The sequence below is a fragment of the Mobula birostris genome, chromosome X (assembly GCF_030028105.1).
Source record: "Mobula birostris isolate sMobBir1 chromosome X, sMobBir1.hap1, whole genome shotgun sequence".
Taxonomy (NCBI): domain Eukaryota; kingdom Metazoa; phylum Chordata; class Chondrichthyes; order Myliobatiformes; family Myliobatidae; genus Mobula; species Mobula birostris.
Genome location: NC_092402.1, coordinates 12,598,591 through 12,742,769, shown reverse-complemented (window position 1 = coordinate 12,742,769; position 144,179 = coordinate 12,598,591). Strand labels below are relative to the sequence as shown.

The following is a 144,179-nucleotide window of genomic DNA, read 5'->3' as shown; positions in this document are numbered from 1 at the left end:
TGAGACAGGGCAGGTGACAGAGGTTTGTGTTGGGGAGCACTTTGGGTCCAGGGATCACAATACAATTAGTTTCAGTGTAATTATGGAGAAGGATAGGACTGGTCCTAGGATTGAGATTTTTGATTGGAGAAAGGCTAACTTTGAGGAGATGTGAAAGGATTTAGAAGGAGTGGATTGGGACAATTTGTTTATGGGAAGGATGTAACAGAGAAATGGAGGTCAGTTAAAGGTGAAATTTTGAGGGTTCAGAATCTTTATGTTCCTGTTGGGTTGAAAGGAAAGGTTAAAAGTTTGAGAGAGCCATGGTTTTCAAGAGATATTAGAAACTTGGTTCAGAAAAAGAGAGAGATCTTCAATAAATATAGGCAGCTTGGAATTAATGAGGTGCTCGAGGAATATAAAGAATGTAAAAAGAATCTTAAGAAAGAAATTAGAAAAGCTAAAAGAAGATATGAGGCTGCTTTGGCAAGTAAGGTGAAAATAAATCCAAAGGGTTTCTACAGTTATATTAATAGCAAAAGGATAGTGAGGGATAAAATTGGTCCCTTGGAGAATCAGAGTGGACGGCTATGTGCAGAGCCAAAAGAGATGGGGGAGATTTTGAACAATTTCTTTTCTTCGGTATTCACTAAGGAGAAGGATATTGAATTGTGTAAGGTAAAGGAAACAAGAAGGGTAGTTATAGAAAGTATGACGATTAAAGAAGAGAAGTACTGACACTTTTAAGGAATATAAAAATGGATAAGTCTCCGGGTCCGGACAAGATATTCCCTAGGACCTTGAGGGAAGTTAGTGTAGAAATAACAGGGGCTCTGACAGAAATATTTCAAATGTCATTAGAAACGGGGATGGTGCCGGAGAATTGGCGTATTGCTCATGTTGTTCCATTGTTTAAAAAGGGTTCTAAGAGTAAACCTGGCAATTATTGGCCTGTGAGTTTGACGTCAGTGGTGGGCAAAGTGATGGAAAGCATTCTTAGAGATGGTATATATAATTATCTGGATAGACAGGGTCTGATTAGGAACAGTCAACGTGGATTTGTGCGTGGAAGGTCATATTTGACAAATCTTATTGAATTTTTTGATGAGGTTACTAAGAAAGTTGACGAGGGTAAAGCGGTGGATGTTGTCTATATGGACTTCAGTAAGGCCTTTGACAAGGTTCAACATGGAAGGTTAGTTAGGAAGGTTCAATTGTTAGGTATTAGTATGGAAGTAGTAAAATGGATTCAGCAGTGGCTAGATGGAAGATGCCAGAGAGTAGTGGTGGATAACTGTGTGTCAGATTGGAGGACGGTGTGTAGCGGTGTGCCTCAGGGATCTGTACTGGGTCCAATGTTGTTTGTCATATATATTAATGATCTGGATGATGGGGTGGTAAATTGGATTAGTAAGTTTTCTGATGACTCTGCCATAGTTGGATGCATCAGCAAGGGAGACGAGGCTGAGTACAGGGCTACGGTAGGAAACTTTGTCACATGGTATGAGCAGAATTACCTGCAGCTTAATGTGAAAAAGACTAAGGAGCTGGTGGTAGACCTGTGGACAGCTAAGGTACCGGTGACCCCTGTTTCCATCCAGGGGGTCAGTGTGGACATGGTGGAGGATTACAAATACCTGGGGATACGAATTGACAATAAACTGGACTGGTCAAAGAACACTGAGGCTGTCTACAAGAAGGGTCAGAGCCGTCTCTGTTTCCTGAGGTGACTGAGGTCCTTTAACAACTGCCAGACGATGCTGAGGATGTTCTACGAGTCTGTGGTGGCCAGTGCTATCATGTTTGCTGTTGTGTGCTGGGGCAGCAGGCTGAGGGTGGCAGACACCAACAGAATCAACAAACTCATTCTTAAGGCCAGTGATGTTGTGGGGATGGAACTGGACTGTCTGACGGTGGTGTCTGAAAAGAGGATGCTGTCCAAGTTGCATGCCATCTTGGACAATGTCTCCCATCCACTACATAATGTACTGGGTGGGCACAGGAGTACATTCAGCCAGAGACTCATTCCACCGAGATGCAGCACAGAGCGTCATAGGAAGTCATTCCTGCCTGTGGCCATCAAACTTTACAACTCCTCCCTTGGAGGGTCAGACACCCTGAGCCAATAGGCTGGTCCTGGACTTATTTCATAATCTACTGGCATAATTTACATATTACTATTTAACAATTTATGGTTCTATTATTATTTATTATTTATGGTGCAACTGTAACGAAAACCAATTTCCCCCGGGATCAATAAAGTATGACTATGACTAAGTATGCAGATGATACTAAGATAGGTGGTGTTGTGGATAATGAAGTAGGTTTTGAAAACTTGCAGAGAGATTTAGGCCAGTTAGAAGAGCGGGCTGAAAGATGGCAGATGGAGTTTAATGCTGAAAAATGTGAGGTGCTACATTTTGGTAGAACTAGTCAAAATAGGACATACATGGTAAATGATAGGACATTGAAGAATGCAGTAGAACAGAGGGATCTAGGAATAATGGTGCATAGTTCCCTGAAGGTGGAATCTCATGTGGATGGGGTGGTGAAGAAAGCTTTTGGTTTGCTGGCCTTTATTAATCAGAGCATTGAGTATAGGAGTTGGGATGTAATGTTGAATTTGTATAAGGCATTGGTAAGGCCAAATCTGGAGTATTGTGTACAGTTCTGGTTGCTGAATTATAGGAAGGATGTCAATAAAATTGAGAGAGTACAGAGGAGGTTTACTAAAATGTTGCCTGGGTTTCATCTCCTAAGTTACAGAGAAAGGTTGAACAAGTTAGGTCTTTATTCTTTGGAGCGTAGAAGGTTGAGGGGGACTTGATAGAGGTGTTTAAAATTATGAGGGGGATTGATAGAGTTGACGTGGTTAGACTTTTTCCATTGAGAGTGGGGAAGATTCAAACAAGAGGGCATGGGTTGAGAATTAGAGGACAAAAGTTTAGGGGTAACATGAGGGGGATCTTCTTTACTCAGAGAGTGGTAGCTGTGTGGAATGAGCTTCCAGCAGAAGTGGTTGAGACAGGTTCGATGTTGTCATTTAAAGTTAAATTGGATAGATATATGGACAGGAAAGGAATGGAGGGTTATGGGCTGAGTGCAGGTCGGTGGGACTAGGTGAGAGTAAGCGTTCGGCATGGACTAGAAGGGCTGAGATGGCCTGTTTCCGTGCTGTAATTGTTATATGGTTATATGGTTATAGATGAATTGCCAACCATGGGTAACGAGCCCCATCTGCCTGAAGCGATTGGTTTTAAGACCTGCCTTTGTCCCTTCTCCTGTCAGTAGAAATGGTTCCACTGGGCTTAGTAACTCAGCCACACATGAAGGCCAGGAGCTGGACTTGGTTGTCAGTGGCTATTTGAGATGAACGCTATTGGGAGCATTTAATAGGTAGTGGGAGATCGTCCCCATTACCACCCCCGGCTATGACAAGATTAATGAACGTAATACAGAATTGGACATGAATGATATAATATCTGCTTAGCAACTGTCTTCTGTATATGATACAAATGGATAAAGATAGACATTAATTCCATAGCATCTCCCACAAGGCCACCTCTTGGGAAGATGGCCGTGCACTTGGACACATCGGCTTCTCCGGGTCCAACTAAAGGTGCAATTGTTCATCCTTTACGTCTTTTTTCACAATTGCAAGACATATCGGGTACTACAGGTTTACCCTATCAATGAGTTGCTCGATGTGTTTTGTGCCTTGGCCTTGGAGGAATACTGTTTCATTTAGTTATACAGTATTTATGTATGGTTGAATGGTAATTCAACTTCAACATATAAGACATAGGAACAGAATTAGGCCATTCAGCCATTGTGTCTGCTCCACCAGTCCATTATCGCTGACTTATCATCCTTCCCAATCCCCTTTCTCCAAAAGGCCATAAGACATCAGAGCAGGATTAGCCATTCAGCCCATCGAGTCTGCCCTGGTATTCCATTATGGCTGATTTATTATCCTTCTCAACCCCATTCAACTCCATTCTGAGTGAATTATTTTAAGTTAAGGCAATATGATCTTTAAACAGGTATTGTTTTTTATTATACGACCACTAGAACACTAGAAACTAACTCATAAAACCTTGTTATACGTCATACTTTGATTCAGTAGTTGCGCTTTATAACGGATAATATAGAAGGAACAACTGTTTTAAGGGGGTATTCTTTTACAAATTGTTTTTATATTTTTATTAAAATATATATTGTTGCTCCAGATTCACCATCAGCAGTCTCTTGTGTCTGCAATACAACCTTGCTACTACAATTCCTAAAGGGTTAAAATAAACTTTGTTCTTCCCTTACTGCCCTTTGTTGATTCCAGATCAGAATCAGGTTTATTGCCACTGACATATGTGGTGAAATTTTAAATACAAGAGACTTTGCAGATGCTGAAAATCCAAGAATATCCAGAAAATTTATCAACAGTACAGTGCAACACATTAAAATTACTATAAACTACAATAATACATTAAAAATAAAATAAATATAACAAATTTTAATAGAAAATAAATAATTCTATAATAAATAGATAAACAAATAAACAGGCAATAATAGATAGAGAGAGGTTCCTTAAGGTTTTTATAGCTGGGGGTGGTAAAGGGGACAAGCTCCCACTACCAATTAAATGCTCCCAATACCAATTAAATGCTCCCAATGGTGTGCACCTCAAATAGCCTCTGACAACCAAGTCCAGCTCCTGGCCTTCATGTGTGGCTTAACTACGAAGCCTGGCAAAACTGTTTCTACTGACAGGAGAAGGGGAAAAGGTGAGTTATTGGTGCCTTAAAACCAGTCGCTTTGGCCGATGGGGCTCATCAGCTGTGGTTGGCAGCTCATCTAGGCGAAGGAAAACTCTGACCTCAAACCCCCACTGCCTTGTACTCATGGGGAAGACTTCGGGAGTAAACACAGAGGGGAAAAATCTGGAACTGGAGTCCCTAAGGCTGTCCTATGTTGAGTTCAAGGCTGCTAGTGCCAAACTGTATCGATCTCTGCCATTCCTTTGGATTCATCAGATGCTCGGAGATGGGGAGGCATGGGTAACAGCTTTGCTCTCCATATCATACTGCCCTGGCCTGTGTATCATGTAGACAGCTGCGATGCAGTATTCATGGTCAACCCTGAACAACCGAGGCCCTCAGTGAGATAGAGAAATAGATAAACTTAATTTTTAACTTCAAGAGAGCAAAAGGTTTCTGTGTGACTCAGCTAAATCGTTCCACAATGATGCTCACAGGCCCAGTCTCATCATCGAGCTTTACTGTGCTAGTTCAAACCCAGTTTCCATCTTGAAAGGTAAAAAGTAACTGATCAATTGCAAAAGTCCCCCTGAAGTGTCCATTGCTTTTCATTGTATTTCTGTGGAAACATTCATTCCACTAAGTTCCAATACAATACCTCACCCCACTTCCAATTTAGCAGATTAATGTCTTAACTCTTCCACCTCTGATAATCAGGTCTCTGGATTCACCTTGCATTTCCATGGCTGAAGCGTTGAACATTTTTCCCTTTTCACCTGTCTTATTCTGAACTGAGATAGTCTTCCAGAGTAACACACACACACAAAATTCTGGAGGAACTCAGCAGGTCAGGCAGCGTCTATGGAAAGGAATAAACAGTCGACATTTTGGACTGAGACACTTCATCAGGATTAGAAAGGAAAGGGGAAGGAGGAAGTCTTCAAAAACTTCCTTTTTTTCCTGGTTAACTATGAGATCAAGATTATGACATGAAGGCCTTGCACAACCTTTAATGGCCGGGTACAAATCCAGTTGGAAACATAGACAGCAATTACATTACTTTTCATTCCTTGCTTGCTTAGAAACAATGTTTTTGCTGTCTAAAAGCTCCCCCTTCTGATGTGTGAGGCATGTTTGGAAGAATTTCTGGGACATTGCACCACCAGATCATCCCAGATGCCACCATCTTGCTTATCCAAAATTATTTAAAATTAATAAGGAATGTGTTCTCTTTTATACTTGCATCCAAGACCAGACCTTATTAAAAACATCTCCAAAAACCTGGTGAGTTCCTCCAGCATTTTGCGTGTTACTCCAAAAACCTTCTATCCATTAACAATTCTCTCCTGCCCAACTTATCTCAAGTTCAGATTCATTTGATTTCTCTACTGAAGTGCGCCGTTTCTGTTAACAACCAACACCAACAAGGGTGTGCTGGGGGCAGCCCACAAGTGTTGCCACGCATTCCAGCGCCAACATAGCATGTCTACAATGGTCAGCAGAACGGCACAGAAAACAACAAGCAACAAAATGTCAAAACAAGCCCCTGTTCCTCTTTCCCACCCTCCCTCCGACCCACCCATGCACACACAGACTGTCCTTCAACTCGAGGACATGGCTCCAGTCTCTGGCCTCCGGCCTCCAATCTGCAGTCTGCAGTCTGCAGTCTCCAATTCTCGGCCTCCAGCCTCCAGGCTTTGGACATCAAGTTTTGACTTCCACACTTCCAATCAATCTTTGGGCTTCGATCTTTGGTATCAGTCCCCACCCATCTCACCCTGGACTAGCTGATGACATCTTTCCAACTAGCAAGAATTAACCCTCCCACACAAAGATGAATTGCTGTTTATGACTGACTTCATTCACCTTCACCCACTCACTCACTCACCCCACCCCACTTACAATGAAATCTGCCCAATTCCTGTCTCCTGACACTCTTGTTCTGTTCCCCTTCACACACAAACTCCTTGTTTCTCAAAGCGAGGAGTGACTGCTCTGTCCAGGACCTTGCAAACAGGACGGGTCCAGGTTCCTGTGGGCCACCTGCCAATGTAAGTAAGTAGAGAAAGAATCAAAGGGGAGTTGAGAACAAGTTGCTGGGATAGAGAGGCCTGAGGGAGCAAGAAACTGCAGAGAGTTGTGAACACAGCTCAGCTCATCTCAGAAACCAGCCTCCCCTCCAAGGACTCGGTTGACACTTTTCACTCCCTCAGTAAAGCAGCCAGTGTAATCAAGGACCCAACAGACCCTGCAGATTCTCTCTTCTCCCCTTTCCCATTGAGCAGAAATTTTTTAAGGCATTTTATTTTTACAGAAGTCAGAAAGTAGTACACTGTTTTTAGTTTATGTAAGGAGAAAGCTTTGCAAATTTCCCATTTTGTAAGGAATTTTTCTGTCAAAATCAGAAAGTACGTATCATGGTACCATAGAGACCACTTGGAATGCCAGAGTTCAGAGTTCAATTCTGGCGTCCTCTGTAAGCGAGTTTGTATGTTTCTTCCCGTCAACATGTGGGTTTCCCCCGGGTGCTCCAGTTTCCACCCACAGTTCAAAGGCGTATCGGTTGGTAGCTTAATTGGTCATTGTAAATTGTCCCGTAATCAGGCTGGGGTTAAATCGGTGGGTTGCTGGGCAACGTGTCTCGGTGGGCTGGAAGGGCCCATTCCACACTGTATCCCAAAATAAATAAATACATCGTGGTCAGTGTTTGCAGTGGCTTGGACTCATCAGGCTTGGGCGAGGTAAAGTGACTGGTAAGTTTCTCTTTTTCTTCTTTATTCTTCATTCCTGGTCTGTTGGGGCCTGGTAGTGCAGTGAGGATGGCTCCAGGGGCAGTGTTTTGTTCTGTGTGTGAGATGCGGGAATTCTAGGAGACCTCCAGCCTACCAGATAACCACATCTGCACCAGGGGCACTGAGCTGCAGCTCCTGAGAGGATGTATTAAGGAACTGGAGCTGCAGCTCGATGACCTTCAACTCAAACGGGAGAATGAGGAGATGATAGACAGGAACTACAGGGAGGTAGTCACCCCTAGGTTGCAGGAGACAGGTAACTGGGTGACGGTCAGGAGAAGAAAGGGAAATGGACACAGCCAGTGCAGAGTACACCTGTGGCCATTCCCCTCAAAAATAAGTATAGCACTTTAGATACTGTTGAGGGGGACGACATATCCATATTGGAGGGGGAGCCGCAGTGACTGGGTCTCTTGCACCGAGACTGGTGCTGTGGCTCAGAAGAGAGGTGAAGAGGACTGCAGTGGTGGTAGGAGATTCCAGTCAGAGGAACAGAGATGAGGTTCTGTGGGTATGATAGAGACACCCGGATGGTATGTTGCCTCCTAGTTGCCAGGGTCAGGGACGTCTCAGGTCCAGTCCACGGCTTTCTAAAGGGGGAGGGTGAGCATCCAGAAGTCTTGGTACATATAGGCACCAATGACATAGGTAGGAAAGGTGAAGAGGTCCTGAAAAGAGATTTTAGGGAAGTAGAAAGCTGAAAAATAGGACCTCCAGGGTAGTAATCTGTGAATTGCTGTCCGTGCCATGTGCTAGTGAGGGTAAGAATAGGATGAACTGGCAGATGAATGTGTGGCTGAGGGACTGGTGCAGGGGCTGGGTTTCAGATTTATGAATCATTGGGACCTCTTCTGGGGAGGGTATGGCATGTACAAAAGGGACAGGTTACACCTAAACCCAAGGGGGACCAATATCCTTGTGGGCAGGTTTGCTGGAGCTGTTCAGGAGAGTTTAAACTAATTTGGCAGGGGGATGGGAACCGGAGAGGTAGTGCTGAGGATGAGATAGTGTGTAGTGAGACTGCTAGCAAAGAGTGGCTGTTGATGGGGCAAAACTACAGTCAACAGGATGAGTTGCAATATAAAAGGCAGACAAAATTGAAAAAGGTGAAATCAAGAGTGAAGGTGTTATATTTGAACGTGCGTGTAGGGTAATGTAATTGGTGGAAACGTGCATAATTCATAGCCACCAATATTGAGTTGGGGTTCACTTTAAGAGGTTGGTCTGACATGATGACATAATTATATAAAGTGTCTTTTTCATGCTTTGTGTTCAGGTTTTGGAGTACAATAAATGAGTTGTTACGATTTTTCTTAAGCATAAAATTCCTCTGCAGTTTCATTTGGTAAAACCTACATTGGTGACCCCGATGCTCTAGGAAGATTCCAGAGTTATTAAACATGTTGGCCAACACAGTTGCTTTGAAACTGCCGCAGTTTTGGGAACAAAATGTCATTGCTTGGTTTGTACAAGCCGAGGCCCAATTCGTGCAGCGGGAAATCTCCGCCGACAACACCAAGTTCTACTATGCGGTAGTGAAGCTGAGCAACTCCACGGCTGTGAGAGTGTGAGTCTACTAGAACACCCGTCTGAACACGATAAATACTGATCGCTGAAACTCACTTCTTACAGAATTTTGGACAACTGGAGACTGAGCATGCCAAACTGTTGCCCAGCCTCAGCGATGCTAAGCCATCGGAGCTAATGGCCCACATGCTACCTCTCCTAGGAAATCACCATCCTTGTTTTATTTTTAAAGAACTCTTCCTGCAGCAAATGCCTGATCAAGTTCACACAGCCCTCGCTAATGTACCGGTGAAGAACTATAGAAAGCTTGCTGAAATGGCTGATAGTCTGCATGCAGCCAGGCAGTGATGCATCGTTCCTCCTCTTTCTCTGCCTCAGTAAGCCTAGTCAGCAAGGCCCCAACATAAGGACGCCCGCAGCTGCAAATCAGATGACAGTGGATCTGTGTTTTTACCACGCTTGCCTTGGGATGAACGTTAGGAAGTGACGACCGCCTTGCAGCTTCAAAAGTACCGGCACATTGGGACACCAGAGGTCTGTGAACACCGTGGGTTCCAGATTCTGGGGTCATCTACTGTTCATTATGGACACCCCTTCAGAGCGACTCTTCCCGTGTGACGCGCGTGCTCAGGTAAGGGTGCGGCCAGCATCGCTGATTGCTGAGACGGCAAAGAGTGAGGAAACCTCACTGGAGGCCAACAGTGGCAGCTGGACCAAGAGTTATGGGACACAATGGGTGATGCTCTGCTTCAGTGAGCAACATTACACGTGGGACTTCGTCCTGGCTAAAGTGGCTAGACCTCTGCTCGGAGAAGATTTCCTGTGTGCCCAAGGACTATTAGTTGATCTTAAGAACTGCCAGCTTGTGGCTGTCAAGGACTTTGAGTTGTTGCCCTGCTCCCCCAGTAAGTTCCCCACAATGACTCTGTCAACTGTATACACCACTGCGTGTGAGTTTACTCAATTGCTGGGTGAATCCCCAGACATCACCAAGCCCATGTTCTCCATGACTGTCCCACAACATGGGGCTGAGCACTACATTCCCACAACTGGCCCACCAGTCCATTCCCGCGCGTGGAGACTGGACCCAGAAAAGCTGGCAACCATGAAGGCTGGGTTTGCCAACATGGAAAACTTGGCATTGTACGCCAGTTGAATGGCCCCTGGACTTCGTCCCTCCACATGGTCCCCAAGTGCAATGGTGGTTGCTGCCCATGTGGTAATTACCAACGCCTTAACGAGACCACCAACTCCAATTGTTACCCGGTCCTACACAGCCAAGACTTCTTGGCACTGGAAAGTAAAATTTTCCAAAATCAATCTAGTTAGGGGTTCTGTGCTTGGACAACATTCCCAAAGCAGCTGTGATAACCCTGTATGGTCTCTTTGAGTTTCTGCACATGCCATTTGGGCAAAAAAATGCAGCACAGACTTACCCACAGCTGATGGACCCTGTATTAAAATACTTTGATTTTCTTTTTGTTACCTGGATGATATACTTGTCACCAATGCATCCAAATCTAAACACATATCTCATCTCTGCACACTTTTCAAGTGATTAAGTGGTCGTGAGTTGATTATTAACCCTACTAAATGCCAGTTCGCGTTGTCAACCATTGACTTTCTCAACCATAGCATCTCCACAGAAGGTGCGAAACCCCTCCCATCAAAGGTAGCCGCTATTATGGATTTCCCACCGCCTCAAAAAACTATGGGAGAATTTAGATATGGCGAATTTATATCACTGCTTCATTCCACGAGCTGCTGTACTTGTGCTTCCCCTGTATAGTGCGCTTAAAGACAACGCTGCAAAACGTGTTTGACTGGTTGGTGGACGTGACCAGGACATTTGATGATAGCAAAAAGCTCTTTCCAACGCAACCCTACTAGTGCACCTGCTCCCAACACACCCATAGCCATTACTACCGACGCTTCAAACTATGCTGTGGGTGATCTGCACAAATAGTTATTTGGAGGCATGTGGCAGCCACCTGCCTTCTTCAGCCAGCAGCTCCATCCCCCGAAAGGAAGAACAGCACGTTTGACCATGAGCTTCTTGGTCTCTATCTGGCTGACCGCCATTTTCATTTTCTTCTAGAGGGTCACCATTTCACAGCATTCGTTGGCCACAAACCCCTTGTGCAGGCAATAGCCTGCATGGCACAACACCAACTGGCCTACATATCAGAGTTCACAACTGATGTAAAACATATCAAGGGGAAAACTAATGCTGTAGCTGATTGTCTCTCACAGTCAGCCATTGAGGCCACACACATAGGGTCTGACTGTGCAGGCATGACAGCTGACCAAGCTACTGACCCAGAGGCCCAGGCTTACTGATCAGCAGTCACAAGCCTGCATTAAATTCAGGGAAGCTAGAGTTTCTCTCCTGTCCGATGTCTCAACCAGTCACCCTCCCGCATCGTGCCCGCAAACTGGAGGAGGACTGTTTTTGTCTCCGTACATTGCCTCTTGCATCCAGGCCAGAAGGCTTCACAGAAACTGGCTGCCCTGAAGTTTGTGTGGCACGGCCTTGGAAAGGACAAGCGTGATTGGAGTGTAACCCGTGTGGAGCACCAGCGGGCAAAATTTACCGTCATGTTCAGGTGCCATTAGCACATTTTGATGTCCGTGAGCGATGGTTTGACCATGTCAATGTGACCTTGTTGGTCCCCTTTTCCCCCTCCCAGTTTCATGCACCTCTTTACCATGGTGGACTGTACCACCAGGTGGCCAGAGGTCATCCCTCTAGCATCGACAGCCATAGATGTGGCTTGGGCATTCATTAGCACCTGAGTTTATCAGTTTCGCATCCCATCTGATATCTCCTCTGACCACAGTCCTCAATTCCCTTCAGACCTCTGGGCTGTGATAGCCCAGAACCTCACCATTAGGCTACATCACATCACCCACAGTCTAATGGCACATGTGAGAGGTTTCAATGCTCCTTAAAGGCTGCTCTGAGGGTTTCCCTGATGGATGAGTGTTGGCATGATCATCTCCTGTGATTCCTGCTGGGGGCCAGAACAGCTCCAGAAGAGGACCTGCAGTTGTCCGCGGCTGAGTTGTTATATAGGCAGCCATTACGAGTGCCAGGTGATTTTAATTCCTGATGCCATGACCACTTGCTCAGCCTCTCAACAACATTCCTCCCTCCTCAGTAAATTCAATTCCTTTGCACTTGTTCCTACCTCCCATCATGGCGAACAGCTCTCTTGGGCTCCTGTTGACCTATGTTCCACCTCATTTGTTTTTGTCCACCATGATGCACACCAACATTCCCTTAGGCCCCCTTACGATGGCCCGTTCCACACGGAGAGAAAAGACTTTTATAAGAGGGGTAAACCTGAACACATTTCAGTAGATTGCCTTAAACCAACCCACCGAGATTTAGAGAATTCCGCTACCATGCCCCTGGCATCACGACATGACCATGAGAGTGTCATCATACCTCTGGACGAGCTAGAGGCACCTGCTGTTCCTCCACCCATGGAACATCGGACCCAAACCAGACCTCCGAGCTCCGGACAGGCTCACAATGCTGGTTTTAGTGAATTCTGGGGCAGGAAGCCTGTGGAAGGTAAAGGAATTGGTGGAAATGCTTTGTACATAATTCACAACCACCGACATTGAGGCTGGTCTGACGTGATGATGTAATTACATACTGTTACCATGCTTTGTGTTCAGTGCTTGAGGACAATAAGTAAGTTGTTATGGTTTTTCTTAAACAGAAAATTCTTCTGCCGTTTTTATTTGCGAAAACTTACATGCGCAGTGTATGGAATAAGGCAGATGAGCTTGTAGCACAGTTAGAGATTGGCAGGTATGATGTTGTGGTCATCACTGAGACATGGCTGAAAGAAGATCATAGTTGGGAGCTTAACGTCCAAGGATACACATTGTATCGAAAGGACAGGCAGGGAGGCAGAGGGGGTGGGGTGGCTCTATTGGTAAAAAAATGAAACAAATCATCAGAAAGAGATGGCATAGGGTCAGAAGGTATTGAGTCATTGCAAGGGTAAAAAGACCCTGATGGGAGTTGTATAGAGACCCCCAAACAGTAGTAAGGATGTGGTCTACAAATTGCAATGCATGCCAAAAGGGCAATGTAACAATAGTCATGGTGGATTTCAATATGCAGGTAGATTGGAAAAATCAGGTTGGTACTGGATTCCAAAAGGTGGAGTTTCTAGAATGCCTATGAGATGGCTTTTCCGAGCAGCTCATGGTTGAGCCCACTAGGGGATCAGCTATTCTGGGTTAGGTGTTGAGAAATGAAACGTAGTTGATTGGAGAGCTTAAGGTAATGGAACCCTTTGGGGACTGATTATAATATGATAGAATTCATCCTGCAATTTAAGAAGGAGGAAGTCAGATGTATCAGTATTACTGTGGAATAAAGGGAATTACAGAGGCATGAGAGAGGAGCTGGCCAAAATTGATTGGAAAAGAATCAGTTCAGATGGGTCGATGGCAGAACAGCAGTGGCTGGAATTTCTGGAAGCAGTTCGCAAGGCATAGGATATAGACATCCCAAAGAGAAAGAAGTATCCTGAAGGAAAGATGACACAACTGTGGCTAATACGAGAAGGCAACGCCAACATAAAAGCCAAAGAGAGGGCATATGATAGAGCAAAAAATAGTGGAAAGTTAGAGGATTGGGAAGCTTTTAAAAACCAACAGGAGGCAACTAAAAAAGTCATTAAGAAGTATAAGATGGAAAACAAAGGTAAGCTAGCCAATAACATTAAAGAGGATACCAAAGTTTTCTTCAGATACATGAGGTGTAAAAAAAAGAAGCGAGAGTGTATATTAGACCACTGGAAAATGATACTGGAGAATTAGTAATTGGGGACAAGGAAATAGCAGACAAATTGAATAAGTATTTAGCATCAGTCTTCAATGTGGAAGACACTAGCAGAACGCTAGAAGTTCAAGAGTGTCAGGGGGCAGGAGTGAGTTAACTTGCCTTTGCTCGGGAGAAGGATCTTGGGAAACTGAAAGGTCTGAAGGTAAATAAGTCACCTGGACCAGATGGTGCACACCCCAGGGTTCTGAAAGAGGTGGCTGACGAGATTGTGGAGGCATTGGTAATGATCTTTCAAGAATCACTAGATTCTGGCATGGTTCCAGAAGATTGGAAAATTGCAAATGGCACTCCACTCTTCAGGAAGGGAGAGAGGCAGAAGAAAGGAAATGATAAACCAGTTAGTCTGACCTCAGTGGTTGGGAAGATGTTGGAGTTGATTATTAAAAATGTGGTTTCAGGGTACTTGGAGACACATGATAAAATAGGCCGTAGTCAGCATGGTTCCTCAAGGGGAAATCTTTCCTGACAAACCTGTGGAATTCTTTGAAGAAATAGCAAACAACATAGACAAAGGAGAATTGATTGAAGTTTTGGACTTGGATTTTCAGAAGGCTTTTGATAAGGTGCCACACATGAGCCTGCTTAACAAGTTAAGAGCCCATGGTATTGCGTGAAAAGTAGCACGAATAGAGCATTAGCAAGAGGCAAAGAGTGGGAATAAAGGGAGCCTTTTCTGTTTGGCTGCCGGTGAGTAGTGGTGTTCCACAGGGGCCACTTCTTTTTATGTTATATGTCAATGATGGAATTGATGGCTTCCAAGTTTGCAGATGATATGAAGATAGGTGGAGGGGTAGGTAGTTTTGAAGAAATAGAGAGGCTACAGGAGGACTCAGACAGTTTAAGAGAATGGGCAAGGAAGTGGCAGATGGAATATAGTGTTGGGAAGTATATGGTCATGCACTTTTGTAGAAGAAATAAAAGGGTAGACTATTTTCTAAATGGAGAGTAAATTGAAAAATCTGAGATGCAAAAGGACTTGAGAGCCCTTGTGTGGGATTCCCTAAAGGTTAATTTGCAGGTTGAGTCTGTGGTGAGGAAGGCAAATGCAATGTTAGCATTCATTTCAAGAGGATTGGAATATAAAAGCAAGGATGTAATGTTGAGACTTTATAAGGCACTGGTGAGGCCTCACTTGGAGTATTGTGAGCAGGTTTGGGCCCCTTATCTAAGAGAGGAAGTGCTGACGTTGGAGAGGGTTCAAAGGAGGTTCACGAAAATGATTGCGGGATTGAAAGGTTTGCCATATGAAGAACATTTGATGGCTGTGGGCCTGACCTCACTGAAACCTATCGAATGTTGAAAGGCCTTGATAGAGTGGATGTGGGGAGGATGTTCCCTAGGGTGGGGCAGTCTAAGACCAGAGGGCACAGTCTCAGAATAGAAGGGCATCCTTTTAGAATGGAGATGTGGAGGAATTTCTGTAGCAAAGAGTGAATCCGTGGACTTCATTGCCACAGGTGGCGTGGAGGCCAAGTTATTGGGTATATTTAAGGCAGAGGTTGATAGATTCTTGATTAGCCAGGGCGTGAAGGGATACAGGGAGAAGGCAGGAGATTGGAGCTGAGAGGGAAATGGATTATCCATGATAAAATGGCAGAGCAGACTCCATGGGCCAAATGGCCAAATTCTGCTCCTGCATCTTATAGTCTTATAAATAATAGATTGTTAACAGGATAGATAATTAGATAGATAGAAGCTCAAACTTCAAGAACAGCTTCTATCCTGCTGTAATACGACTATTGAACCTAGTACGATAAGATGAACTCTTGATCTCACAATTTGCCTCATTATGATCTTGCGTCTCATTGTCTACCTGCACTGCAATTTCTCTGTAGCTGTTACACTTCATTCTGCACTTTTGTTATTGTTTTCCCTTGCTCTACCTCGACACGCTGTTGCAATGAAATTATCTGAATGGATGGCATGCAAAACAAAGTTTTCCATTGAAAGTCTGACAATAATAAACCAAGTTATAATCACATTCAATCTTTTTGTTTACTCCTGTGAAGCTGAGTTAGTAAATGCTAAGCTACCACTGATGGAGTTCATCCTTCCCAAAAAACACAGTATTGTTTTCATTAACCACCAAAGATTTTAAGATCAAGTACTTCTCTTCCTTTAGGTTCACCATGGCGACCACTCTTCACCCGGACTGGATGCTAGTACTCTTCTTCGTTCACATTCACCTCACCGTCACGCTGACTCTAATTCTGCTCCTCGTCCCCAAGGTACCAACGCTTTCTTAGGGATTTTCTCTTTGAAAACATTTTGTAATTGATGAAGCACTTTAGCATGTCTTATGAAGATAGGTTGAGCGAGCTAGGGCTTTTCTCTTTGCAGCGAAGGAGGATCAGAGGTGACTTGATCATACATTCGTTATGTGCCGTGTCATATTAACATGGGCGATCATGGTCTTTACATGACCAGGATTGTCCTTGGCAAATTTTTCTACAGAAATGCTTTGCCATTGCCTTCTTCTGGGCAGTGTCTTTACAAGACGGGTGACCCCAGCCATTATCAGTACTCTTCAGAGATTGTCTGCCTGGTATCGGTGGTCACATCACCAGGACTTGTGATCTGCACCGGCTGCTCATACAACCGTCCACCACCTGCTCCCACGGCTTCACGTGACCCTGATCGGGGGCGCTAAGCAGGTGCTACACCTTGCGCAAGGGTGACCTGCAGGCTAGCGGAGGGAAGGAGCGCCTTACTCCTCCTTTGGTAGAGACGTATCTGCCTGGCATCAGTGATCGCATAACCAGGACTTGTGACATGCATGAGCTGCTCATACGACCCAGGTGACTTGATAGAGGTGTAAAATATGATAAAAGGCGTAGATTGAGTGGATAGCCAGAGACTTTTTTCCCAGTGGGGAACTGGTACTCAAGTGGGAGTCTTTGGGTGGTAATATTTACTGATTTTACCTGAAGGTTTTTGGTCGGACAGATCACACAGGACTAGTAAATATGAAAGCAATTGCAAGGAATCTTCTTCACGTAGTCACTTTGAATCGTTCCTCTACAAATCTAAGCTGCATCAAAGCTACTGGCACCAGCTAGCAAAACTTCTTTGCACCCATGGTCAGATCGCATACGCAGCCAGAAACTTTTTCCAGGGCAGAAATGGCTAATATAAGGGGACATAATTAAGGTGATTGGAGGGAAGTATTGGGGGAATGTCAGAGGTCAGTTTTTTATAGAAAGCACAGAGGGTGAGTGGAACATGGTAGAGGCAGGTACATTGGAGACAATTAAAAGACCCTTAGATAAGCACATGGATGAAAGGGAAAAGAAGGACTATGTGAGAGACAGATACATTAGATTGATCTTACAGTAGTTTAAGAGGTTGGCATAACATTGTACTATGCTGTAATGTTCTATGTTCTAAAGCATTTACAACAATTCTGGAACGGTTCCAGAGGATAAAATGTCAGCAAAACATCATGGGCTGAAGGGTGTGCATTGTGCTCTACTGTACGTTAATAGATTCAGGGCTGAGCGAGTGGTGACACTTGCACATACGGCAGAAGAGGCCACATTTCTTCAGAAGGTGTTGGACAGATTTCGAGACACAGAAGGTGTCAGGGAGGGTCTGGGAATACTGTGAAATGCTTTGGAGTATTGTGCGCAATTCTCGTCACCGCATGCCGGTAAGGATGTGGAGGCTTTGCAGATAGTGCAGAGGGGGGTTACCACTATGAGGTTTGCCTGGATTACAGAGTATTAACTATAAGAGGAGGTTGGAGGATGAGAGGTAACCTGATAGGGGTGTACAAGATAAGAGGCATAGATTGAGTGGGCAGTGAGAGACTCTTTACTGGGCAATAATAGCTTAATACAAGGGTGATTGGAGGAAAGTATGTGGGGGGGGGGATGTCAGAAGTTCGTTTTTTTACACAGAGTGCTGGCTGCGTGGAATATGCTGTCAGGGGAGGTGGTGGAGGCAGATATATTAGGGACATTTCAGTTCAAAGTAAATTTTCTTATCAAAGTACATGTATGTCACCATATACAACCATGAGATTCATTTTCTTACAGGCATACTCAATAAATCCATAATAGAATAATAACCATAATAGGACCATAAAAGAGACTCTTAGATAGACACATGGATGATAGAGAAATGGATTGGATTGATCATAGAGCAGGTTAAAAGGTCAGCACCACAACATGGGCTGAAGGGCCTGTACTGTGCTGTACTTTCTATGTTCTATGTTGAGTGAGCTAGGGCTTTTCTCCTTGGAGCAAAGGAGGATGAGAGGTGACTTGAGGGAGGTGTACAAGATGATAAGAGGCATAGGTTGCGTGGACAATAAGAGATTTTTTTCACAAGGTGGAAATGAGGCATAATTTGAATTCCTGTTTGCATAATTTGAAAGTGTTTGGAGGCAAGTATAGGGGGAATGTTAAAGGTGTTTTTACAGAGTAGTGGGTACGTGGTACACGCTACCAGGGGCAGAGGTACAGGCATATTCATTAGGGGCATTTAAGAGACTCTAAGATAGGCACATCCTTCTTCTTCTTAAGCCCATCACCCCTACTGGGTCAAAGGCCAGCGACAACAGCTCTGTCCTGGGCCGACAGAAGGTTGATCAGCCCTGTGGCTTGCACCTTCACCACACGACCTCATACGTCCTCTGGATGGAGGTGCTTCCTCTCCCAGGGACAAGATCTTTGGAGCTTCTGTTAGTGTTTCTGTAGCTCTGTTTTTTTTTTATGAGATGGGGTTGCTGGCCCCATGTCCAACACTCCCCCTTTTGCATCCGGGCTTGGGACCGTACTTGGCAGAGTTAGGCACATGAATGATAGAAAAATGGAGGGCCATGTGGGAGGGAAGGGTTAGATTGATCTTGGAGTAGGTTAGAAGGACAGCATTTAGAAGATTGAGGTGGGGTTCTTATCGAAACATATAAAATTCTAAAGGGATTGGACAGGCTAGATGCAGGAAGATTGTTCCCGATGTTGGGGAAGTCCAGAACGAGGGGTCACAGTTTGAGGATAAAGGGGAAGCCTTTTAGGACTGAGATGAGGAAAAACTTCTTCACACAGAGAGTGGTGAATCTGTGGAATTCTCTGCCACAGGAAACAGTTGAGGCCAGTTCATTGGCTATATTTAAGAGGGAGTTAGATATGGCCCTTGTGGCTAAAGGGATCAGGGGGTATGAAGAGAAGACTGGTACAGGGTTCTGAGTTGGATGATCAGCCATGATCATACTGAAGAGCGGTGCAGGCTCGAGGGGCCGAATGGCCTACTCCTGCACCTATTTTCTATGTTTCTATATTTCTATAACATTGTAGGCTGAAGGGCCTGTAGAGTGCTGTAATGTTCTATGTTCTATGCTCTTTCTGAGAACAAAGATATGAGGATAAGCATTCAGTTCTTCCTTGCTGGGTGGTGATGTGATAGAGTGGAACATATTGCTGACCTGCTTGTTAAACTAACAGTGAAAACTGAGATGGCCTCCAGAGCTGGAAGCTTATTTCCCAGGCCCTGACAGTGAAAATTAACCTCTCTTTCATACCTTGGTCTGTGAATTCCAGTAAAGAATTTAAAGATCTGTTTAAAGATTAGCATTATCTGTCACTTGTACAAGTAAAGGGGGTTCAATTCACCAACACTCCCTGTTCCCACGTACCTTATCTGAAGGCTCGGTCTGCAGACGTAAAATAAATTTCAAGCTATAACATCAGAGAGAGCTAATCATATTCAGAAAGATTAGCTTCATTTGTCACATGTACATTGAAACATAGCGTGAAATGCACCAACGACCAACACGGTCCGAGGATGCGCTGGGGGCAGCCCGCAAGTGACACCACGCTTCCGGCGCCAACACAGCTTACTAACCCGAACATGCACGTCTTTGGAATGTGGGAGGACACCAGAGCACCCGGAGGAAACCCACATGGTCACAGGGAGAACGTACAAACCCCTCACAGACAGCATTGGGAATCAGGTCCCAACTGCCTGCACTGTAAGGCGTTGCATTGCCACTACGCTAGCAGACTGCAGTGGGATAAGTTGTACCTAAAAGCAAGACTGACTGTCTGAATTAATGGTTGGAACTATAACCACACTCCACACTCGACCCTCCCCAGTCTTTCCAAGCCTTTAGGAACCGCTCTTACTTCATGGAATGTGGGTTCAGCATTTATTCCAGGAGCTTCAGCACTAAACCCTCTGCTGACTGAGTGATGGAGAGAGACTGAACAGTTGGGATTTTGCTTCATTGGCGCGTAGGAGAATGAGGGGTGACCTTACAGAGGTGTATAAAGTCATGAAGGGCAGAGATAAAGTGCCATGGTTAGCACAACGCTATTCCAACACCAGCTGTAAGAATCAGGATTCAACTCCCACTGCTGATGTAAGAAGCTTGTACTTTCTTTCCCGTGACCACATGGGTTTCCTCCAGATACTCCAGTTTCCTCTCACAGTCCAAAGATGTACGGGTTAGGGTTAGTGATTTGTGGGCATGCTGTATTGGGGCCAGAAGTGTGGCTGCCCCCAGAACATCTTCAGACTCTGTTGGTCATTTATGCAAACGATGCTATTCATTGTTTCAATGTATGTTTGTTTGTTATGCACCGTGTCGAATGACGTGGGCGATCGTGGTCTTTCCATGACCACGATTGTTCTTGACAAATTTTTCTACGGAAGTGCTTTGCCATTTCCTTCTGGGCAGTGTCTTTACAAGACGGGTGACCCCAGCCATCATCAATACTCTTCAGAGATTGTCTGCCTGGTGTCAGTGGTCACATAACCATGTCTTGTGATCTGCACCGGCTGCTCATACAACCATCCACCACCTGCTCCCACGGCTTCATGTGACCCTGATCGGGGGGCTAAGCAGGTGCTACGCCTTGCCCAAGGGTGACCTGCAGGCTAGCGGAGGGAAGGAGTGCTTTACATCTCCTTTGGTAGAGACATATCTCCATCCTGCCACCCAGGTGACTCAATTGAGTGGATAGCCAGAGCCTTTTTCCCAAGGTGGAACTGATACTCAAGTGGGAGGCTTAGGGTGGTAATATTTGCTGATTTTACCTGAAGGATTTTGGTCAGACGGATCACACAGGACTAGTGAATATGAAAGCAATTGCAAGGAATCTTCTTCACGTAGTCACTTTGAATCATTCCTCTACAAATCAACGTTGTATCAAAGATATTGGCACCAGCTTCTTTGCACCCATGGTCAGATCTCTAAAGCGTAGTGATAATGGCTGGGGTCACCCATCTTGTAAAGGCATTGCCCCAGAAGGCAATGGAAAACCACTTCTTGGCACAAATTTGCCAAAAACAATCATGGTCATGGAAAGACCAAGATCGCCCATGTCATACAACATGGCATATAATGATGATGATGGCTTCAGTATGTCTTATAAAGGTAGGTTGAGTTGGCTTTTCTCTTTGGGGGAAAGAACGACAAGATGACTTGATAGAAGTGTATAAGAGGCATAAGTTGAGTGGGTAGCCAGAGACTTTTTTCCCAGGGTGGAAATGGCTTATACAAGGGGGCATAATTTTAAGGTGATTAGAGAAAAGTATAGGGGGGGATGTCAGCGGTAAGTTTTTTTTACACAGAGAGAAGTGAGTATGTGGAACGCCCTGTCAGGGTCAGTGGTGGAAGCAGATACACTAGGGACACTTAGGAGGCTCCTGGACGATTGAAAAATGGAGGGCTATGTAAGAGGGAAGGGTTAGATTGATAATCATAGAGTCATAGGAAACTGCAGCACAGGAACAGACCCTTTGGTCCATCTAGTCTGTGCCAAACCATTTAAGCTGCCTAATGCCATCAGTCTGCACCTGGACCATAGCCCACCATACCCATCTCATCCATGTACCTATCCAAACTTCTCTTAAATGTCAAAATTGAAATTGTATCCACCACTTCTGCTGGCAACTCATTCTACATTCTCACCACCCTCTGAGTGAAGAAGCTCCCCCTCATGTTCCCCTTAAACTTTTCACCTTTCACCCTTAACCCATGACCTCTAGTTGTAGTCTCACCCAACCTCAGTGGAAAAAGCCTGCTTGCCTATCTATACCATTCATAATTTTATATAGCTCTGTTAGATTTCCCATCAATCTTCTAAATTCTAGGGAACAAAGTTCAATCTTTCCTTATAACTCAGTTCCCCCAACCCCGGCAGCATCCTTGTAAATTTTCTCTGTACTCTTTCAAACTTTGCTGCAGGTAGCTGACCAAAACTGCACACTGCTCCAAATCAGGCCTCACCAATGCCTTATACAGTTTCAACATAACATCCCATCTCTTGTAGTCAGTACTTTGATTTATGAAGGCCAATGTGTCAAAAGCTTTTTTTTACCTATAACACCACTTTCAATGAAATATGACCGTGTACTCGCAAATCCCTTTGTTCTACCACACTCTTCAGTGCCCTACCGCTCACTGTAGGTTAAAAGGCCAGCACAACATTTGTGGGCCAAAGAGCCTGTACTGTGCTGTAATGTTCTGTGTTTCATGGTGTTCCACTCACCAAGTTCCTCCAGCAGACTGCTGTTCCACATTCCAGCATCTGCAATCTCGTGTGTCCCAACTGATCTGGATTTCTGCTTGCAGTTTCTCCACTTGGGAATGCCTCTGAGGGAGGACGTTGTGGCCGAGGTGTACGAGGATGAACTTGACATGCGATGCTCTGGTTCCTATCTCAACAGCAGCATCACGTCTGCCTGGAGTGAGCACAGCCTGGACCCAGAGGACATCAGGGTGAGTAGATGGAAACCCTTAAACTAGATGCTCAACTAGGGTGAACATATGAGGAGCGTTTGAAGGTTCTGGGCCTGTATTTGGAGTTTCGAAGATTGAGGGGGGATCTCATTGAAACCTACCGAATATTGAAAGGCCTAGATAGAGAAGATGTGGAGAAGATGTTTTCTGGAGTGGGGAAAGTTTAGGACCAAGTTCAAGTTCAAAATAAATTTATTATCAAAGTGTGTATATATATTTCTTTAGCCAGAGGGTGGTGAATCTCTGAAATCCATTCCCACTGATCGCTGTGGAAGCTAAGTCATTTGAAGCAGAGGTTGATAGGTTCTTGACTAGTCAGGGTGTCAAAGGTTACAGGAAGCTAAGGCAGAAGGATGGGGGTGGGAGCAGACCCAATGAGGCAAATGGCCTAATTCTGCTCCTATGTCTTAATCTTCAACTGTACAAAGTACACAGGTTAGCTAGGCTGGCAGTGGGGAACTAATGGAAAATATCTACTTGTCAGCCAGCCTTGGAAGTCTGCAGTTCCAAATGAGACCTTGTCAATAACGTTGCTTAGCTTGTGCAAGGATTTAACTGTTGGAACCATAGATTGGATGCTCCTCTACCTCTGCAACCAAGGGATGTCCCTTTAGAACAGAGATGAGGAGAAATTTCTTTAGCCAAGGGGTGGTGAATCTGTGGAATTAATTGCCACAGGTGGCTGTGGAGGCCAAGTCATTGAGTATACAGTATTTAAAGCAGAGATTGATAGTTTCTTGATTAGTAAGAGTATCAAAGGTTACAGGGAGAAGGCAGGAGAATAGGGTGGGTTGGGATAATAAATTAGCCGTGCTGGAATGGCAGAGCAGACTCGATGGGCCGAATGGCCTAATCCTGCTCCTATGTCTTTGTGTTTATGTCATATCCCATTAAGCAATATTAAAGAAATAGAGAGAGAGAGAGGCATTTGACCTTGGAACATTTCATATGTGTTAACAAGGTTATCTCCTCATTCCAGAAGCCATTTAATTAATTGTCAGTTATTAAGTAAGGACATTAACTGGAAGGTGGTAAATTGGTGATTGTGAAGATAATTTGGGATCTGTCTCCAAAATGTACTGCAGCAGATTGTCAAAACACCTCTTAACCCAGTCTCTGTTGAAAGACAAAGGGGAAAATTATCAGTACCAATTCTAGACTTCCCTACAAGTCAGAATGAGAATCAGCTTTATTATCACTGACATATGTTGTGAAATTTGTTATTTTGTGGCAACATTACAGAGCAAAACATAAAATATACTATAAATTAGACTAAAATATATATTTTAAAAATTAAGTAAGTAATGCAAAATGGGAGCAAAGATAGTGAATTAATGTACATGGGTTCATGGACCATTCAGTAATCTGATGGCAGAGGGGAAGAAACTGATCCCAAAGTGCCGAGTGTGTGTCTTCAGGCTCCTGTACGTTTCCAACATTGTCTACGTTTCCTTGATAAACAAAAATCTTCTCAGATACACCTCAGTTCCAACACCAGCTTTAAGAACATTGGACGTGGAAGCTGACTGGCCTGTGGCAGTGCTGTGTACATCTATGAATGTAAGAACTCTAATGTAGCAAGCATTGCATCAGTGCAGCAGTGAAAATTAGATCTGATAGTTAAAAAAACTTATCTACATAACTAGTTCACTTCTCCAAGCATCGTCACCTTGTCACGGCGGAGATGATTGTCAGTTCCTGAGATCCCCAAGAGAGATGGACCGATGCCATCTGGAGCTTAGCTCCCGGCAGGGTCACCCAAGGTGTAAGGTCAAGAGGGAGGTTCCAGATGAAGAGCAGTCCAATCAAGACTGCCGGAGGATGATGACACCTCACAATGGCAGTGAAGGTGGAGGAAGCTGCAGCAGTGAAGGGTCCCCAGTCACCTTGCACTCCATGTCACTGGACCCTGACCCCGATCTGTCAAGGACCGTGTAGTGGCTACCTGTGCAACACCCTCCACAGTTAGGCAAAGTCACACTCAGGCTTTCTCCATTAAGGGAATAACCTCAAGAGGACATCATACTCAACTCGAGTGATCACACTACTACATAACTAATTCAATATCAGAATCAGGTTTATTATCACTGACATAGATCATAAAATTTATTGTTTACCAACATAAACTCACACCATTATAGACCTTCTTTTGTTTATATACAGTAGTTCCAAACCCTGTGCACAAAGTGAGGTCAACCGGAAAGGTTTCGCTCCATTCCTGCCCCCTATGACCCTTTGTCTCTAAATCTTCTTGTACATTTTCACCTTGCTCAGGAAAATCTCTCACATTCCCTTAAGTGAAGGTTCTTAAGAGGGTGATTCACTTATTCAGTTGCTGGTGATTGTCGTACTGGGCACCTATTCTTCACGCTCCCATCCAAATGTGGAAACTACAGCAGTGTTCCCGTCCAGCCACGTTGATGTCATGGTGAAGAAAGCTCACCAACACTTCTACTTCCCCAGGATGCTAAAGAAATTTGGCTTGTCTCTGTTGACCTTCAGCAATTTTTATCTCAGCGCCACAGAACGCCTATCTGGATGCATCACACCTTGGTTTGGAAACTGCTCTGCACGTGACCACAAGGAACTGCAGAAGGTTGTAGTCACAGCTCAGTACATCACAGGAACCAGCCTCCCCTCGGTGGAGCCGGTCCCACAATCTACCTCGTTATGATCTTCAACTTTATCATTTACCCGCATTGCACCCTTTTGGTAGTTTTTACACTTTATTCTGCATTGTTATTGTTTTACCTTATTCTAGCTCAATGCTCTGTGTAATGATTGATCTGTATGAACAGTACGCAAGACAAGCTTTTCTATGTAGGTTGGTATACGTGACAATAATAAACTAATCATCATCATCATTATGCGCCGTGTCGTATGACATGAGCGATCACGGTCTTTCCACGACCATGACTGTTCTTGGCAAATTTTCCTACAGAAGTGGTTTGCCATTGCCACCTTCTGGGCAGTGTCTTTACAAGATGGGTGACCCCGGCCATTATCAATACTCTTCAGAGATTGTCCGCCTGGCGTCAGAGGTCGCATAACCAGGACTTGTGATCTGCACCGGCTGCTCGTACGACCGTCCACTACCTGCTCCCTGATTGGGGGGGTGGGCTAAGCCGGTGCTACACTTTGCCCATGGGTGACCTGCAGGCTAGCAGACAGAAGGGGTTCCTTACACGTCTTTTGGTAGAGACATACTGTATTTCCACCCCACATCCAGTGCAAATACCAATACCAATCAGGCTAATGGCTCCAGGGCACGGGTTTGTTCTGCTCTTGGGCCTCTTCCCTAATTTTATCAAACACCATCATCCTATCCTCCATTACTTGGGCATAGGTTTAGAGTGAGAGAGAAGAGTAAGGGGCAAGTATTTTTCACAGAGGAGTATATGGAACGAGCTACCACAGGAAGTGGTAGAGCCAGGTACAATTACAACAATCAAGACATTTGGAAAGGTAAAGCTGATCTTTAATCTTTAGGGGCAACTCTTCATGCAGAGGTAGCTTGGTTTATGGAATGAATCGCCAGAGGCAAGAATAATATCAACATTTAGAGGACACTTGAACAGGTAAATGAATAGGAAAGATTAGAAGGGATATGGGCCAGAGGCAGGCAGATAGGACTAACTTAGATAAGGAGTTTGAGGAGATTTGGTATGTCACCAAAGACACTCGCAAATTTCTACAGATCTACCATGGAGAGCATTCTAACTGGCTGCATCACCGTCTGGTATGGGGGCCGGGGGAGGTGGGGAGCTACTGCACAGGATCAAAATAAGCTGCAAAGAACTCTAAACTTAATCAGCTCCATCCTGGGCACCAGCCTCCTTGGTATCCAGGATATCTTCAAGGAGCGATGCGTCAGACAGGCAGCATCCATCATTAAGAGCCCCCATCACACAGGACATGGCCTCTTCTCACTGCTACCATCAGGGAGGAGGTACAGGAGCCTGAAGGCACACACTCAGAGATTCAGGAACAGCTCCTTCCCCTCTGCCATCAGGGAGGAGGTACAGGAGTCTGAAGACACACACTCAACGATTCAGGAACAGCTTCTTCCCCTCTGCCATCAGGGAGGAGGTACAGGAGCCTGAAGACACACACTCAACGATTCAGGAACAGCTCCTTCCCCTCTGCCATCAGGGAGGAGATACAGGAGCCTGAAGACACACACTCAACGATTCAGGAACAGCTTCTTCCTCTCTGCCATCAGGGAGGAGGTACAGGAGCCTGAAGACACACACTCAGCGATTCAGGAACAGCTTCTTTCCCTCTGCCATCCGATTTCTGAATGGACATTGAACCCACGAACACTACCTCACGACATTTTTATTTTTATTTTTGCATTATTTATTTAGTTTAACTCTTTAATATTTATATGCTTATTATAATTCATGTTTTTTTTCTATCATCATGTATTGCATTGTACTGCTGCCACAAAGCTAACAAATTTCACAACACATGCCGGTGATAACAAACCTGATTCTGATTCTGAAACGTGTGTCGTTTGCCTCAAATCAAACCGGCAAGGATTTGGGGGCAGCCCGCAAGCGTCTCCACGCTTCCAGCACAAACATAGCGTGTCCACAACTCACTAACCCTAACCTGTACATCTCTGGACTGTGAGAGGAAACTTGTGCACCTGGAGGAAGGCCGAGATGGAGTGGATGTGAAGAGGATATTTCCTGCAGTGGGTGAGTCTAGCATCAGATTAGAGGGACGTCCATTTAGAGCAGAGATGAAGAGGAATTCTTTAGCCAGAAGGTGATAAATTTGTGGAATTCATTGCCACAGGTGGCTGTGGAGGCCAGGCCACTAGGTGCATTTAAGGCAGAGGTTGATAGGTTCTTGATTAGTCAAGGTGTCAAAGGATACAAAGAGAAGGGAGGAGAATGGGGTTGAGAGGGAAATGGATCAGCCATGATGAAATGGTGGAGCAGACTTGATGGGCTGAATGGCCTAATTCTGCTCCTATGTCTTATGGTCTAATAGTAACCGTGTTATGCTAACCACTATAATAACCACACCAATCCTGCTCAGTAACTCTACCGGAAACTTCTGGGAATCACTAATGTTTCCTTATTTTTCTTCCAGGATGAGTTTAAGAAGCTTTATGCTCAACTGGAAATCCACAAAACCAAGAAGATGACTGCCAACAACCCACACCTTCAGAAGAAGAGGAGCTCGAGGAGGGGGCTAGGTCGCTCCATCATCAAACGCATCACGGAGATTCCCGACTCAATGAGCCGGCAGTGCAGTAGGATTGAGAGGGGTGGATCCATCGGAACTGGAAGTCACTCGGGTTCCTACAAGAAGAAGTTTAATGAACCCTCCAGCTCCAGCATGAAGGTTAGGGAAGACTCCATCAAACGAGTCTTTTCAATAAGGAAGTCCCACAGTACGTATGACCACATGAGGGGCCACCGGGATGGTCACTCTGGCAGGTCAGATTCCTCTACAAGGGACCCTTCCCTGCTGGATTCCCTGATGAGGAAGAAACTGGCAAAAAAAGCTTCGGAGAGGTCGGACACGGAGTCACTGGATGCAGCGCCGCTGGTGTGCAAGTCGGCCAGTGCGCAAAACCTAACAGTGGACAAGCCCTCGTTGCCCTCCAAACCGGGCACCCTGCAGAAGTCTCTCAGTGTGGTCACCTGCGCGAAGGAAAAGGCCGTAATGTTCACCAGGAGGAGTGAGGAGAACCCAAAACAGGTCGGCGAGAGAGCTCCGAAGAAGTTGTCAACCAAGCAAGCACCAACCAGCCTCCAGCTCCCCACCGTCGGGGCGCAGCCGGACGAAGCAGTTAAGACGACCAGAGGGGACAGGCAACAGGTACACACGGAAAGCACAGCAAGACTACACTTACAAGATGGCCGCAATAAGTGTCTGGCTCACCCCGCAGACTCCCAGAACCTACAGCCCCCGTCTGCTGAGACAAAGTATCACAAACACGTCGGCTATGTCACAATCAAGAGCGGCGGCGTGGACAGATCGCACTCCTCGGGGAAGCTGGACTGCAGAAAGAAACCCGTGGACATGGAGAGGAAACATCACAGCTTTCGGCACGCTGGCACGGGCGGCTCTCTGGGTGGGGACGTGAAAGAGGCAGCTGCAAGTCGAAATGAACCCCGGGGGCCAGCAGATAAGCGTTCAGGGACCAACTCGTCCCCAACCAGACTTGGTAAATCGGCTGAATCTTCAAAGACAGAAAACGAAGAGGTGCCTTCCAATACCAATAAGGCAGAATCTGAGCAGGCAGGTCATGCCAAAACAGGGGAGAATAAGCGAGAAAAATACATGTCACTGATAAAACAAGCATCAACAAATAGTGCAATTATTTGTCCATGGGATACAGCAGGAAGGGGAAACTCGATGGCGGACATAAGTGTGGACCAGAGGAAGGGGCGGTCTTTGTCCATTTGCACTTTGGCTCCTGAATCACTTATGCATAGCTCCTTCAAAGCAAAGCCCATAAACCTCTCCTTAAAGCAGCCCAAGGGATTTGGGCTGTCCCTGAAACATCTCGTGACCCAGGGAAAGACGAGAGGCAGCAAAAGAGAAAAATCCACCAAAGTGAGTGAGGCAGGGAAGGGCAGTCCTGACCAGGAGTGGGTTAATGGGGCGGAGGTGATGGGTTCAATGGGTAAAGCTGCATCTATGGAGTTCAGTCCACGGAAAAAGGAGAGCAAGGGCAAAGAAGACAAAACACAGCCAACCGATATACCCAAAGATGCGTCTTCAGAATCTACTCAGCGGTACAGCGGAAGCAAGCGGGACAAATATATGACCCTCTTAAAACGGGCATCTACAAGCTCTGCCGTTATTTGTCCATGGGACGTCGTTTTGAAAGGGGCGTCACCCACGACTATGACTGAGGACCAGAAGAAGGGACGGTCTTTATCTGTTAGCGCTGGTGTGTCAGGATCGCTTCTCCAAGGCGCCTTGAATGCAAAGGACACTAATGGTTCGATGCAACAGGGTAAGCGATTGGCGTTGTCACTGAGACAGCTCATGTTATCAAGTAAGGCACGAAACAAAGATGTCAACCAACAGACCACCGATAAATCTAGAATTGCCGAGATCTGTCCCTGGGATGCAGGGGAAGCTCAGAGCAAGGAAACATCTTCACAACTTCACGGAGCTAATGGCATGCCGAGCTGTTCCTGGGACACAGGTTATATGGAGAAACAACAGGAAAAGAGATTGTCTGTTGAAAAGAGCAAAATCTCAGGTGCTGGTCCATCAACAAACCCTGCCATCATTTGTCCGTGGGACTTACTTCTGAAGGAGGCATCAGCCGGGAGCATGACTGGTGCACAGAAGAAGGGACGGTCTTTATCTGTTTGTGCCGCAGTCCCAGGATCATTTCTACAGAGTGCAAAAGCTGCCGATAGCTCATTGCAACAGAACAAGAGATTAACATTGTCACTGAAACAGCTCGTTTCGCCAGGCAAGAAGAACAGAGACAACAAAGGTGGCCAGTCGCAGTCCAGTGATAAATCTAAAGTTGAAGAGATTTGTCCCTGGGAAGTAGAAGATACCAAGAACAAGGATTCATCACTGCCTGTTGATAAATCCAAAGCCACAGAGATCTGTCCCTGGGACTCAGGAGATGCTCAGAACAAGGATGCCCCACAACCCATTGATAAATCCAGCCTTGCAGATATCTGTCCTTGGGACTCAGAAGATACTAAGAACAAGAAAGCTGCAGAGCCCATTGATAAATCCAAAATTGCAGAGATCTGTCCCTGGGATACTAGAGATACCAACAACAAGGAAGCTTCATTACCCACTGATAAAACTAAGGCTTCAGATATCTGTCCCTGGGACTCTGGAGATACTAAGAATAAGGATATATCACTGCCCATTGATAAACTCAAAGCCACAGAGATCTTTCCCTGGGACTCAGGAGATACCAAGAATAAGGAAACTTCATTACTCACTGATAAAACTAAAGCTTCAGATATCTGTCCCTGGGACTCTGGAGATACTAAGAACAAGGATACATCACTGCCCACTGATAAACCCAAAATTGTAGATATCTGTCCCTGGGACACAGGAGATACTATTACAAACAAGGAAACTTCATTACCCACTGATAGATCTAACCTTGCAAACATCTGTCCCTGGGATGCAGGTGATACCGAGAGGAAAGAGGAAAAAGCATTGCCCACTGATGAATCTAAACTTGCAGATATCTGTCCATGGGACACGGTTTCACAAGAGACAAGAATCAATCAAAATCAGAAGAAGGGACGGTCTCAGTCGGTATTTGCAGCTATCCCAGGATCACTCATACAAGGCACCTTGAAGTCAAAAGGTACAAATGATTCGTCGTCACAATCCAAATGGTTAGCACTGTCACTGAAACTGAGAACAACATCTGGAAATGCAAAAGACAGAGAGAACAGTAATACATCTAAAGTTGGGGTCATCTGTCCTTGGGAAATAGGAGATGCTCAGAATGACAAGGAAAAACCGCAGCCTGTGGAGAGATCTAACCTTGCCGAGGTCTGTCCTTGGGAGACAGACGCAACGGCAACTGGGAGAAGTCAAACAGTTACAAAGGCTAAAGGTGATCTAACCTCCTCTACCTCCCCTTGTGATGTGGAGCCAGTGACGGCAACTCAAGCTGCAAACAGAGAAGATGGGAACTCAACAGATAAGAAGGAGAATGTTGGTGGTTCAGCTGACAGCTGTCCTTGAAATTTGATAGATTATTGAGATGCCAAAGTGAATGCTCTGATTTAATGGAAAACTAAATGATTCATTACAAGATTTCCAGTGTAAATATATAGTGTGCAACACAATAAATTGCTTCTTCCCAGAATTTAGTTATTAATTTAATTTAGTTACTGATAATATTCTTGTCAGTAACAACATATTCTGCTTAGCCTACTTGTAACCTTAATAGAAGCAAGTGGAAATTCCACACTCCTGAATGTAATGATACAGATTTGACTGATACAGCACATCACCATGGAGACCATGGACCCTTTGGCCCATGGTCTCCATGGTGATGTAATTATTTCATCACCAGGGACAGGAAGTACAGTATGTTGATAAGCAACCCTAAATGAAATTAGATTTCACTGACATAACTTCATAAAAACATCACTTCTACTTTCTGGGATTGAAAGGCTTATCATTTGAGGAGCATTTTATGGCTCTGGGCATGTACTCACTGGAATTCAGAATAATGAGGGGTTATCTCATTGAAACCTATCGAATGCTGAAAGGCCTTGATAGAGTGGATGTGGAGAGAATGTTTCCTGTGGTGGGAGAGTCTAAGACTAGAGGACACTGTCTCAGAATAGAGGTGCATCCTTCTAGAATGGAGAGGAGAAGGAATTTCTTGAGCCAGAGGGTGGTGAATCTATGGAATTCATTGCCACAGGGCAATGGGTATATTAAAAGAAGAGGTTGATAGATTCTTGATTAGTCAGGGCATGAAGGGTACGGGGGGAGGGTAGGGGGAGGCAGGAGATTGGGGCTGAAGGGAAGTGGATCAGCCATGATGAAATGACTGAGCAGACTCGATGGGCCAAATGGCCTAATTTTGCTCCTATTGCTTACGGGCTTATGATCTTTAGATAGATGGCATATTTTGTTAAAGTCAAAGTAAAATCTATTATTGCAGTTCATATATGCTACCTTGAGATTCATTTTCTTGCAGGCAGTTACAGTAAAATAAAGAAATTCAGCAGGATTTACAAAAACAGAACTATACATAAAACTATACATCAGTCTTTACGTTCTCCAACTATTACCTCCTGCTTTTCTCTTGACCCCCACCCCTCCTCCGTCCACATACCTTCACCCTCACCTGGACTCACCTGTCACCTACCAGCTTGTACACCTTCATTTTCCGGCTTCTTCCCTCTTCCTTTCCAGTCCCGTCGAAGAGTCTCAGCACGAAACGCCAACTTTTCATTCCTCTCCATAGATGCTGCCAGACCTGCTGAATTCCTCCAGCATTTTGTGTGTGTGTGTGTGTGTGTGTGTGTGTGTGTTGCTCTCGATCTTGCGTTATACATAAACAAAGACTGATAAGCAAGCAATGTGCAAAAGAAGACAAATTCTGCAAATAAAGGAAATGATATTAAGAAATGAGTTGTAAAGAGTCTTTGAAAGTGAGTCTGTTGGCTGTGAAATCAGTTCAGAGTTGAGGTGAGTGCAGTTATCCACGCTGGTGTAGGGTAACGTAATGGGACAGATGACACATATTGCTCATAATAGAAAGTATTCTACATAATTCACGAACACCATTTTTGAGTTGTTGTGTTCACTTTAAGAGACAACATCTGATGTAATGACGGCAGTGTAAGGTGACTGCTTTTCGTTTCTTAGTAATAGAGGTAAAGGGCTGCAGCTTTTGTTAAGCAAAAAAAAAACCGATTTGCGCATGTTTTATTCACAAAATCCTACATTGGTGACCCTAATGCTCTCAGACGGGTCAACCACTGCAATCGCTTTGAAGCTGTCGGAGTTTTGCGAGCAGCACACTACCACATAGTTTGCACAGGCGGTAGCCCAGTTCGTGCTGCAAGAAATCACTGCAGGAAATACCAAATTTTACCACGTCATAGCATCACTAAGTACACAGAACACATACAGGCCCTTCGGCCCACAAAGCTGTGCCGAATGTTCCACTGCAGCCAGAGTGGTGAGTCTACTAGACGATCCGCCTGCTTGTGGTAAATATGTCAATCTGAAAACTCACCTATTACAGACTGTACGAATCTGAGCACGCCAAACAGTTGCTCTTCTCGCCCGGCCTGGGTGACATTAGGCCTTCAGTACTAATGGAGCACATGCAATTTTTCTGGGCAATCACTGTCCTTGTTCCATTTTTAAATCATTCTTTATGCAACAAATACCCGATCAAGTTTGCACAGCCCTCACTAATACATCCGTAAAGGGCTATAGGAAGCTTGCTAAAATGGCTGACAGTCTACACTCAGCCAGGCAGACGTGCCTCGTTCCTCGTCCTGTCCCTGTCTCAATAGGCCCTGTCAGCAGAGTCTGCAGGAGACTCCTGCCCGTGGCTCTGAACCAGACAACGCTGAGTCTGTGTTTCTACTACGCACACTTTAGCACGAACACCAAGAAGTGCCAACCACCACGTAACTTTGGCAGTACCAGCTCAAAAGGACATCGGAGGTTGGTGAATACTGTGGGTTCCAGCTGCCAAGGTCATCTATTGTTCATTACAGACACCCTTTCAGAGTGACGCTTCCTGTGTGACACGAGCACTCAAACGAGTATCGCCCACTGACTATAAGGCAGAGGGTGATGGACCCTCACTGGAGGCCGCCAATGGCAGCAGGATCTAGACTTATGGGACACGATGCATGACGCTCTGCTTCAGTGGAAAACACGACGCACCGGACTTTGGCTTGGCTAAATTTGCTTGAGCGCTGCTTGGCGCAGATCTCCTGTGCGCCAAAGCACTGTTAATAGATACAGAGTATGGCCCAGGAGCAGGCCATTCAGCCCACAATGTTGTGCCGAAGCAGCTAAACAGCACATCAAAAACTCTCAAACACTAATCCCTCCTACCTACACCATGTCCATATCCTTCCATCTCCTTACATCCTTGTGCCTATCCAAATGTCTCTTCAAAACCTCGAATGTCTTTGCCTCTACCACCATACCAGGCAGCACATTCCCGGCATCCACAACTCTCTGAGTAAAAAACATAGCCCTCATATCCCCCTTAAACCTACCCCCTCTCACCTTCAATGGTATGAGACATTTCAACCCTGGGAAACAGATACTCACTGTCTACTCTATCAATGCCTCTCATCATCTTGTAAACCTCCTTCAGGTCTCCCCTCAGCCTCTGATGCCCCAGAGAAAACAACCCAAGTTTATCAGCCTCTCATGATAGCACATGCCTTCTAAACCAGGCAGCATCCTGGTAAACCTCTTCTGCACCTTCTTCAAAGCCTCAACATCCTTCCTACAGTGGGGCAACCAGAAATGTATGCAATTTTCCAGATGTGGCCTAACCAGAGTTTTATAAAGTTGCAACATAACCTCCTGACTTTTGAACTCAATGCCTCAACTAATTAAAGCGAACGTTCCATCAGCCTTCTTAACCCCTCTATCGACCTGTGTAGCCACTTTCAAAGAGCTATGAACTTGGATCCCAAGATCTCTCTGCTCAGCAACACTGTTAAGGACCTTTCCCTGAACAGTGTACTGTCTCCTTGCATTTGCCCAACTGAGGTGCAACACCTCACATTTATCTGGGTTAAATTCCATCTGCCATTTCTCAGCCCATATCTGCAACTGATCGATATTGTGCTGTGTTCTTTGCCAGTCTTCTACACCATCCACAACTGCACCAATCTTGGTATCATCCACAAATTTACTAACCCACCCACCGACATTTTCATCCAGGTCATTTATATACATCACAAACAGTAGAGGTCCCAACACAAATCTCTGCGGAACACCACTAATTACGGACCTCCACCTCGAATAAGTCCCTTCAATCACTACCCTCTGCCTCCTACGCACAAGCCAGTTCCGAATCCAACCAGTCAATTCGCCGCAGACCCCATGCACATTAATCTTCTGGATTAGCCTCCCATGAGGGACTTTGTCACACACCTTCCTAAAATCCATGTAGACAACATCCACTGCCCTACCCTCTTCAATCTTTCTCGTCACCTTGTCAAAAAACTCAATCAAGTTGGTAAGACATGACCTACCTTGCACAAAGCCACGCTGTCTCTCCCTAATTAGGCCATGGGTTCCCAAATGCTCATATATCCTGCTCCTAAGAATTTTCTCCAGTAATTTCCCTACAACTGACGTGAGACTCACTCATCTTTAGTTCCCAGGATAGTCCCTTGTTCCCTTCTTAAACAGTGGTACAATATTATCCACCGGACAGTCCTCCGGGACCTCACCTGTGGCTGGAGAGGACACAGAGATTCTGATCAAGGGCCCAGCAATCTCATATCTTGCCTCCTTCACTAAACTGGGATAAATCCCAACAGGCCCTGGGGACTGATCCACCGTAATACTCATTAGGAGGCCCAACACTTCCTCCACCTTGACGTTTAAATATCCTAATATATTTACACACTCAGCTCTGACCTCCTGATCCTCCACATCCTTTTTCTTGGTAAATACTGAAGCAAAGTAATCATTAAGTACCTCACTCTCATTCTCTGCATCCAAGTGAATCCTTGAGTGGTGCCACCCTCTCCCTGGTTATCCCCTTGCTCTTGATGTATGTATAGACTGCCTTGGGGTTCACCTCAATTCTACTTGCCAAGGACTTCTCATGGCCCCTCTTGGCTTTCCTCATTCCCTTCTTCAGTTCTTTTCTGGCTTCTTTACACTCCTCATGTGCTTCATTTGATCCTAACTTCTGAAGGTTTACACACTTTTCCTTTTTCTTCTTGACTAAATTCATTACCTCTCTGGACACCCAAGGTTTCCTAATCTTTCCATCCCCACCCTTCCTTCTAACAGGAACATACCTTTCCTATACTCTGTGCAATTGATCTTTAAACACCCTCCACACATCTAATGTAGACTTGCCTGACAAAAAAGTGTTCCCAATGAACTCTTAGTTCCTGCCTAATGCCCTCATAATTTCCCCTAGTCCGATTTAAGACTCTCCTGCAAGGACCATGCCTACCCTTATTTATAGCTACCCTGAAAGTTAAGGGGTTGTGGTCGCTGTTCTCTAACTGCTCACCTGGTGAACTGGCCAGGCTCATTACCCAACACCAGGTCCAGTACAGCCCCGCCTCTCGATGGACAATCCAAATATTGACTTAAGAAACCCTCCTGGATACACTTAACAATTCCTGCCCCATCTCAACCCCTTGCACTAAGAAGGTCCCAGTTTATATCAGGGAAGCTAAAATCCCCCATGACAATAACACTATTATTTTCACACATTTCATTAATCTTATCACATTTCTGTTTCTCAATGTCCTGGTGGCTATTAGAGGGTCTGTAATACAATCCCACCAGTGTGATTGTACCCTTCTTAATCCCGAGTTCCACCCAAACGGACTCAGTGTCTGAACTCTCCATTATGCCTGCCCTGAATGCAGCCGTGATATTGTCCCTGATTAGTAGTGTAAACCCCCACCTTCCTCTTTTACCTCCTCCTCTATCTTTTCTAAAACTCTGAAAATCTAGTACATTAATCACCCATTCCTGCCCCTCTCTCAAGCAAATGTCATAGTAGTTCCGTGTCCTGATTCATGGTCTAGGTTCATCATCTTTACCCATAATACTCCGAACATTAAAATATACACACATCAAACTGTCCGTCCCGTCATACCCATTATATCGATTTTGCCTCTGAATACCTTCCCTGACATCTGTCTTCCAGTTCCATTCTTCCCTTTTTGACCTGGAGCTCCAGCTCCCAGCTCCCCTGCAAAACTATTTTAAACCCTCCCGAGTAGCTGTAGCAAACCTCCCGGCCAGGATGTTGGTTCCCCTCCAGTTCAGGTGCAACCCGTCCCTCTTATACAGGTCACCCCTTCCCCAGAAAGGATTTCAATGATCCGAGAACTTAAAACCCTGCCCCTTGCACCATCTCCTCAGCCACTCATTCATCTGCGCTATCACCCCATTCCTACCTGCACCAGCCTGAGTAACAGGGAGTAATCTGGAGATCACTACCTTGGTGATCCTTCCCTTCAGCCTCTTTCCTAACTCTATGTACTCACTCAGTAGGACCTCGTCTCCTTCTCTGCTTATGTCATTGATCTTAAGAACTGCCAGCTTGTGGACGCAAAGGACTTCGGGCCATTACCATGTACCCCAGTAAGTTCCCCACGACAACTTTCTGTCGCGCATGTGCCACCACATGTGAATTCACTCGCCTGCTGGGCGAATTCCCAAACCTCAGCAAGCCCACACTTTCCACTGGAGTCACAAAGCACGGGGACTGAGCACCATATTCCCACAACAGGCTCACCAGCCCATGCCCGTGCATATGCACTGGACCCAAAAAAGCTAGCCATCGTGAGGGCTGAGCTTATTGATTACCCGACTGGCAGACCACAGTACGTGTGCTTGCAACACTGTGTGTCCGACAGAGTGATCAGCAGCACTGGGGCCCCACAGTGGACTGTCTTGTCTCCCTTTCTCTTCACCATTTACACCTCGGACTTCAATTGCTGCACAGAGTCTTCTCATCTTCAGAAGTTTTCGGATGACTCTGCCATAGTTGGATGCATCAGCAAGGGAGATGAGGCTGAGTACAGGGCTACGGTAGGAAACTTTGTCACATGATGTGAGCAGAATTATCTGCAGCTTAATGTGAAAAAGACTAAGGAGCTGGCGGTAGACTTGAGGAGAGCTAAGGTACCGCTGACCCCTGTTTCCATCCAAGGGGTCAGTGTGGACATGGTGGAGGATTACAGATACCTGGGGATACAAATTGACAATAAACTGGACTGGTCAAAGAAGACTGAGGCTGTCTACAAGAAGGGTCAGAACCGTCTCTATTTCCTGAGGAGACTGAGGTCCTTTAACATCTGTCGGACGATGCTGAGGATGTTCTGCAAGTCTGTGGTGGCCAGTGCTATCATGTTTGCTGTTGTGTGCTGGGGCAGCAGGCTGAGCGTGGCAGACACCAACAGAATCAACAAACTCATTTGTAAGGCCAGTGATGTTGTGGGGATGGAACTGGACTCTCTGACAGTGGTGTCTGAAAAGAGGGTGCTGTCCAAGTTGCATGCCATCTTGGTCAATGTCTCCCATCCACTACATAATGTACTGGTTGGGCACAGGAGTACATTCAGCCAGAGACTCATTCCACCGAGATGCAACACAGAGCGTCATAGGAAGTCATTCCTGCCTGTGGCCATCAAACTTTACAACTCCTCCCTTGGAGGGTCAGACACCCTGAGCCAATAGGCTGGTCCTGGACTTATTTCCATCTGGCATGATTTACATATTATTATTTAATTATTTATGGTTTTATATTGCTATATTTATACTCTATTCTTGGTTGGTGCAACTGTAACGAAACCTAATTTCCCTCGGCATCAATAAAGTATGTCTATCTATCTATCTATCTAACATGGAAATGCTTGGCATTGTACACTGGTCGAGTGGCCCTTGGGCTCTACCATATGGTCCCTGAGCCCAATGGTGGTCGCCGTCCTTGCGGCAGTTACTACCACCTCAACGGAGACACAACCCCTGATCGTTACCCGGTCCCACATATTCAAGACTTTTCAGCACATTTAACCAGAACGATTATTTTTTTTCTAAAGTGAGGGGGCTACCATCTGTGTGCTCTGAGGATGTTCCGAAAACTGCTGTTACAGCTCTGTTTGGCCTACTTGAATTCCTGCGCATGCCATTAGGGCTGAAAAATGCAGCACGGACTTTCCAGTGACTAAAAGTCTTAGATTTTCTTTTTGTTTACCTGGCCGACATACTTGTCCCCAGCGCATCCAAAACCGAACACTTATCACATCTCCGCACACTTTTCAAGCACTTAAGCCAATATGGGATGATTATTAACCCTGCTAGATACCAGTTCGAGTTGTCTACTATTGACTTTCTCAGCCACCGCATCGCCGCAGAAGGTGGCACTGTTATAGATTTTCCACTGCCCTGCGCTACCAAAGCACTGCAAGAATTGTTAAATATGGTGAATTTCTATCACTGCTTTATTCCGCGAGCTGCTGAACTTCTGCTCCCCGCTGTACAGGGCCCTTAAAGGTAATGTCCCTAACTGTGTGCTTGGGTGGTCAGCAGACATGACCAGAGCATTTGACGACACCAAATGATCCCTTTCGAACCTGGTCCTAACAGCGCACCCTGGTCCACACACACCCGTAGCCATTAGTACTGATGCCTCAGACTGTGCTGTGGGTGCTGTGCATGATCAGTTGGTCAGAGGTGTGTGGCAGCCACTCGCCTTCTTCATCCGGCAGCCCCTGAAAGCATGTTTGCCCACCGTCGATGCCATACACTGACTGTGCCAGCATGGCAGCTGACCAAGCTACCGACCCGGAGGTCCAGGCTTACGGGATAGCAGTCACGGGCCTGCGGTTGGCTGACATCAGGCTCGGGGATGCAGGAGTCTCTCTCCAGTGCGATCAGTCTCAGCCAGTCGCCCTCACCCCATAGTGCCTGTAAACTGGAGGCATCCTGTTTATGACCCCATTCACGGCCTCTTGCATCCGGGCAGGAAAGCTTCACAAAAGCTGGTTGCTCTAAAGTTTGTGTGGCACAGGACGTGGAGACTGGCGTGCAGCATGTATTGTGTGTCAGTGGGCAAAAATTAACCGTCATGTTTGGGCACCATTGCCGATAGTGTGACCACGTCAATGTGGACCTGGTTGGTCTTCTTCCTCCCTCCCGTGGTTCCACGTATCTCTTTACCACGGTGGACCACACCACCAGGTGGCCAGAGGTTGTCCTTCTAGCATCGACGATGACTATAGACGTGGCTAGGACGTTCATCTATGCCTGGGTTACTCGGTTCTGCATGCCATCTGATATTTCTTCTGACTGCAGTCCCCAACTCATGTCAGACCTCTGGGCCACAATGGCCCAGAACTTCGGCATTAAATTGCATCACACCACGGTGTATCACCTGCACCCCAATGGTCTGTGTGAACGGTTTCACTGTTCCTTAAAGCCTGTCCCGAGGGCCTTCCTGTCAGATGAGTGTTGGCACAATCGTCTCCCGTAGGTCCTGCTGGGGCTCGGAACCACCCCTAAAGAGGACCTGCAATCATCCGCAGCTGAACTGGTATACAAGCTATAGGTGTTGGGTGATTTTATTCCTGACACCACAACCGTCTGGTCGGTGTCTCAGCGGCATTCTACCCTCCTCAGTAAACTCACCTATTCCTACCTCCCATCATGTTGTACAGCACTCTTGGTTTACAGTTGACCTACATTCAACCTCGTTCATTTTTGCACATCAATCAATACCCCTTTAGGTGCCCGCTCTGCATTCTGGAACGGAGTGAAAAGACTTTCATTGCAGATAGGAAGGGTAAACCTGAATGTATTTCTGTAGATCGCCTTAAACTGGCTCACCAGGACCTGATGGTTCCACTACCATGCCCCGTACATCAGGACGTGCCCGTGTGCATGTCAGCACACCTGTGGGTGAGCCAGAGACACCTGCTGTTACTCCAGTCAAAGCACACAGGACCTTAGCCAGGCTGCTCCTGTGAGCTCCAGGTGGAGTCTCAGTGCTGGTTTTGGTGAATTCTGGGGGCAGTTGCTGTGTAGGGGTAATGTAATGGGTGACACCTGACACAGGTTGGTCATAATAGAAACTGTTCTTCATAATTCATAAACACTATCTTTCAGTTGTTGTGTTCACTTTAAGAGACGGTGTCTGACGTAATGACGTCAGTATCAGGTGACTGCTTTTGGTTTGTAATGGAAGTAAAGGGGTGCGGCTTTTATTAAGCACAAAAAAAGATTCTCGCATGTTTTATTCACAAAATCCTACATTGGTTCAGGAGCCTGGTGGCTGTAGGGTGATAACTGGCGGTGCAGGACCTAAGGCTCCTGTAATAGCAGCAGTGAGAAGAGAGCATGGCCTGGATGGTGGGGGCCCTTGATGATGGGTGCTGCTTTCCTGTGGCATGTAGATGTGCTCAGTGCTTGGTAGGGCTTTGCCTGTGATGGACTGGGCCATATCCACACCTTTATGTAGCTTTCCCTCTGGGTGACCATTCAGAAATTCTTTTATCAGCTACAAGTATTTTGAGGCATCCTGAAATTGTGAAAGTTCTACCTAGTTATGAATGTTGGACCTAAATCTCTGTGCCTCTACCTGATCATTTCAGTTCTGTCCAGTGCTACGTGTATACAGTTATGTGTATACCTGTAAGTGCTTCAGATCAAAGTTCAAAGTAAGTTGATTATCAGTATATGTCACCAACTCTGAGATTCGTTTTCTTTTGGGCATTTCACAGTAAGTACAAGAAACACAAAAGAATCAATGAAAGGATGGACAGACACCAGTTGTAAAAGACAACAAACTGCACAAATACAAAAACAAAAAAAAGAAATAAGTAAACAATAAATATCGAGAACATGCGATGAAAGTGAGTTCCTAGGTTGTGGGACCAGTTCAGTGTTGTCGTGATGGAAGTTTTCCCCTCTGGTTCAAGAGGCAGATGGTTGAGGGGTAATAACTGTTCTGGAACTTGGAACAGGGGAGGGACAATGTGGCCAAATCTGCTCTCAAAGTGCACCGAGGATATTAAGGGTGACACATTTAGACGAAACACACAATGTGGCCCTCCAACAATGGTCAGATTTAAAGTCCTGCCCCTGTGGACACACAAATTTAATCAGTGTTACTGGAAAAAGTGGGGATCCCCATCCAATTAGACTAGCAGAGAGAGTTTATCACTGATACCCTGGGGTCACATTCGTTGTCGCCTGACTCCCTGAATGCGCAACGCACTCACCACTCTGCAGAGACGCTGCAACGAGGTCTGACAGCCCATGCTCGGCTCCATTACGAGCACCGATTCAAGAGATTAAAATTGCCAGGCTAAGAGAGGAAAACGAACAGGTGTTTAGCACCATCTGCCTGTGCTTGACCGGTCTCCCTCTCTTCTCGGTACTACTACCGGGCAGGAAGGTCTTGCGTCCCACACCACCAGACTAGGAGTAGTTGTTACCCACAACCATCTGGCTTCTGGACCGGCTCCACTTGCCTCAGCGCTGGACTGCCGACTCACTCTCAGGGACCCTGCGGTTCGCGTTCCACGTGATGTTTTCTTTTTTTCACTATTTGCGTGATTTGTCCTCTTTTGAACATTGGATGTGTGGCTGTCTTTGTTGTCTGTGTTTGTCCAGGGTTCTGTAGCGTTTTCATGTTTCACAAATGGCTGCAAAAAAATGGATCTCAAGGTTGTATATGATGTGATAGCACTTCGAGGAGATTACTCGCAGGCTGGCAGAGCTAGTGTAAAAGGAGAGTTTTGCGGGTGTTCGTACATTCCAGATGTCCGATCAGTGTCGGGAGCTGAGCACTGCCAATTAAATAAAGTACAGAAGGGGCCATCGTCCGGAGTGGGCCGGCGGTGAGAGTGAGAGTATCAGGCTTTGGCTCAAGAGGTTTCGACGGGAAGAGTCTGAGGCCAAAGACACAGGTTAGAAGATTTGGTCCTGGCGGCCCATTGTACCGTGCAGGCAGATTGGCAGATATGGCAGTGGAGTTCTCCTCCTGTAGGATGTGGGAATTCATGAAACCTGATAGTCTTCCCGATGACTACACCTGCGGGAAGTTCAGCCAACTCCAGCTCTTGAAAGGCCACATTAAGGAGCTGGAGCTGGAGTTGGATGAACTTTGGATCATCCGGGAGGCAGAGCAATTGGTAGATACATCTTTTGAGCGGGTGGTTACACCCAGAGTGCAGAATTCGGGGAGTAGATGGGTGAACACCGAGAGAGGTAAAGGGAAAAAGAAGTCAGTGTAGGTTCCCCTGTGGCCATTGCCCTCAGCAACAGGTTTACCCCTTTGGATACTGCTGAGGGGGGTGACCTATCTGGGCAAGGCAACAGCAGCCAGACCAATAGCATTGTGGTTGGTTCTGAACCTCAGAAGGGTTGAGTGAAGTCAGGTGGAGCAATAGTCATAGGGCACTCGAGAGTTAGAGGGACAGATAGGAGATTCTGTGGCAGCAGAAGAGACTCCAGGATAGTGTGTTGCCTCCCAGGTGCAAGGGTCCAGGATGTCTCTAAGCGGTTGCAGAATATTCTTGAAGGGGAGGGTGAGCAGCCAGAGGTCGTGGTACATGTTGGTACCAATGACATAGGCAGGAGAGGGGTAGAGGTCCTGCACAGTAAGTTCAGGGAGTCAGGGAGGAGGCTGAAGAGCAGGACCTCCACGGTAGTAATCTCCGGATTACTCCCACTGCCACGAGCTGGGGAAGGTCAGAACGGGAAGATAGCACAGATGAATGAATGGCTGAGGAGATGGTGCAGGGGGCAGGGTTCAAGTTCTTGGATCATTGGACTCTTTTCTGGGAAGGAGTGACCTGTACAAGTGGGACACATTGCACTTGAACTGGAGGGGAACCAATATCCTGTGAGAGAGGTTTGCTAATGCTATTGGGGAGGGTTTAAACTAGATTTTCGGTGGGGGGGAGGGTGGGAACCGAAGTGAAGAGGCAGAGGATGGGGCAGTTGGTGTACAAGTAGTGACAGCTTGTAGGGAATTTGTGAGGAAGGATAAGCAGATGATAGAGCAAAGAGGCATTCATCCAGATGGTTTGAGATGTATCTATTTTAATGCAAGGAGTATCATAAACAAGGCGGATGAGCTTAGAGTGTGGATCAATACACGGTACTATGATGTTGTGGCCGTTACAGAGACTTGAATGACTCAGTGGTAGGAATGGTTGCTGAGTGTGCTGGGCTTTAGATGTTTCAGAAAGGACAGGGAGGGAGGCAAAAGAGGTGGGGGTGTGGCACTGCTGATCAGAGATAGTGTCACGGCTGCAGGAAAGGAGGAAGTCATGGAGGGATTATCTACTGAGTCATTGTGGGTGGAAGTCAGAAACAAGAAGGGGACAATAACTCGACTGGGTGTTTTTTATAGACCACCTAATAGTAACAGAGACATCGAGGAGCAGATAGGGAGGCAGATTCTGGAACGGTGCAATAATAACAGGGTTGTTGTGATGGGTGATTTTAACTTTCCTAATATTGATTGGCATCTCCTTAGAGTAAAGGGCTTAGATGGGGTGGAGTTTGTTAGGTGTGTTCAGGAAGGTTTCCTGATGCAATATGTAGATAAGCCAACTAAAGGAGAGGCTGTACTTGATCTGGTATTGGGAAATGAACCCAGTCAGGTGTCAGATCTCTTGGTGGGAGAGCATTCTGGAGGTAGAGATCACAACTCTATCTCCCTTACCATAGTGCTGGACAGGGATAGGAGCAGACAATTTGGAAAACATTTAATTGGGGTAAGGAGAAATATGATGCTATTAAGCAGGAGCTTGGGAACATAAACTGGGAGATGTCCTCAGGGAAATTCATGGCAGAAGTGTGGCAGACGTTCAGGGAACACTTGCATGGCATTCTGCATGGGTATGTTCCATTGAGGCAGGGAAAGGATGACAGGGTAAAAGAACCATGGTGTACAAAGGATGTAGAAAATCTAGTTAAGAAGAAAAGAAAAGCTCATGAAAGTTCAAGGAACTAGGTACTGTTAGAGATCTAGAAAATTACAAGGGTGCCAGGAGGGAGCTCAAGAATGAAATTAGGAGTGCTAGAAGGGGCCACAAGGAGGCCTTGGCAAGCAGGTGAAGGAAAAATCCAAGGCATTCTACAAGTTTGTGAAGAGGAAGAGGATGAGCTGTGTGAGAATAAGACCAATCAGAAGTGCGAGTGGAAACGTGCATGGAGTCAGAGGAGGTAGTGGAGGTACTTAATGAATACTTTGCTTCAGTATTCACCAAAAGGATTTCAGCAATTGTGGGGAAGAGTTACAGTGGACTGAAGCACAAGTGTATAGACATTAAGAAAGAGGATGTGCTGGAGTTTTTGAAAGGCATTGTTAGATAAGTCGCCGGGACTGGATGAGATATACCCCAGGCTAATGTGGGAAGTGAGGGAGGAGATTGCTGAGCCTCTGGTGGTGACCTTTGCATCATCAATAGGGACAGAAGAACCAGAGGATTGGAAGGTTGCAAACGTTGTTCCTTTGATCAAGAAAGGGAGTAGAGATAACCCAGGAAATTATAGGCCAATGAGTCTTACTTCAGTGGTGGGCAAGTTTTTGGAAAAGATCCTGAGAGGCAGGATTTATGAGCATTTGCAGAGATATAATCTGATTAGGAATAGTCAGCACAGCTTTGTCAAGGGCAGGTTGTGTCTTACGAGCCTGATTGAATTCTTTGAGGATGTAGCAAAACACATTGAGCAGTGAATGTAGTGTATATGGATTTCAGTCAGGCATTTGAGAAGGTTCCCCATGCGAGGCTCATTCAGAAAATAAGGAGGCATGGGATCCAAGGAGACCTTGCTTTGTGGATCCAGAACTGGCTTGCCCACAGAAGGCAAAGAGTGATTGTAGATGGTTCATATTCTGCATGGAGGTCGGTGACCAGTGGTGTTTCGCAGGTATCTGTTCTGGGACCCCTCCACTTTGTGATTTTTTTAATATAAATGACCTGGATGAGGAAGTAGAAGGGTGGGTTAGTATGTTTTCTGATAACACAAAGGCTGGGGGTGTTGTGGATAGTCTGGAGGGCTGTCAGAGGTTACAGCAGGACATCAATAGGATGCAGAACTGGGCTGAGAAGTGCTGCATAGAGTTCAACACAGATAAATGTGAAGTTGTTCATTTTGGTAGGTCCAATTTGAAGACAGAATATAATATTAATGGTAAGACCCTTGGCAGTGAGGAGGATCAGAGAGATCTTGGGGTCTATGCCAAAGGACACTCAAAGCTGCTGCGCAGGTTGCCATTGTTGTTAAGAAGGCGTGTGGTGTGTTGGCCTTAAACATGGGACTGAGTTCAAAAGCCATGATGTAATGGTACAGCTATACAAGACCTTGGTTAGACCCCATTTGGAGTACTGTGCTCAGTTCTGGTCGCCTCACTACAGGAAGGATGTGGATACTATAGAAAGGGTGCAGAGGAGATTTACAAGGATGTTGCCTGGATTGGAGAGCATGCCTTATAAGAATAGGTTGAGTGAACTTGGCCTTTTCTCTTTGGAGTGACGGAGGATGAGAGGTGACCTGATAGAGGTGTATAAGATGATGAGAGGCATTGATCCTGTGGACAGCCAGAGGCTTTTTTCCAGGGCTGAAATGGCTAACATGAGGGGGCATAGTTTTAAGGTGCTTGGAAGTAGGTACAGGGGAGATGTCAGAGATAAGTTTTTCACACAGAGAGTGGTAGGTGCATGGAATGCACTGCCAGCGACAGTGGTGGAGGTGGATGCAACAGGGTCTTTGAAGAGACTCTTAGACAAGGTATATGGAGCTTAGAAAAATAGAGGGCTATGCACTAGGGACATTCTAGGCAGCTTCTAGAGTAGATTACATGGTCGGCCAAAGGGTCTGTAATGTGCTGTAGATTTCTATGTTTCTACATACATACTTTGATAATAAATTTGAACTTTGAACATGTCAAAACTCTGCAGAAAGGGGGGTCATCTAACATAAATGTATATGATCTTTACATTGTGAAATATTATGGATATAAGACCATGCTCCAGTAAAGCGCTATACTACCTTGCCACCCCTGAGTAATTTTATATAGGTCAGCGCAACATTGTGGGCTGAAGGGCCTTTAATGTGCTATCATGTTCTATGATAAAAATTACTACACCAATACACTGGCAATAGGTAATTGTTTTATATGGACTCCAATCAATTCCCCAATTTATATAAAATACTTCATTCAACAAAGTGATCTGGGAATACAGATTCACAATTCCTTGAAAGTGGTATCATGGGTAGATAAGGTTGTAAAGAGAGCTTTTGGCACACATCATCATCATTATGTGCCAGGTCATGTGACAAGGGCGATCATGGTCTTGACCATTCTGGGCAAATTTTTCCACAGAAGTGGTTTGCCATTGCCTTCTTCTGGAAAGTGTCTTTAAAAGACAGGTGACCCCAGCCTCTTCAGAGATTGTCTGCCTGGTGTCAGTGGTCGCATAACCAGGACTTGTGATCTGCACCGGCTGCTCGTACGACCGTCCACCACCTGCTCCCACAGCTTCACATGACCCTGATCGGGGGGAGGGGGTGTGGTGCTAAGCAGATGCTACACCATGCCCAAGGGTGACCTGCAGGCTAGCGGAGGGAAGGAGCGCCTCACACCTCCTTTGGCAGAGACATATCTCCACCTATTGGCACATTGGCTTTCATAAATCAAAGCATTCAGTACAGCAGTTGGGATGCTATGTTGAATATGTATAAGATGCTGCTGAGGCTTAATTTAAGAGTACCATGTGCAGTTCTGGTCACCTAAATATCAATAAGGCTGAAAGAATACAGAGAAAATTTACAAGGATGTTGCTGGGACTTGAGGACCTGAGTCATAGGGAAAGGTTGAAGAGCTGAGGTCATTTTTCCCAGGAGCATAGCAGAATGAGGGGAGATTTGATAGAGGTATACAAAATTGTGAGGACTATAGATAGGGGAAATGCAAGCAGGGTTTTTCCACTGAGGTTGGGTGGGACTACAGATAGAGGTCATGAACCCACCCAAGCAACACACCCAAAATGCTGGAGGAACTCAGCAAGCCAGGCAGCATCCACAGAAAAGAGTAAACAGTTGACGTTTTGGACTGAGACCCTTCATCAGGACTGGGAAAAATAGATGAGAAGTTAGACCAACACACATCAAAGTTGCTGTGTTCACCAGCAACTTTGATGTGTGTTGTTTGAATTTCCAGCATCTGCAGAATTCCTCGTGTTTGAGAAGTTAGAGCAAGTTGGTGCGGGGAGGGGAGGAAGAAATACAAGGTGATAGGTGAAACTGGGAGAGGAGGAGGGGTGAAGTAAAGAACTGGGAAGTCATTGGTGAAAGATAAAGGGCTGGAGAAGGGGGAATCTGGAGAGGACAGAAGATGATGGAAGAAAGGGAAGGGAGAGGAGCATCAGAGGGAGGTGATGGGCAGGTAAGGAGATAAGATGAGAGAGGGAACAGGAATGGGAATGGTGAAGGTGGAGGGGCAATTACTGGAAGTTCAAGAAATCAATGTTCATGCCATCAGGTTGATGCCAGATGAAATATAAGGAGTTGCTCCTCTAAACTGAGTGTGGCTTCATCGTGGCAGTAGAGGAGGCTATGGACTGACATGTCAGAATGGGAATGGGAAGTAGAATTGAAATTGAATTGAAATGCCTGACCTGCTGAGTTTCTCCAGCATCTTGTGTGTGTCACTTGGATTTCCAGCATCTACAGTTCCCTCAACTATTAACCCACCCACCATCTACATTTTCATCCAGGTCATTTATATACATCTCCAACAGTAGAGGTCCCAGCATAGATCCCTGTGGAACACCACTGATTACAGACCTCCAGCTCGAATAAGTCCCTTTAACCACTAACTTCTGTCTTTTATGGACAAGCCAAACTTTTCTCAAATGTTGACAAAGGGCTGAAGATGGGAGAGGATATGGAACAAAGGGGAGGAGATGGGGAGGGTAACCAGAGGAAGGAATATGTGGGTGATGTGAGGGGGAGGGACAGGGGAACAGGGGTGATGAGATAGGGGAAAAAGGAGGATAAGAGGGGAGTATTCCCCACTTACAGCTGTCCTGATTTTAAAATTCCCTGCTTATTTTAAGTTTCCTGTTGGCCGCTCACCTTCACAGCACCAGTGATCAGGGTTCAATTCCCACCGATGCCTGTAAGGAGTTTGTACGTTCACACCATGACCACATGGGTTTCCTCCCTCACTCCGAAGACATACGAGTCAGGGTTAGAAAGTTGTGAACATGCTATGTTAGCAGAAGCACGGCAACACTTGCGGGCTGACCCAAGCACAATCCTCGCTGATTTGACACAAACGATGCATTTCACTGTATGTTTCAACATACATGTCACTAATAAAAATAATTGTTAATCTTTATCTCCCCTATTTGTGTAACCTCCTGCAGCATACAACATGTGACACGTAAGACCATTAGTTATAGGAGCAGAATTAGGCCATTTGGCCCATCGAGTCTGCTCCACCGTTTCATCATGGCTTATCCATTTCCCTGTCAGTCCCAATCTCCTGCCTTAAGAATCTGTCAACCTCTGCCTTAAATGTACCCAATGATTTGGCCTTCACAGCTGCCTGTGGCAACAAATTCCACAGGCTCCTGTATGAGCCAGAAGTCATAGGGCTACAGCTCCAGGCCCTTAATACATTCTCTGAGGAGCTGGTGCAGATGTGGTTATCTGGGAAGCTGCAGGTCTCCCAGATGTAAACGTATATGGCAGATAGAGGTTTAAAGGGGGACGGGTCACAGGGGAGTGGATCCCACTTACAGCTGTCTTGATTTTAAAATCCCCCTGCCTTTTTGAAGTTTTCTGTTGGACTCACATGCTCCCCTATCGGTGTAACCTCCTGCAGTGTACAACCTGCGACATTCTTGTGCTGCTCAAATTCAGGCCTCCCAACCCCTGACTTGAATCACGTTCATGGCCCCATAATATAAAAGAGGATACGGAAAGTTTTTTTTAAATATACAGTACCATGCAAAAATGTTAGGTACATATATATAGATTGGGTGCTTAAGACTTCTACACAGTACCGTAGTAATTTTATGTATTGTACTGCTGCCACAAAAATAAACAAATTTCATGCCATATGTGAGCGATGGTAAATCTGATTCTGAAATGGGTCTCTTGTAGACTGAGAGTGGGAGGGGGGCAGGGAGAGGGGAATCGTGTTTGGGAAAAGGGGGAGGGAGAGGGGAGGGAGCAGGAAGCACCAGAGAGACATTCTGTAATGATCAATAAACCAATTGTTTGGAATCAAATGACCTTGCCTGGTGTCTCAAGGTTGCGTGTGTATGCACCCTCATCACCACCTTCCCCCACACCTCGCCCCTGACACTCCTTCTCACCCACCTGTCCCTCACCCCTCCCGCAGCACTTCACCCTCACCATTCCCAACATGCTGTGCTCCTGTCAGGTTTACAAATGTTCTCCGCTCCACGTTGACAAAAGACTTAGGCACCCGAGCTACAGCTATATATAGGAGGCTAAGGGATTTGCACAGTACTGTGTAAAGAGTAAAAGAGATGCGAGAGTGGATATCGGACTGCTGGAAAAACGATGCTGGAGAGGTAGCAATGAGGGACAAAGAAATGGCAGACAAACTTAATGAATATTTTGCAACAGTGTTCACTGCGGAAGACACGAGTAGTATGCCAGAAATTCAAGTGTGTCAAGGAGCAGAAGTGAGTGTAGCTGCTATTACGAAGAAGGTGCTTGTGAAGGTAGGTAACTGCTGAGTGTATTTAAAGCGGAAGATGCTAGGTTCTTGATTATTCAGGGCGTCAAAGTTTATGAGAAGGCAGGAGAACGGCATTAAGAAGGGAAATAAATCGGCCATATATATAAATTAATGGCCTCATCTTCAGATACCAAGTGCTAGGGGGCCTGAGATCTGGAATTACCTCCCTCAACCTCGACACTTCTCCCCCTTCCTTGAAGCTCCTCAGAATCCATCTTCTGACCAGCCTTTCAGATCCTCCCGCCAACGTGCACTTATGTGGCTTAGTGCTGCTGCTTTCTGTTCACGTGTTCCTGTAAAGCCATTAGGGATGTTTAGAACAGAGAACATTACAGCACAGCCCAGCCCATGACGTTGTGCCATCCTTTCAATCTACTCCAAGAACAATCAAACCCTTCCCTCCTACATAGCTCTCCATTTTTCAATCATCCACAAGCCTATCTAAGATTTTTTAACATATCTCCAATGTATCTGCCTCGACCATCATCCCTGGCAGGGTATTCCACACACCCACTACTCTCTGTGTAAAACACCCATCTCTGACCACAATACTTTCCTCCAATCACCTTAAAATTATGCCCCCTTTATATAAGCCATTTGCACCTGAGGAAAAAGTCTCTGGCTCTCCTTTCAATCTATGTCTCTTATTATATCGTACACCTCTATCAAGTCACCTCTCATCCTCCTTCACTCCAGAGAGAAAAGCCCTAGCTCACTCAACCTATCCTCATAAGACATGCTGTCTAATCCAGGCAGCATCCTGGTAAATCTCCTCTGCACCCTTTCTAATATTTCCAAGTCCTTCCTATAAAGAAGTGACCAGAACTGAACACAATGCTCCAAGTGTGGTCTAACCAGTGACTTACAGAACTTTAAAAGATAGGAAGAGAATTAGACCATTCGGCCCATCAATTCTTCTACACCATTCCACCATGGCTAATTTATTATCCCTCTCAACCCCATTCTCCTACCTTCTCCCAGTAACTATTGACACCATGACTATTCAAGGACCTATCAACCACTGCTTCAAATATACTCAATGATATGGCTTCCAAAGCTGTCTGTGGCAATGAATTCTACAGGTTCACAATCCTCTGGCTAAAGAAATTCCTCCTCATCTCTGTTCTAAATGGACGTCCCTCTATTCTGAGTCTGTGCCCTCTGGTCCTAGATTCCTCCATTAAAGGAAACATCCTTTCCACATCCACTCTATCTAGGCCTTTCAGTATTCAATAGGTTTCCATGAGATTCCCTATCATTCTTCTAAACTCCAGGAAGTGCAGGCCCAGAGACATCAACGCTCCTCACTATTCTCATGAACCTCCTCTGGACCCTCTCCGATCTCAGCACATATCTTCTAAGTTAAGGGACCCAAAACTGCTCACAATTCTCCAAGTGTGGTCTGACCAAAGTCTAATAAAGCTTCATCATCACATCTTTGCTCTTATATACTAGTCCTCTCGAAATGAATGCTAACATTGTATTTGCTTCCCTTACCACCAACTCAACCTGCAACTTAACCTTTAGGGGATGCTGCATGAGGACTCCCAAGTTGTTTTGCACCTCTGACTTCTGAATTTTCTTCCCAGTTAGAAGATTGTCTATACTTTTACTCCTTCTACCGAAGTAGATGACCATACACTTCCCTAAACTAAGTTCCATCTCCGCTTTGCTCATTCTCCCAATCTGTCCAAGTCAATCTGCAGACGCCCATCTTTCCAGGGAAACATGAAAAGCAGTAGTCCCAACACCGATCCCTGCGGAACACCACTAGTCAGTCACCACCAGCCAAACAGCGTTATTTCCGTTCTTTGCCTCCTACCAGTCAGCTAATCTTCTATCCTTGCTAGTACCTTTCCTGTAACACCATGGGTTCTTATCTTGTTAATCAGCCTCATGTGCAGCACCTTGTCAAAGGCCTTCTGAAAATCCAAATACACAACATCCATTAACTCTCCTTTGCCTATCCTGTCTGTTATTTCCTCAAAGAATTTCAATAGATTTGTCAGGCAAGATTTCCAACCACTGAGGTCAGACTAACCGGCCTATAATTTCCTTTCTTCTGCCTCCCTCCCTTCTTGAAGAGTTGTGTGACATTTGCATTTTCACAGTCCTCCAGAATCTAGTGATCCTTGAAAGATCTTTACTAACACCTCCATAATCTCTTCTGCCACCTCTTTCAGAACCATAGGCTGTAGTCCATCTGGTCAGGGTGATTTACCTATCTTCTGATCTTTCAGTTTCCCAAGCACCTTCTCCCTAGTAATAGCAATTACACTCACTACTGCTCCTGACAGTCTCGAACTTAATGTTTCTGCAACATTAGCTCACATGCCTTGAACTTTAATTGTATTTATTTATTTTATTTAGTGATACTTCCAGCCCAATGAGTCGCACTGCCCCAGCAACCCACCTATTAACCCTAGCCTAATCACTGGATAATTTACAATGACCAATTAACCTACTAATCAGTACGTCTTTGGACTGTGGGAGGAAACCCATGCAATCATCGGGAGAATGGACAAACTCCTTACAAATGGTGTAGAGATGAACTCCGAAATCTGATGCCCCAAGATGTTATAGCGTCGTGCTAACCATGGCACCCTAATCCCCCAATTTAATGAAGGCCAACAGACCACATCACATGCCTCCTTAACTGCCCGATCATATAAATAGAGTTAAATCTTAGACCATAAAACATAGGAGCAGAATTAGGCCATTCAGCCCATCGAGTCTGCTCTACTATTCCATCATGGCTGATCCATTTCCCTCTCAGCCTCATTCTCCTACCTTATCCCCATACCCTTTCACCCCCTTACTAATTAAGAACATATCAACCTCTGGCTTAAATGCACCCAGTAACCTAGCCTCCACAGCCACCTGTGGCAACGAATTCCACAGATTCACCACCCTCTGGCAAAAGAAATCCATCATCATCTCCGTTGTAAATGGACATCCCTCTATTTTGAGGATATGCCCTCTGGTCCAAGACTCTCCCACTACAGGAAACATCCTCTTCACATCCATCTTCAGTCTTATCAACCTGCACAGCAACTTTGAGGGACCTATGGATGTGGACCCCAAGATCCTTATATCATCTGTTAAAAAAAACATTTATAAATGCAAACTCAGCTTGAAGCCATCGGATCAGCGAGCACAAGTTACATTCTGTTGACAGATTGCAAGCAGACTGTGCTTTGAATAAATTCACACAGCCAGTGCATTTCTCACTGAGAGCCAGCACCCCCCATGATTCTGAAATGTGTTCCTACAAGTTTCCAGCCTGAAGTCTTTGAAAGTAGAGTGATTTTGACCTTGAACGCCGCCAGTAGAATAAGTTACTCCAACAATCACTTATATATTATCAACTAATCTCAGGAAACTGGTAAGTGAAGTATTGGCAATCACCAGTTTCTCGGAAATGTCACATTCTTACAAGATAAGACACAGGAGCAGAATTAGGCCATTCGGTCCATCGAGTCTGCTCCGCCATTTCATCAAGGCTGATCCATTTCTCTCTCAACCCCAATCTCCTGCCTTCTCCCTGGATCCTTTCACACCCTGACTAATCAAGAACCTATTAACCTCTGCCTTAAACGCACCTAGTGACCTGGCCTCCACAACAGCCTGTGACAATGAATTCCAGATTCACCATCCACTGGCTGAAAAAATTCATTCAAATGGATGTCCCTCTATTTTGAGGCTGTGCCCTCTGGTTCTGGACTTTCCCACCAAGGGAAGCATCCTCTTCACTTCCAATCTATCCAGGTCTTTCAATATTTGATAGGTTTCAGTAAGATCCGCGTCCCCACTCCACGCTTCTAAATTCCAGCCAGTTCAGGATCAGGGCCTTTGATCACTGCTGATATGGTAACCCTTTCATTCTTAGAATCATTCTTGTGAACCTCCTCAGAACCCTCTCCAATGTCAGCACATCCTTTCTTAGATAAGGGGCCCAAAAGAACTCACGATACTCCAAGTGTGGACTCACCAGTGCTTTATACAGCCTCAGCATTACATCCTGCTTTTATATTCTAGTCCTCTGGAAATGAATGCTAACATTGCATTCGCTTTCCTCGCCATCAATTCAACCTTTAGGGAATCCTGCACGAGGACTCCCTAATCCTTTTGCACCTTGGATTTTTGAGTTTCCTCCCCATTTAGAAAATAGTACACCTTTATTCCCCCTACTAAAGTGCATGACAAGACACTTCCCTATACTGTATCCCACCTGCCAATTCCTTACCCATTCTGCACTGACTTGAGCACAGTAGGAGGTTTTGGGGACTGGGTGGCACCGATGATCACATCTGCAGAGGGTTGTAAACTCAGCCAGCTCCATCACAGGCACCAGCCTCTCCACCATGGAGGACATCTTTAAAAGTCGATGCCTCAAGAAGGCAGCATCCATCATGAGGGTCTGTCACCATTTGGGACATGCCCTCTTCTCATTATGACCATCATGGAGGGGGTACAGGAGCCTGAAGACCACACAAAATGTTTTAGAGACAGTTTCTTCCACTTTGCCATCAGACTTCTGAACAGTCAATGAACCCATGAACACGTTCTCTTTTTGCACTATTATCTTATTTATTGTAACTTGTAATCATTTTTATCTATTGTGCCGTACTCCTGCCACAAAACAACAAATTTCATGACATATCCTGTAGATACAGATAGGATATAGTTAGGGTAAATGCAAGCAGGCTTTTTCTACTGAGGTCAGGCAAGACTAGAACCAGAGGTCATGGGTTAAGAGTAAAAGGTGAAATATTTAACGCGAACCTGAGGGTGGCACAAGTGTGGAGCCAGCTGCCAGCGGAAGTGGCGGATGCAAATTCGATTTTAACATTTAGTAGGTACACGGATGGGTGGAGTAAGGAGGGCTATAGTCCAGGTGCAGGTTGATGGGCTAAGGCAGAATAATAGTTTGGCAGAGACTAGATGGGCTGAAGGGCTTGTTTCTGTGCTGATGTGCTCTATGACTCTATATGTCAGTGATAATGAACCTGATTCTGATACTGACTTTCCTGCTTTGATGCAGTGGTGAACCCGTGTTACCCTGTCAGAAGTTCTGTCCTTCCAGTGGTCTCATGTGGCAGCCAAGACTCAGGTGGTCATGAGGTCAAGTCACTCTTCAGAGATCTACCAGGATCTCTGCAATGACTAAGAATTTCCTTGCTGGAGAAAGGCTGTGAACTCCAGGCAGATTGTTGGGTTCAAACTCACGAGTGTATATCATTCATTGAGGTCTTGGGACAAATAACAGTCGTTAGCACAACGCTTTACAGTACTGGTGACCCAGATTCAATTCCCACTGCTGTCTGTGAGGATTTTTACGTCCTCCCTATGATCATGTGGGTTTCCTCCGGGTGCCCTGGTTTCCTCCCACAGTCCAAAGACGTACCAGTTGGTAGGTTAATTGGTCATTGTAAATTGTCCCGTGATTATGCTGGGTTAAATAGGGGGTTGCTGGGCAGTGATACTCAAAGGGCGAGAAGGGCCTACTCCGCGCTATATCCCAATAAATAAATACCATGTGTACTACAAACCGAAGAACTGTAATTAACATCATTTATTGAATGTTACAGACTGGGTTATAGGGCTGATGTCACACCTTAGTGTTGAGCTGACGTCTGCCAGCCACATCGATGAGACATCATGACAGCCTCGTTTTTATTCCTTCGGACTACAAACTCATCTCTGATTACTCACCATCTGTACAGAATATAGTGAAAACCAAACCAGAATCAAAACACAAAATGCTGGTGAATTCAGCAGGTCAGGCAGCATCCATGCAGAAGAATAAACAGTTGATGTTTCGGGCTGAGAACCTACATCAGGACTGGAGAGGATGAGGGCAGAAGCCAGAATAAGAAGGTGGGGGAGGGCAGGGAATTTAAACTGTGAGGTGATACGTGAAGCCAGGTGAGGGGGGAAGGTGGGTAGGGATTGGGATGGAAGTGAGAAGCTATGAGGTGAAAGGTGGAAAAGGTAAAGATCTGAAGGAAGAGGAATCTGATTGGAGAGAAGCGTAGACCAATGGAGAAAGGGAAGAAGGAGGGGCATCTGGGGAGGTTATAGGCAGGTGAGAAGGGAAGGGGTAAGAAGGGACCAGAATGGGAAATTGAAAAAGGAGGAAGCAGGTAGGAAATCACTACTCTGGAGGAACGCCATTATCTGCAGACAGCTACCTACAAAAATTTGAATGCATCAGCGATGAGTCACTACAAACACACCAGTTCTCTTGGTATGAAGACCAGCTAGGGAAGTGCTCTCTGTAGGTTTTATGATGCCAGTCTGTACATCTTAAGCTCTAAACCAATTACTGTGAGATACCATTTCCTGCAGATTGCTCAGGACTCCAGAGGTAGAGACCTAAAGCCCAAAGGCTCTGGGTCGTCTTCTCTGGAGGTGAGAGGTCCGATGTCAGGGACCTAGGCCAGGGACTGGAGGTCGGAGGCCTGATGTCTGCAAGTCTAGGCTTGGGAGTGGAGGTTGGATGCCTAATGTCTGTGAGTCTAGCCCAGGGAGTGGAAGTTGAAGGAATGACTTCTGCAAATCTAGGCCAGGAACTGGAAGTCAAAGGCCTGATGTCTGTGAGTCTAGGCCGGGAACTGGAGGTCAGTGGCCTGATTTCTGCTCGTCCTGGCCAGGGAGTAGAGGTCAGAGGCCCAATTTCTGCAAGTCTAGGCCTGGGAGTGGAGGTTGGATGCCTGATGTTTGCGAGCCTAGACCAGGGATTGGTATGTCTGCTAGTCAAGGTCAGGGACTGCAGGTCGAAGACCTGATTTCTGCAAGTCTAGGCTAGGGCAGAGGCTGGAGGCTCGCTGCCTGTGAGTCTGCAACTTAGGAATGGAGTCCTGCCTTGGGGTAGAAAGACTGTCTGTGTGTGTGAGTGGGGTGGGGGGGGGGTGTGGCTTGTTTTGCGTTGAGTTTTCTTTTGGTTGTTGCTGCTTGTGCTGTTTTGCTGAGTATTATGCTCTGGCGATGCTTGGGGGCTGTCCCCAGCACATCGTTAGGTGTGTTGGTTGTTAACACAAAAACGACGCACTCACTGTATGCACGTGATAACTAAATTTGAATCTGAGAATTAACAAGAGAAATAAACTTGTGCTGGGATTGGACTTGGACTAAATAATAAATTCTGATGAAAAACCAAAGTGGATTAAAGTCAGATTTCTGAATGGTCCATGAACATTTTTGCTCTCCTTTTGCACTACTTAATTTTGGTTGATCTATATTTCTTAATATAATTTATAGTATATTTTATGTTTTGCACTGTACTGCTGCCCCAAAACAAGGTTCACGACATACGTCAATGACAATTTATTATTCTGATTCTGATCTGTACTGTAGCAGCTCCATGCACCTTTACTTGTCTCGGAGGGTCTGGCACTGGCCAGTTAATGCAGAGTAGATACAGGTTGCACATAAATTTAATTTGTGTCCCAGCACAAACAGCAATGGAGAAATGTTTTCAATCCGTCTGTATCTCCCCGCAGGACTTCTCACTTACTCCACTGCACAGGTTCAGTTTTCGATATCTCAATATTCTTTGCTTCAAACTCTTCCCACGGCTGCAGCTTGGGTCCAGGAATCATAATGGTCTGGTGTTTAAAAAAAAACAAGACAAATTATCATTTCCATCACTGAAATTATTAAACATCTTTCACCTTTCCTGCTTTACAGAGCAAGAATAGAATTCAAAAGTAACTCCACTGTCCATCCTATATTATATGGAATATTTTAAAGACATGGGTGTCAGGTTTTAAAGAAATCCTCCACTGTAATTGTAGATTTCTTACACCCAAATCAGTCTTGGCTTCTAGCTTCAATATACAGATTAGAGCACAAAATCTTACCTGACGCACTAGCTCATGGCAGATGGAGTTCAATCTGGCAAAGTGTGAAGTGATTCACTTTCAAAGGTCAAATTCGAAGGCAGAATACAGGGTCCTAATTAGCAGTGTGGAGGAACAGAGGAATATTGTGGTCCCTCAAAATTGCCGCGCAAGTTGATACGGTGGTTAAAAATGTGTTTGGCGTGTTGGCCTTCATTACTCAGAACACTGAATTCAAAAGTCATGAGGTAATGTTGCAGCTCTATAAAGCTTTGGTTAGACCACACTTGGAGTATTGTGTTCAGTTCTGGTCACCTCATTATAGGGACGATGTGGAAGCTTTAGAGAGGGTGCAGAGGAGATTTACCAGGATGTTGCCTGGGTTAAAGAGCATGTCTTATGAGGATAGGTTGAGTGAGCTAGGACTTTTTTCTCTAGACCAAAGGAGGATGAGGGAGAGGGGATGTCAGAGATCAGGCTTTTACACAGAGAGTGGTAGGTGTATGGAACACGCCGCCAGGGTGGTGGTAGAGGCAGATACATTAGGGACATTTAAGAGACTTTTAGATAGGCACATTGATCACAGAAAAACGGAAGGATTGATTTTAAGAATAGGTTAAAAGGTCAGCACAACATCATGGCTGAAAGGCCTGTACTATATTTGGTCTTCTATGTTCTCATTACTGAGGGACTGACTACACTGCAAGTGACGCATGTCAGATGAGTAAGCTATGATTCCATCTTGGATAATTGTCAAAGAAATTCTCGTGGCATTATTCAAGCAGCAAGAGGATTATCCCTGGTATCCAGCTAATAATTACCTTTCAAGCATCAGACAGATATGTGGTGTCTTCTGGGAAGCTTCTCTTAAAAAGGCTGCAGAATGACCATATTACAATTGCAAACACTCACATAGAGCGTAGACCACTACAGCACAGTATAGGCCCTCTTGTGCTGACCTTTTAAGCTACTAAGATCAATCTAACCCTTCCTTCCCACACCACCCTCCATTTTTCTAACATCCACATGTCTAACAGTCTCTTAAATGTCCTTAATGTATCTGCCTCTACCGCCATGCCTGGCAATGCATTCTACTGAGCCATCACCCTCTGTGTAAAGGACGTACCTCTGACATCCCTCCTTGACCTGAAAATTATGTACCCTCGTTTTAGCCATTTCTACCCTGGGAAAGAGTCTTTGGCTATCCATTTGATCTGTGCCTCTTATCAAAGACTCAAAGTACATTTATTATCAAAGTATGCATACAGTATGGAGCCAAGAGATCCATCCTGCCACATACAGCCACGAAACAAAGAAACACCATGGAACCCGTTCAAACACCCAACGCATGAGAGAAAGGACAGATCACGCAAACAGTAATGAAGTGAGTAACACACAGAATATTAAATTTCAAACTGCAGAGTCCTCAAAATGGTCCAGGAATGTTCAGTTCAGTTCAATTTAGCACCATGTCATTCCTTTGCTGCACTGAAGCACCATGATCAAATTGTGCAAGTAGCAGAAAAGAAAGATCATCTTGTACACCTCTATCATCTTTCTTCACTCCAAAGAGAAAAGCCCTCGCTTGCTCAGCCTATCTTCATCAAGTATACAATGATTTTTATTAGCAAAATGGAAGATTTCTACAGATGAACTGTGGAGAGCAATATAACTGGCTGTATCACTGTCTGGTATTGGGGGGGCCACTGCACAGAACCAAAATAAGCTTCAGAAAGTTGTGAACTCAGTCAGCTCCATCATGGGTATTAGCCTCCCCAGTATCCAGGACATCGTCAAGGAGAATCTTTAAGGACACCCAGGACGTGCTCTCTTCTCATTGCTACCGTTAGGGAGGAGGTACAGGAGCCTGAAGGCACACACTCAACGATTCAGGAACAGCTTCTTCCCCTCTGCCATCAGGGAGGAGGTAGAGGAGCCTGAAGACACACACTCAACGATTCAGGAACAGCTCCTTCCCCTCTGCCATCAGGTAGGTGGTACAGGAGCCTGAAGACACACACTCAGCGATTCAGGAAAAGCTTCTTCCCCTCTGCCATCACGTAGGAGGTACAGGAGCCTGAAGACACACACTCATCGATTCAGGAACAGCTTCTTCCCCTCTGCCATCAGGGAGGAGGTACAGGAGCCTGAAGACACACACTCAACGATTCAGGAACAGCTCCTTCCCCTCTGCCCAACAGGGAGGAGGTACAGGAGCCTGAAGACACACACTCAACGATTCAGGAACAGCTTCTTCCCCTCTGCCATCAGGGAGGAGGTACAGGAGCCTGAAGACACACACTCAACGATTCAGGAACAGCTTCTTCCCCTCTGCCATCAGGGAGGAGGTACAGGAGCCTGAAGACACACACTCAGCGATTCAGGAACAGCTTCTTCCCCTCTGCCATCAGGGAGGAGGTACAGGAGCCTGAAGACACACACTCAACGATTCAGGAACAGCTTCTTCCCCTCTGCCATCGGATTTCTAAATGGACATTGAACTCATGAACACCACCTCACTACTTTTTTTTTACTCTTTTCGTACTATTTAATTTAACTTTATATATATTTACTGTAATTTACAGTTTTTAAGTATTGCAATGTACTGCTGCCACATAACAAATTTCACGAGATATGCCAGTGATATTAAACATAATTCTGATTCTGAAATACATGTTTCTCTTGTTCTTCTGTTGTGTAACTGTAACTTGCTCATATTTTTGAGTTCTACTTAAGTGTTCACAATTGTAACATAGTAATTTTGCAGGCTATTTAAGACAAGCTTCCACTAACAGATACCATACATCTGTCTGTTAGTTGAAAGGTAATTATTGGCTGGGCTACCAGGAATAATCCTCTTGCTGTTTGAATAATGTCATGGGAATTTCTTTCACAGTCAGCTGAGACACCAAGATAGGGTTATAGCTTACTCAAGATTCGAGATAGTTTACTGTCATTTCCAGTACACAGTGTAAAGGAGAACAAAGTAATTGTTATTCTGGACCTGATGCAGAACAAAAAACAACACAGTAAGATTAAGAACACAATAATAATAAAAAAACACAGCTATAAATACATAAGTTAGCTTGTGTACAATACTGTGCAAAAGTCTTAGGCACCCCAGATGTTCCGAAAACTTTTGCACTGTACTGTATTGCCAACGTGGAGCAGAGAGTGAATATGGCCTTCACAGCCATCTATAGCAGCGGTTCCCAACCACTGGGCCGCGGACTGGTGCCGGGCTGCAAAGCATGCGCTACCGGGCCGCGAGGAAGCGATATGATTTGGTGACAGGAGTCAGCTGCACCTTTCCTCATTCCCTGTCATGCCCACTGTTGAGCTTGAACACACGCGAGGTCATTACCCGCGTGTCATCTATGTCAGCACGGGAAGGAGATCAACTCCTCGAGCTTGCAAATGACGGCGGGCTGGAAAGTATGTTTGACACAACATCTCTGCTGGCATTCTGGATCAAAGTCAAGGCTGAATATCCTGAGATAGCCACGAAAGCACTGAAAACGTTGCTTCCATTTCCAACATATCTCTGCAATGAATGCAACGAAAACTAAATTGCGGAATTGGCTGGACATGAGGAACCCCCTTCGAGTATCGCTGTCTCCCATCGCCCCTCGATGGGGCCGTCTTGTTGCAGGGAAACAAGCCCAGGGCTCCCACTGATTCAGCGATATTGGTGTGTTGCAATGATTTTATATGTTCATACGGGGAAAATATGCGCTGTGTGTTTAATATCCAAATGTTACTTAAAATGTTATGATGCTATTGACTTACTTATATGACCATATAACAATTACAGCACGGAAATAGGCCATCTCAGCCCTTCTAGTCCGTGCCGAACGCTACTCTCACCTAGTCCCACCAACCTGCACTCAGCCCATAACCCTCCATTCCTTTCCTGTCCATATATCTATCCAATTTAACTTTAAATGATAATATCGAACCTGCCTCTACCACTTCACCTGGAAGTTCATTCAACACTTACTTCAAGCTCCCCGTCCTCCCCTGATAATTGACTTATCACTATATTCATGCGAAGAAAATATGCGCTGTGTGTTTAATATTAAATTTGTTAGATAAACCCTTTTAGAAACGAAATTGAGTGAATTAGCCACTTATCACCGATATTCCGGTCGTGATTAACACCCCGCCCCCGAACAGAATCGCCAAAAATGATTTGTAGAAAAAAATCGGCACGTACACACATGCGCAAGTCACGCATGCGCACTGGTGCCCGCGCAAGGCTTCATGGTCATTTTAGTCTTACTCGGGGTAAACATAACGTATTTGACTGCTACTCTTGTCCGTTGGCAACCCTACCCACCAACCCCCACCCGCCTAGTTGGTCGGTCTGCAAGAATATTGTCAATATTAAACCGGTCCGCAGTGCAAAAAAGGTTGGGGACCCCTGATCTATAGCACATCATTCCACAGGCAAATAATTACTTGCGAGAATGGGACCTGCTCACAGGGTTTCATAACCGGCCATTGTTGTTCGGCACACCAAGGGCTCGGCCTAAGAGTCCGGCTCGGATTTGGAAGCCGAGGATCTCGGGGCTCTGGAGACGGGCAGATCGAGGGTCGGTGTCGCGACAGGAGACCCATGTGTCGTCAGAATATCTACGGCTGTGTGCCCGGAGACCCGAGATCTTTGAGATCTTTGGGCACAGAGCTCGAAAAAAGCGACATAATGGATTTTTAACATCGTAAACCAGCAAGTTATTTGTTATATCTCCCCGCTCACTGGGAAAACGGAGACACCTCTCTCTCTCTTATTAGGGAAAGAGAGAACCTGTGGTATGTCGTATACCAGGTGAAACGTGAAGTCTTTGGGGTAACCGCAAGTCTGTGTCTTTGCTGTTGCTTTGCTCATAGCTGAGTGCTCAGAGGCGGTGCTGATGCTTCCTTTTGCCGGTGGGGGGAGGGGGATCTTTGCTTGCTGCCGCTTACACGCGGGAGGGAGGAACTGGGGGGGGACTTTGGGGTTCTAACATTTAACTGTCGTTCATTTTTTGCAACACTCCTCTGTTTTCATGGATGTTTGTGAAGAAAAAGCATTTCAGGATGTATATTGTATACATTTCTCTGACATTAAATGTACCTTTGAACCTTGAACCATTGAGATTTGCCACCCTCTGGCTAGAGAAATTCCTCATCTCTGTTCCAAAAGAACATCCTTCTACCCTGAAGTTGTACCCTCTGGTTCTAGACTCCCCCACTATAGGAAACATACTCTCCATGTCCACTCTGTCTAGGCCTTTCAATATTCAGTAGGTTTCAATGAGATCCCCCTCGTTCTTCTAAACTCCATTGAATATAGGCCCAGTGGCATCAATCTCAATTTGGAATCAATGCCAATCCTGCATGCCTTGTCAATGAGAGAGGACGGAGGAGAATGGCTGGACTGGTTCAAGCTGACAGGAAGGCAATAGTAACACAAATAACCACGTGTTACAACAGTGGTGTGCAGAGGAACATCTCTGAACGCACAACATGTCGAATCTTGAAGTGGATGGGTTACAGCAGCAGAAAACCACACTGGGTTCCACTCTGCTACCTAATAAAATGGTCACTGAGTGTATGTTTCAGTACGTTGAGACCATGCAGTATTTCCGTATTAGGGGTTTTTTCCATCAAACACTGGTGTTTCTGTGGTTTGGAGGTAGGAGGTTTCTATGTAAATGTTTCTCTTGGGAAGTTGAAAGGTGGGCAGACAGTAAATTCCACCTGTGCTGTTTGTGTGAAATGTTCAGTGACTTGTACCCATTGCACAATGGGTTAGCCTGAAATATTTCTATTTTAAGCTATTAGGCATTAATTATCGCACAGAAGAAATGAAACAAGATCATGCAGATGCTGGAAATCTTAAGCAATGCACAAAAAAGCTGGAGGAACTCAGCAGCTCTAAATAGAGTGGACATGCAGAGGATGCTTCCTAAAGTGGGGGAGTCTAGGTCCCGAGGGCCCAGCCTCGGAATAGGAAGTCCTTTCAGAACAGAGAATGAGGAGGAGTTTCTTTATCCAGAGGATGGTGAATCTGTGGAATTCATTGCTACAGATGGCTATGAAGGCCAAGTAATTGAGTATACTTAAAGTGGACATTGAGAGGTTCTTGATTAGTTAAGGCACCAAAGGTCACGGGGAGAGGCAGAAGAATTGGGGTTATGAGGAATAAAGCAATCATGATTGAATGGTGGAGCAGACTCAATGGGCTGAATGGCTTCATTCTGCTCCTGTGTCTTATGGTCTTTAAATGCCCACTATTACTTTAGTGGGGGGAGGGGATTAAACTCCATCAAGACTATGTTCAGGTTGCAGCGAGGCAAGGGTTAATATGCCCAGGCAAGGATAGATTGCACATCAGAATCAGAACCAGGTTTAATATCACCGGCATATGTCGTGAAATTTGTTGTTATGCAGCGGCAGAACTCTGCAATACATAGTGATAAAAACTGTAAATTACAGTAAGTATATATATGTTATAAGTTACATTAAATGAGTAGTGCAGAAAGAGAATAAAGAAGTAGTGAGGTGGTGTTCATGGGTTCACTACTTTTGTTTTCTTTTTGCGCTACTTATTTAATGTAACATTTTTAGATAAACTGCAGAAAGCCAGGCAAGAAAGGTATTTGAAGAGCATGACTTCCTTTTGCATGGATTGTGGGGGGAGTTGGTGCAGTAACAGAGCCATTTCACTTACTGTACAGGAAAGATGCAAAACACACGCACCAACTAAGAGACAATTACGGAGTCCAGTTAATCAGCTTCGACAACTGTTCTTCAACTCAATCAATTAAAAGCTTTTATATAATGTAAAAATAAAGTAATTCTCTTCTACAACTAAAGAGCAAACACCAGAAATTAGGTTATTCACATCTGTTTTCAACATCTAGGACATCCCTCATATTACAAATAGGTTTTGTTCAGGAAGGCTGTGCACGACACAGAAACTCTTCACGGTATGATCACCAATTCTCTACTGTGTAAAAAGCTCATTATGTAAGGTTCAGCTGCAAGATCAGGGATATTTAGTCAACTGTATGATTCAGTTCCTTTTTAAAAGTCACATTCAACCTGCACTCAGTGGCCACTCTACTTATTTACACCCCATCTGGCACCAACAATCATTCCACAGTCAAAGTCATTTAGATCACATTTCTTCCCCATTCTGATGTTTGGTCTGAACAACAACTGAACCTCCTGACCGTGCCTGCATGCTTTTATGCATTGAGTTGCTGCCAGGTGATTAGTGATTCGATATTTGCATTACATATGTATCTAATAAAATGGCGACTGAGTAAATACTAATGTTACAGAGGTAGGTGAACAACTATGGTGATAAGCTAACATAACTGAGCACTCGGTATAACAGCCCACAAAATTACCTTAATGATAGGATCTTTGGGCGGGGCCCAGGCAGGTACAATCTTTCCATGCATTCTCCATGATCCATAGGGATTGACTAAGTGTCTCTCAAACACCACGTACTCCAAGACGTCTTTTGGTAAGTCCTCGTTGCCATGCATCAGCCGACCAAATCGGTCATAAATGGCTAAAGTCTAGAAGTCAGAGAGAGAATGGTTAATGGTTTTCCATTAACAATATCAAAGTCGATCAGTATAGTCAATCATGGGTGAAAAAAGATTCTCTCAAAACTAACAGGAAAGAAAAAAAAAGGCCTTAATCCTATCATGACTGGAACATACTATTTTCTTTTAAAGATTCATGCCCAAAACAAGTAGGAAACACTCATCAGATCAGGCAACACCCGGGGAGAAAGAAATAGATTTAATTTTTCAGGATGATAATCATTTCTGAAGATCATCATATGCATGTTGTATGACATCATCATTCTGTGCTGTGTCATGATGTGGGCGATCATGGTCTTCTCACGACCATGATTGTTCTTGGTAAATTTCTCTACAGAAATGGTTTGCCATTGCCTTCTTCTGGACAGTGTCTTTACAAGACGGGTGACCCCAGCCATTATCAATACGCTTCAGAGAGTGTCTGCCTGGTGTCAGTGGTCACATAACCAGGACTTGTAATATGCATCAACTGCTCCCATGGCTTCATGTGATCCCAAGTTTGGGGGGGGGGGGGGTCTAAGCAGGTGCTACACTTGGCCCAAGGGTGACCTGCAGGCTAGTGGAGGGAAAGAGTGCCTAATACCTCCTTTGGTAGAGAGGTATCTCCACCCCACCACCCAATTTTAGGAGAGGGAACACAGAATATAGAAAATGGAGCAGTCCAGCACTGTACAGACTCTTAATCTACTCCAAGCCCTCCATTTTTATTTCATCCATGTGCCAATCTCTTAAATGTTTCTAATGTATCTGCCTCTACCACCACCCCTGGCAGCGCATTCCACGCATCCAACACTCTCTGTAAAAGGCCTACCTCTGACATCATCCCTGTACTTTCTTTCAAAAACCTTAAAATATGTTCCTGGTATTAGCCATTTTCACCCTAGGAAAAAGTCTCTGGCTGCTCATTCGATCTATGCCTATTATCATCTCGTATATCTCTATCAAATCAACTCTCATCCTCCTTCACTCCAAAGAGAAAAGCCCTAGCTCGCTCAACCTTTTCTCATAAGACATGTTCTCTCATCCAGGCAGCATCTCCTCTGCACCCTCTCTAAAGCTCCCCATCCTTTCCATCCATGCTGATTCAGGAGCCTGATAATTGTAGAGTAGTAACTGCTCCTGAACCTGGTGGTGTGGGACTCAAGGCTTCTTTACATCCTGCCCGATGACAGTAAAGAGAAGAGAGCATGGACTGGATGATGGGGTCCTCAGTGATGGATGCTGCTTTCTGGCGACAGCGCTCCTTGTAGATATGCTCAATGGTGGGGAGGGCTTTGCCTACAATGGACTGGGCTGTGTCCACCTCTCCCTGTAGCCTTTTCCTTTTCTGGGCACTGGTGTTCTGATCTGAGACTTGTCACTGAATGTCATTGACAGTGTCAAAGAAAATTGAATGTAAAAAAAAATCTAATCCAAGACCCTGAGTCTGTGAATGTTGCAGCAGTCTGCCACTGAACACAGTATGGCTCGTCTTCTGCCAAGAAAAGACTGGGGTGAGGCAGCACCAACTCCATCGAGGACACTGTGCCGCTCTGCACCCGGCACTCCGGTGGAGCACACCAACGCCTCTTTCCTGGGCAGCTGTAAACAGACGACATCACAGCTTGAGGCCAAGTCCTCACTACGATCGAGGCCACGCAGTGGCCCCGTCATCCGCCCCTGCTTCTGCCAATAAATCAGTGAATCAGACTTGCAGCATTCCACATCAACAGTGTCCAACAGGGTCTTGCAATCACAAGAAAAGCGACTTATATGATCACTCATTGTTAGACCGCACACTGCCTTCATGCACCGACACCAGGTGCAGGCAGCACCATGATCCACACCAAGTCTAGCTCCTTCAGTTTCTCCGCCAACCAGCAACTCGATCGTGGGGTGGACCTGCAGTACTTTAAGTTCTTAATGTCCAACAGGCCTTACGATTGTAAAAAATACATTAAAAAAAAGACAATAACACCTTTTGTTGGCCCCATAGAAGCTGCTGTGCCACCATCTTACCAGAAGTCTACTGTTCTATATACTATATATACAGAATGGAAGCAAGGCTTTTGGCCTAATGCGGTCTGTAAGGACATTCATGGCCTGTGTAATCCTTTCCCATTCCACTTGATCTGTTGTCACATCTTCCTGTATTCCTGGCTCATGTACTTACTTTGATTCCCTTCGAAGCATCAAAATTATTTGCCTTTAACTACTTCATGTGCCAATGCATTGCCCATTTCAATACGGGAAGGAGGTTTTTCACAAATTTCACGTTGGATTTAGTTATCAACTATTTATGTTGGAAACTCCAAGTTTTGTAATCAATATCCACGTTAGAAATGTTCTGATCTTTCGAAGCCTCCACCTTCTTGTCTACTCTCCGCGCGAAGAGAAATTTGTAAGTTAGGAGTCTCATGCAGGTGATAGATCCTTTTGTAACTATTGATACTCAGAATTTATTATCAACGTACATATGTCACCATATACAACACTGAGATTCATTTTCTGCGGGCATCCTCAATAAATCCGTGATAGAATAATAACCATAACAGAGTCAATGAAAGACCGCACCAACTTGGGTGCTGAACCAGAATGCAGAAGGCAACAAACTGTACAAATACAAAAAGAAAGAAATAATAGTAATAAATAACTAAGCAATAAATATCAAGAACATGCGATGATGAGTCCTTGAAAGTGAGGCTATTGATTGTGGAAGCATCTCAATGATGGGGCAAGTGTAGTTATCCCCTTTGGTTCAGTTCAGGAGCCTGAAGGTTGAGGGGTAATAACTGTTCCTGAACCTGGTGGTGTGGGACCTGAGGCTCCTGTACCTCCTTCCTGATGGTTGAGGGGTAATAACTGTTCCTGAACCTGGTGGTGTGGGTCCTGAGGCTCCTGTATCTCCTTCCTGATGGTTGAGGGCGTAATAACTGTTCCTGAACCTGGTGGTGTGGGTCCTGAGGCTCCTGTACCTCCTTCCTGATGGTTAATAACTGTTCCTGAATCTGGTGATGTGGGTCCTGAGGCTCCTGTACCTCCTTCCTGATGGTTGACGGGGTAATAACTGTTCCTGAACCTGGTGGTGTGGGTCCTGAGGCTCCTGTATCTCCTTCCTGATGGTTGAGGGCGTAATAACTGTTCCTGAACCTGGTGGTGTGGGTCCTGAGGCTCCTGTATCTCCTTCCTGATGGTTGAGGGCGTAATAACTGTTCCTGAACCTGGTGGTGTGGGCCCTGAGGCTCCTGTACCTCCTTCCTGATGGCTGAGGGGTAATAACTGTTCCTGAACCTGGTGGTGTGGGTTCTGAGGCTCCTGTACCTCCTTCCTGATGGTTGACGGGGTAATAACTGTTCCTGAACCTGGTGGTGTGGGTCCTGAGGCTCCTGTACCTCCTTCCTGATGGTTGTGGGGTAATAACTGTTCCTGAACCTGGTGGTGTGGGACCTGAGACTCCTGTACCTCCTTCCTGATGGTTGAGGGGTAATAACTGTTCCTGAACCTGGTGGTGTGGGTCCTGAGGCTCCTGTACCTTCTTTCTGATGGCAGCAGTGAGAAGAGAGGATGTCCTGGGTGGTGGGTGTCCCTGATGATGGATGCTGCTTTCTGTGGAAGATACTACATTATATCTTCCATTTGGTATCTCTTCACTTATTTTTCAATTTTTTTTTAAAAAGACACTGCATCCAAGATGAGATCAGGCTCTTGAACCAAAGGGATAACTTCATTCGACTTCACTTGCCCCATCATTGAAATGTTCCCACAACCAATGGGCTCTTCATCTGACGTTCTTCATCTCACGTTCTCAATATTTATTGCTTATTTATTTATTATTTGTCTTCCTCTTTTGTATTTGCAAAGTTTCTTGTCCTTTGCACATTTTTGTTTGTCCGTCCTGTTGAGTGTGGTCTTTCGTTATTTCTATTATGGTTCTTGGATTTTCTGAGTATGCTCAAGGAAATGAATCTCAGGGTTGTTTATGGTGACATATATGTACTTTGATAATAAACTTACTTTGAACTCTGAGCTACCACACACCTGTTTGTTGGTTGAAGAGTAATTATTGTCTGGGATAATCAGGAATAGTCCTCCTGCTCTTTGAATAATGCCATGAGAATTTCTTACACAAGTTCTAAGGGGTGGTTCTATGTTCTATATCTATCAGTTACAGTAAAGAAGGCTGTTAAAATACCTGCTGCGTGTGGAATCGAATGGTGACCTGGCCATATAAATTCCCCTTGCTGACCATGTCAGGACATCGGATGTGGACAAGCTTCGGTGCTTCCAGGGAGTGCAGGAACTTCCAGCGGATTGTCTTGAACCTGTTGCCACGCACCATGTCCTGATGGAAAGACCAGAGACTCCTATTAATCTGCTTTCCTCAATGGGAAGAAGGATCCATTTTGTATGTTAAAGATGTTTTGCATTTTTAAAGCACCTTTCATGACCTCAGCACAACCAAAAGCGTTTCAAAGTTTAAAAGTTCAAATTTCAAAGTAAGTTTGTTATCAAAGAGTACACATATGTCACCATATTTATTTATTATTGAGATACAGCACGGAGTAGGCCTTTCTGGCCTTTCGAGCTGCGCCACCCAGCAATCCCCCGATTTAACCCCAGCCTAATCACAGGACGATTACAATGACCAATTAACCTACCAACCGGTACAACTTTGGACTCTGGGAAGAAACGAGAGCACCCGAAGGAAACCCACATGGTATGGAGAGAACGGAAAAAGTCCTTACAGACAGTGGCAGCTATATAATACCATGAGATTTATTTTCTTGCAGGCATTCACAGTAGAAGAAATCCAATAAAATTAATTTTAAAAAACTACAAAGACTTACAAGCAAGAAATATGCAAAAGATTGTGCAAATACATTTAAATAAATAAATAAAACTGAGAACATGAGTTGTAGAGTCCTTAAAAGTGAGTCCAGTTCAGTGATGAGTGTTGTAGTGATTAAGTGTTTCACTGTCAGTCAACAATGAACAAAGAGTAACACATACAAAATGGTGGGGGAAGTTAGCAGGTCAGGCAACATCTATGGAGATCAATAAACAGTCGACATTTTGGGCCCAGACCCTTCAACAGGACACTTTCAGCAGTTAAGAGATGAAGAGATCCAGAGCGGGTGGAAGAACAGAGCAGGGTGTCCAAAAAGAGGAGGAGGGCTGAGAATGGGTCATCAGCGCGGGGTGGGTGAACCCTTGTTGAATGCAAGGAAAGCTATCAATTTGCACAAAACAACCTCAAACAAACAGAAGCATGGTAATGCTTGAACATCTCATCATTTATTTTAGCTGAAGGATGTATTTCAGCGAGGATGACTCTATTGCTGTCCACTGAAAGCCAAAGTTTATTGTCATATGCACAACAAAGAAACAAGGAAGGATCAACTTTATTCGCCATTGATGTACATCTACATAAGGTGGCAGGGTGGGGATACGTCTCTTCCAAAGGAGGTACAGTATAAGGCGCTCCTCCCCTCCGCTAACCTGCAAGTCACACTTGGGTAAAGTGTAGCACCTGCTTAGCTCCCCACCCCCCGGCCCTCCCCACCTCTGATTGAGGTCACAGAAGCCATGGAAACAGGTACGAGCAGCTGGTGCATATATCACAAGTCCTGGTTATGCGACCCCTGCCTGACACCAGGCAGACAATCTCTGAAGAGTACTGATAATGTCTGGGGTCACCCATCTTGTAAAGACACTACCCAGAAGAAGGTGATGGCAAACCACTTCTGTAGAAAAATTTGCCAAGAACAGTCATGGTCATGGAAAGACCATGATTGCACACTTTACGGCACATACGGCAGAACACATAACGAACAAACAGACATTTCCATGTATTCGGAATTTGCTCTGGTATGTTGGTCACAGCACAACATGCAGCAAAAGCAACAACATTCAACAATTATAAAGGATTATATAAAAACAAAGTTAGAGGTTTAAGTACAGATATGGAATAAAATGTGCATAAATACCATTATATAATTACAATGCAAACAGAATTTTTAGTTTTTTTTTTAATTTTATTTTTATTTGGATAAGGAATTCACAAATATCATGTACTTTTTTCACGCATATAACCTTTTCCATTTTTTTATATGTATAAAACTATAATTATTTATACATTCTTAAGTACACATTGAGATGATATAAAAGGAAAATAAATATTTAAGTAGATAATTATGTACTGTGGTAAATCTAACCTATTAGGCTAAGCAATGGAATTAGTTGTTAAGAAAAATGGTAATAATAGTTTCCATATAACTCTTCTGGACCATTTCCACTGGTCCAAAATGTTGTACATAAGCCTATGTATCAACCATTGTAGGTGTTTATATCCTAATTTGTTCATGCTTGCTCCTGCCCGCAGACATAATTATCCAATCCCTATGTACTTATTTACTTAATTTTTTCATATTTTATCCCTTTCCCAAATCTTTCCCTTTACTTGTGTTAATTCTCTATTTTCCAAAAGAAAACAAAAAAAACAAACATTTAGACTAGGGGTGCTTACGTTAGCAATATTACTGTGTTGATGACAAGAGCAGTATAAATCATTAGGAGAGTCATCTAAAGTCTGCTCGCATTGGGGTTATATATTCAATCCATTTATTCCAGGTATGATAAAATTTTTCTTTTTGAATTCTCAGGGAGTAAGTCAACTTTTCCATTTTAAATATTTCCAAGATAATTTCGTGCCAATCTTCTAATGTAGGTGGTATTGGATTTAGCCACTTTCTAGTGATTGATTTCTTACTTGCCGCTAAGAGGGCCTGCAGCAACTTTATATCTTCCTTCTGTTCAAGAAACAATACATGCCCCAAATACAGCGTCTCAAAGTTCAGAGGTATCTGGGACCTAAGTACCTTAACTAATGTTCTATGAATACCTTCCCAATATAGACTTAATTTAGGGCAATCCCAGAAAATACGAAAATGATTTGCCTCCTTGGAGCCGCACCTTCTCCAACACAACACATTTGTATCTTTATATTTTTCCTGATATGGGGTCTTGAAGTATCTTATAATGTTTTTCCAACAATGTTCTCTCCAAGTCAAAGAATTAGTCGAGGGCCATTGAAAACTGCAGATTTTCCCCCAAGCCTCCTCTGAAAGTACCAACCCCGCTTCTTTCTCCCACTTCTCTTTAATATACAGTGTATTTACATTTTTAGCATGGGAGAGTGCATTATATACTCGAGAAACTGATTTACTAGGTATTGAACTGCAAGCCGAATTCAGAATCTTGAAAAATTCTAATTCTACTGTTGATAGGTCTGTATATCTACAACTCTGGTTAACATAGTTTCGTACTTGAAGGTACCTAAAAAAGTCATTATGTTCTAGGCCATGTTTGTCCTGCAGGATTTGGAAACTTTGTAATACTCTTTTATCTATAAATGAGAGGTAGGTTGTAAGACCTTTCTTTATCCATAGCTCAAATCTTTTATCTCCTCTGTTGGGAAGGAATTCGGTATCATATGCACACCATCTAAAGAGTTTTAACATGTTATTAATTCCACATGAATTAACCACCTTCTGCCATACTTTTAATGTAAGATTTATCCAACTGTTTTTAAATTTTTCCAACTGGGCCATCAATCCTTTGTCAGCTATTGAGGCCTGTAGAGGAAAACTGTCAACTAATCCAAATTCTATTTCCTTCCATCTAGCCTTATATTCCCTGTTACACCAATATAACAGAGGGGTTATCTGTGAGGCATAAAAATAATTTCTCAGGCAAGGAAGAACCATACCTCCTCCTTCCTTCCCTAACTGTAAGGTGTTATATCGAATTCTAGGTTTCTTTCCTTGCCAAATGAAGCGGGAAATCCATTTGTCCCATTCCCTGAATTGATTATCATCCACCTCCACCGGTAAAGTACGGAAAAGATACAATAACCGAGGAAGAATATTCATTTTTATAGTATTTATCCTTGAATTTAAACTTAAAAAGGGGATAAGATTCCATCTATGCATATCTGCTTTTATCCCTGAGATTAATGGCCCATAATTTACCTGTGACAGTGTTGAAAGATCCTTCGGCAGGGTTATTCCTAAATATTTTAATGATTTAGCTTCCCACTTAAGATCATATGTATCTTGCAATTTTTTGGATGGTGTATAATTTAGGGACATAACCTGCGTTTTCTTTACATTTATTTTATAACCTGATATTTTCCCAAAGTCATCCAACAGTGTAAACAATCCTATAAATGATTTTTCTGGTTCACTCAGATAGACCAAAACATCATCTGCGAATAACGCCACTTTCTGTTCAATCCCTGCCACCTTGATACCTTTTACGATTTCACTCTGTCTTATTAGTTGGGCAAGCGGTTCAATATATAGTGCAAAAAGGAGAGGAGAAATTGGGCATCCCTGTCTAGTGCCTCTCTCTAAGATGAAGGAGTCAGAGAGGTCCCCATTTATCTTAATTCGGGCTGTAGGGCTGTCATATAGAGTCTGAATTACTTTAATAAACTTTTCTTGAAAGCCGAATCTTCCTAACACTCTGTATAGGAATGCCCAACTAACCGAATCAAAAGCTTTCTCAGCGTCCAATCCTACTACCATTGTCTCTGTCTCGTTCTTATTAACCTGTTCTAATATGTGCAGAGTTCTCCTTATGTTGTCCTGTGTTTGTCTTTGTTGAATAAATCCAGTCTGGTCTAAGTGGATTAGGCCAGGTAAAAGCTTTTCCAATCTGCGCACTAATATAGATGTAAGTAGTTTGTAATCTAAATTAAGAACATTAATTGGCCGATAATTGCCACATTCTAGTTTATCTTTACCCTCTTTAGGAATAACTGAAATAATCGCTTCTCTCCAGGAAGGTGGAGTTTCTCCTCTCTGCAAGATCCAATTAAAGGTGTTAAGTAGTAATGGGGCTAACTGTGTCTTCAGGGACTTGTACCGCTCTGAGGTAAACCCATCAGAACCCGGGGACTTTCCAGCCTTTAACCTAGAGATGGCCACGTTCAGTTCTTTGACAGTTACTGGTTCTAATAAACTTTCATTTTGTAAATCTGTAAGTTTAGGTAGATCTAAAAAATTCAATACACTGTCTATATAGGGCTCATTGGGGGCCCGGGGTTAGGAGTACAGCTCTCGATAATATGTTTCAAAACTCTCTTGAATTTTCCCTATTGTACTCTCCACAAGCTTTGTCTTTGGATTCTTTATTTTGTGAATTGTATTGTCTGCTTGTTGTTTTCGTAATTTATATGCTAATAATCTAGCTGATTTACCTCCTACTTCATAATTCTTTTGTCTCAGGTAAAGAAAATTTCTTTGAGTTTCCAACGTATAAATATCGTCAATTTCACTTCGCAATTTCCTAATTTACTGTTTTCGATTTGAATTACTTTTGTTGCTATCTACAACTTGAAGTTGTTTTAATTTTCCTTGAAGGTCTGCTAATTTTTGTGCATTGATTTTTTTCATGTGAGTGGTAATGGAAATAATTTTCCCTCTCAGTACAGTTTTCAATGTATCCCATAAGATCACTGGTGATGTTTCTCCCATGTCATTAATGTCTAGATATTCTTTGATTTCTCCCCTTAATCTCTCCATTACTTTCGGGTTATTGAGTATATGTGAGTTTAGCCTCCATAGTGTTTTCCTCATTTTCCTTTCCAGGATTAGAGACATAGAGACTGGGCTATGATCCGACAGATCAATTGTTGCAATATTACAGTTTTTTATCCTGAGTCTATCTGTATTAAAGATAAAGAAATAGTCTATCCTTGAACAGGCTGAATGAGGGAAAGAGTAATGTGTATAATCTTTACTAGTAGGGTGTAATTCCCTCCACACATCTTTAATTCCCAACTCCTCCACCAATAAATTCATTTTCCGAGTCAGAGGTTTATTCTGAGTAACTGTTCTTGAAGAATCTAATACAGGATTTAATCTAATATTAAAATCCCCTCCACAAATTACTACTCCTTGAGAACTGACCATTAGGTCAAAGATGTGTCTATAAAATGACCATTCACAACCTGGAGGAGCATAAACATTCAGCAATGTTATTTCTGTACCTTCTATTCTTCCTGTGATTTTTACAAACCGTCCTTCTTTGTCTTTAGTCTCTGAAATATGTTCATAGTTAAGAGTACTTGATATTAAAGTAGCTACCCCTCTTTTGTGACTCAGTTTATATGATGAATAAAATACATGCTTAAAGCCCATTCTTTTTAATTTTCCATGTTCAGATTGGCTCACATGTGTTTCCTGGAGGAAAGCTATTTGTGCCCTCTCTTTTTTCAATTTAGACATAATCTTATTTCTTTTAATTGGATTCAAAACCCCATTAACATTATAGGAAATTATTTTTACCAATTCAGTTTACATTTTTCTCTAGTAGAAAAAAAACACTCTCCTTTTCTAACCAAACAGTAAGCAATCCCTTCTCAACAGTAAACCAAGACATATAACCACACCCTAGACATTTTTGAATGTGTAACATTTGAAAATTTTTCCCGACTTCCCACAGTGAGGCCTGAGCACCGACCCGCCTCAGTTCAGAGGGATAACCTCTATCTTCACCCTGTGTTGGAGGGCCCTCAGCAGTTTGAATAATCATAGAGAATTTTCTCCTATTTATGTCTCGACCAAATTGCTATCATTCAAATTATTCTGCCTAGTTTATTTTCAGTTACCAGTTTTCATTTTACCTTTAAATCCGATTTACTCTTTTCAGTCATTTCTCTTAATTAATCTGTATTCTCTGTACATTCGCGTCTGAATATTTGCAGCTTTTCCTTGTAGTTTGACACCCTGGTTCGAGTGGAACGTCCTCGCCCCACTAACTGCCACGACTTCTGCCGAATCCTCTCCAGTAGCGACTCTGGTTGGGTGATAACTTTAATAGGTAGTCCCCGGTCCGCCAGGTCCGACGTTGCCTCCTCTACCGTAGCGTAAGTTTTTGTCCCTTCGTCGTAAAAGACTCTCAGCCGAGCTGGATACAGGGTCTGGAATTTGATGTTTTCCTTCAGGACTCTCCGTGTTTCCGTATATTCCTTCCGTCTGGCAAGAATCCCCGGTGCGTAGTCGTGGTCTAAACTGATTTTACAGTTGTTCCACATGAAACCTTTCTTTTGCCATGCCCTTTTAAGCACCTCTTCCTTCGTTCTGTAACTGAGAAATCTGACCAGAATCGATCTGGGCTGGGCGCCTGCTGGGGGCTGTGGTGCCAACGCGCGGTGAGCTCTTTCTATCTGTAGGTCTTTTGCGGCCGGTATATCAAGGTTCCCTCTAAGCAGCTTCTCCACGAAGGGAATCATCAATCCGGATTTGCCTTCAGTTCCTTCGGGAACTCCGTAAATCCTCACATTTTCCCTTCTTGAGCGGCCTTCTTGATCTATTAGTTTCCACTGGAGCTGGTCTTGCAGCTGCAGCATTACTGCTATCACTTCCTCGGCGTTTTGTAGCTTCTCTTCAATTCCAACAATCCTCGTTTCGGCTTCATCTATCTGCGAGTTAGTTTTTACTATTTCTCCTTTAATATATTCCAGCTGTTTGCTGTTACCTTGTCGGAACTCGCGAATCTCTCCGAGAATCAAAGACAGAGTCACCGATTCCCCCTCATTACCTCCGTCCTGGCTTGCCGTGGGGGAGCTAGGCCCGTTGCCTTGCTGCGTCTCTTTATGTTTATCAGCCTTCGGAGCGGACTTTTTAATCTTGTTCTTAGACATCATCCTTGCCCCTTTTATTAATATAGTTATGCAATATTAAGTATTTGTCTAAATTCGATTTTGGGGCAGTTTACCTTCTTTTTTTGTCGAGAGACCTTTTCCTTACGCCACCATTCCCTTGATGACCGTAAACAGAATTTTTAAAAAGTGGTTTAAAGTGTTTACAGTGCAGTGACTGAGGTAATAGATGAGGGGAGTGATAGATAGATAGATAGATATACTTTATTGATCCCAAGGGAAATTGGGTGGGGAGGGTGGGGTGGGGTGGGGAGAGGAGATAACAAGAATGGTTGATCAGATTAACTGCCTGGGGGAAGAAACTATAAAATGGCTTGGAAATTTTTGCTTTGCTTACAGAAAGGAACTTTTGGAAAAGGCAGTTTGCAGGGTGGGTAGTGTCACAGCTGCAATGAGAACCTTACTTGCAGCAGCTTCACAGGCACTTAGCATCACAGTGCCATGGTGATTTGGTTCGTCTTACATCCAGCAGGAAAGCATTGCGCTTTCAATAATCTCACACCCAAAGGATGGCATCTCTCAGTGCAGCAATACTGGATATCATTGCCAGAAATATTCTTAAATCAGTGATGAGGAAGTCTGTGGACCACAGATTAACAAAGTTCAAAGTAAATTTATTGTCAAAGTACGTATATGTCACCATATACTACCCTGAGATTCATTTTCTTACAGGCATTCACAGTTTGTTCGTTCATTTATTATGTGCTGTGTTGTATGACATGGCTGATCATGGTCTCCATGAACATGATTGTTTTTGACAAATTTTTCTACAGAAGTGGTTTGCCATTGCCTTCTTCTGGGCAGTGTCTTTACAAGATGGGTGACCCCAGCCATTATCAATACTCTTCCGAGATTGTCTGCCTGGCGTCAGTGGTCTTGTAACCAGAACTAAGCAGGTGCTCATGTTGCCCAAGGGTGACCTGCAGGCTAGTGGAGAGAAGGAGCAACTTTGGTACAGACATATCCCCACCCTGCCACCCTCATTCACAGTAGAACGGAGAAATACAATTGAATCAATGAAAAACTACACACAAAGACTGACATACAGCCAATGTGCAAAATAAAACAAACTGCAAATAATAAGCACTGAGAACACAAGTTCTACTGTTTAACAGTACTCTTACTGAGAAGATTATAGTTATCTAATTTATGAGGATTATCTCTTTAATGCAGATGTTGCAGGGACTGGAGGGTTTGAGCGATATGGAGAGGCTGGCCAAGCAAGATCTTTATTCCTTGGAGCGTAGGAGAATGAGAGGTTATGCATGACTCTATGACATTCACCAATTGTATTATATAGATTGTATTATATACCCTGCCATCACCGAGGCCTCGTCACTAGGACAGTGAGCTGTTTACTATACTGTTTGCCTGTGCTGTACACTACATGCATTATGAATCATATTTTATTGACTTATTTGTGGTAATATTTTGTTTTATGTGCTGTGTGTGATATATGTTTTGTGGGTGCACTGTGATCTAGAGGAACATTGTCTCATTTGGTTATATACAACATTGTGCAAAGGTTTTAGGCACATATATGTAGCTAGGGTGCCTAAGACTTTTGCACAGAACTGTAATTGTCAATGTGGAGCACGGAACGAGTTTGTAAACCTGGCGGGACCAAAGGATGTTGGGAATGGCGAGGGTGCAGCGTCGCAGGTGGGGTGTGGGATAGGTAGCAGAGAAGGAGTGCCAGGAGTGGGGAATGGTGCTGGTGCTGACACACCCAGCCCTGAGACACTAGGCAAGGTCATTTGATTCCAAACAATTGGTTTATAGATCATTACAGAATGTCTCTCTGGTGCTTCCGGCTCCCTCCCCTCTCCCTTCCCCTTTTCCCAACCATGATTCCCCTCTCCCTGCCCCCCTTCCCACTCTCAGTCCACAATAGAGACCCAGATCAGAATCACATTTATCATCACTCACATACTTCTTGAAACTTGGCTTTTTTTGTGGCAGCAGTACAGTACATAAAATTACTGCAGTACTGTGCTAAAATCTTAGTCACCCTAGTTATATATATGTGTCTAAGACTTTTGCACAGTACTATACATGTACAGTCAGATGACAATAAACTTGAACTAGAGTCTAGATTTGTCTATCATGTTTCTGAACCCAAAGTCATCAGAGGCGAGAGTGCTACCCAGTGACTGAAGGCTGACATTCTGTATACCCTTAAAATATCTCCCACCCTGTGAATGGACAGGAATAGCCACGTACAATATTGTTCATCTCTGTAAACAATGTATATGGCAAATAAAGCTGATCCTTAATAAGGTGGATGGTAGCAGTCTTTTCTCAAGAGATAAAAGAGCCAAAACTAGAGGACAAAGAGGGGAAATATTTAAGCAGGACGTAAAGGACAACTTTTTCACACAGAGTAGTGGGTATATGGAATGAGCTGCCAGAGGAAGTGGTTCAGCCAGGCACAATAGTATCATTTAAGAAGCACTTGGGTAGGTACTGTACATGCAAGAACAGAGTTTAGAGCAGGGGCTCCCAACCTTTTTTATGCCATGGACCAATACCGTTAAGCAAGGGGTCTGGGATATGGACTGAACACAAGAAATTGGAATTAGATGGGTGGGCACCATGCTCAGCATTGACTAGTTGGGATGAAGAACGTGTACACATGCCCTATTGCTCTATGACCCTATAACACCGACACATTATTGTACTCGAGATTTTTGCAATCAAGTCTCTCACCTTCCTGGGCCCAAAGCCTTCAGACGCAAGAGTGCTACCCAGTGCCTGAAGACTGATGTACTGTATACCTTTAAAATATCTCCCACCCTGTGAAAGGGCAGGAATGGCCACATGTCGTATTATTTATCCATAAGCTGTTGAGGTCCAGACACAAAAGGAGAAACTGGACTTACCGGGTAACACCGCTCTGTTACCAATTTATGAAGCTGTACTTTGTCAAAACTGTTAAAGAAATACAAATAAAGGATGTTTGTTTGTAAAGCAAACACACCACATTTTTAACTGCATTGCAATATATCACAGCATAAATCATGAAAACTTAAAGTACAGGATGTCCATAAACTCAATTATGTGACTGTTGGCTTCCTTAAACCATCTAGTTCATCCCAACCCCATTTCCTGTAACGCAGCAAATTCTTTCTTTTAAAATATTTGACCCATGAAGATGGCAGAGTTTGTCATCGAAACGTTGGTTATACTTGATACCTGTACCCAGCTGGAAGACCGAGAAGAGTTTCTTCATAGATTAGATTAGCTTTATTTGTCACAGATACACCAAACCATTGAAGTACGCAGTGAAATGTGACTTTCCACCTTTCAGGCAATTCGTTTGTGTTTTTACTATGTGATTAAGTGCATTCAGCTTTTATTTTCAAATGAGCAGTTTCAGATCTGTATTAGGTCACTCCCCGTGCAGTCAGGTAAGCAGTAAGTCAGAAAGCACATTGGCTGGTAGAAGGCCAGAAGTTTATGTCAGGAGCGAAAGAAGTTTCTATCTAAAGCCATCCTGCTGTTTCCTTAGCTTGAAAGCTGATGTTATATTGTTTAGAAGTTAATCTAAAGGTATTAATAAGATTTTGCTGAAATAGCATGTTATTTTTGAGTTTATTAGACACCAACCTAGATGCTAATGGTTTACACATACTATTTACAGAACCTGTAGAACTTGTTGAAATCTTATAATATTTCCCTGCAGAAAACTTATCTGTACTTACTTGTGTGAATGGGACAACGTGGTAATTGTGCTGTATTTTGTTGTTTTTCAGTTACACTCCTTATTCACTATGTCATGCCATTGAGTCTGCAATAAAACTCAGGAGTGAGGAGGCTAACCCTGACTCTCATGTCAGTTTTGAATTGAGCTTGGCTGACTGTCTAGTTGAAGTTGCAATACCTCAGCGAGGGCAGTACAGTGTCATTTCTGTCAAATCCAATCAGCAAGGATGCTCTGAGGGCAGCCTGTACACTTCCAGCACCAACATAGCATGCTCACAACTCAAAAATCACAACTCTTGCGTCTTTGGAATGTGAGGGGAAACTAGAGCCTGGTAATGCAGTTATAGGGAGAACGTACAAACTCAGCGAAGGGAATTAAACACTGACTGACCTGTGATCACTGGTGCTGTAATAACGTTATGCTAACCGCTACACTACGTTGCTGCTCCAAAATATCAAAATTATGCACTACATAAAAAACATTCCCCGCTAGTTCCCCTGTGAGTCTCTTTAATTCTGTGCTATGATTGATTAACCTACTTGTGCAAAGCCCACATTTCACTTCTGAAAACTCACGAGTTTTATATATAGCCTCCCTTTACCTCCTCTGCTCTAAGGAAAACAACCTTATCTTTTCTTTTAAGTCCAGCTAAGATAGTATATCAACCCTTAAATAGTAATTCCCTCAGTTAAACAGTCAGTTGAGATACTTAGTGGCCACTTTATGAAGTATACCTGCTCGTTAATGCAAAACAATCTAATCAGCCAACCACATGGCAGCAACTCAGTGCATAAAAGCATGCAGGCCTGGTCAGTTGTTGTTCAGGTACCAAACATCAGAATGGGGACAAATGTGATCTAAGTGACTTTACACAGTGGAATAATAGTTGGTGCAAGATGGGGTGGTTTGAGTATCTCAGAAACTGCTGATCTCCTGGGATTTTCACACACAACAGTCTCTAGAGTATACAGAGAACGGTGTAAAAAAACATCTAGTGAGCAGCAGTTCTGTGAGTGAAAACGCTTTGTTAATGAGAGAGGTCAGAGGAGAATGGCCAGACTGGTTCAAGCTGACAGGAAGGTGACAGTAACTCAAATAACCACACGTTACCACAGTGATGTGCAGAAGAGCATCTCTGAATGCACAACATGTCACATCTTGAAGTGGATGGGCTTCAGCAGCAGCAGAAGACCATGAACATACACTCAGTGGCCACTTTATTAGGTACTTAATAAACTGGGCAATTAGCATATATTCTTAATAGTTAATTTACTTCTTGAGTACAGAAGGTAACAAGAGGGAAAAGTCAATCTTCAAAATACCATAATTGAAAGTAGCTCTTGAAAAGGTCTCCACACCAACAAATGTACTGCTGAGGACACTGTTCTGTTAAACCTCATGGGTAAATGCATAATCTGTTATTGGGATTCACTGCCCAAATACACAATACTATGTGTATTATGCACAAATACCACCCTCAGAGGATGGGGTTGGATTCTCTCCCTCAGATAAACAGCTTGTCTAAATTCAATTTCAGGAATTATACAAAGGTGGCTTCTGGTCCCTGTTTATCCTGTCGTAGGAGATTAACCGCGCAATCAATCGGCAGGCACATTTAAGTGCACTTGCCACAGTCTCACGATCGATATGATACGATCGATCGCCACTACTAAATTTTCTTGCGCCCATGTAGCAGGAAAATACAAAACCTTGATTTTACATTTTCATTTGAAAAGCTCGCAGAATTGTTACTTACTTCACAAGGCACTGATGCGCATTTATGTAAATGTCCTGGGCCTTTGAGGCAAAATCCTTTGTGTTGAATTCACTATCGTGTTCTTTCACTTTCCGGGCTCTGTTGAAAGAAGTATTGGACCCGATCATTTATCTCTTAGATTAGGCTGTGTAAATGATTTTTTCTTTGCACTTTAACAATTAATTATCTGCTGATATTTTATAATATTACTTACCTACCTAGTAACTACCTAGTATGCTTCCTAGTAGTACAGTATGTATATGCAAGTTCAATGTGTTCCCCTATTGCAGGGGTTCCCAAACCTTTATGCCGTGGATCAATACTATTAAGCAAGGGGTCTGTGGACCTCAAGTTGGGAACAAAGAAGCTTCGAGAGCTTTCCAAAATAATAGTTTGTATAACCTCCAGGCCTAGTGGTTATACAAAGTATAATTCTGGAAATCTCTGCAAGCTTCTTTGTTCTGTGGCATTTAATTAAGTGGCCACACTCCAGGACACCACTTCAACAGGTGTGCCAAACCAGGTGAGGGTAGTCAGTGGCCTCATACCCTGCTGAGATAGGGACGTGCCTGTCCCAGCATGCAAAGTCAGCTCTGGCGGACGGGGTGGATGAGATCTGGCGTGAGATCCAATGGCCAGGAAGGTGATTCTGCAACGCTCCGTGGAGAGCAAAGGATGTGATAAGGCACTGACAACATCATGGTCATCCACTGCAACCAAAGAAGACCCCAGGTTGTGATGCTTGTTTGTACCAGTGGATCCAGACTTCTGAGAGAGTGGAACTGCCCCAGTGCAACGGCTTTTCCACTTTAAAAACTCTCCCACACAGGTTTCCTGTCATTGTTGGACATAATGAATAACCATCATTTGACTAAGAACTATCTCATTGGTTAACTCTTTACAAATCTGAATGGAATTTTCCTATCATCTCTGTGGTTCCACGCTGAGCACCATCTTCTTGCATCTTGGTTCTTTTGTCTGTCTCTTTGCCTAGCAAACCTCTATCAATAACAGTTTCAATTTTCCCTTCTTCTATCAGCTCTTAGTAAAATGATTGTGAAGCAATAAGTATTGTGCCTCTCTTCTGACTTCTGAAAGAACCGTGGATTAAAAACATCAGAATCCAACAGAAGGACCATGAGTCGCCATGAATGAAAAGTTAGATTCCTCTTGCCCACAAATGAAGACAGGGGGAAAAAAGGAGATATTCCAGTTATCTCATCAGTGTCAGCTCACATTGACTCCATAACAACTACTTCACCTGCGATGTTTGCCAACTTCATTACACCATTCGGCTCCAGTTCGGTCTCGATGCACCACAGCTTGGCTTGGCAGCTGCTCTGCATGTGACCTCAAGAAACTATGCTCTATAGATCTGATATAGGTTGACAAGACTATGTGAGGCACAAATCGAGTGGACCTAAAGTATTTTTTTTCCCAGGGCTGAGATGTCTAATACCAGAAGGCATGCACTCAGGTGAGAGGGGGTAATTTCAAAGGATGTAAGAGGGGCAAGTCTTTTTTTAAAACACAGAGTGCTGGGTGCCTGGAATGCAGTGCTGGTAGAGGAAACACATTAAGGACTTTTAACAGATGTTTAGATAGGCACATGATGTGAGGAAAGTGGAGGGATATGGACATTGTGTAGGTAGAAGAGATTAGTTTAGTGGCCAATTGATTACTAATTTAATTGGTTCAGCACAACACTGTGGGCTGAAAGGCCTGTTCCTGTGTTGTCCTGCTCCATGTCCTTTAGAGTTGTGGACACAGCTCAGCACATCACAGAAACAAACCTCCCCTCCAGGGGCTCTGTCTGCACTTCTCTCTGCTTTGGTAAAACAGCCAGCATAATCAAAGCCCCCATCCACCCTGCACATTTTCTCTTCTCCCCTCTTCCACTGGGCAGAAGATACAAAAGTCTGAACGTACAAACCACCAGGCTCAAGGACACCCATTGTTATCAGACTCTGGAATGGACCTCTTGTACAATAAGATGGATTCTTGGCCTCACAATCTACCTCGTTATGATCTTGCACTCTATCGCTATCTGCACTCCACTTTTTTGATAGCTTTTATACTTTATTCTCCATTATTATTGTTTTATCTCATTCTAGCTCATTGCACTGTGTATTGATTTGATCTGTATAAATAGTATGCCAGACAAGAATTTCACTGCATCTTGGTTCAGAGGATGATCCCAAAATGAAAGGGTTAATGTAAGAGCATTTGATGACTCTGGGCCTGTAATCACTGGAGTTTAGAAGAATGAGTTGGGGGGGGGGTATCTCATTGAAACCTGCCGAGACAGTGCGAATGTGCGAGGGATGTTTCCTATGGTGGGGGAGTTCATGACTGGGGTCACAGCCTCAGAATAGAAGGACGCCCCCTTTAGAACAGAGATGAAGAGGAATTTCTTTAACTGGGGGTGGCAAATCTATGGAATTCATTGCCACAGACGGCTATGGAGACCAAGTCATTGGGTATATTTGAAGCTGAGGTTGATAGGTTCTGGATTAGTAAAGGTGTCAAAGGTTATGGGCAGAAGGCAGGAGAATGGGGTTAAGAAGGGTGATAAATCAGCGAAGCAGACTCGATGGGCCGAATGACCTAATCCTGCTTCTACTGTATGTCTTATAGTGTTATCAGGTGACTGGACAATGACCCCAGAGCAGATGGATTCTAGCCTTTGGTATCTACTATGGCTTAGGTGAAAAACACCACTATGATCAGTCTAAGGTAACTCCACACCAACACAAGTGATTCTACAAACGTTGGAAATCCAGGGCAACACCCACAAAGTGCCGCAGGAACTCAGCAGGTCAGGCAGCATCTATGGAGGAGAATAAACAGTTGACATTTCGGGCTGAGACCTTCCATCAGGATTGGAAAGCAACGGGGCAGAAGCCAGAATAAGAATGGGGGGGGGGGGGGGGGAAGGAAGGAGTACAAGCAGGTACGTGACAGGTAAGACCAGGTGAGGGGGCAGGTGGGTGGGTGGGGGAGTGATGAAGGGTCAGATAAATAAACCACCCATAATAAACCCAAGAGAGCTCTACACCAACTCCATTGCCCACCAGTGCTGCACTTTTACTTGCCTTAACTAACTTCAAACTCAGTATGTGAAATTAGCACAAATTAATTCTGAAAGTGGGACATTTCCCCCTGGAGTGAGATTGTCCAAAGTTATTTCTGGTCAACTGTAACAGCTGTATATAGATGACTTTATCTCAGTCTTCATGGTCCAAATCCAATGATAAAGCCATACGATCTATCTTAAAGATAAACTTCAAAGTAAATTTACTATCAAAGTACATATATGTCACCATATACAACTCTGAGATTTGTTTCTTGCGGGCATTCACAGTAGAACAAAGAAATACAACAGAATCAAGGAAAAAACTACACACAAAGACTGACAAACAACCAATGTGCAAAAGACAAACTGCAAATACAAAAAAACAAAGAATAAAAAAAAAGTAAATGAATAATACTGAGAACATGAGTTGCAAAGTCCTTGAAAGTCCTTGTGAAATCGGTTCAGAGTTAATTTGTTGTACGTGTTGTTTTGATCACAACCTGAATGCGACCCAAAATGAATCAGGTTTGTCCGTCTCTAGGTCATACTTGGCCATCTGTCTGCTTACACGACATTGGCTCAGGGATTTTATCTTGACTAGAATGTCTGCAAAGACCCCGTCTGACTTTTACGCCCACCTGAGAAGGCACACAAAGATGCCATTTGATTACTAAGGGCAGCTTTCTCTCATGATTGCCATTCTTATAACTCCCTGTCCCCAGAAGTGGAACTCCCTCTTCTCATTGTACCATCAGCGAGGAGGTACAGGAGCCTAAAGACACACACTCAATGTTTTAGCAACAGTTTCTTCCCCTCTGCCAATCGATTCCTGAATGGACAATATACTATACACTACCTCACTGATTTTGCTCTCTATTTCCCATTCAACCATACATGAATACCACCAAGTAAAGCAGTGTTAGTCTGGGGCCTAGGTGTAAAACACGGTACCAACAGTCACAGACAGCACACATAAGATATTAGTAAAATATAGTCAGACAAAAAAATATAGTCCAGGACCCTGAGTCCATGAATGTTGCGGCTGTCTGCAGTCGAACACAGTCCAGCTTGTTTTCAGTGAGTGAACACTGGGGGGCAGCACTGACTCCAGTATCGACACTGCAGCACACTGCCTCCAGCACTCTGGTGGAGTGCCTCACTCCAACACCTCCCCCCTCCAGCACTCTGGTGGAGTGCCTCAGGCTTGAGGCCTAGTCCTCGCCATGACCGAGGCTACACAACTACACTGTTTGCCAAAAAAAACGATGAATTGGACTTGCGGCACTCCATGCCACCAGTGTCCAATAGTGTCTTGCGATCACAAGAAAAGCAAACTAGACAATCAATTATGGTTAGACTGTGCACCTCTTTCGCACAGCGACACCTCCCTGTCGCAGGCAGCAGCACGATCCATACCAAGTCCAGCTCCTTCAGCTTCTCGGCCAAAGAGCAACTCGCTGATAGGGTAAACCTGCAGTACTTTAAGCTCAGAATATCCATCAGGGTCTTGCGATAGTACAAAATATGTTTTAAAAAGATAAAAACACCTTTGCTTGAAGGTGCTGCATCCAAGTGGGCTGCCATCTTACTGGAAATTTGAATTACATATTTAATTTTTATCTACATACATCTTGTAATTTATAGTATCTTTTATGTAATGCTGGCACAAAACATTAAATTTCCTCACATACAGTACTGTGCAAAACTCTCAAGCACACATATATATATATATATATATATATATATATATATATATATATATCTAGAGTGCCTAAGACTTTGCACAGTACTGTAGGAAGTTTACGTATTGCACTGTACCGCTGCCACAAAAAAAAACAAATTTCATGACATATGTGAGTGATTCTGATACGGGTCTGTATTGTGGACTGAGAATGGGAAGGGGGCAGGGAGAGGGGAATCATGGTTGGGAAAAGGGGGAGGGAGAGGGAAGCACCAGAGAGACATTCTGTAATGATCAATAATCCGATTGTTTGGAATCACATGACCTTGCTTGGTGAGTCAGGAATGGGTGTGTCTACACCCCCCGACCCCTGGCTCTCCTTCTCTGCCACCTGTCGCACACCTCTCCCACGATGCCCCACCCTCACCATTCCCAACTTCCTTTGCTCCTGCCAGATTTACAAACTCCTTCTCCACTCCACATTGACAAATATAGCACTGTGTAAAATCCTTAGGCATCCGAGCTATATGTATATGCCCAAGAGTTTTGCACAGTACTGGATGTCAGTGGTAATACACCTGACTTTGATTCTTGCACTTCCTTAGAGTCACAGGGTCATACAACAGAGAAACAGACCACTTGGCCCATTGAGTTCATGCAGAGCATCACTAATCCTACATTAATCTCATTTATTAAAATTCTCCCCATATTCCAACCAGCTCCAGTCAGAAATCCTCCACTCACTTATACACAAGGAACTGATTACAGTGGCCAATGCACCTACGGTTCACGCTTTGGAATGTCGGAGACACCTAGGAGATAACATCAGAGAGGGACAAGGGGATGGGAAATGGTGAAGGGGGGTGGAGGCATTACTGGAGGTTTGAGAAATCGATGATAGCTCCTTGCCCATTATCGCCTCCCTCTGTTGCTCCTCCCCCTCCCCTTTCTTCCATGGTCTTCTGTCTCTTTCAGCAATCAACTTCCTAGTTCTTTGCTTCATCCCTTCCCCTCCAGGTTTCACCTATCGCCTGGCGTTTTTCTCTCCCCTCCCCCCACCTTTCTTTCTTTTTAAACCTTTTTATTGAATGAGTATACAAAGGGTAAACCACAAAGGCACTAATACACTGTTAGAAATTACAGGAGATATTAATACAGAAGAAAAAATTGATACAAACAGTGCAATTTAAACATAAAATAATATGGTAAAATAATAGTATACTAATTTTTATATATATATATATATATATATATATATATATATATATATATATATATATATATATATCTCAATAGAGAAAAGGAAAAAAACCCCAAAAAAAGACCCCCAAAAAAACCCACCGTGCAACTAAACTAAAAGCAAAGCAAAGCGATGGGCTAACTTGGAACCAAATAGAGTTAAAGAACTTAAAATCACGTCCTCAAACCCGACCTCCATTAAAAACAGTAAAAAAAAAGGCAAGAAGGGAATATAAATATGGAACAAAAGAGAAAAAAAATTACATTAAATGAAAATATTGAATAAAAGATCTCCAGGTCTGTTCAAATTTAAGTGAGGAATCATAAAGATTACTTCTAATATTCTCCAAATTTAAGCATAATATCGTCTGAGAAAACCAAAAAAAGGTAGTTGGAGCATTAGGCTCTTTCCAATGTTGTAAGATACATCTTTTCGCCATTAAAGTAAGAAATGCAATCATTCTACGGGCTGAAGGAGAAAGATTACTGGAAATTTTAGGTAATCCAAAGATAGCAGTAACAGGATGAGGAGAGATATCTATATTCAATATCTTTGAGATAATATTAAAAATATCTCTCCAAAAAGTTTCCAGAGTAGGACAAGACCAAAACATATGAGTTAAAGAGGCTATCTGCCCCGGACATCTATCACAAAAAGGATTAATATGAGAATAAAAACGAGCTAATTTATCTTTGGACATATGTGCTCTATGAACAACTTTAAATTGAATTAGGGAATGTTTAGCACAGATAGAGGAAGTATTGACTAATTGTAAAATCTGCCCCCAGTCATCCACAGAAATAATAGAACCCAATTCTTGTTCCCAATCTGACCTAATCTTATCAAATGGAGCTTTCCTAAGTTTCATAATAATATTATAAATAATAGCCGTTACACCTTTCTGACATGGATTAAGGTTAATTATAGTATCTAAAATATATGTAGGAGGTAGCGTCGGAAAGGAACAGAGTATAGTACTTAGGAAATTTCTAACTTGGAGATATCTAAAAAAATGTATTCTTGGTAAATTATATTTATTAGATAATTGTTCAAAAGACATAAGGGAACCATCTAAAAATAAATCCAAAAACCATGAAATACCCTTTGTCTTCCAAATTTGAAACGCACGATCCGTGAAAGAGGGAGGAAAAAATGTTACCTAAAATAGGGATCGCTAGCCCAAAATGGTTGAGATCAAAAAATTTTCTGAATTGAAACCAAATACGCAAGGTATATTTAACTATCGGGTTAGAGACCAGTTTGAGGCGTTTCAAATCAAAAGGAAGAGAGGAACCTAAAATAGAGTCAAGTGCATAGCCCTGAGCAGATTGTAATTCCAATACTACCCATTTAGGAATAGATAGTGTATCTTGGTCAGGTGACCAAAATTTCATATGTCGAATATTAATTGCCCAATAATAGAATCTAAAGTTAGGTAATGCTAAACCTCCATCTCTCTTGGCTTTCTGTAAATGTATTTTATCCAGTCTTGGGTTTTTATTTTGCCAAATAAATGAGGAAATTTTAGAGTCAACTTTATCAAAAAAAGATTTTGGAACAAAAATTGGTAATGCCTGAAATATATATAAAAATTTTGGCAGAATAAACATCTTAACTGCATTAATACGACCAATCAAAGTTAAATATAAAGGAAACCATTTAGATGAAAGTTGAATAATATGGTCAATTAAGGGTAAAAAGTTAATCTTAAATAAATCTTTGTATTTACAAGTAATTTTAATCCCAAGAGATGAGAAATAATTATTAATCAATTTAAACAGAAAGTTATGATACAAGGGAAGTTATTTATTAATCGGAAAAAGTTCACTCTTACTAAGGTTTAATTTATAACCTGAAAAAAGACTAAATTGTGCTAATAAATCTAAAGCAGCAGGGATAGATTTTTGAGGATTAGAAATATATAAAAGTAAGTCATCAGCATAGAGTGATATTTTATGGGACTTTAAGCCCCGAGTTATCCCAGTAATATTTGGAGATTCTCCAATGGCAATTGCAAGAGGTTCTAATGTAATATCAAATAATAAAGGACTAAGAGGACAACCTTGTCGAGTACCTCGAAAAAGAGGGAAAAAAGGTGAGCTTAAAGAGTTAGTACGGACCGAGGCCACAGGAGAATGATATAACAATTTGATCCAGGGTATAAATTTCGAGCTAAAATTCAACCTTTCAAGCACCTTAAATAAGTAAGGCCATTCTACTCTATCAAAAGCTTTTTCAGCATCTAAAGAGATAACACACTCAGGAACATTTTGTGAGGGGGTATAAACAATATTTAACAGTGTGCGAATGTTATAGAAAGAGTAACGACCTTTAATAAAACCCGTTTGGTCTTCCGAAATAATAAAAGGGAGTACTTTTTCTAATCTGTTTGCTAATAATTTAGAAAAAATTTTAGAATCAACATTTAATAAAGATATTGGTCTATAAGATGCACATTGAGCAGGATCTTTATCCTTCTTTAATATTAGAGAGATTGATGCTCTATTGAAAGATTCGGGAAGTTTACCAAGTTTTAATGAAGCCTCCAAAACCCTACAGAACCAAGGGATTAATGAAGGTGCAAAAAACTTATAAAATTCCACGGTAAACCCATCAGGGCCAGGAGCTTTCCCCAGGTTCATAGAGGAAATAACATTCTTAATCTCATCAGTAGTAATGGGAGTATCAAGCATAGAAGACATATCCTGTGAAATCTCAGGGAAATCTAGGTTATCTAAAAAGTCATTCATATATTTAGAGTCTCGTAAAGACTCAGATTGATATAAGGAAGAATAAAAATCAAAGAAGGTTTGATTGATCTCCGCATGATCAAATATCAGTCGATCATTTTGATTATAAATCTGATTAATTTGAGATTTAGTATAATTAGACTTCAGTTGGTTAGCCAACAGTTTACCAACTTTGTCACCGTGTACATAAAATTCACTTCTTGTTTTCTTTAATTGGTTTACAATCGAGGACGAAAGTAATAAACTATGTTCCATTTGAAGTTCAGTTCTTTGTTTATACAGCTCCTCAGAGGGAGCTGTAACATATTTCTTATCAATTTCCTTAATCTTGTCCACAATTACCAACTCCTCCTGCTTCAACTTCTTCCTCAAAGCAGCAGAATACGAGATAATCTGACCACGAATATAAGCTTTAAAAGTATCCCAAAGAATGTTCACAGAAATATCCTCTGTGTAGTTGATTGTAAAAAAGAAATCAATCTGTTCATTCATAAAGTTAACAAAATCCGAGTCCTGAAGCAGCAACGAATTAAAACACCATTGTCTATTATTTTGTGTATTGGCCTGAATTTTAATAGAAAGCTTAAGTGGAGCATGATCCAAAATGGTTATAGAGTCATAATCACATTTAATCACTGAAGAGATAAGCTGAGAGTCAATAAAAAAATAATCAATTCTTGAATAGGAATGGTGAACATGTGAAAAAAAAGAAAAATCTTTTTCCTGAGGATGCAAAAAACGCCAAATGTCCTTCGACCCAGAATCAGAGAGGAATGAGTTAATCAAAGTTGCAGATTTATTGGGTAAGGTCCGTAGAGGAGCCGAACGGTCCAAAACTGGAGATAAGCAAGTATTAAGATCTCCGCCCCAGATCAATGAAAACTCATTCAAATTCGGGAACTGATTGAATAATGATTTATAAAATTCCGGATAGTCCATATTGGGAGCATAAACATTAACCAAAACTACCTTTTTATTAAATAGTAGACCACTAACCAGTAGAAGTCTACCATTCGGATCAGAAATAATATCATGTTGTATAAGAGTAACTGAGGAGTCTATAAAAATAGAGACACCTCGAACCTTAGCGTTAGAATTCGAATGAAACTGTTGTTCCTTCCAGAACTTAAAAAAACGTAGTCTGTCCCCCCTCCGCACATGGGCCTCTTGTAAAAATAGAACATGTGCTTTAAAGTCTCCAGAATACTTTAAAAACTTTTTTCCTTTTAATAGGATGATTAAGACCATTAGTATTCCAGGAGACAAAATTAATAATAGACTCCATAAACCCTAAAGTCAACCCGCAAAAAAGAGGATTGACGATAGGTTCGACCCACGAACCGGGAAAGGGAACAGAACAAACCAGAGATAACGGGTAGGAGAACGCAACCAATGCTTCAGTAATGTAAATAGCCCAAGAAGAAAAAAACTAAAACGTGAAGCCCCTCCCACCACCCCCCACCCCATGACCTCAAGGCTAAATCTAAAGCAGACCTGCCAGAAAGAAGCAAGCACTAAAACTACCCCCATGACTTCCAATAGACGCTCACTAAAAAAAGTGTAAATATAAAAAAGATCAGCTAGTTATAAAACAGTAAAAGAATAAAAAAAGTAGAACAGTTAAGACAAACACGATATAAAACAGAGAAAAAGCCAGAAAATATAAAGAAAACCGTAACAGACCACAGACCCTATGATAACCAAAAAAAAAGAAACAAAATTATTAATATAAACTAGTTAGGAAAACCTACAGAAAAAAGTACATTTAAAGACTACGAAATTTAAGGTCTCAAAGGAAATACGCAAAATGATACTAAGGGAATAACCATCCAGAATCCCCAAGGAAAAAGGAATGACGCAGATAGAAAGAAAGTTTGGCAACCATATTAATTAATCAAAAATAAAGTTTTCTGCCCATATAAAGCAACCAAAAATTAAACCCGACAGATTCACAACCTCCGATCAAACAGAGATAATTAAAAATTACGATTAAGATATTGAAGGTGAAAATTGATCCAGATAACTCTGGGCATCCGATGGAGATTCAAAAAAACGAAGGGCTCCGTCAGGCGTACGAATCCTTAAACGCGCAGGGTAGAGCAGCGCTGGTTTTAAATCCATCTTGTAGAGTTCCGACATCACAGATCTGTAACGAACCCGTTGATCCCGAATCTGTTTGCTGAAGTCCTCCACGAATCGGAACTGAAGATCCAAAAAATCAATATAACCTTTAGATCGAACGAATCAAAACAGTTTCTCCTTGTCTTGAAAGTAATGAAAATGTAAAATGACATGTCGAGGTTTATCTGACTTAGACGAATATGATGGAACTCTGTGAGCCCGATCCAATAACAGTGGTTGGTCAGGAAATACGGTAGGAAATGCATCTTTTAAAAGTTGAGAAAAAAACTTTATAGGGTTGTCAGATTCAACAGCTTCACTAACACCAGTAATTCGAATATTCTGCCGTCACATTCTGGATTCTAAGTCAGAGTTTTTAAAAGTCAGAAAGTCCAGTTTTTTCTTCATTGAAGTAATTGTTTCTTCAAATTTCTCCATCTTGAGTTCATTTTGTTGCGTGGATTTTTGAAGATTAGATATAGCCGACTGATGTTCCGTGATAGATGTTTGCATTTTATCGATTGAATCAGCAATTTTCTGGAAATTAATTGAAATTTCCGCATGAATCAGCTCCGTTATAGAGGTTGAAATTTCCCTTTGAATTAGATCCGATATAGTTTTCAGAGTCAATGGTGGTTCAGTCAGAGGGAGATCGGTACCTTTCGGTCCAACCGGAGGTTTGCCGTCTTTCCCATTTTTTCCGTTCTTGGACATAGCAGACCTTAAAAGCATCTGAATATCAAAAAGCCCAATTTGTTTCAGATTATTGTAAAAGTCGATGCCTTAATGGTTAGTTAAATATAGCTGATCATAAGAAAAAAAACTCAGAGGTAATGGAGCGAGTCAAGAGCACGACTTCACTCCATGAGCTCTACCGGAAGTCCCCCACCTTTCAAATCTACTCCTCAGCTTTTTTTCCTCCAGTCCTGCCGAAGGGTTTTGGTTCGAAACATCCACTGTACTTTTTTCCATAGACACTACCTGGCCTGCTGAGTTCCTCCAGCATTTTGTGTCTGTTGCTCGGATTTCCAGTATCTGCATATTTTCTCTTGTTTGTGATTTGATTACTACTCTGTGAAGTCTCTTCCAGGGATGACTACGCTGAAGAAGTTTAAATCTTCCCTTCGACGGGAGTTCAGTGAAACCCTCTCTCACTGCTCCTGCGTTGTGATCCCTGCTGCTCTCCAACTCTTTGACACCGTGTGCTTACCCAGACCTGCTGGTTGTGGACTGCAGGAGAAATGGAGACAGGCTAACCCCTATTGATGTCAATGGATCTGGAGTTGAGAGGGTGAACAGCTTTAAGTTCCTCACATACACATCACCAAGGATCTCACGTGGTCTGTACATACCGGCTGCGTGGTGAAAAAAGCACAACAGCACCTCTTTCACCTCAGATGGTTGAAGAAGTTTGTTCTGGGCCCCCAAATCCTAAGAGCTTTCTATAGGGGCACAATTGAGAGCATTCTGACTGGCTGCATCACTGCCTGGTATGGGAACTGTACTTCCCTCAATCGCAGGACCCTGCAGAGAGTGGTGCAGACAGCCCAGCGCATCTGTAGTTGTGAACTTCCCATGCTTCAGGACATTTACAAGGTCAGGTGTGTAAAAAAAAAAAAAGGCCCAAAGGATCATTGGAGACCCGAGTCACCCCAACCACAAACAATTCCAGCTGCTACCATCGGGAAACAGTACTGCAGCATAAAAGCCAGGACTAACAGGCTCCAGGACAGCTCCTTCCACCAGGCCATCAGACTGCTTAATTCACGCTGATACAATTGTATTTCTATGTTATATTGACTGTCCTGTTGTACGTACCATTTATTACAAATTACTATAAATTGCACATTGCACAAACGTAACGTAAAGATTTTTACTCCTCATATAGATGAAGGATGTAAGTAATAAAATCAATTCAATTGGATTGCGTCAAACATCCATTATAGGCTTACTGACTCCAAAAGTTGCGTCAGCCACCCGCCCTCCTACTCTGCCCCGTTAAGGATCCCATTCCATTCTTTCAGCTCTATTTAAAACATCTCAAGAGATATTACCTTTGTCCTATCCACTCCATCATCCCTGCCACTTGAAACAACTTGTTTTCTGTTTGTGACTTCCAGTCAAACTGAAACGTTAACACTGTTTCTCTTTCCATGTTCTCTGTTTCCAGCATTTTCCATTTTTATTTCAGATTTCCAGTATCTACAGTTTCTTGTATCTCCGACATTGTGACTCACCATAAACCACTGTATGACCCAAGATATCTGAAGTTTCCAAATTTCCATTTCACATTTCCATTGTGAAATGTTACTTTTGGCATTGACGTGCCATGAACCAGCGAGAATAGTCAATTTAACATCTCAAGTGCAAGGAATGAACTTGGGAGTGCAGCCCTTCTCGGCACTACAGTCTTACTGTTACTTCCAAGCTTAGCTAGATGTAAATTGAAGCCCACGTTCATCAGACCATAAGACAGAGGAGCAGAATTAGGCCATTTGGCCCATTGGGTCAGCTCTGCCATTCTATCATGGCTGATTTATTATCCCTCTCAACCCCATTCTCCTGTCTTCTCCCTGTAACCTTTGACACGCTGATTAATCAAGAGCCTATTAACCTCCACTTTAAATATACTCAACACCTTGACTTCTATAGCTTTCTGTGGCAATGAATTTGACAGATTCACACTTTCTGGCTAACGAAATTCCACCTCATCTCTGTTCTAAAGAGAGGTAATTGTATTCTGAGGCTGTTCCCTCTGGTCCTAGACTCCCCCACTATAGGAAACATCCTTTCCACATCCACTCTATCTGTGCCCTCTGGTCCCAGATTCTCCCACTATAGGAAACATCCTCTCCACATCCACTCTATCTGTGCCCTCTGGTCCTAGACTCCCCCACTATAGGAAACATCCTCTCCACATCCACTCTATCTGTGTCCTCTGGTCCCAGACTCCCCCAGCATAGGAAACATCCTCTCCACATCCACTCTATCTGCGTCCTCTGGTCCTAGACTCCTCCACTATAGGAAACATCCTCTCCACATCCACTCTATCTGTGTCCTCTGGTCCCAGACTCCCCCAGCATAGGAAACATCCTCTCCACATCCACTCTATCTGTGTCCTCTGGTCCTAGACTCCCCCAGCATAGGAAACATCCTCTCCACATCCACTCTATCTGTGTCCTCTGGTCCTAGATTTCTCCACTATAGGAAACATCCTCTCCACATCAACTCTATCTGTGCCCTCTGGTCCTAGACTCCCCCACTATAGGAAACATCCTCTCCACATCCACTCTATCTGTGTCCTCTGGTCCTAGACTCCCCCACTATAGGAAACATCCTCTCCACATCCACTCTATCTGTGTCCTCTGGTCCTAGACTCCCCCACTATAGGAAACATCCTCTCTACATCCACTCTATCTGTGCCCTCTGGTCCTAGACTCTCCCACTATAGGAAACATCCTCTCCACATCCACTCTATCTGTGCCCTGTGGTCCTAGACTCCCCCACTATAGGAAACATCCTCTCCACATCCACTCTATCTGTGTCCTCTGGTCCTAGACTCCCCCATTATAGGAAACATCTTCTCCACATCCACTCTATCTGTGTCCTCTGGTCCTAGACTCTCCCACTATAGGAAACATCCTCTCCACATCCACTCTATCTGTGTCCTCTGGTCCTAGACTCCCCCAGCATAGGAAACGTCCTCTCTACATCTACTCTATCTGTGTCCTCTGGTCCTAGACTCCCCCACTATAAGAAACATACTCTCCATATCCACTCTATCTAGCCCTTTCAGTATTCAATAGGTTTCAATAAAATCCCCCCTCATTCTTCAAAACCCCAGTGAGTACATCAAATGCTCCCAATATGTTAACCCTTTCATTCCTGGGATCATTCTCAGAAACCTCCTCTAGACCCTCCCTTATTCTTCGATAAGGGGCCCAAAACTGTTCACAGTTCTCCAAATGTAGTCTGACTTGTGAAACAGGGCATCCTTGCTTTTATATTCTAGTTCTCTGGAAACGAATGCTAACAGTGAATGCACCAACTGAACCTGCAAGTTAACCTTTCGGGAATCCTGCACAAGGACTCTCAAGTCCCTTTGCACATGATCAGGATTCCCAGCAGTTATTTGAGTAGGAATCTGAAGTTCTCTTCAGGGTTTGTCTATTGGTGGGTCCTCAGGTGGCTGTAGAGGCTGAACTGGGACAAAGGTATTCTGGCCGTTCAGTACATTCTGGTGATGAAGAGGAACTGAACCAAGTTCATAAATGGAAGTCAGGTCCCCATCCTTCACTCCTTCAGTTACTCAGACAGTCTCAACCTCTATAATAAGCAGGAATCAAACACAAGAAAGCAGACTCTCAGAGCAAGGAAAAGTCATCCAATCAGTCATGATGGCGAAGGGGTGAGCAACTTACGCAAGCTGCGAGGCGGCAGTTTGCTTGACTTGCTCCATGCGCTGCTTCAGCCCTGCTTTTGTGAGCGTGGACATGCGGGCATCGCCCTCCGGTGGAACATACGGATCAAATATCCCGGCTGCAGGGAAAGAGGGAGGGAGGAACATGGTTAGCAGACACAAGACAAGCCCTCCCTCTGACGGAAGAGTGAACATCGATTTCTACCACCCAACCCATCTCCCTAAAATGTGTCCTGAATTTCCCAGGAATTCTTTTGGCTTCCTGCAGCCATTAAGAATTCCTGGGAAAAAATAAAGCAGAAAAATAAGTACCAAGAGGGCAAAATATTTCCTTCTAGCTTCTGCAGCTGATCCAAACCAGTCCAGAAAGTCAAAGCCAAGTTCATCGTCATAAACACAAGTACACGTATGCACACCTGGAAACATTCTTGCAGCAGCATCACAGACAAATAGCACAGTAAAGATTAGCTTTTAAAGATAGCTTACCTTCAGCTTTGTGTCAGTTAAGCTTCAGCACCTCCCCCCCCCCCAACAGGACATACCCTGTCACTGTTACCATCAGGGAGGAGGTACAGGAGCCTGAAGACACACACTCAGCGATTCAGGAACAGCTTCTTCCCCTCTGCCATCAGGGAGGAGGTACAGGAGCCTGAAGACATACACTCAGCAATTCAGGAACAGCTTCTTCCCCTCTGCCATCAGATTTCTGAATGGACATCGAACTCATGGACACTACCTCACAACCTTTTTTTTCTTTTTGCACTGCTTATTTAATTAAACTTCGTTTATGTATACACACACACACACACACACACACTCCTTACTGTAATTCTGTAATTTACAGTTTTAATTATATATTGCAATGTTCTGCTACTGCATAACAACAACTTTCACAACACAAGCTGTATATGAAACCTGATTCTGAAGTTTAATTGTCATTCAACCATACACATGAATACAGCCAAATGAAATCGCACTCACCTGGGGCCACAGTGCAAAATGCAGTACCAACAGTCACACACAGCACATATAATTATGATACTAGAAAAAGATACAGTTATAGCTCAAGTCCCTAAGTGTCATGGCCTGTAGTTTGATGGTGCATGGATGTTGTCCTGTCCCCACGTTTCTGCAAGAACAAGCCCACAGCAGTGCCTCATCTCACACAAGTGCAGCCACAGAGAACACCATCCAGTTTGCCTTCCATTGAGCGAGCACTGGAGGGCAGCACTGACAGGAGCCCCCAACCCAGCATGGACTCCAGCAGTACACAGCTAGCTCCAGTGTTTCCTTCACTCACTGGTGGCTGCAGTAGGCAACCCCTCACATGCACAGTTGCAAGACAAAGCTTGTGAACCCTTTGCAATTGCCTGGTTTTCTGCATTAATTACTCATCAAATGTCTGATCTTCATCTAAGTCACAATAATAGACAAACACAATCTGCCTAATACCACACAAACAATTGTACTTCTTCTCATCAATATTGAGTACACCATTTAAACAATCACAGTCTGGGTCCAAAAAAGTATGTGAACTAGAAGCTATTTGAGGTCAGGTGTTCTAATCAATGAGATGAGATTGGAGGTGTGGGTTGTAGAGGTGCCCCACCCTATAAAAAGACAAAGTCAGGTTACTGACAGAGCCTGCACAACTCAAGAAAGATCTGTTTATGTGCACCATGCCTCGATCAAAACAACTTTCAAAGGACCTTAGAAGGAGAATTGTAGAAAAGCATGAAACTGGAAAAGGCTACAAAAATATTTCTAAAGACATGAGTGTTCATCAGTTTACAGAAAGAGAATTTGTCCATAAATGGAGGGAATTCAGTACTGTTGCTGCTCTCCCTAGGGTGGGCGTCCTGCGAAGATCACACCAAGAGCACAACATGCGATGCTGAAAGAGGTGAAAAAGAACCCAAGGGTAACAGCAAGAGACCTGCAGGAATCTCTAGAACTTGCTAAAGTATTTCTTTGTGTGTCCATTATAAGAAAAACACTGAACAAGAATGGTGTTCATGGAAGGACACCACGGAGGAAACCCACTGCTCTCCAAAAAAAACACATTGCTGCACGTCTTAAGCTTGTAAAAGACCACCTGGATGTTCCACAATGCTTCTGGGACAATGTTCTGTGGACAGATGGACAAAAGTTGAACTTTTTGGCAGAAATGCACACCGCTATGTTTGGAGGAAAAGGGACACCACACACCAACACCAAAACCAACTCTGAAGTATGGTGGAAGCAGCATCATGGTTTGGGGCTGCTTTGCTGCCTCAGGGCCTGGACAGCTTGCAATCGTTGAGTGAACAATGAATTCAAAATTGAATCAAGACATTTTGCAGGAGAATGTCAGGGTAGCAGTCTCTTACCAGAAGCTTAACAGAAGTTGGATGTTGCAACAAGACACAACAGTAAATCAACAACAGAACGGTTTAAAAAGAAGAAAATTTGTGTTTTGGAATGGCCAAGTCAGAGTCCAGACCTTAACCCAATTGAGATGCTGTGGCATGGCCTGAAGGGGAATGTTCATGCAAGGTATTCCAGAGATAGTGATGAACTGAAACAGTTTTGAATGGAGAAATGGTCTAAAATTCCTCCTTGTCGTTGTGCAGGTCTGATCAGCAGCTACAGGAAACATTTGGTAGAAGTTATTGCTGCTAACGGAGGTTTTACCAGTTATTAAATACAATGGTTCACATACTTTTCCAGCCTGGACTGTGAGTGATTAAACAACGTGCTCAATAAAGACAAGAAAAGTACAATTGTTTGTGTGTTACTGGTTTAGGCAGATTGTGTTTGTCTATTGTTGTGACTTGGAGGAAGATCAGAACTCATTTTATGAGTAATTAATGCAAACCAGGTAATTGCAAAGGGTTCACAAACTTTTTCTTGCAACCGTATATCAAAACACTGAAACATACAGTAAAATGTATCGTTAGTGTAACAACCAACACAGTCCAAGCTGCAATGAAAAACTTACTTGCAGCAGCATCGCAGGCATATAGCATCAAGGACACAAATATTCTCTGCAGTCATGGGCAGAGCAGTTGCCATACCATGCCATGATCCATCGGATAGGATGCGCTCTCTGGGGCATTGATCAAAATCTGGTCAAGGTTAACAGGGACATGCCAAAGTTCTTTAACCTCCTGAGTTTCCTTGGCCATGGCTAGACCAGTACAGGCTATTTGGTGATGTTCACGCCTCTCAATATAAACTGAATGTCCTCCTTTGTGGTTGAACAAATCAACACTTGGCTGAAAGTTGTGTCCTTTGACCACTGGCTACTGCAGCAGTCTGATCTTCACCTCAACCAAATATGGGACATGTGTGCTTCTGGCACTAGCCACTAGATGGAGCAAGGGTCCCACAGCAGATTTTGACTTGCGTCCGTCAGCACGGACTCACTGCGGGCCTCGTTGCCAAGGGGAGATTTCCAACCTGCCCAAACTTTCCCCAAATCTACAAAAAAGTGAACATTAACCTCTGGGACACTGAAACAGAAAACCGTTGAAAACACAAACAAAATACAGTAATTTTCTCTGAACAGCTTTTAGCAATAAAAATGTGGGCAATCTTGAAAATAAAACTGTTTTAACAGCAGTCAAAAGTTAAAGTACAATTTTTATCGAACTACCTATATGTCACTATATACTGCCCTGAGCATTTACAGGAAAATAAAGAAATACAGTAGAACTTATGAGAAACTACAAAGACCAACAAACAACCAATATGCCAAATTACACAAATAATAAATACAGACATCCCACCTCTCCCGGAACTTCCGGGAGTCTCCCGTATATGAATACTGGCTCCCAGATGCCCGCAAATTATATACAATATCACGGAAATCAATTTTTTTGAGAGCGAGCGAGAGAAAAGCAAGAGAGAGAGCGACCGCGAGAGAGAGCGAGAGCAAGCGAGAGCGCTTGAGAGTGCGCCAGCGAGAGCGCGCCATGGCAGTGTTCCAAAAAAAATATATAAAATGTACGTCACCCCAGACTACCCTAAAGTGTACCCCTGCCTAATAGGGGTCAAAATGATGACAGTGTTGCTCGCTGTACTGTTTGCAACAGTGACTTTTCTATTGCCCATGGTGGGTTAAGACTGTAAAAGACATGTTGAGGTGAGTTTAACAGGTGTCATTTATTTATTAGCATAGCGAACGTTATTTGAACTAGCTGGCTGGCTGCTAAGGAGCTACTCTATTGCAGACATCCCACCTCTCCTGGAAGTCTCCCACAAATTGATGCTGCTACCTCCCTGAAATGAGTTTTTGCAGGGTGGGATGTCTGTAAATAGATAGATAGACAGATAACACTGAGAATGTGAATTGCAGACTCTTTGAAAGTGAGTCCATAGTTTTTGGAATCAACTCAGTGTTGAGATGAGTGAAGTTATCCACCTTGGTTTATGAGTCTGATGTTTGAAGGATAATAACTGTTCCTAGTGGTGTGGGACCTAAGGCTCCTGTAACTTCTTCCTGGTGGTAGCAGTGAGAAGAGAGTCAAATGTGTCATCTAGCACCCATCTCTCCTTTTTAATTGGCCGGAAGAAGGGAGGGAGGAGAGTTCTTTACATACATGGAATTATGATGTAGTGGCCATTACAGAGACTTGGCTGGCAGCAGGGCAGGAATGGATTCTCAATATTCCTGGATTTCAGTGCTTTAAAAGGGGTAGAGAGGGTGGAAAAAGGGGAAGAGGGGTGGCATTACTGGTCAGGGATACTATTACAGCTACAGAAAGGGTGGGTAATGCAGCGGGATCCTCTTTTGAGTCAATATGGGTGGAAGTCAGGAACAGGAAGGGAGCAGTTACTCTATTGGGGGTATTCTATAGGCCCCCTGGTAGCAGCAGAGATACAGAGGAGCAGATTGGGAGGCAGATTTTGGAAAGGTGCAAAAATAACAGGGTTGTTATCATGGGTGACCTTAACCTCCCTAATATTGATTGGCACTTGATTAGTACCAAGGGTTTAGATGGGGCAGAGTTTGTTAAGTGTGTCCAGGACGGATTCCTGTCACAGTATGTGGACAGGCCGACTAGGGGGAATGCCATACTAGATCTAGTACTAGGTAATGAACCGGGTCAGGTCACAGATCTCTCAGAGGGTGAGCATCTGGGGGACAGTGACCACCGCTCCCTGGCCTTTATAATTATCATGGAAAAGGATAGAATCAAAGAGGACAAGAAAATTTTTAATTGGGGAAGGGCAAATTATGAGGCTATAAGGCTAGAACTTGTGGGTGTGAATTGGGATGACGTTTTTGCAGGGAAATGTACTATGGACATGTGGTCGATGTTTAGAGATCTCTTGCAGGATGTTAGGGATAAATTTGTCCCAGTGAGGAAGATAAAGAATGGTAGGGTGAAGTAACCATGGGTGACAAGTGAGGTGGAAAATCTAGTCAGGTGGAAGAAGGCAGCATACATGAGGTTTAGGAAGCAAGGATCAGATGGGTCTATTGAGGAATATAGGGAAGCAAGAAAGGAGCTTAAGAAGGGGCTGAGAAGAGCAAGAAGGGGGCATGAGAAGGCCTTGGCGAGTATGGTAAAGGAAAACCCCAAGGCATTCTTCAGTTATGTGAAGAAAAAAAGGATGACAGGAGTGAAGGTAGGACCGATTAGAGATAAAGGTGGGAAGATGTGCCTGGAGGCTGTGGAAGTGAGCGAGGTCCTCAATGAATACTTCTCTTCTGTATTCACCAATGAGAGGGAACTTGATGACGGTGAGGACAATATGAGTGAGGTTGATGTTCTGGAGCATGTTGATATTAAGGGAGAGGAGGTGTTGGAATTGTGAAAATACATTAGGACGGATAAGTCCCCGGGGCCTGACGGAATATTGCCCAGGCTGCTCCACGAGGTGAGGGAAGAGATTGCTGAGCCCCTGGCTAGGATCTTTATGTCCTCGTTGTCCACGGGAATGGTACCGGAGGATTGGAGGGAGGCGAATGTTGTCCCCTTGTTCAAAAAAGGTAGTAGGGATAGTCCGGGTAATTATAGACCAGTGAGCCTTACATCTGTGGTGGGAAAACTGTTGGAAAAGATTCTTAGAGATAGGATTTATGGGCATTTAGAGAATCATGGTCTGATCAGGGACAGTCAGCATGGCTTTGTAAAGGGCAGATCGTGTCTAACAAGCCTGATAGAGTTCTTTGAGGAGGTGACCAGGCATATAGATGAGGGTAGTGCAGTGGATGTGATCTATATGGATTTTAGTAAGGTATTTGACAAGGTTCCACACGGGAGGCTTATTCAGAAAGTCAGAAGGCATGGGATCCAGGGAAGTTTGGCCAGGTGGATTCAGAATTGGCTTGCCTGCAGAAGGCAAAGGGTGGTGGTGGAGGGAGTACATTCAGATTGGAGGATTGTGACTAGTGGTGTCCCACAAGGATCTGTTCTGGGACCTCTACTTTTCGTGATTTTTATTAACGACCTGGATGTGGGGATAGAAGGGTGGATTGGCAAGTTTGCAGACGACACAAAGGTTGGTGGCATTGTAGATAGTGTAGAGGATTGTCAAAGATTGCAGAGAGACATTGATAGGATGCAGAAGTGGGCTGAGAAGTGGCAGTTCAACCCGAAGAAGTGTGAGGTGGTACACTTTGGAAGGACAAACTCCAAGGCAGAGTACAAAGTAAATGGCAGGATACTTGGTAGTGTGGAGGAGCAGAGGGATCTGGGGGTACATGTCCACAGATCCCTGAAAGTTGCCTCACAGGTGGATAGTGTAGTTAAGAAAGCTTATGGTGTGTTAACTTTCATAAGTCAAAGGATAGAGTTTAAGAGTCGCGATGTAATGATGCAGCTCTATAAAACTCTGGTTAGGCCACACTTGGAGTACTGTGTCCAGTTCTGGTCACCTCACTATAGGAAGGATGTGGAAGCACTGGAAAGGGTACAGAGGAGATTTACCAGGATGCTGCCTGGTTTAGAGAGTATGCATTATGATCAGAGATTAAGGGAGCTAGGGCTTTACTCTTTGGAGAGGAGGAGGATGAGAGGAGACATGATAGAGGTGTACAAGATAATAACAGGAATAGATAGAGTGGATAGCCAGCGCCTCTTCCCCAGGGCACCACTGCTCAATGCAAGAGGACATGGCTTTAAGGTGGGAAGTTCAAGGGGGATATTAGAGGAAGGTTTTTTTACTCAGAGTGTGGTTGGTGCATGGAATGCACTGCCTGAGTCAGTGGTGGAGGCAGACACACCAGTGAAGTTTAAGAGACTACTGGACAGGTATATGGAGGAATTTAAGTTGGGGGCTTATATGGGAGGCAGGGTTTGAGGGTCAGCACAACATTGTGGGCTGAAGGGCCTGTACTGTGCTGTACTATTCTATGTTCTACGTTCTATGTAATGAGCAGTGATGGTCCAGAAAGTGCATGTCCATGAAGCACAGGCACAAGACAGCAGCATCCATGATCAAGGACGCCTACCACCCAGGACATGTTCTCTTCTCACTGCTGCCATCAGGAAGGAGATACAGGAGCCTCAGGTCCCACACCACCAGGTTCAGGAACAGTTATTACCCCTCAACCTTCAGGCTCCTGAACCAGCATGGATAACTTCACTCACCTCAACACCGAACTAATTCCACAAGCTACAAACTCACATTCAAGGACTCGATAATAATTTAATAGATATTTATGAATTATTTGTTTCTCTTTCTGTACTTGTATAGTTTGTCATCTTTTGCACATTGGTTGTTTGCTTGTTCTTGTGTGCAGTTTGATTTTATTGTATTTATTTGTATTTACTGTGAATACCTGCAAGAAAATGTACCTCAGGGCTGTATATGGTGACATATAGATACTTGATAATAAATTTTCTTTGTACTTTGATCTTTGAAACAGGGAACCAGAATCAACAGAAATGTTCAATAAAGATATTGGCCATAAAGGGGAGGAGACTTGCATTTAAGATTCAATATTATTTGTCATTTCCAGTACACAAATGTAAAGGTGAATGAAATAATTGTAACTCTGGATTCGATGCAGCGTAAAAAAAACACAGTAAGATAAAAGAACACAATAATAATTTTAAAACACAATAAATATAAATACATATGGTAGTTTATATACTGTATCTACAGTGTTCGACTGTATCCACATATGGTTTGAATGATAATTAAACTTGATTTGCTTTGATTATACACATAGATTGATTGTATGTCCATAAACTGACGCTAGGCACAGGAGTGTCTGTACACAAGGTGACTCTGACAGGAAATGATAAAGAAGTGGTTAGGGGGGTTGTAGAGGTGTTGATCAGCCTCACTGCTTGGGAAATTCACTGGTTTTGAGTCTGGTGGTCCTGGTGTGGATGCTACGTAGCCTCCTCCACAATGGGAGTGGGACAAACAGTCCATGAAGAGGGTGGGTGGGATTTTTCATGATGTTACTGACCCTTTTACTGGCACCTTTCTGCATCGATGTCCTTGATGGCAGGTAGGCTGGTGCCAGTGATGCCACGGGCAGTTTGATTACCTATTGCAGTGCCTTCCTGTCTACCTGAGTCCAGTTTCTGTACCAAGCAGTGATACAGCTTGTTTGGATATCCTTTACTGCGCACCTGTAGAAGGACGCAAGACTGGAGAAGCCGCTGTGTCTCAGCGCACTGCCACGCTGAGAGAAACACCACCTCAAAGTCAACAGAGTACTTTTCAAAATGCACTGTCTGTTGTAGAGTAAGAAAGCTGCTGTCAATTTGTGCACAACAAACTCCCACTATAACAATGACCAAACAAATTGTTTCTTTTTCTTGTTCGTGATGCTGGTTGATGGACAAATATTGGCCAGAGTACTAGAAAGAATAAACCAAGGGACATGAGGGAGGGAAGGGTGAAATTGAGCTGGGTCAGTACAACATTGTGGGCCGAAGGGCCTTACTGTAGCAACACGCACAAAATGCTGAAGGAACTCAGCAAGTCAGGAAACATGGAGAGGAACAGTCAACGTTTCAGGCTGAGACCCTTTTAACAGGACTGGAAAGGAAGGAGGAAGAAGCCAGAATAAGACGGTGGGGGACGAGGTGCCAGATGATAGATAAGAGCAGATGGTTGAGGGGAGGGGTCATAGGATAGGTAGAAGAGATAAAGAACTGAAGGAGGAGGAATCTGAGAGAACAGGGGACCATGGAACTAAAGGATGGAGGAGGGAGGTGATGGGCAGTGAGAAGAGGAGGGGTAACAGGTGAGATAGAATGGAGAATGGAGAAAGACCTGGTTTCACCTATCACCTGCCAGCTTGTACTTAGACCCTTCATCGGGACTAGAAAGGAAGGGGCAGAAGCCAGATTACGAAGGTGGGGGGAGGGGAGGTGTAGAAGGTGGCGGGTGATGGGTGAGAGGCTAGATGGGTGGGCAGGGGAGGGAGAGATGAAGTGAGCTGGGAGGTGGGGCTATGCTGAGATGTTCAATGTTCCGTGTAATCAGCCCATGAGAGAGAGGGACAGAATTAGGCCATTCCGCCCATTGAGTTTGCTGTGATGGACCAGAATGCAAGCAGGGAAAAAGAATCAACAAAAACTTTCAGTAAAGATAGCGGCCATAAAGAAGTCGAGACTTGCTCCACCACGCCATCGTGGCAGATTTATTATTCCTCTCAACCCCAGTCTCCAAAGATCTATCAAACTCCACTTCAAACATACCCAATGACTTGGCCTCCACAGCCATCTGTGGAAACAAATTCTACAGATTCACCATCTACTGGCTAAATCAATTTCTCATTTTTGTTCTAAAGGGACGCTCTTTTATTCTGAGGCTGTGCCGTCTGGTCCTGGACTCCCCCCGCTTTGAAACAGTGCTGCAGAGTTTCTTACATTTATCCTAAATTCATCATCATTGTTATATGCTGTGTTGTATGACATGGGCGATCATGACCCCAGCCATTATCAATACCCTTCAGAGATTGTCTGCCTGGTGTCAGTGGTCACATAACCAGGCCTTGTGATCTGCACCAGCTACTCGTACGACCATCCACCACCTGATCCCACGGCTTCACGTGACCCTGATCGGGGGGCGAAGCAGGTGCTACACCTTGCCCAAGGGTGACCTGCAGGCTACACACCTCCTCCTTTGGCAAAAACATGCAGTATCTCCACCCCACCATCTGTTATCCTAAATTACCTTATCGGAATGACAACAGCTCCCTAGGTGCCGAACCCTGTACTGGAACGTTAACCTGTGTTTCTGTAGCTGTGGGTATGAGCTCTCATTTCAAGTCATGGGACCGCAATAAAAATCAGCCATAGTGTGGGATGTTGATGCGCAAAAGGAATGCATTGGGGTTGGGGTGTAATGGAGTGAGAGGAGCAGGAAAAGGGAGCAAAATGGCAAGGAATTTACTTGGACACGTTTAAAGATTAGCTTTCTTGTCACATGTACATTGAAACATAGTGAAACACAGTACTGTGCAAAAGTCTTTGTGTGTTGCTCCTTTTCGCGTCTTGTGGCGCATCAGGCAGAACTTTTTCCTGTTTCTTCAGCATTTCTGCCTGCTAAAGACTCAACACTCAACCCAGCACAGATGGAAACTGTGCAAGCAGCCAGCCGGATTCGAACCCGGGACCATTTGCCTTGAAGTCCAGTGCAGATGCCACCACACCACCAGCCAAAGTGTAAAAGTCTGAGGCACGTTTACTGTATAGCTAGAGTCCTTTTTGCACAGTACTATAGTAATTTTATGTATTGCACTGTACTGCTGCCGCAAAACAAACAAAAACTAATTTCATGATGTGTGAGTAATGATAAACCTGATTCTGATACGGGTCTGTATTGTGGACTGAGAGTGGGAAGGGGGCAGGGAGAGGGGAATCATGGTTGGGAAAAGGGGAAGGGAGAGGGGAGGGAGCAGGAAGCACCAGAGAGACATTCTGTAATGATCAATAAACCAAATGTTTGGAATCAAATGACCTTGCCTGGTGTCTCAGGGCTGGGTGTGTCTGCACCCCCCTCACCCCTGGCTCTCCTTCTCTGCCACCTGTCCCACACCCCTCCCACGGCGCTCCACCCTCGCCATTCCCAACATCCTTTGCTCCCACCAGATTCACAAACTTCTCTCCTCTCCACGATGTCAAATACAGTGCTGTACAAAGGGCTTAGGAACTTTAGCTATATATATATATATATATATATATATATATACACACACTGAAGACTTTTGCACAGGGCTGTACAGTGAAATGTGTGGTTTGCATCAATGACCACCACAGTGCAAGGGTTGTGCTGGGGGCAGGGCAGCTCGTAAGTGTTGCCACGCTTCCAGCGCCAGCATAGCATGCCCACAACCACAAACACCCAGCAGAAATCCACGCTGTCACGGAGAGAACATACAAACTCCTTGCAGAGAGCAGTGGAAATTGAACCCCCATCTAACAGCTGGCACTGAAAAGCATTATACTGACCACTGTGCTACTGTGGCACTGAGATACAGAACAAAAATCAGGCTATCATTGCAACATTCTGTGAATTTTTAGATAAGTTAACAAGCTAGGGTGGAGGAGCAAAACCTTATATTCCATCTGGGTAGCCTCCAACCTGATGGCATGAATATCAATTTCTCCTTCCAGTTAAAAAAATTTCCCTCCCCTCTCTTCTTCTATTGCCCACTCTGGGCTCTTAGCTCTTCTCACCAGTCTATCACCTCCCAGTGTCCCTCCTTCTTCCCTTTCTCTTATGGTCCACTCTCATCTCCTATCAGATTCCTTCCTCTCCAGCCCTTTACCTTTCCCACCCACCTGGCTTCACCTATCACCTTCTACCTATCCTCCTGCCCCCTCCCCCCACCTTTTTATTCTGTCATCTTTCCCCCTTCCTTTCCAGTCCTGAAGACGTTTCTCGGCCCGAAACATCAACTGTTTATTCATTCCAATAAATGCTGTCTGACCTGCTGAGTTCCTCCAGCATTGTGTGTGTTGCTTTGGATTTCCAGCATCTGCAGAATGCCTCGTGTTTATAACTTAGCTTGCCATTCAGCATTCTTCAATACCTCATGCATTGCAAGCCTGATGCCTGTGTTGGCAGCGACTGACCATCCATACCTGTACAGGATATGTTGATGGGTCTCTCCATGTACTGCTGCCGAACCACCAAGCCTGCAGCTCGCGCTCGTTTCTCGGGATCGACCGAGTCGTCCTGTTTACGGGGCGGAACATAATGCCTCTTCTTTGTTCGCACCAAAATCAGAGTGGCAGAAGCACACAGCTTAACAGGACTCAGCAGCGTTTGCAAACCCTGGACAACCTGTCAGGTAAACAAAGGTGTTTCCTGCATTAAAGCTCACATTAATTCTTCTCTGTGGACATATATGAAACATTAACACAAGAGATTCTGCACTTACTGGAAATCCATGAAAATGCTGGAGGAACCCAGCTTGCCAGGCAGCATCTAAAATAAACCTATTATTGGTCTTGATGAAGGGCCTCAGCCCAAAATATCAACTGTTTATTCCCCTTCATAGATACTGCCTGACTTGCCGAGTTCCTCCAGCATTTCGTGTGTGCTGCTCAGATACCCTACTAATTTCTCAGTTCCTGAGTTTCTTAGCATTTCCGAGAATCCCTCCCATCTATTCAACAATCTCTTTGCGCCCCTACCAGCAGGCGGAAGTTACCGTACCGTTGTTAGGATGGAAGACAGCTTCTTGCCCCAGTCTGGAAGACAACTGAATTCCCTGCCACCACCCAGGTCTCATCAGCAGTCCCGTTATACTGTTTACTTTTTAACTTGTGTCGTAAATGCACTTTATTATTTGTTAATTTATTTGCAGTAATATCACTTTATATGTTTGGTCTGGAGAAATGTTATGTTTTGTTCTATACATGTGTACGGTTGAATGACGATAAACCTGAACTTGATCAAGTCCATTCCTTCTAGACCCATATTTGAAAGAGCCTAGTTAAGTCTCTACCCAAATAATTGGTATAAAAATGCAAATCACTCAATGCCTCTATGCATTCAAAATGGAATGCTGTGAATGGGGATGGGGCGGCAGGAATCATCTATCAGTCTTTATAAAGTCATATCTCTAGGACAAGGACAGAAACTGTGCAAGTATCTGAGTGTGCAGTGTGTACAGCCTCTGTCAGAGGTTGGACAGAGATGGTGTATAAGTTGATCAGCCTACCACTATTCTCTACGCGGCGATCCCCACTGCCTTTCCCAAACCACAAGGTACGTCTGTTCACTGCCCACATCCCGTACTCACCCTGGGTCATACATCATCCCTCACTCACATAGTCCTGCCACTCGCCCCCACTCATACACGCATCCTCCTGGAACCGGCAACCTCTCCGAGTTCCACCCTTTTGATACCTGCAGACTCACTCCGACTTGCTAACTTCCAACCCCACACACACAGGTTTTCTGTTTTAGACCCTCCCCTCTTGTTTCCCCAACATTGTTTAACGCCATAGATCATTAAAAAGTGGTCCGTGGACTCTAGGTTGAGAACCCATGTCCTGTATCATTCCCCCTTTCCCAGAACTGCTAGTTCCCTGGTACCCCACCCCACTCCCTGGTCCCACTCTTTCAGAACTTGTAGATCATATCCACTAGTTCCCTTCTCCCCACAGACCGTCCCCTCCTAATACCACCCCGACCGACTCCCGCGTCCCCTTCCCCACTACCTGCCAGCTCCTCGCGCACATTTGTCCGGTCCCCCATTCGTTCCCCCCAAACCCGGACCTGAAGGTCACCCTCTCCGAGCCATTGTTTCCCCACCTCCGGTCCCTCATTCCAGACCTAGACCCCGGTCCCAACCGCGCCCCACAGATTCCTCCGACCCTTAGCTCATATTCTTCTCAGCTCCCGGAAACCCGTTTCCCGTCCCACCCCCAGACCTGGCAGCTGCCTCTCACTCCTCGCCCCAGCGGTGTCTCCACCGCCAGCAGCAACCGACCCATGGACGCAGCCATCTTCCCCGCCGAGCTGCCTGACGGGAAACAGGAGGTTCCTGACGCCGGCGGCGCGGAGCGCCCTCTCTGGTGAGAGTGCAGCATCACATGGATCAGGCCGCTCGGCCGCTCGGCCCCTCTGCCCCTCTACCTGTTCCACAGGCACAAGAAGCTGAAGATCTCAGATTTAAAGCAACACCGAGAAAGTTGGAGGAATTCAGGCAGCATCTGTGGAAGGAAGCCGACAGTCTACATTTCAGGTGGAAACACGTCATCTGATGCTGTCCAGAAGAAGGATCTCAAATGAAAACGTCAACTGTCCGTTTCCCTCTCCAAATACTGCCTTATTTACCGAGTTCCTCTGTGTTTTTTACTATCTTGATGTAGTTATGTAGGGTGTGATCTGCCTGGATGGCACACAAAACCATAAGACACAAGAAAAGAGCTTGGCCATTCATATCAGTACATGTGACAATATTAATACCAGCTTGTCCATGCCGACCAAGGTGCCAACCTGAGCTAGTTCTGTTTGCCTGAATTTGGCCCATGTCACTCTAAACTCTTCCTATCCGAGTACCTGTCCAATTGTATTTTAAGCATTGTAATTGTCCCTGCCACTAACACCCCCCTCCAGCAGCACGTTCCCTTTACCCACCGAGGATCGTCACCTTGTCATGGTGGAGAGGCTTGTGAGTTCCCGAGATCCCGAGGGTGATGCTGTCTGGAGCTTAGCTCCTGGTAAGGTCACCCGCGGCGGTAAGGTCAAGGGGGAGGTTCCAGGCAAAGAGCGATGCAACAGTGGAGCTGGTGGAGGATGACGACCCACCATAACGACAGTGAAGTCAGAGGAAAGCTGCAGGAGTGAAGGGTCCGTAGTCGCCTTGCACTCCATGCCACCGGACCCTGTCCCTGATCTGTCAACCACCGTGTGTGGCTGCCTGTGTATCAGTCTCCCCATGTTAAACAGTCAGGCACAGGCATTCTCCATGAAGGAAATCCACCCCAACATCTCAGATAGGTGGATCCCAGATCAGCCTCTACAGCCACCTGAGGACTCACCAATAGACGATCCCTTTGGTCAGGGATTCCCAGCCTGGGAGTCACAGATGCCTCGGTTAGTGGTAGGGGTTCCTGGCATGAAAAAAGCTGAGAGCTCCTGCGAGGAGAACCTTATATTCGACTCGAGTAATCACAGCACCCTCAGGGTGAAAACCTGCCACTCATAGCCCCTTCATATCTTTTCCCTTTCACCCTGAACCCGTTCCCTGTAGTTTTAGACTGCTCTCCCCAAGAAGAGGACACTCACCTTATTCGTACACCTCCAACGTCACCCCTCAGCCTCCACTGTTCCTGGGAAAACTGTGCCAGCCTATGCAGACTCTTCTTCTATCTCAAGCTAATCTTTAATCGGCAGATAGGTTTTACAGGAGGGGAGGTCAAGGTATCTCAAGAGGAAATTCCAGAGTCTAGGGTCCAGGCACCCAAGGGTGCTGTTCCGCATGATGGCTGGTAATTGAGTGTATGCTGATGATGGGAAATGAAGGATCCCAAAGATCTCAGAGGGTTGGACGAGCTTATTGAGAATGAGGTCAGTGAGGAAACAGAAATCTTGAAAGCTATAAACTCTGATTTGGTTACATGAGATTAGCTTTATTTGTTACATGTACATTGAAGCATACAGGTTGGAGGAACAACACCTTATATTCTGTCTGGGTAGCCTCCAACCTGATGGCATGAATATCAATTTCTCCTGGTTAGAAAAAAAATCCTCTGCCTCCCCTCTTCCTCTATTCTCCACTCTGACCTCTTGCAGCTTCTCACCTGCCCCGGTGCCCCTCCTCCTTCCCTTGCTTCTGTGCTCCACTCTCCTCTCCTCACCTGGTTCAGCCCACCTGTCGAAGCAGTGTACCGGGGTGAGGCCCCTGTCGCGTGCAAACAGCTCCTTGGAGCCACAGGTGAGAGCAGAGTGTCCGGTGGGGACCAAAGGTGAGTGAGCTGCCCCAGAATGGACACGACAAGCCCCTTCACCAGAGGTGCTACCCCTCCCTGGACACCCTATACACCCCTTTGCACAGTACCGCTACTGCAAAACACAAATTTCATGACATACGTCAATGATACCAAATCTGATTCTGATTCTTTCACCTCCTACCGAGCTAAGGTAACAGACATTGCTTAAAGTTATGTGTCCTCCTGAGAAAATGAGATGGGCCCAACTTCCAAAAATATATTGTCAGTGTTGGTTCATTTTAACTGAACCTTTTACAACTCCAATCCTATTGAATGGACTGAAAATGTAACTTCATTGGCAATAAATCAGACCAAAGCTGCAAAAACTAATTCCTAAATCGAGCTTCCAGTTTCAACATATAAATAGTAATTACACTGGAAGACAAAGATTTTGTTTCCTGAATACTTTTGGGTGTACCTTATGGATTTTGGGCTGATCATCCTGCTGTGTACATACATCTATTGATGCTTCGGGACACATCTTCAGTGATGTTCCTGGAATCATCGGGTGTTTCGGGTCTTTCAACATCATACAACCTCCTCCAGGTGACCCAGCCGGGGCTGATCAGACCCCAGCTTGTGTCCAGATGGTTAGCTACTTATGACTCCATGGCTCCCCTCTTTTGAGCCACAGCCATCTTGAGGCCCTCTCTGCCGCATCGGTGGTACTGCGGACGGCTCTCCTCTTCCACTCTCCCTCGATGCCCAAAATGCTGAAGGCTCTAACTAAAGAGTGGGCTACGAATCCCCTACAACCAACCTCCACTGAGAGACACCTCGCTCTCCATCCAGCCTGCTGACAGTTGCTGACCAGTCCTGCGCACTTGGAGAGCTTCCTTTCAAAGGCCTCTTCCAAGCCATCTTATAAGATCACTATGAAATTTCCCTATCACGCACAATTTTTTTAAAAAGTCACCTTTATTTGATATTTTAATTCCTAATTCAAGTCATTTAAAATGTTGCCGACAATGTAAGCTGAAAAGTTTTCTGTCTTGTCCAGGCATGCCCGGGCATGCTTAGGCAAGGCAGCTGTGTGGCAGGACAGGTTTTAGAAAAACAGGACATGAGGTCTAGAGGAGGCAGGTGAAGATGCCATGATGCACAAGCCAGGAATGGAAGATGACAGACACCGATACAGATTTGAACCCTTTATGTTGAGTGAGCCTCACCTGACAACTCAATCTGAGTTACGAATAAGTGACCTGGTCAGAGACTTGGGTTTGTCAAAGGCAAAAACAGAATTACTGCAAGGATGGAATCTGCTGTCACCAGGCACAAAAATTTCAATATTAGAGGCAGATGTTTCCCAGACTAACTGATGCCAAGATTAAGGAAGGCATTTTTGTTGGTCGATAAATCAAACAGGTCATCAATGCCAGGCAATTCAAAGAACTTCTAGTGGGACCAGAGAAAATCACATCGAAGGCATTCAAGGATGTTGTTGAAAATTTTCTTGGCAACTACAGACCAGCAGACTACGTGCAGTTGGCTGACAACATGCTTCAAGCATACAAAACCGTGAAGTGCAACATGTCACTAAAGATTCATTTCCTGCATTCCCATTTAGACTTCTTCTCTGCAAATCAGTGACGAGCACGGTGAAAGGTTTCACCAGGACATTACGGTCAGGGCAACTTGAATCCATCAGTCCTAGCTGATTATCATTGGACACTTAAGGGAGAAGCCTCAGACACTGAGGACAAATGAAAATCATCAACAAAACATTTTTAGCTTGGTTGAATTATTTCAAAGGGCCAGCACCGCTATGCATTGTATTCAATAAAAGTTAATTTCTTATTTCTCCAAATTCCTACGTGATACAAGTAGTCTGAAATTATATTTGTGTTCAGCTTTGTGGTCTATCATAAACAAACAGAAAATCCCCAAGAAGCAACACTTTCGAAGAAAAGCATTGCCCAGTGTTATCAGAATCACGAGCATACATCATGAAATTTTGCGGCAGCAGTACAGTGCATTACATAAAAAATTATAAATTACAATAAGAAATAGACATAGAGTCATAGAAAAGCACAGCACAGAAACAGGCCCTTCGGCCCATTTAGTCTATGCCGGACCATTTAAACTGCCTACTCCCATCGATCTGCACCGGACCATAGCCCCCCATACTCCTCCCATTCATGTACCTGTCCAAACTTCTCTTAGAAATTGAAATCAGGCTCACATGCATCACCTGCACTGGTGCTCAATCCACACCCTCACCACCCTCTGAATGAAGAAGTTTCTCCTCATAAGATCATAAAACATAGGAGCAGCCTTAGACAATTCAGCCCATCAAGTCTGCTCCACCGTTTCATCATGGCTGATCCATTTCCCTCTCAACTACATCCTCCTGCCTTCTCCCTGTAATCTTTCATGCCCTGACTTAACAAGAATCTATCAACCTCCATCTTAAATACACCCAATAATTTGGCCTCCACAGCTGCCTGTGACAACGAATTCCACAGATTTACCACCCTGTGACTAAAGAAATTCCTCCTCGTCTCCAATGTAAATGGACGTTCTTCTTCTCTGAGGTTGTGCCCTCTAATCCTAGATTCGTCCACTATAGGAAACATCCTCTCCATATTCATCCTATCTCGGCCTTTCAATATTCAATAGGTTTTAATGAGACCCCCCCCCCATATTCTTCTGCTCTCCAGTGAGTGCATTTCCCCTCAACACTTCACATTTAACATTCAAAATAAATAAGTCGTGCAAAATAGAGGACAATAATGTTGGAGGGGAAGGAGCTGTTCCTGAATCGCTGAGTGTGTGTCTTCAGGCTCCTGTACCTCCTCCCTGATGGCAGAGGGGAAGAAGCTGTTCCTGAATCGTTGAGTGTGTGTCTTCAGGCTCCTGTACCTCCTCCCTGATGGCAGAGGGGAAGAAGCTGTTCCTGAATCGTTCAGTGTGTGTCTTCAGGCTCCTGTACCTCCCCCCGATGGCAGAGGGGAAGAAGCTGTTCCTGAATCGTTGAGTGTGTGTCTTCGGGCTCCTGTACCTCCTCCCTGATGGTAGCAATGAGAAGAGGGCATGTTCTGGGTGATGGGGGTCCGTGATGATGGATGCCACCTTTTTGAGGCATCACCTTTGACGATGTCCTCGATGGTGAGGAGGCTGAGTTTACAACCCTTTGCAGCTTTTTCCAATCCTGTGCAGTGGCCAGATGGTGATGCAACCATTTGGAATGCTCTCTATGGTACAGCTGTAGAAATTATATGTGTAGATGGGAAGAGTGATTGCAGTATACCTTAAATTAATCTAGAGCTATTACTCTTTCCAAAGGCACTCAAGTCTGGATTCTCCCTCCAGGTCTGGGAACCCACACCCCCTCACCGTCTCACCATCCAAGGTATGCTTTCTTCTCACTACACCACTGGGCAGGGTCTACAATCCAAGCAGACAGCACTGAGCACCTGTTCGTCTTCTGCTCTCGGCCGCAATGATTTTAATCTTGCTTGAGGCTTTAATCAGCATGGAGTAATGGAGCCAAGCATAGGTTTGTCTTCTGCTATCAGGCCTCGACGCAGAGCTTGTCCCCGGCGATGGCTGTACTGGCGCTCTCGAGAATCTAGATCGCCGGATCCTCCAGGAGATCGCAAAGGCACCAGTTCATTTAGTCAGTTCAAAATTACATCCTTTAGAGGAAACTGACAGGCTGTGGTGACCCACTTTCCAGCGCACTCGAACCGGCTCACAACAGCGCACGCAGGCAGAGGGCCGGCCCCAAAAAGGGCGCCAGGCCATCTTCACCAGCAGGGGAAAAACCCGCACGCGGGAAGGGTCTGCGAATATGCATTCCCCACAGCAATCCCGCCCAGGGAGGGCGGGAACGGGAAGGCTTTAAAGGAGGCCGCGAGGTTTGAATAAACCTTTTTTTCCGCACCTCTAACTCACCGACTCCGTGTGACTATTCTAGTGCTGTGTGTAGCACACCGCTACAATTGGTGACCCTGACAACCCAAACGATATTTGGACCAGAGATGACCGACACTGCATCTGTTCATGTAGTTTCGTTAAAACTGCCAAGCTTCTGGACGCTGCGACCTCGCCTATGGTTCGAATAAGCAGAAGCACAATTCCACATTCGGCAGATAACCTGGGAGTCCACTCGCTACTACTACGTGCTGAGCTCACTCGACCAGGAGACAGCTGCACAAGTTGAGGAGTTTATACAGTCGCCCCCGGAGGACGGCAAATACACAGCATTCAAAGCCCTGCTCATAAGGACTTTCGGACTCTCACGGCGCGAACGAGCACGTTGCTTAATGCACCTGGATGGTTTGGGAGACAGGCCGCCGTCAGCATTAATGAACGAGATGCTGGCCCTGGCTGAAGGACACAAACCCTGCCTCATGTTTGAGCAGGCATTCCTAGAGCAACTGCCCGAGGACATATGCCTGCTGCTGTCCGACGCAGATTTCAGCAACCCCCGGGAGGTGGCGGCCCGAGCAGATGTGCTGTGGAACGCCAGGAAAGAGAGAGGGGCGCCCATCGCACAGATCACCAAGCCGCGTGCCCAATGACAGACCAGACCAGGCCCGGCAGCAGAGCCTACAAAACCCAGCGATGGGAGTGAGGAGCCCAACGAACAATGGTGTTTCTACCACCAGCGGTGGGGTACAGAGGCCTGCCGCTGCAGACCACCCTGCAAATTCCCGGGAAACGCCAGGGCCAGCCGCTGCTGATGGCTACAGCGGCTGGCCATCAGGACAGCCTCCTGTACGTCTGGGACAAGCAGTCGGGACGCCGCTTTTTGGTCGACACCGGAGCGGAGATCAGCGTCTTACCTCCAACGAGTTACAACACCCGCAACAGAGAACCGGGACCCACCCTGAGGGCCGCAAATGGCAGCACAATACGAACCTACGGCACCCGCACAGTCCGGCTACAGTTCAGCTCCAGCCAGTTCACGTGGGACTTCACACTGGCCGCCGTGGCCCAACCTCTGCTGGGGGCAGATTTTCTATGAGCCCACAGCCTGCTGGTCGACCTGCAAGGGAAGCGACTAGTCCACGCCAAGACTTTTCAAACGTTCTCCCTGGGTGAAGCGAAGTTGCCAGCCCCACACCTGGACTCCATCACGCTGTCCGATGACGAATTCACCAGGGTCCTATTTCCCATCAGTACTGACACCGCAGTTCTCGGCAGCCATGCCCAGACATGGAGTACAGCACCATATCCCGACCCAGGGACCACCCCTCCACGCCCGTGCTCGAAGGCTTCCCCCGGACAAGCTCCGACTGCCGAAGGAGGAGTTCAAGAAGATGGAGGAATTGGGGATCATACGACGGTCCGACAGCCCATGGGCCTCCCCCCTGCACATGGTGCCCAAGGCAACGGGGGGGCTGGAGACCACACGGCGACTACCGCAGACTGAACAAGGCTACAACGCCAGACCACTACCCTGTGCCGCACATTCAAGACTTCGCAGCAAACTTACACGGCGCAGGGATCTTTTCCAAGGTAGACCTCGTCCGGGGATACCATCAAATCCCTGTACATCCGGACGACATCCCCAAAACAGCACTCATCACCCCGTTCGGACTTTTCGAATTCCTCCGAATGCCGTTCAGCCTGAAGAATGCCGCACAGACTTTCCAGCGGCTAATAGACATGGTGGGACGCGACCTGGACTTTGCATTCATCTATTTGGACGACATCCTCATAGCCAGCAGTAGTCGGCAGGAGCATCTGTCCCACCTCCGCCAGCTCTACTCCCGCCTGAGCGAATTCGGCCTTACAATCAACCCAGCCAAATGCCAGTTCGGACTCGATACCATCGACTTCCTGGGCCACAGGATTACTAAAGATGGGGCAACCCCGCTGTCCCCCAAGGTAGACGCGGTCTGCCACTTCCCCTGACCCAACACAATCAAAGACCTGCAGGAATTCGTGGGTATGGTGAATTTCTACCACCGTTTCCTCCCCTCAGCAGCCCGAACCATGCGCCCCCGTTCACCCTGATGTCGGGTAAGGGTAAGGACATTACCTGGGATGAAGAGGCCGCAACCGCTTTCGTTAAAACCAAAGAAGCCTTGGCAAACGCCGCGATGCTAGTGCACCCCAGAACGGACGTTCCTACTGCCCTCACGGTGGACGCATCCAACACAGCAGTCGGTGGAGTGCTGGAACAACTCATCGAGGGTCGCTGGCAACCCCTGGCATTCTTCAGCAAACACCTACGACCACCCGAACTCAAATACAGTGCTTTTGACCGGGAGCTATTGGACTATACCTGGCAATCCGGCATTTCAGGTACTTCTTAGAAGGTAGGCCCTTCACCGCGTTCACAGACCACAAACCGCTTACCTTTGCGTTCACAAAGGTGTCCGACCCCTGGTCGTCCCGCCAGCAGCGACATCTGTCCTATATCTCCGAGTACACGACAGACGTCCAGCATGTCTCAGGAAAAGACAACGTCGTGGCGGACACACTCTCCAGACCTACCATACAGGCTCTGTCGCAGGGGGTGGACTATGCAGTGCTGGCAGAGGCACAGCAGGCAGACGATGAGATCCCTAGTTACTGGACTGCAGTCTCCGGTTTACAGCTTCAAGACCTCCCCGTAGGCCCAGGTGAGAGGACCCTACTATGTGACGTCGCTACCGACCAACCCCGCCCCATCGTCCCAGCAGCCTGGCGCCGGCGGGTTTTCGAGTCCATTCACAACTTAGCGCACCCCTCCATCAGGACAACCGTCCGGCTGGTCGCCAACAGGTTCGTGTGGCATGGACTTCGTAATCAGGTCAGCGAATGGGACAAAACGTGCATGCAGTGCCAAACGGCCAAGGTGCAGCGGCACACCAAGGCTCCACCGCAGTGGTTCGAACCCACCCGCTGGAGGCTCGACCACATTCATGTGGATATCGTGGGGCCCCTGCCAGTGTCGCGAGGAGCGCGGTACCTCCTAACTATGATAGACCGGTTCACCAGATGGCCAGAGGCGGTCCCGCTCACCAACACCACCTCCGAATCCTGCGCCCGAGCGCTGATAGCAACCTGGGTAGCACGCTTCGGGGTACTGGCCCACATTACCTCTGACAGGGGCGCCCAGTTCACCTCCAGCCTGTGGTCGGCTATGGCCAGCCTGTTGGGAACACAGCTACACCACACAACTGCCTACCACCCACAGTCGAACGGACTAGTGGAACGCTTCCACTGTCACCTGAAATCGGCTCTCATGGCCCCCCTGAAAGGGCCTAACTGGGTGGACGAGCTTCCCTGTGTCCTGCTCGGAATCCGCACGGCGTCCAAGGAAGATCTGCACACCTCGTTGGCCGAGTTGGTGTATGGCGCACCCCTGGTCGTCCCAGGAGAGTTCATACCAGCCCCAAGGGGGCAAGAGGAAGAACCCACAGCAGTCCTGGACAGACTACGGGAGAGGCTCGGTAACCTGGCCCCCATACCCACTTCACAGCACGGACAGAGCCCGACCTGCGTACCCAAAGACCCGCAGAACTGTAAGTTTCTTTTTGTACGACGGGGCGGACACCGGGCACCGCTACAGTGGCCCTACGAGGGGCCGTTTAAGGTGATCAGGAACAACGGGTCCACGTTCGTGCTGGACATTGGGGGGAGAGAGGAGGTTTTCACGGTGGACTGACTCAAACCGGCCCATGTGGACTTGGCGCAGCTGGTCCAGGCTCAGGCACCATGGCACAGGGGCAGACCTCCCAAACAGAGGCTGATCCAGACTGTGGACATTGGGGGAGGTATCGCCGGTTCTGCGGGGGGGAGTTATGTGGTGACCCACTTCCCAGCACACTTGAACCAGCTCACAAAACGGCGCGCGCCGGCAGAGAGGCCGGCCCCAAAAAGGGCGCCAGGCCATCTTCACCAGCAGGGGGGAAATCCCGCAGGGGAAGATCCCACGCGCGGGAAGTGTCTGCAAATATGCATTCCCCACAGCAGTCCCGCCCGGGGAGGGCGCGAATGGGAAGGCTTTAAAGGAGGCTGCGAAGTTTGAATAAACCTCTTTTTCCGCAACAACTCACTGACTACGTGTCGTTATTCTAGCGCTGTGTGTAGCACACCGCTACAAGACCGCAGACTGCAGCAATCACAGTTCAGAAGAAGATGTCTATCTACTAGAGTAGCTAGTAGTCTTGTGAGCTGTCGCAAAATGCCACCGCTTTTCTTTTTGCATTTGCACAATTTGTCTTCTTTTGTACATTGGTTGTTTATCAGTCTTTGTGCGTCGTTTTTCATTCTTTGTAAATTTTTTTTGTTTGTTCTGTGAATGCCTGCAAGAAAATGGATCTCAGGGTAGTAGATAGTGACATATACATACTTCGATAATAAATTTACTTTGGACTTTGAATTTGACGTTGGATTTGTCCAACAGGATTGTGAATTTAGAATTAAAGGAAACAATTCCTTTTCATGAGTTTCTGCTTGGATTGAAGGTGAGATATACTGTATAAGGAGCTCTAACCAACATTAATTACGCAGAAAATATTGCCTAAAACCAAATTACCTCAGCTTCAGGGCAGACTTAGATTTTGAAAGTGTCTTTCATGACCCATTGATATCTCTTGTGCAGCTGGATCCTGGACTTCCTGTCAGATCGCCAGCAGGTGGTAGAAGTGGGCTCCCTCACCTCCACCCCTCTGACTCTCAATACAGGAACCCCTCAAGTCTGTGTACTGAGTCCCCTCCTTTACTCCTTGTATACCCTTGACAGTATTGACACCCACAGCTCCAATCTGCTAATTAAATTTGCCAACGACATTGATTGGCCTGATCTCAAACAATAACGAGGTGGCCTACAGGGAAGAAGTCATCTCTCTGACACAGTGGTATCAAGAAAACAACCTCTCCCTCAATGTCGCAACAACAAGGGAGCTGGTTGTGGACTACAGGAGGAATGGAGACAGGCTAACCCTTATTGACATCAATGGATCTGGGATTGAGAGGGTAAACAGCTTTAAGTTCCTCGGCATAAACATCACCGAGGATCTCACGTGGTCTGCACACACCAGCTGTGTGGTGAAAAAGGCACAACAGCACATCTTTCATCTCAGATGGTTGAGGAAGTTTGACATGGACCCCCAAATCCTAAGAACTTTCTACAGGGGCACAATTGAGAACATCCTGACTGGCTGCATCACTGCCTGGTATGGGAACTGTACTTCTCTCAATCGCAGGACTCTGCAGAGAGTGGTGCGGACAGCCCAGCGCATCTATAGTTGTGAACTTCCCAACATTCAGGACATTTACAAAGACAGGTGTGTAAAAAGTGCCCGAAGGATCACTGGGGACCCAAGCCATCCCAACCACAATCTATTTCAACTGCTACCATCCGGGAAGCAGTACCACAGCATAAAAGCCAGGACCAACAGGCTCCGGGACAGCTTCTTCCACCAGGCCATCAGACTGATGAACTCATGCTGATTTGAGTGTACTCTATATTACATTGACTGTTCTATTTATTATAAATTACTATGATTGTACATTGCACATTTAGATGGGATGTAACAAAGTTTTTTACTCCTCATATATGTGAAGGATGTAAGAAATAAAGTCAATTCATTCATTCATCCACATTAACACCCAGTGGCCACTTTATTAGGTACACCTGCTTATTAATGCAAATATCTAACCAGCCAATCCAGTGGCAGCAACTCAATGCATAGCAGCATGCAGACATGGTCAAGAGGTTCAAACCAAACATTAGAATGGGGAAAAAAAATATGATCTCACTGATTTTGACTGCAGAATGACTGTTGGTGCCAGATGGGGTGATTTGAGTATCTCAGCAACTGCTGATCTCCTGGGATTCTCACACACAACAGTCTCTAGAGTTTACAGAGAGTAGTGTGAGAAACAAAAAAACATCCAGTGAGCAGCAGTTCTGTGGGTAAAAAAGCCTTATTAACAAGAGAGGTCAGAGGAGAATAGCTGGACTGGTTCAAGCTGACAGGAAGGCGACAGTAGCTCAATTAATCACGCGTCACAACAGTGGTGTACAGAAGCACATCTCTGAACACACAACACATCAAGTTCAGTTTAATGCCATTCAACAGCTGTTTACTGTCCTACCAGTTCTTATCCTAGTGCCATGGTACCCCCTGCTTGATGGTGGGGGGGTGGGCAGGGGGTTCAAAGGGATTGTTGGACAGACAGGAGGGAATCACTGACAATACTAAAGGCCCTGTGTATGCAGTGCTCCTGATAAATATCTAATAGGTGGAAGAGAGACCCCAATGATCCTCTCAGCACTCCTCGCAATCCTTTGTAGGGACTTGCGGTCAGATGCCTTGCAATTCCATACCAGACAGTGATACAGCTGGTCAGGACGCTCTTAATGATGCGCCTGTAAAAATTGGTTTGAAGGCGGGGGGGAAGGGGCCTCATTTGCCTCAGGAAGCGGAGACGCTGCTGTGCTTTTCTCAAAGAGGTGGTTTTGAGGGACCAGGTGAGATTGCCTGTTATGTGCACTCCCAGAATCTTGGTGCTCCTAGCTCTCTCCACACAGGAGCCATGCATGCGCATTGAAGTGGATAGACCATGAACGTACAGGAGGTACTAAATAAAATGGCCACTGAGTGTACACAATGGTAGAAGGATTCAGCACAGATGGCAGCTGCCAAGACGCATGACAGCGTAGGTACTGGAATATGAAGCAAATACTGACTGCTGAAGGAACTTGGTGGGCCAGGCAGCACATGTGTGGGCAGAGGGATGGCCAGTGCTGCATCAGAACTCACAAGTCAGCTATTTGGCCCTTGCGCTTCTGCGGGCTCTTGATCAAGCATCCCATGTCACTTCAAGCACTTCTCCAAGTCTCACTGGAATGTGGCAGAGGGATTCGAAAGAAAAATCATCCCCCCCTCAACGTTCTTCTTCACTGAAGTTCAACTTCTCACAATTCTGCTTCTTGAAGATGATAGCAACACACATCAAAGTTGCTGGTGAACGCAGCAGGCCAGGCAGCATCTCTAGGAAGAGGTACAGTCGACGTTTCAGGCCGAAACCCTTCGTCAGGACTAACTGAAAGAAGAGCTAGTAAGAGATTTGAAAGTGGGAGGGGGAGGGGGAGATCCAAAATGATAGGAGAAGACAGGAGGGGGAGGGATGGAGCCAAGAGCTGGACAGGTGATTGGCAAAAGGGATATGAAAAGATCATGGGACAGGAGGTCCGGGGAGAAGGAAAAGGGGGGAGGAACCCAGAGGATGGGCAAGGGATTTAGTGAGAGGGACAGAGGGAGAAAAAGAAGAGAGAGAGAAAGAATGTGTGTATAAAAATAAATAACGGATCGGGTACAAGGGGGAGGTGGGGCATTAGCAGAAGTTAGAAAAGTCGATGTTCATGCCATCAGGTTGGAGGCTACCCAGACGGAATATAAGGTGTTGTTCCTCCAACCTGAGTGTGGCTTCATCTTTACATTAGAGGAGGCCGTGGATAGACATGTCAGAATGGGAATGGGATGTGGAATTAAAATGTGTGGCCACTGGGAGATCCTGCTTTCTCTGGCGGACAGAGCGTAGATGTTCAGCAAAGTGGTCTCCCAGTCTGCGTCGGGTCTCGCCAATATATAAAAGGCCACATCGGGAGCACCGGACGCAGTATATCACCCCAGCCGACTCACAGGTGAAGTGTCGCCTCACCTGGAAGGACTGTTTGGGGCCCTGAATGGTGGTAAGGGAGGAAGTGTAAGGGCATGTGTAACACTTGTTCCGCTTACAAGGATAAGTGCCAGGAGGGAGATCAGTGGGGAGGGATGGTGGGGGGGAACAAATGGACAAGGGAGTCGCGTAGGGAACGATCCTTGCGGAAAGCAGAGAGACGCGGGGAGGGAAAGATGTGCTTAGTGGTGGGATCCCATTGGAGGTGGTGGAAGTTACAGAGAATAATATGTTGGACCCGGAGGCTGGTGGGGTGGTAGGTGAGGACCAAGGGAGCCCTATTCCTAGTGGGATGGTGGGAGGATGGAGTGAGGGCAGATGTGCGTGAAATGGGGGAGATGCGTTTGAGAGCAGAGTTGATGGTGGAGGAAGGGAAGCCCCTTTCTTTAAAAAAGGAAGACATCTCCCTCGTCTTGGAATGAAAAACCTCATCCTGAGAGCAGATGCGGCGGAGACGGAGGAATTGCGAGAAGGGGATGGCACTTTTGCAAGAGACAGGGTGAGAAGAGGAATAGTCCAGGTAGCTGTGAGAGTCAGTGGGCTTATAGTAGACATCAGTAGATAAACTGTCTTCAGAGATAGAGACAGAAAGATCTAGAAAGGAGAGGGAGATGTTGGAAATGGACCAGGTAAACTTGAGGGCAGGGTGAAAGTTGGAGGCAAAGTTAATAAAGTCAACGAACTCAGCATGCGTGCAGGAAGCAGCACCAATGCAGTCGTCGATGTAGCGAAGGAAAAGTGGGGGACAGATACCAGAATAGGCACGGAACATAGATTGTTCCACAAAGCCAACAAAATGGCAGGCATAGCTAGGACCCATACGGGTGCCCATAGCTACACCTTTAGTTTGGAGGAAGTGGGAGGAGCCAAAGGAGAAATTATTAAGAGTGAGGACTAATTCCGCTAGACGGAGCAGAGTGGTGGTAGGGGGGAACTGATTGGGTCTGGAATCCAAAAAGAAGCGGAGAGCTTTGAGACCTTCCTGATGGGGGATGGAAGTATATAAGGACTGGACATCCATGGTGAAAATAAAGCGGTGGGGGCCAGGGAACTTAAAATCATTGAAAAGTTTAAGAGCGTGAGAAGTGTCACGAACATAGGTAGGAAGGGATTGAACAAGGGGGATAAAACCGTGTCGAGGTATGCAGAAATGAGTTCAGTGGGGCAGGAGCAAGCTGAGACAATACGTCTGCCAGGACAGGCAGGTTTGTGGATCTTGGGTAGGAGGGAGAAACAGGAAGTGCGAGGTGTGGGAACTATTAGGTTGGTAGCAGAGGATGGGAGATCTCCTGAGTGGATAAAGTCGGTGATAGTGTGGGAGACAATGGCCTGGTGCTCCTTAGTGGGGTCACGATCGAGGGGTAAATAGGAGGAGGTATCCGTGAGTTGTCACTGCCTCGGCAAGGTAGAGGTCAGTACGCCAGACTACAACAGCACCCCTCTTATCGGCGGGTTTAATAGAAGGTTAGGATTAGAGCGGAGGGAGTGGAGAGCAGAGCGTTCCGAAGAAGTGAGGTTGGAATGGGAACAAGGTGCGGTGAAGTCGAGACGGTTGATGTCCCGTCGGCAGTTAGCGATAAAGAGATCCAGAGCAGGCAGAAGACCAGAGCGGGGTGTCCATGAAGAGGAGGAGGGTTGAAGACTGGAGAAGGGGTCATCCGTGGGAGTGGAAGAGTCCTTGCCGAAGAAGTAGGCTCGGAGACAGAGCCGGCGGAAGAAAAGTTCCGCATCATGGCGAACGCGGAACTTGCTGAGGTGTGGGCAAAGGGGGACAAAGGTGAGGTCCTTACTGAGGACAGAGCGCTCTGCCTCAGACAGTTGAAGGTCGGAGGGGATGGTAAAGACCCGGCACGGTTGAGAGCTGAGATCAGAGGGGGGAGGGGGGTGGCTGGGGGTGTCAATGGAGAGGGGAGGGTTGGGGTGAGAAGAAGATGGAGCCTCTGAGGGCCCATGAGCTGACGGTGGGATCTGAGGGAGACGGGGTTGCAGAGTGGTAGTGGGGGAAGGGGAGACGGGAGTCGGGAGTCACAATAGCAGCACATAAAGACCCGGCCTGGAGTTCAAGGCTGGCGTCGCAGTTGATGGTTGTGCAATCATTTTGAATGTCTCCATGGTCGTTGCTGGAGTCTGGGTTTTGAATATGCCCTGAGGTGTTGGAGCTGCTGAGATCAATGGCAGAGGCCGCAATCTTAAATTCATGCCTGCTAGCATCAGGGAAGCAGGCTCTGGAGTCTGCAGGTGTAGGATCTTGCGATTTTTGCCTGAAGATTATACTTCTTTTTGCCTCACCGAGATACCGCCTCACTGTCAGGGCAACTGGAGCAGGGATCCAATCACAGACCCAGTCCTGTACACACAGTGATATTAATTGAGTAACAAATCCAGAGGTGCAAACAAAGTCAGCGTCAAAGTTCAGGCAGAGATCAAAACATCCAGAGAAATCCAAAAACCAGAATCAGGAAACAGGCAGATTCAATATACAAACAGACAGAGTTCCAATACAAATGCTGGAAAGGCTCCGGAAAATTCACTGGCACAATCTGGTAACAAACAGGTGAAAACAGAGGACTGAAATACACTGACAATAAACAGAGAGGCAGATGATAGGTGGAGCACAATGAGACACAGGTGGCAGCAATACAGGTAATAATGAGAAACAGGTGAGAGACAGAGTACTCAGTAATACAGGGGCCGGAGTAGAGCAGGAGCGGGGACAGGAGCACACGGGGCATGAAAACAAACAGGAGCACATGACAGTACAAAACCACAGACTGATGGCTAGGGGGAAAGACAGTCCAACTGGAGGTACTGACAGTACCCCCCCCCCCCACCACACACGGACGCCTCCTGGCGTCACGGCCAGTAGAGCTGGGTGCTGGTGATGAAAGCCCCTGATGAGAGGGGTCCAGGATGTTATGGACGGGGACCCAGCACCTCTCCTCAGGACTGTAGCCCTCCCAGTCCACAAGGTACCGGAGGCCACGGCGACGAACGTCCAGCAGCTGATGCACCATGAAGGCCTCTGACCCATCGATGAGCTGTGGGGGAGGGGGAGTTGGGGACAGGACACAGGAGGTGGCTCCTGAAAGGCTTGATGCGGGACACATGGAAGGTGGGATGAATGCGGTGGAGAGTGGATGGGAGCTTGAGACGGACGGCAGCAGGGCTGATGACTTTAGCAATGGGAAAGGGGCCAATGAAGCGGGGGGGGGAGCTTGCGGGAATCCACCTTGAGGGGCAGGTCTCGGGTTGAAAGCCACACACGCTGTCCCTGGTGGTAACGTGGGGCCTCGGAGCGATGGCGGTCAGCTTGACGCTTGATCCTAGCAGAGGCACGGAGAAGGGCAGAGCGAGTTCACCTCCATGTCCACTGACAACAGTGGATGAATGCCTCGGCAGGTGGAACGCCAACCTCCTCCTGGGCAGGAAACAGTGGAGGTTGGTAGCACTCGAAGGGGGACAGACCGGTGGATGAGGACAGATGAGAGTTTATGGCGTACTCGGCCCAGGGTAGCCGCTGACGCCACACGGAGGGGTTCTGGGAGACCAGACACCACAATACTGTCTCTAGCTGTTGGTTGGCCACTCGGTCTGGCCATCGGTCTGTGGGTGGAATCTTGAAGACAGGCTCAGGGGCACCCAGAAGATTACAGAATACCCTCCAGAAGCTGGGTGTGAATTGAGAGCCCCTGTCTGACACAACATCTACAGGTAAACAATGTAATTTAAAAACATGCAGTACTAGTAATTTTAAAAACGCAAACATGAGGAATTCTGCAGATGCTGGAAATTCAAGCAACACACATCAAAGTTGTTGGTGAACGCAGCAGGCCAGGCAGCATCTGTAGGAAGAGGTGCAGTCGACGTTTCGGGCCGAGACCCTTCATCAGGACTAACTGAAGGAAGAGTGAATAAGAGATTTGAAAGTGGGAGGGGGAGGGGGAGATCCAAAATGATAGGAGAAGACAGGAGGGGGAGGGATGGAGCCAAGAGCTGGACAGGTGATTGACAAAAGGGATATGTGAGGATCATGGGACAGGAGGTCCGGGGAGAAAGATGTAATTTAAAAACAAGCAGTACTAGTGATTTAGTCATAGTCATACTTTATTGATCCTGGGGGAAATTGGTTTTCATTACAGTTGCACCTCAAATAATTAAATAGTGATAAAACCATAAATAATTAAATAGTAATCTGTAAATTATGCCAGGAAATAAGTCCAGGACCAGCCTATTGGCTCAGGGTGTCTGACCCTCCAAGGGAGGAGTTGTAAAGTTTGATGGCCACAGGCAGGAATGACTTCCTATGACGCTCTGTACTGCATCTTGGTGGAATGAGTCCCTGGCTGAATGTACTCCTGTGCCCACCCAGTACATTATGTAGTGGATGGGAGACATTGACCAAGATGACATGCAACTTAGACAGCATCTTCTTTTCAGACACCACCGTCAGAGTCCAGTTCCATCCCCACAACATCACTGGCCTTATGAATGAGTTTGTTGATTCTGTTGGTGTCTGCTACCCTCAGCCTGCTGCCCCAGCACGCAACAGCAAACATGATAGCACTGGCCACCACAGACTCGTAGAACATCCTCAGCATCATCCAGCAGATGTTAAAGGATCTCAGTCTCCTCAGGAAATAGAGACGGCTCTGACCCTTCTTGTAGACAGCCTCAGTGTTCTTTGACCAGTCCAGTTTATTGTCAATTTGTATCCCCAGGTATTTGTAATCCTCCACCATGTCCACACTGACCCCCTGGATGGAAACAGGGGTCACCAGTACCTTAGCTCTCCTCAGGTCTACCACCAGCTCCTTAGTCTTTTTCACATTAAGCTGCAGATAATTCTGCTCACACCACGTGACAAAGTTTCCTACCGTAGACCTGTACTCAGCCTCATCTCCCTTGTTGATGCATCCAACTATGGCAGAGTCATCAGAAAACTTCTGAAGGTGACAAGACTCTGTGCAGTAGTTGAAGTCCGAGGTGTAAATGGTGAAGAGAAAGGGAGACAGGACAGTCCCCTGTGGAGCCCCAGTGTTGCTGATCACTCTGTCAGACTGTTGGCTGCTTCTTTGGCAGAGGGGAGTTTAGGTAAAGGACTGAAGTGTACAGGCTTGGAGAAACGATCAATTACTGTGAGAATGGTGGTGTTACCATCTGATGGGGGACGACTGGTGACAAAATCCAGGGCAGTGTGGGACCAGGGTCTCTTGCGGATAGGCGGGGGTTGTAACAGACCTGCAGGTGACCGGTTAGAGTTTTTGCCTTGAGCACAGACCGAGCAGGCTGAGACAAAGTTACAGATGTCATCTCCCATGGAGGGCCACCAGAACCACCGACTGATGAAGGCCTGAGTAAGCTTGTTTCCAGGGTGACAGGATCACCAGGAAGAATGACCTCACTGCAATACCTGTGAGTGGACAGAGCTGGGAACAGAAACACGGTTAGAGGGACATTGACCAGGGGCCGCCTCGCTCTGTCCAGCAGCTTGCACCATGGTTCAATGTCCCATCGCGCTGCACCCCCGAGACAGTGAGCAGGGAGGGTGACATCGGGAACCTCAGGGGTCTCAGAGGAAGGAAATCATCAGGATAGGGCATCAGGTTTTCCATTCTTGGTACCGGGCGGAAGGACAGAGTAAAATTCAATCTTGAGGAAAAACAGGGACCAACGAGCTAGATGGAGTTAAGATGCTTGGCCGTACGGATATATTCCAGATTCTTGTGATCAGTCCAGACTAAGAATGGCAAGATGGTAGGAGTTACAGAGATCAAGCTTGGTGAAAACTGAGGCTCCTTGCAGTAGTTCAAATGCTGAGGTCATGTGCGGAAGAGGGTAACGGTTCTTAACAGTGACTTCATTCAGTCCCCAGTAATCAATGCATGGATGTAAGGAGCCGTCCTTCTTTTCAACAAAGAAAAATCCAGCACCAGCAGGGGAAGACGACGGCTGGATGATGCCTGCAGCCAGAGACTCTTGGATGTACTTACTCATGGCTTCTGTTTCAGGTACGGACAGGGAATACAGGCGGCCCTTGGGGGAGATGTGCCAGGCAAGAGGTCAATAGCGCAATCATATGGATGATGAGGCGGGGGAAGTGGCCCAGGACTTGCTGAACACAGCCGTGAGGTCCACGTATTCAGGAGGGATGGCACTAAGGTCCAGAAATTCCTCGGGGGGATCTGGGTTTGGCGGAGGCAGTGGGAGTGACAGAATGGGCTCCAGCCTACAATCTTGCGACTGAACCAGTCAACGTGGGGGTTCTGTTTAACTAACAAGGGGTGGCCCAGGACAATGGGAACTTGAGGAAAGTCAATAACATAAAGGGTTAACTGTTCATGATGGTTGCCGGATAAACTGAGACTCACCAGGGACGTGACATGGGTAATGTTAGCCAGTCTCTGACCGTTCAAGGTATTGGCCATCAATGGTGACTGGAGAGCAGACGTGGGTAACCTCCATTGGGCAGCCAAGCTGGAATCGATAAAACACCCTTCCACATCAGAATCGACCAAGACGGAGACTGCTTGCCGTTGGACGCCCCACTCCAGAGAAGCAGGTATGAGAGTGAGTGGTGTTGAGGAGGGCCGGACAGGGGTCACGCTCACCAGTACTCCTCGTCCTACTGGTGAGCACTTGGCTTTTACTAGGCAGGTGGAGATGAAGTGGTCTGGTTGGCCACAGTACAGACTGGAGTGGGTGCTGATTCTCATTTGTCTTTCAGTCGGCGTCAGGCGGGTACAGTCAACCTTCATAGCTTCGGGCTCTGGAACGGGAATTGTAGGCGGGGTCAAACGGCAGGGCAATGTAGACTGAAGAGGAGCTTGGAACTCACCCAGTGCCCCCAGGGACCCTCTGGAACCCCTCCCTCTGCGGCACTGCTGAAGTCGAACATCAATACGGATGGCCAAGTCCACCAGGGCTTCAAAGGTGGCAGGAAGGTCCTGGGTGACCAGCTCATCTTTGATGTCTTCAGAGAGGCCATTCAGGAAGGTGTTGTACTGTGCCTCCAAGTTCCAGCCGCTGGAGGTGGCTAGGGTCCAGAACTCTATGGTGTAATCTGACACAGATCTGCACCCCTGGTGCATGTGCAGCATTTCACAGGCAGCCTCTCACCCATGTTTGGAGCGATCAAACACTTTTCTCATCTCCTCAGAAAATAACTGAAAACTACTGCAGAAAGGGGAGCCTGCCTCCCAGACAGCTGTTCCCCATTCTCTTGCCCAACAGGACAGTTGGGTGATGATGTAGGCTACCTTGGCTCGATCAGTCAGAAAGGTAGTTGGTTGTAATTCAAAAATGAGTGTGCACTGGGAAAGAAAGGAGCAGCAGGTACCGGGCTCACCTGAGTACTGTTCTGGAGGAGGCAGACGGGGCTCTTGGACAGGAGGAGCATGCGAGAATGTGGAGGGCAGGGCAGAAGATGCAGTTACAGATGTTGATGGGCACTCTGGGACAGCTGGAGTGACTGAGTCTGGGCCACAAAATCAGCTACATTGGCAGAAAGTGATTCCACTGCCCTAAACACAGAGTCCAGCTGGTTCTGGTGTCTCCCCAGCATCACTCCCTGTTGATCCAGGGCATCTCTCAGAGAACCAGGGTCTGCTGGATCTATTCTGGCCAGAATGTACTGTCAGGGCGCTACAGCAGGGATCCATTCACAGACCCAGTACTGTGCACACAGTGATATTTACTGAGTAGCGAATCCCAAGGTGCAAACAAAGTCAGCATCAAAGTTCAGGCAGAGATCAAAACATCCAGAGAAATCCAAAAACCAGAATCAGGAAACAGGCAGAGTTGACATTCAGACAGACAGACAGAGTACAGATACAAATGCTGGAAAGGCTCAGGAAAATTCACTGGTAACAAACAGGTGAAAACCCAGGACTGAAATACACTGACAATAAACAGAGAGGCAGATGATAGGTGGAGCACAATGAGACACAGGTGGCAGTGAAACAGGTAATAATGAGAAACAGGTGAGAGACGGAGTACTCAGTAATACAGGGGCCGGAGTAGAGCAGGAGCGGGGACAGGAGCACATGGCAATACAACACCACAGACTGACAGCTAGGAGGAAAGACAGAGTTCGACTGGAGGTACTGACAGTCACTGAGATTCTGCCTCACTGTGATTCCTTCTCACTGAATTTCTGCTTCATTGACATTCTGTCTCAGTGAAATTCGGCTTCACTGAAATTCTGTCTCACTGTGATTTCGCTTCACTGAGATTCCACTTCACTGAGATTCTGTCTCACTATGATTCCGTTTCACTGAAATTATATCTTCCTGAGAATCCACTTCTCTGAATTTCCACTGCACTGAGATTCAGTCTCACCGAGATTCCAGTTCTCTGAAGTTCTGCTTCACTGAGATTCCACTTTACTGCAGTTTCACTTCACTAAGATTCCACTTCACCAAAATTCTGTCTCACTGAGGTTCTCATAACTGACGTTAGGATCAAACTAATCCTTCCCTCCTACATAGCCTCCATAACCTATCTAAGAGTTTCCTAAATGCCTCTGATGTACGTATCTGCCTCTCCCACCATTCCTGGTTGTCCAGTTCTGGCTGGGTCATGTATAGACTGTCCGAGGACACGATAAGAAGAAGACCATCCCTGGCTGTGCGTTCCACGATCCACAACTCAGTGTCAAAAACCTACCTCTGAAATTCCCCCCTATACTTTCCTCCAATCGCCTTCAAGTTATGCCCACTGTTTGTTAGCCATTTCCACCCTGGTAAAAAGTCGTTGGTTGTCCACTCGTGCTTCTTATCATCTTTGTACATCTCTGTCAAGTCACCTCTCACCGTCCTTCGCTCCAAAGAGAAAAGCCCTTGTTCACTCAACCTATCTTCATCGGACCATGCTCTCTAATCCAGACAGCATCTTGGTAAGTCTCCTCTGCACCCTCTCTAAAGCTTTCACATCCTTCCTATAATGAGGTGACCAGAACTGAACACAGTCCTCCAAATGTGGTCCAACCAGCATTTCATAGAGCTGCAGCATTACCTCGCAGATCTTGAACTCAATCCCCTGACTAATGAAGACCAACACACCATACACCTTCTTAACAACCCTATCAACTTGCGCGGCAACTTTGAGGGAGTTTATTAATTAGATGGAGAGGGTGCAAAAGAGGCTTATCTGGACTTTGACAGGATTGGATGCCAGGTATTATAAGGACAAACTTGGGTAGTTTTCCCTGGAGCTGCAGAGGCTGAAAGAAGACCTGATAGTGTTTTATAAGATTATGAGAGGTAAACAGCTGCGTATCTTTTTCCCCGGGGTCGAAATGTTTAATACATTTAAGCTGAGAGGAGGTAAATTGAAAGGAGATGTGAGGGGCAAGTTATTTCACACAGAGTGGTGGGCGCCTGGCACACACTGCCTGTGGTGCTGTTAGAGGCAGATACATCAGAGATTTTTAAGATACTTTTAGATATGAGGGAAAGAAGGATATGGATATTTTGTGAGCAGAAGGGATTAGTTAAATTGGCTGTTCGATTACTATTTTAATTGGTTCGGCACAACATTGTTGGCCAAAGGACCCACTTCTGTAATATGTTCTGTCTTCATTCTCCTGCCTTCTCGTAACCTTGGCACCTTTACTGATCAAGAACCTATCAACAAAGTAAATGGCATGATACTTGGTAGTGTGGAGGAGCAGAGGGATCTCGGGGTACATGTCCACAGATCCCTGAAAGTTGCCTCACAGGTGGATAGGGTAGTTAAGAAAGCTTATGGGGTGTTAGCTTTCATAAGTCGAGGGATAGAGTTTAAGAGTCGCGATGTAATGATGCAGCTCTATAAAACTCTAGTTAGGCCACACTTGGAGTATTGTGTCCAGTTCTGGTCGCCTCACTATAGGGAGGATGTGGAAGCATTGGAAAGGGTACAGAGGAGATTTACCAGGATGCTGCCTGGTTTAGAAAGTATGGATTATGATCAGAGATTAAGGGAGCTAGGGCTTTACTCTTTGGAGAGAAGGAGGATGAGAGGAGACATGATAGAGGTGTACAAGATAATAAGAGGAATAGATAGAGTGGATAGCCAGCGCCTCTTCCCCAGGGCACCACTGCTCAATACAAGAGGACATGGCTTTAAGGTAAGGGGTGGGAAGTTCAAGGGGGATATTAGAGGAAGGTTTTTTACTCAGAGAGTGGTTGGTGCGTGGAATGCACTGCCTGAGTCAGTGGTGGAGGCAGATACACTAGTGAAGTTTGAGAGACTACTAGCCAGGTATATGGAGGAATTTAAGGTGACGGCTTATATGGGAGGCAGGGTTTGAGGGTCGGCACAACATTGTGGGCCGAAGGGCCTGCACTGTGCTGTACTATTCTATGTTCTAACTTCCGATGGATACGGGGTAACTGACGTTACCTCTTTGGCTTTCTAAGAGTTCAAAGAACTCATAAATTCCTTCGGGTTGTTCCAGCTGTTTTGTGTGTGTTGCGCTGCGCAGTAATCGGATGTTTCATAGAGATGAGGCGAAAACTTTACAGTGCGTTAACGACATTGCCGGCTCCTCCTCCAGGCCTGTTTCCCCCCGGTATACAGCGCAGAGGCTGGGCTGGAGAAGCGAGCGGGCGACCGAGTGTGGGCACGGCGCCGGCCAGAATCAGAGAGGTCCGCGGGGGAGGGCAGCAGCAGTCCTCCTCCGGCGGGCACGTACACTTATCGGATGCCAGAGGCAAGAGGTCAAATGATTTAAAAGGTCGAAAGGTGGAGGGGGCAGACTGTTCGTGATCTCCGGGGAGGGAGATCGACCGCAAGGGAGTGGGGGTGGAAGGTGGGCGGAGATGGAAAGTCGGGGGTGGGTTCTGAACAACTCCAGTGAAAAGTGACCGAGACGAGACACACGCTGAGTTCGGCGGGGGAATCGGGACAGGACCCGGCGCCGGGAGCGGGACTGTTCACTTCACCAGTAGCTTAACTGAGTGTGGAACTTTAACATGGGATCCGCCTGACCCAGTGTCCGTGAGTGTGTGTGTGTCTGCCTCTGTGTGTTAGTGTGTGTGTGATTTTGTGTGAGTGCGAGTGTCTGTGAGTGTGACAGTGTGTGTATTTGTATGTGAGTGTGCGCGGCTCAAAGGCAGGGCACTGGCCGAGCTATGAACATCTCGGAGGACGCGCAGTGGGGAGACCCAGCCAACGGGACCGGAGGTTTCGTCCAGATGACTGAGACAGCTAAAATCGCCACCTCTGTGGTCTACGGGACCATCTTCATCTGCGGGGCGGCTGGGAACGTCCTGGTCATCCTAGTCATTTGGATGTTGAGGAGCAAGACCCTGGTGCAGAGGAGTCTGAGCCGGCACATGATGAGCATGGCATGTTCTGACCTCCTCATCCTTACCGTCGGGCTGCCCATAGAGCTGTACGGCATCATCTGGTACCCGCACCCCTGGCCAATCGGAAACGCTGGATGCAAAGGATTCTACCTGCTCTGGGAAGTGTGCAGTTATGCGTCGATATTCAACGTCCTGACCTTCAGTTTGGAGCGCTACATAGCCATCTGTCACCCGCTGCAGATCAAGTTACTGGCCAAATCGAGGACCAGCAACCTGATTGGCTTGGTTTGGGCCCTGGCGTCCATCATAGGGTTGCCTGTTGCTTTTGCTATCGGTGTAGAAGATGCTTGGAAGCCCTTTAGACCCCGAGGGGATGAAAGACCACCCCTCAACATTTGTACCAATATTTCCGGAAGGATGTCTCTCTACCGGCTGGTCATCTACCTCTCTTTCTCCCTTTACGTTCTGGTGCTCCTGTTGGTGGGTTTTACCTGCAGGGAGATGATAAAAGCCCTCCTCAGAAGTCGGCCGGTGTCTGTCACACTCCAGCAGACCAACTCCACAGGCAGGGTTACGCCAGGGTTTAAAGAGATAAGACGGCAAAATGTTGTGATGCTGGGTGAGTATAATTCAGATGCAAAATTCAAGATTGTTCAGTACACAAGTGAAATAATTGTTACTCCAGTCAGATGTAGCACAAAAAAACGCTGTCAGAATCAGGTTTAATATCACCAGCATATGTCCTGAAATATGTTGTTTTGTGACAGCAGTACAATGCAATTAAAAATCATAAACTACAATAGGAAATATATATAAAAAATTAAATAAGTAATGCAAAAAAAGATGTGAGGTGGTGTTCATGGATTCAACGTCCATTCAGAAATCGGATGGCAGAGTGGAAGAAGCTGTTCCTGAATAGTTGAGTGTGTGTCTTCAGGCTCCTGTACCTCCTCCCTGATGGCAGAGGGGAAGGAGCTGTTCCTGAATCGTTGAGTGTGTGTCTTCAGGCTCCTGTACCTCCTCCCTGATGACAGAGGGGAAGAAGCTGTTCCTGAATCACTGAGTGTGTGTCTTCAGGCTCCTGTACCTCCTCCCTGATGGTAGCAGTGAGAAGAGGGCATGTCCTGGGTGATGGGGGTCCTTAATGATGGACACCACCTTTTTGAAGCATCGCTCCTTGAAAATGTCCCTGACTCTGGGGAGGCTAGTGCCCATGGTGGAGCTGACTGAGTTGACAACTTTCTGCAGTTTATTTCGATCCTGTGCATTGCCCCCCCTTCCCCCACCTACACCAGACGGTGATGCAGCCAGTTAGAATGCTCTCCATGGTACACCTGCAGAAATTCATGAGTGTCTTTGGTGACATACCAAATCTCCTCAAACTCCTAGTGAAATATAGCTGATGTCATGCCTTCTTTGTAGCTGCAACTGGTTTGTGAGTGCCCTTGTCCTACTCTTTCTGAACACAATAAGTGCATGAGGTCAATTATATACATAGATCGATTTTCTGTCCATAAGGTGATGCTGGGCACAGGAGTGTCTGTACATAAGGTGACTGTCACAGGAAATGATAAAGTAGTGGTGGTTGGGGGTGTGGATGGGTGGGTTAGTGGGTGAAGGTGTTGATCAGCCTTACTGCTTGGGGAAAGTAACTGTTTTTGAGTCTGGTGGTCCTGGCGTGGACGCTACGTAGCCGCCTCTCTGATGGGAGTGGGACAAGCAGTCCGTGAGCAGGGTGGATGGGATCCTTCATGATGTTACTGGTGCTTTTCCAGTACCTTTCTGTCTCTGTGTCCTTGATGGTGGGTCGGCTGGTGCCAGTGATGCATTGGGCAGTTTTGGCTACCCATTGTAGAGCCTCCCTGTCTGCCACAGTGCACTGAAGAACATGCTTGGGATTAAGACAAGTGAAGGGGGTTTTCTTCAGCAGTTGAACGGGGCATGACTGCGCAAGCGCGTGAAAGTCAGACCGTGAGGCGGCAGGAGAGTTTAAAAGCGAGCAGGTTAACAGAGCGGGCGATGTTGTAGCAGGTGACGGAGTAGTGGGAGACAGACTAGGAAGGCTTTGGCTCGAGAGGCTTCGGCGAGCAGAGGCTGAGGACGATCTTCACTCCAAGTGAGGTAAGGTCGGGTAAGTTCCTTTAATTAATCTAATTAACTTAAGAGTAGGTAATGGAGGCGGCAGTCAGGTCAGTTGAGTGCTCCATTTGCAGGATGTGGGAAGTCAGGGTGAGCACAATCATCCTTGATAACTACACCTGCGAAAGGTTCATCCAGCTGCAGCTCCTGACAAACCGAGTTAGGGAACTGGAGCTGGAGCTGGATGAACTTCGGATCATTCGGGAGGCAGAGGCAGAAATAGAGAGGAGTTACAGGGAGATAGTCACCCCTAAGGGTCAGGAGACAGGTAGCTGGGTGACTGTCAGGAGAGGGAAGGGGAATAGACAGAATGAGCAGAGCACCCCTGTGGCCGTTCCCACCAATAATAAGTACATCGTTTTGGATACTGTTGATGGGGACGACCTACCAGGGACAAGTTGCAGTGATTGCGTCCCTGGCACCGAGACTGGACCCTCAGCTCAGAAGGGAAGGAGGGAAAAGAGGAGAGCAGTAGCGATAGGGGATTCGATAGTTAGGGGGACAGATAAGAGGTTCTGTGGAAGAGATTGAGAATCCCAGATGGTCTGTAGCCTCCCTGGTGCCAAGGTCCGCGATATCTCAGATCGAGTTCTCTGTATTCTCAAGAGGGAGGGTGAGGAGCCGGATGTCGTGGTCCATGTAGGGACCAATGACGTGGGTAGGAAGAGTGAGGCGGTCTTGAAAGGTGAGTTGAGGGAGTTAGGCACCAAATTAAAGGACAGGACCTCCAGGATAGCAATCTCAGGATTGCTACCAGTGCCATGTGCAGGCGGGTTTAGAAATAGTAAGATAGCGCAGATCAACACGTGGCTGAAGGCATGGTGCAGGAGGGAGGGCTTCAGATTTATAGATAATTGGGCAGTTTTCCAGGGAAGGTGGGACCTGTTCCGATGGGACGGTTTACATCCGAACTGGAGAGGGACAAATATTCTTGCAGGTAAGTTTGCTAGAGAGGCTCCAGTGGATTTAAACTAGATACAAGGAGAGAGGGGAACCAGAGTGTAGGAACAGATGTAGGGGAGAAGGAAGAAAAAGAAGATAGTAAAGTTGTTTGCACCATTAGTGATAAACAGAGAGTAAAAGGTGGAAAATTTCTTAAATGCATTTATTTTAATGCTAGGAGCATTATAAGAAAGGTGGATGAGCTTAAAGCATGGATTGATACCTGAAAGTATGATGTGGTAGCTATTAGTGAAACATGGTTGCAGGAGGGGTGTGATTGGCAACTAAATATTCCTGGATTTCTTTGCTTCAGGTGTGATAGAATAGGAGGGACAAGAGGAGGAGGTGTTGCATTGCTTGTCAGAGAAAATATTACAGTGGTGCTCTGGCAGGATAGGTTAGAGGGCTCATCGAGGGAGGCTATTTGGGTGGAATTGAGGAATGGGAAAGGTGTAGTACCACTTATAGGGGTGTATTACAGACCACCTAATGGGGAGCGAGAATTGGAGGAGCAAATTTGGAAGGAGATAGCAGATATTTGTAGTAAGCACAAGGTTGTGATTGTGGGAGATTTTAATTTTCCACACATAGACTGGGAAGCCCATACTGTAAAAGGGCTGGTTGGTTTGGAGTTTGTAAAATGTGTGCAGGATAGTTTCTTGCAGCAATACATAGAGGTACCAACTAGAGAAGGGACAGTATTGGATCTCCTGTTAGGGAATGAGATAGGTCAGGTGACAGAGGTTTGTGTTGGGGAGCACTTCGGGTCCAGTGATCACAATGCCATTAGTTTCAATATAATTATGGAGAAGGATAGGACTGGACCCAGGGTTGAGATTTTTGATTGGAGAAAGGCTAACTTTGAGGAGATGCGAAAGGATTTAGAAGGAGTGGATTGGGACAATTTGTTTTATGGGAAGGATGTAATAGAGAAATGGAGGTCATTTAAAGGTGAAATTTTGAGGGTACAGAATCTTTATGTTCCTGTTAGGGTGAAAGGAAAGGTTAAAAGTTTGAGAGAGCCATAGTTTTCAAGGGATATTGGAAACTTGGTTCGGAAAAAGAGAGATATCTACAATAAATATAGGCAGCATGGAGTAACTGAGGTGCTCGAGGAATATAAAGAATGTAAAAAGAATTTTAAGAAAGAAATTAGGATAGCTAGAAGAAGATATGAGGTTGCTTTAGCAAGTAAGGTGAAAATAAATCCGAAGGGTTTCTACAGTTTTATTAATAGCAAAAGGATAGTGAGGGATAAAATTGGTCCCTTAGAGAATCAGAGTGGACAGCTATGTGTGGAGCCAAAAGAGTTGGTGGAGATTTTGAACAATTTCTTTTCTTCGGTATTCACTAAGGAGAAGGATATTGAATTGTGTAAGGTAAGGGAAACAGGTAGGGAAGTTATGGAAACTATGATGATTAAAGAAGAGGAAGTACTGGCACTTTTAAGGAATATATATCTGTGTTCCTGTGTTCCAAGACCAAGTCCAGGTGCCGTGTTCCAGCCCTGTCCAAGTCTGAGCTTCGTGTCCAAGTCTGAGCTTCGTGTCCCCATCCAGCCCAGGAGTGCCTCACCCAGCCCAGTGCTGGAGATTCCTTGTCCTCTGCTGGATCGTCCCCATCCAAATCCTCGGCAGTCATCCTGGCCCTGCGTCCTAGAAAGCGTCCCGGCCCTGCGCTCCAAGGAGGAGTCCCAGCTCCCTCCCCTACGGCCTAACCCAGCCTAGTCCAAGAGCCGTGCCAAATCTAGTTCAAGAGCCACATCCTGCCCTGGAGATTCCTTGCCCAGCTCAGGAGTACCTCTCCCAGCCCGGTGCTGGAGGTTCCTTGCCCAGCCCAGGAGCACCTCGCCCAGCCCAGGAGCACCCCGCCCAGCCCAGTGTTGGATATTCCTCATCCTGTGCTGGAGTTCCTTCGTCCTATCCAAGCCTCATCCTGTCCAAGTCTAGGCTTTGTGTTCTTGTCCTGTCCATGTGCCTCATCCTGTGCAGGAGTTCCACGTCCAGTCCTGTAACCACATCCAGTCCTGTTGCCATGCCTTATCCTCGCCCAGATCCGGGGTCTGGGCCGGAGTCAAGACCCAGGTTCCGGGTCCCCTTCCAGTCTCTGGCTCGGAGTCTTAGCCAAGGCTCCTAGTTCCAAGTTGCTTGTCCTGGTCCGGCTTTCCTAGTCTTAGTCCTAGCCCAGGCCCAGTGTACTTGGCTCGTCCAGGGCCTGTGTCCATGTCCAGCGTAGTTTCTTCCTGACTCCCCTTGCTTTCTTGATAAATCTTGTCCTGTTCCTAGTACTTCAGTGTCTGTGTCTTGCATTTGGGTCCGCTCCCCAGTGCCCCCTTGAAACGATTACAGCATCAGCGATCAGGGTTCATTTCCCACCACAGTTTCTACATTAGTTCTGTGAGCACGTGGGTTTCCTCCAGGTGCTCTGGTTTCCTCTCACAGTCCAAAACGACTTGTGTCTTAGTTGAGCGTAATCTGGGTGGTGCGGGCCCGTTGAGCCAGAAAGGGCTGTACCTCTAAAATAAAAATAGAAACTACCTCTGCTTTAAATCTTCCAAAGCTCAGTACAACATAGCATGTCTGCAACTTACGTGCCCTAGCCTGTCTGTCTTTGGGGTGTGGGAGGAAGCTGGAGCACTGGAGGAAAGCAGCACAGTAACTAGAGGATGCTCATGCTCCTTACAGAGAGTGTGGGGATCTGAACCCCAGTCTTACAGCTTCCCGAGCTCTGGAGTTTCAAACAAGATGAGGAGGAACTTCTTTAGCCAGAGGATGGTGAATCTGTGGAATTCATTGCCACAGACAACTGTGGAGGCCATATCATTAAGTATATTTAAAGCAGAGGTTGTTTTTAAGTCTGCACTGTTCAATTAAACCCACGCGGCAATTAAACTGCTAATCTGTACATCTTTGGAATATGGGAGGACGCCAGAGCACCCGGAGGAAAGTCCGGCAGTCATGGGAAGTAACTACAAACTCCTTCAATTCACTAGGATTAAACTCTGTAGATGATCGCTGGCCCTTGTAAACAGATTGCGCTAACCACTGCACTATAACATGGGCTAAAGGACCATTTCCTGTGCGGTAATGTTCAATGTTCTAACACACTCTTCTGACATATTGTTTATCCATGCAGGATGTATTGTTGCAACATTGGCTGTTTGTTGGTTTCCGTTCCAAGCGAGGCGTCTAATGACAGCTGTTCAGTCCAAAAGCCAGTGGACGAAGCATTACTACAGCTCTTACCTTGTGATGCAGCCCATTACCAACTCTCTCTATTACATCAGCTCAGCCATCAATCCTTTCCTTTACAACGTGACCTCCAAACAGTTCCGCAAGATGTTCGTACAAGTGCTGAGAGGCTGCTGTCGGTCTGGCCCCGTCCCACCGGAGCATGGGAGAAACGCACATTCAGACGTGAAGCAAGAGTCCAATTGATGAAACAGGATATTGTCCTTCACCAGAAATAACAAAGAGTGAAGGAGTATCTTCACCCAGAACGACTCCATTCTAGCTCTGCTGCAAGATGAAGATGTATTTAAAATATTCCTCAAAAAGATTCTCCTGGTGTGGCAAAAAGGTTTCAAAACTTGTTCCTTGTTCTTTTTTGATTCGGTAGCAAGGGCATCACATGTTAAAGGTGACATTTGTTATCGAGTTATAGACTCAGTGGGCACTTTATTAGGTACAGGACTGAATCACGGTGTAGTCTCTGCA

The 144,179-nt window shown here is 45.4% G+C and overlaps 2 protein-coding genes across 2 annotated transcripts; one reads left to right on the top strand and one right to left on the bottom strand.

Moving 5' to 3' along the window:
- Positions 1-57,545: 57,545 nt before the first annotated feature.
- On the bottom strand, positions 57,546-112,488 carry mrpl45 (mitochondrial ribosomal protein L45). Its single transcript, XM_072249270.1, has 8 exons — positions 112,397-112,488; positions 110,597-110,798; positions 98,551-98,668; positions 83,262-83,360; positions 80,682-80,730; positions 70,264-70,413; positions 65,889-66,062; positions 57,546-58,254 (listed from the first exon to the last, which is right to left on the bottom strand). Exons 1-8 carry the CDS (start codon positions 112,469-112,471, stop codon positions 58,156-58,158), a joined length of 966 nt encoding a protein of 321 aa, XP_072105371.1. The 5' UTR covers positions 112,472-112,488; the 3' UTR covers positions 57,546-58,155.
- Positions 112,489-137,205: 24,717 nt separating this feature from the next.
- LOC140191488 (G-protein coupled receptor 39-like) lies at positions 137,206-143,900 on the top strand. The gene is made up of 2 exons (XM_072248944.1): positions 137,206-138,001; positions 143,599-143,900. Exons 1-2 carry the CDS (start codon positions 137,206-137,208, stop codon positions 143,898-143,900), a joined length of 1,098 nt encoding a protein of 365 aa, XP_072105045.1.
- The last annotated feature ends 279 nt before the right edge of the window (positions 143,901-144,179 follow it).

Bases quoted from the DNA above. Each gene is read 5' to 3' on its own strand.
- LOC140191488 (XM_072248944.1), top strand. From the start codon at position 137,206: ATGAACATCTCGGAGGACGCGCAGTGGGGAGACCCAGCCAACGGGACC. The intron at 138,002-143,598 runs GTGAGTATAATT...TTATCCATGCAG, and splicing joins GCAAAATGTTGTGATGCTGG to GATGTATTGTTGCAACATTG.
- mrpl45 (XM_072249270.1), bottom strand. From the start codon at position 112,471: ATGGCTGCGTCCATGGGTCGGTTGCTGCTGGCGGTGGAGACACCGCTG. The intron at 80,731-83,261 runs GTAAGTAACAAT...TTTCTTTAACAG, and splicing joins GCGCATCAGTGCCTTGTGAA to TTTTGACAAAGTACAGCTTC. The intron at 66,063-70,263 runs GTATTTTAACAG...TCTGACTTCTAG, and splicing joins TTCGATTCCACACGCAGCAG to ACTTTAGCCATTTATGACCG.